Here is a 142,660-nt window from a genome sequence, read left to right as displayed (position 1 = left end):
CAAGCTCACAGAATGACTTCTCTGTTAACAGTGGACCAAAACATAAAAAATCTCAAACCAGGGCAAAAGCTAATTTGTAACCTTACCACAAGGGTTGCAGGAAGAACTGAGAGAGCAGAACCTCCCTAACTTAGTAACCATGTTCTCTTTAGCAGGAAATTAATTAACAGACTTTCATTCCTCTCCTCACGCACCCCAGGTGATTGTGTTAATTTATATAGAGCTCATGGACCCTAAATTATGAGTTCTCAAAGTCACTGAGGGGCAAATTCCACATTCAGGAGGAAGAGGTGGAATGAAAGATAGCTGTAGGTAAATGAATTTATAACACATGTTTAGAGGAAATGAACAGTATATCAGCTGCAGGTGGAAGATACATCTATGTCTACAGTGGCAGCTTTCAAAAAAACCTAGCACCAAAACTAAAAGAGGGAGTGAATAAGGTTTGGGGAATAAATATAATTTCTAGAAGAAATCCAGAATTTCAGAAACTGTTTCCCAGAAGTAAGATACATGGCAAGTTTTACCATTACATGTTAAACATTTCTTAATGTCTATTATATTTGGATTTCTATATTTTCATAATACAGACAGAAAGACTGTAAAAATTTTAAGAGACATAAACCCGCAAATATTAATACTTCTATTTAGAAGCCTTTTTCCTCCAATTTTGTTGTGCTTCAGTATTGAAGAGCAAACAGTACTTCAGTAAACGAAGAGAAAGCTAACATGAACCATAGGATTTAAAACTGGACCTGATTTTTTGTTGTTGTTTGAGGGGTTGTTTGATTTGGTTGGTTTTTGTTTTTGAGAGCAATCTCACAATAACCCAGTCCTTTTATTGCTGGCTTTAATTATTCAAACATAACTTTTCAATCGCAAAATTATTGAATATACAGAGTGAAAGGTGCATTAAGAATACATGGCAAGAATTGCTCAGTCGTCATACAGAGATTAATACAAAATATATATTTAATTCAAATAAAGTTCTAACTCTCAATTAGGTATTAAAAGAAGTTTTGGGTCAGAGCTATTCTAAGATCCTAGGCTGAGGAAGTGCCTCTCTCAAAACAGGTACAGCATTCACAAACCTGGTAATGAAACCAACAGGATGTTATTTTAATTTCAACAGAAAGAAGAACTTTAACAAGATGTGTCCTCAGGCGCAGGAGAAGAAAATTCAAAGTCAAATGGTGCATAATTAAGCCCGTTAACTCAGAATTCCACAGCCACAATATTCTTTTGAATACAAATAACAAACTAACTAAACCTATTCACCCAAGTTTTTGACATTTGTTTCAAAGCAGTAGGTAAAGCAGTACCTCACAACACTGAGTAGCATTTATTAAATCTCAACCTTAAACACTAATTAGCATGAGTTGTCAAGGGGAGTGGAACTGCAACACAGGTAGTAGGCATACCTGCTGAGAGTTTTCTTTTAATGATTTATTTTCAATCTGTAAATACACCACGTTGAAAGTAAGAAGCTTGGCTGCTCTTTTAAACTCGAAGCATTATTCCTATTGCTTAACACTTTTATCTGTGATAAAAAGTATTTTTTTTAAATGCGTAAACTTAGTATGTCCTTCTGTGAAATACCATAAATGAAAAAGTCATAATGCAGATTCCTGGCAGACAGGAGTCTGAATCATAACTGTCTCACTGAGGTATAGGGAATTTCACTAATTAACTCCACAATGGAATTTGGCCCTCTGAATGAAATCATGGTCACCTCAGGAAGGAAACCACTATTGGATTAACAGGTGGTGCTTGGATCTAGATTCTTTATGGAGAAGTCTCAAGCTCTTTTGTGAATTATTTTAACACCTTAACTTTTTGCTCCTCATGTTTTCTGCTTAGAGTTATTACCATAGCCTGGAAAACTACTGTTGGCTGTGAAGTATTAGCTCTTATTGTTTTCATCTTTTTACTCACTGTACTGGGATCTCATAAGAAATCACTCATGATTGTGCTCCAAGGTCATGGTTTTGCTTTATAAAAGATGAAAAGGAAAAATTTTGACTATTAAGCTAGGAAAAGAACAGCAGAATTTTGCAGTGTACCCAAGTCCCCTCAGACAGATTCAGTTCCATTATTCAGATGCAGGGAATATGGTTTGAGTCTTAGCCAGAAGGGATCTGAATTCAGGTCTCTCAGCTCCTCAGCTCTACCCAGGCTGATATAAAGGGTGTATGCTCCCAGCAGCTGTTCTTTTGAAAACAAGTCCTACTTATTTCCTTGGACAGCAAAGGAAAAAGGAGAAAGTTGCTTTCTCCTTCAGTAGGAGACCTACAGATTTGGAGTCTGAAACAGATAATCATGACCCTCTCCATTATGAGAAGGGTGATTAAAAAGAGAGATGAATAATTTATAGCACATCATGACAATTTCCACATCATTCAGTTAAGCAATCCTTGCTCAATGCATGGATTGTCATGGTTTTTTGAATTCCAAACATTTTACCTGATGCATATTAACTCTAAGCATCAATCTCACTCCAGACAGATAAAAATAAAATGTTATAACCTCTAGGTTTTACATACTTAAGGTACCTTTTAAGATGCTCTTACATGGACACAGGTTTTTTCCTATTTTGACAAAGGAATACAAACAAATTTATGGTTTAACATGAATGCTTTGAACACTTATTAACACTGACAGCTAAAGAAGCAGTTTTCATAAACAAAACGTAGAAGAAGGAAGTAAGTTTCAAATGCAGGTGAGCAAGACTGTTTAGAACAGTTACATAAATATTTTGCAAGAAAAACACAGACTAATAGAATCTATTCTACTACCTAAATTAATAGTGTATTTTCTATGAAAAACTTATTTATATGTAAAATAGAGTAGAAATTGATACCGCCAAAAAAAAATCAAATGATATTGCAAAGTTCTTAATATAAAATATGGGGAAACATCTCTGAGACACTTCATAGGTACTCCTGTTTACTTCCCCTAAATATAGTACTCTGATTGCTGATGCAAATTTTTGCCTTGTTTTTGTCATGCTTTTCATAGATAGAAAAAAAAGACATGGTGACTAAATGACTAACTGAAAATAGAAGCCCTATCCAACATAATAAAGAGGAAAACAAAGAAGAAAACAAAATTAGTTTTCAAGTGAGCATGTTTGTTACTAGAATAAGGTTGTTTACAGGAAGTTCTACATCTCTGGAAAAAAAGAAAATGGGACAAAATCATCTGCAACAATGGAGACTGAACATAAGACATCCAATTTACAAGGAAAGAGTGTCTGAACGTATAGAAAATATTTCCAGATAAAATGATTGATCTACTGGCATTTCATGAGATCACAATGATAGAGGTGGATTTCTAGATTTCTCTTTTTGGAAATCAAAGTGAACTTTATAAGCTTGCTTCCCCATTACGCTTTGAGTATTATTTTAAATTAAGAATGCAATTCCATTATTAATTCAGTAGATACAATTTAAACATACTGTTTCTGAATATACTGCTATCCTCAAATGTCAATTATTACATATCACACAGTAAAACACCATAATATAGGACAACTTGCTTGGGCATTGTTAAAAAAAACATGGTCTGAAAAGTTGTATTTCCTAAAAGTCATATTCAGTAGCATGAATTTTCTGACAGGACTGCAATGTAAAGATGGATTTTTGAGTAGAACTTCATATTTATTGAGTCTAATGTGGCAAGCTCCTCCTGTAAAGAATTTAAGCGTGAACTTATACGTATGACTAATGCCAGTGAAATACTTAAACCTCTTCTGAATATCATTAAGTTCCACAAAACCTCCTAGCCATTTCTAGAGCCTAATGAAAACAATTTCATCTATACTTCTGAAGGATTTTGATTTCAGAATACTTATTTTATAAGTATGTGATAAATAGCAAAGAATATGCTCAGATAGTCCTTCTCCTAATCATTTGAAAGGGTAAACTGTCAGGACTGGTTCTCTATTTCCCCATGTTTTATATAGTTTTGTAAAATACTGCTGAATCATTATAACCTGTTTTACACCAGTGCTGCAGTAGGGGAAAAAAATCATCGAATCCATTCTCTCTCCAATGAGAAGTGCTATAACACACACAGCTAGGGAAAAACAAAATAGGAACTGAGTGAAGTTTAAAATTATATTGAAGTGATTGCACTTGCTCAGTTTTGCGTAAGAATAAAATCTTTATAGATAATCATTGTAAATTGAATGCAGACTCTAATAAATATAAAAGCTTGGCTTTCCACTCTCAAAAATACAGTTAAAATTCCAGATCTGCAAAGTGAAAAGTGAACCTTCCTTTTATTAATGACAATAAATCATTGCTCCATTTTAACTGACACAAAATCCCCAAGAATTTCTACAATGAACAAAACCACCCTCCCCTTCACCCCTGTGTCCCCCCAAAAAGGAGAAATTTAGATGCACAGCAAGGAGAAAACAAGCCTGTCAAGATTTCACAAGCCTGCAACAAGCCAGAGCAGAGGAGGGTATTTGAAGCTAATTCCACCACATTACTGATGCCTGGTAACACTGTTGTAGCAATCAAAGATCTTAAACTCCAATAGTCCGTTTTTCCACTGTTGAAACACCACAATCATCAGGATCTGTACAGCTCAGAGGAACAGATTTGGGTGTCTTCAACATGAACAACTGAAACAGGTTCAGTCAATGAGAATTGTACAGAAACACAATTATGCACAGTCAGACCTTCTCAAGAAGACGACTCCATCCCACACATTCAGATTTCTGTGTAACAGCCAACAAAAACACGTAACAGAAGCCATATAGATCCAAAACAGTGCTGCTTAAACTCTGTATCTCTGTATCTCTAGCACGAATCACCACTGCCTTTCATCCCACCCTAGAAAGTGTCACACCACACAGCCTCCAAAACCTGCAGTTGTGATCTAAGAGACTTGGAGGAAACAGATGGTTCTGAGCACCAGCACCAAGTACCTCAGCTGACACTGGTTAAACCCAGCATGTATTTAAAAGATGCACAACTGCCACACCCTCTTTGCCAGAAAGCTAAGCTTTCTCCTCATAAACAGCAACCAAAACCCACCACACCCTGATGACACCGACAGGTACAAAATACTACACCAGCATAAATGAACATTATCATAAATTAGAGATACAGCACTCAGGAAGCACTAATTGTGTTGTCAACAGCAGTTTTTAGTCAGTCACACAGTGACCAAAGCCAGAGAAATACCATCACCTTCAGTAAAATAAATCATATACTCAAAGACATTACATTCCAATGTCTAAAGAACTACCAAATTCAATTTCCTGCACTTCTCCTAGCAAAAATCCTCATCATGTCACAGTAATAACATAGTTTGAACAAAAGCTTTGAAGCAATGAAGATTTAGCACTCAGATTATAACGTGATAAAAAATTTTTTACCCCCTTGAAATTTTGATGGTCTCTGCCAGCGTTGCTGCCACTGCACAGTTATAGCTATCCTGTAACTCATGGTGATTTTCTGAACTCAAGGGATGCAAAATACAGAATTCACACTTCAGGATGCAAACTCACACTTGGGCTTAACCGCAGCAACTCTCCACCGTAAGTCAGAAGTAAAATCAGTTTGTCTCCCGGCATATATCCTGGTTTATGTTGAAAAATGAAAATGAAATGATAAAGAACCTAATCTTACTTTCACAGAAGTCAGTATCAAACCTCCTGCTGACTTCAATAAGAGCAAAAGCCAGCACCAGATCTTCAAAAATCATTATTATTTTCTTCAGAGCAGTATATGTATTTCCTATCAGCCCCCTGCAGAAGGATGATGGTCTCTCAGCTTTCCAATAGTATCGCCTCATATAGAAAAGCATCTCAGACTGTCAGTGCTAATCTAATGTCTATGACCACCTGAGGAATATGGTTTGACTTCAGAATATAGCCTGAAGAAGAGGAAAGAATCAAGCCCTATGGAAGAAGAAAGGGGCATGCCAGCACTACTGATTCAATGATAATCTTGTAACTAACAAAAAAAAAAATCTGCCATATTTTAAGGAGAACTTGCAGGAGTATCCGTTCCTCTCTCCACATGCTATTGGAAGTGATATACAAAGAAGAATTTGAATCAGATGGATTGATCTGAAAGTGATGCAGAAATACATCTTGATCCTCTTTGGTTTAAAAAAAGTAATAAAAGAGGAAATTCCATTAGACAATTAAAAGCACTTGCTCTGTGTTTAACCAAGCACAGAAACTGCATGTGGCTTTTTTGGAACTGCAGGAGAAATTAATATCACTGGCTTCTGAACTGAATACACTTACGAAAAAAAATTAAAAGTAGTTACGTAGTTAATAGTCTTTCACGAGAATTAACAATGGTAACAAGCCGGAATCTGCACTTTTCAAGTACCTTTCCTCTTGAAGTCATTTAGAAGCAGTAAGAGGAAGCATAAGTATTTAATTCATAAACACAGTACAAAGGAAGAGCTAAAGATCATCTTCATATGCTCAGGCATAGCCTTGACCATAGTACACAGTTTGAAACCTATGTCGTACCAAATCCTACAAGAATCTACTAATTATGCCCTCCTCTTAAGTGGGCTGGCAGCACACCTGACAGCCACTTGATGTAACAAGCTCTGCACAGAAAGCAACACTAGATGATTTCTACTGTAGGGGCTGGAATTAAGTTAAATTTGCCATGCCCACTACACAGTAAAGATCAGGTTCACCTCAGTAGTTACAGGTGCTACTTATTGGTCTCGTGATGAAGTGATTCTTCTAGGAAGACACACGTGGGACCTGAGTCTGGGCTTTTCAATTCAATAGTTGCTTGAGCAGAAATCAACAGAGCACAGAAGCATTGCCAGTTGAAAAGGGAAGCTCTATTCAGATTGCCTGTCATTCCCTTCCCAGTTCAAAAGCAAGCATGTTCAAAATTCACTAATGAAACTATACAAATACAACAGACGTCCAGTCCTATATGCAACCATACCACCTTTGGATCTCCATTTTGAAACCAGTAACAGGCAAGACTTCAGTTTAAAAAAAATTTTTAGAAAAAAGGCTACTGAAAGCAGAATTGAATCCACAGGACAAGAAACCATGCCTACCTAGCCACAGCAGAGACAATTAACAGCAGAGACAATTAACATATCTCCCTCGAAAGGAAAAACATTAATACCTTAGCTACTGTTCAGCTAATTAACCCATGCTACTGACAGTGATCATCAGAGTAAGATTCTGCAACAATATTGCACATATGCATTTCCTACTTTTCTGTATTGACAAAAGATCATCACAGCACCTTGCTGAAACATCTTTCTGCACTGATGTACTTTGTCCTGAGCCCTTGCAATATAGGTGCCCCTAGTTTTCTTTATTTCCTGAACAAGATTGAAAAGATAAAGTAGTTTCCTCTCTTGAACATCTGTTTCACACAGTATCACGGGTAGAAAAGTAACTTAATTCCACACAGTTTTTATAGAAGTAAATTACTCAACAAGTTTTTTCTCCAAGTATGAGATATGGATATCAAATCAAAAGGAATTCACAAGTAATTTGCAAGTACTGTACCGCCCTCTGCAGTCAATGTGCAAGTTCTGCAAAATGAATCTGAGCATATTCCTTGAAAAGATCAGTAGGTCAATAATAAAAATCCTACCACTTGAAACTCAGCAGAAGCAACATTTTTATGGTAATGTCTTACTGGTTGGAATCACAGGAACACAATACAGAAACTTTTTAATTCTTCACATAAATGCTCTACCTATTAAAGAATGTGGAAAAGTATGTTTTGCTGCTGTTTCAGGAGTCAGATTCCTCAACGATACTTTCTGGCATTTACTGTCCTGGAACTTGACAGAAGTTTGCCATGCCCCATCTGATAATTTTCTCTGGTTACTTCTAATAGATATCCAAAATAAACCAAATTTTTTAAAACTTACATTAACTGATCCATCAGTGAGAGAGAAGTATATTTTACAGTTTAGGTATTGCACTATTTAATACAACTTAAAACTTTAATAGGGCATTTTGCTGACATTTGTACAGCACTGTAGTGGGGGTGCCAGGTGCCCACCAAAGCTGCTCTATCACTCCTTCTTTTAAACCAGAGAGGGGAGAGAAACCGCAATGGGTCAAGATAAGAGCAGGAAGATCATTCACCAATTACTGTCAGAGGCAATACAGACTCAGCTTGGGGAAATCAACTGAATTTATTACCTATCAAACCAGAGCAGGATAATTAGAAATAAAACCAAATCTTTAAAACAATTTAGTGTTCGAATACTCTTGCAAAATGGAAGCTACCTACATTATGGCCCTCTGCCTCCTTAACTCTTCACTCTTGTGACCACTGACAGGACTTGAGGAAATGGCACGAAGCTGAGTCGGAAGGTTTAGTTTGGATATCAGGGGAAAAGTTCACCCAGAGGGTGGTTGAGCACTGGAACAGGCTCCCCAGGGAAGTAGTCACAACACCAAGCCTGACAGAGTTCAAATACTGTTTGGACAATGCTCTCAGGTACGTGGTGTGATTCTTGGTGTGTCCTGCATAGGGCCAGGAGCTGGATTTGATAATCCTGATGGGTCCCTTCCAACTCTGCATATTCTACAATTCTATGATTAACACTGACAGTGCTGCATGACAAAACTGCTTCCTATCAGAGCACCTTCATTCTAACTTAATTTACACCTGCTTTTCCCCCCTTGAATCTTGAAATCTTAAATTTTTTTAAGCAATTATCAGATTTTACAGTATTTCTCTTCTCCTAAAAACTTTGTACCTCATGAACTGCATGATATATCACTACTAAAAGGCATATGAAAGCAAAGAAGGCAAACTAACATCCTTTTAAAACAAAACTCAGATTTGAAGTTCCACTCTTCTGCTCTCAGAGAGCATCTGAAAGATCCTCATACTACAAATGTTCAAGGGAAAGTACTAACAGCACTTCACGGTTTCATAGAATCAGACCGGTTTGGGTTGGAAGGGACCTTAAAGATCACCTAATTCCCACCCGCCTGCCATGGGCGGGGGGGAAGTGGGGGGAGTGTCACTAGACCAGGTTGCTCAGGGCCCCATCCAGCCCGGCCTTCAACACTTTCCTTTCACCGGGACCCCCGTGGGTTCCGCTGGGAGGGAAGCGCTGGAACACCGCTGTGGAAGGAGTGCCAGCTGGGGCAGGTGGCCGGAGTTCCGCTCCCCCCCGGCGCCTCGGCCGCGCCCGCCACCCCGTTCCCCCGGCGACGCCCCGCCCGCTGCGCCGCCGGCGCGGCCGTTGCTGCGGCACCCGCGGGGCGGCGGCGGTTGAGGGGCTGCGTGTGCCCCGGGCCGGCCGGACAGCACCGCACCCGCCGGGCTCACAGGGGGCCCCGCCCCGGGCTGTGCCGTGGGAAGGGCAGGAGCGAGGCCACCTGTGGCACGGACACAAGGCCCCGGCCGGGCCGAGCCGCACGCTGCCACAGCGGGACCCCGGGCAGCCGCCTGCTGAGACCCTCATCAGCCTCAGCGGGAACGGGGACCAGCTCCCTAGGAATACCGAGAGATAAGGCAAGGGGCTGAGCAGCCACCAGGACCGAGGGAGAGCATCTCTCAGCCACAAGCACCCCTCCAAGCACAGGACCAAAGGGGAGGTGTCGGCTAGAGCCGTGCACCGGGACAAGGACCGTATCAATCGCAGAGCCCAGTTAACACCTCCGTCATCCGCGGCCAGCAGAGCGAGCCGCTGACAAGCTGCAGGGGCCAGAAAGAAACATCAGTCAGAGATAAGCGCTGGGACGAGCCTCCCATCAGGCCCGGGGGGGGCAGGCAAAAACATGGATCAGTCGCCAGGATTAAACCCTTCCCAGGGTTCTGATCAGACATATGCCTATGAACGTGGGCATGGCCCTTATCAGCCACACGAACCAGGTTATGGTCTTGATCAGCCAGATTACAGCCCATATGATGATCAGATACCTGATCCAAAAGCCCGAATGCTGGCAATCCAGAATGCAAAAGCCTATTTACTGAAGACCAGCACAACATCTGGCCTGAATTTGTAAGTATGAAAAAGAGTCAATCAAAAATGGTAGGAAATATGAGTGGAGAGACGATTAGTGTTGGTAAAAGGGCAAAGGGTTATGTTAAGAAAGGGAAGGATACCAGGGAGGTATATAGAGAATGGGACAATATATTATAAATGCAACATTTCATCACTACGTGATACTTGCATGTGTCCAACATCTTTCAGAATCACAATTCCTAAGGGAATTTTATAGGGAGTCCAAAAAGAAATTTATTTGATTAAGAGCAAGTTTAAATTCAGCTTCAGCTCCTAAGATGGGGGGGTATATACAAAAAATGGAAGATGGGACTGCTCCCAAGTATAATCAGGCTAGTTTTAAGTCTAATTTTTCATAATGCTCCGTGAGCGCCTTTCTTCTAATTATTCCAATGACTTCTCCAAAGTTCCAGATGATTAGCTTCTACTTCAGATATTAAAAGCATAATATTCTGAGATAATTTTTTGTAGGTGGCCAACAATATTTACATTTATATGACAGATACGATCATCTTGCTAATGTGCTAACAAAGATCCTGGATGAACAGCCCACAAATACAGTAGACATAATTGAGAATATCAGCAAGGATGTGAAGTGGGCTCGATTTCAGAAAAAAATGGACACTCTTCGAGACGAATATGAGATTCCTCCAACATATGAAGCTGCAGAAAAGTGTAAAGCTTTGTTCATCAAGGAAAATGGAGAAGAAAATGAAGAAATAATAGAAGAAGAGATAGTGAGTTATTATCAGAGTGAAACAGATTACCCTCTGTATCAGGGAATGGGTGGGTGGATGGTGTGAAGAGGAAGGGAGTAAGTTGTGGTCTCTTCTGTAGCGCTGCCTCTCACAAACATATAAATAATTGCAATCACAGTATCATGTGCCCTCTCCGTAGCTGAGCTGGTCCCGTGTCTAGTTGTGAAGAAGAAAACCCATCCGGTTACTTAGTTGGGATTTTTCCATGTAGTAAACCTACTATCCCCAGCCTTTAAAATTGTGGATGTTCTAGAGATGATGAACAGAAAGTAAAGTTTATAACATCTCCCATATGCCAGTTCAACATGGAATATTGCTTCCAAGTTTCTTTTCTTTATCTAAAAGGGACATTTCTTTATCTAAAGAGACCATAATATTAGACACCAGTTACAGAATATTGTGCATGGCTGCTAGTGTAAAACAGAGAATGCAGAATTTTGTGATCTCTCCAGCTCCAACTGTGGTTCCAGTCTGTCCTTCTCCAACTGAAACAAAATATGGTTTTAATGAAGAATTACTAGACTTGAAAAGCCCCTTCTTAAAAAAGGATTTTTCATTATTCAGTTGCATATATTCAGAAGCATTTGTACCCAATGAAAAATTAGAATTCTTATTATGAGAATTATAAGAATATAAATGAGAATTCATATAATAACCAAGGGAAAGCAACCAACAAGATGTTGATTTTCATATTAGGTTACCAGTATATATTCAAATGAATTGCCATTGCAGAGTAGAAATACCAACAACAGAAGAGATAGTCCTTCATCTTTTCCATAGTCTATTATGTATCTTACAGTAACAATATAGGATAGAAAAAATGGCAAAAAAGCAGGTTATTTCAGAAAAGAATTTGAATTTTTCATACTCCTGTCAATCTTGCTTTAAGAAACCTGGAAGGTCTAAAGAAATTCCATATGAAGCTAGCACTGATTCCTCCAAATTCCCTATGCTGTCATGTCCAATTTCTAATAACTCTGTCTGTATTATATGATCACGTACCCCCATGAAATGAGAGAAGGGCGATAAAGCGAATGGAAATACTTAATTAAATCATTACTGGACTAGTTCTGCTTCCACTGAAGCCAGATGGGGTCTTCCTATGGACTTCAGTAAGAGCAGGGGGCAGTATTTTAAAAAATGCATGGAGCTGTATGCCAAGGTCTTCAAATAAACAGCATTCACTTCAGAGAAATATTGCTGGTCTGGTGGCTCAATATATAAAGTCTGTATTATATTTTCCCCCAAATCCATCTGTCACAAACAGAAGGAAACACAGTGTCACTGTTTACAGGCCTCTTAGCTGACATGCCCTAGCACTGAAGTCCTTTGTAGATTCTGTGTAAGAATTCTGACTTTCCTTATGTTGCCGTAATTAGGAGTTTGAACTTTTAAATCCTGTGTTCTAAAACCTGCAGTTCATCTGAGTTTTCTTCTTTATCCTTAAAAGGCATTTTTAATTTTTCTAAATGATAGTGAAAGATGTAGTGAATGAAAGTCTGCAAAGCACTTTGAGAGAATGAATAGCACTACAGGAAAGAGAAGTATAATGTTCAGTACATAACATGTTTAATTTTTCAAATAGATAATTATATTATTCTTTAGCTCTAACTCCAAATCTTCTTTCCCAGGGACATTCCCCTCTACCAAATGTAATGGAAACAGCCTTTTATTTTGAACAGGCTGGAGTTGGCTTGAGCAAAGATGAATCCTATTACATATTCCTTGCCCTTAAAAACCTAACTAGTGTTCAGCCAATCCAGACCTGTCGCTTCTGGGGCAAGATTTTGGGCCTGGAAATGAACTATATTATAGCGGAAGCACAATTACGTGAAGGGGAAGAGGAGGAGGAAGCAGGAGAGGAAGTTACTGAGGAAGAAGTGAAAGGGATGGATGAGGTCGAAGAGCAAGATGAGGAAAAAGAAAAAGAAGATGAACCACCAAAGTCCACCTATAAACCCCCACCTGATATCCCAAAAGAAGAAAACGGGACTGGGGCTAATAAATATGTCTACTTTGTCTGTAATGAGCCAGGCAAACCCTGGGTGAAGTTGCCTCCAGTGACACCAGCCCAGATTGTCTGTGCCAGGAAAATCAAGAAGTTCTTCACTGGTCGGCTGGATGCTCCTGTTGTGAGCTTTCCTCCTTTTCCTGGAAATGAGGCCAATTACCTGCGTGCACAGATAGCTCGAATCTCAGCAGGAACCCATGTCTCTCCCACTGGATTTTACCAGTTTCCAGAAGAGGAAGAAGAGGAAGAAGGTGGGGACACATATGAAGAAAATCCTGAATTTGAGCCTCCTGCTGTGGCTGAAATGGTGGATTCTCTCTCCACGTGGGCACACCATGTAAAGAATATTCTGAAGCAGGTATGTGCTCAGCAGGTATGTGCTCACACCGAGCACCATTCGGATACCATTCACACTGCAGTACTTGTGCAGTACAGAATGTCAATGACACTCCTCACCTGCACGTTCAGACTATGGTATTGGACTGCAGCGTTTTTATACAGAAGATATATTTTATATATAATATGTAAATATCTTGCACATGTACATATACATATATATATATTTAGAAACCTTCTAGATTTAGTACTTTTTTCAATTATGTGTTCTTGAGGTTGAAACCTATCTTTAGATAACAGTATGGAGTTAGGCCCTGATAACTATGATTTCTGGTAATCTTTTGTATTAGGTTCTCTGCTTTGATATCCTTACTTGACAAAAACGTTTAAAATTTTCCTTTCTTGGGTAGGATGCTAAAATGCAGATAGCTTTTGATTGTATGCTAAATGGAACTTATCTGTTGTTTTCTTCTTTTTGTTTTATACTTTCTGCTGTAAAACATGCAAGTGAAAAAGCTTAAAAGCATGTGCTATCAGGCCTGTGCTAGAAAGAGGTATTACTAATTTGATGATCATTGCTGGATGGTTGGCTGGTCAGTCTACCAGTTCAAGAATGCTAGTGTAATATAACAGCAAATGGTAGGAAATGAGGTTTAAACTTACTACCAGCAAAACAATAGTTGTAAAAAATAAAGTTTATATGCACTAGAGTCTTAAGAACATGTTCCTCTGACCGGCAGCTAAATAACAAGGTAGATTTTAAAGGAAGAGGTAAAGTCCATACGTTAAGCCTCTTAGTTTGCAGTAACTGGTAGTCTAGCAAGGATATAAATGAAACTGGTCAGGAACTGAAGACTACAAAATCACAAAAAACTAATGGCAGAGGTATAAGGTTATTCTGAAATAGTAAGCAGGGATGAGCGAGGAAGGAGGGAGGGAAGAGGGATATAGGAAATGCTCTGCCAAGAGGATACAATATTCTACCAAGAGGATACAATATTCTGCCAACAATATACCGGTTATGGAATACATATTTTTCTTCTCCCTACCCCTTAACTCTGTGTGTGTGTCTGAGCCAATTGTTTTAACTGGCTTGCATTCTTTCAGTGATTGTTACATGTATTTATTATTTTTCCGTATCAATTATAGGGTCGCTGTGTTTGGATTAATCCTCAAAAATTAGAGGAAAAAAATGAAGAAGAGGAAGAGGAGGAAGAGGAGGAAGAGGAGACGGATGAGCAACAGGCAGAAACAGGACCACCCCTTCTTACTCTGCTCTCTGAAGATGAAGGTATTCTTCATGGAACATGAAGTTTTTGATAGAGAGCAACTAGGAATGTTGGCATTTAGGTAGTAAATATTTGAAGTTATAGGACTCTGGCACTTTTTGGAGGAATATAGTTTGCCCCTGTGGGGTAAACACATTCTTTTAGAGAATCAGTCAAAAGCAAAATGGTTAACAGTATTGACATTAAAACTGAAATAATCAGGTTTACTAGGTAACAATCTTGTTGAGATTAAAGGGAAAAAAAAACTTAGACTTGTCAGGTTATTGCACATTCAGGGCAGCTGAAATACATTCAGCTATTTTTACCTCATCTTTTTAGGCCAAAAAAAAAAGTGTATGTGCATGTGTAAATAAATTAATTAATTAATATGTACACACATACACTGATGTTCGGTATTTGTATAAACATTTAGATGTTTTAGCATATTACTGCAGCAAATCATGGGAATAAGGGAGCCTGAATATTAGATTACATCAATATTAAATTATTTTCCTACTCTCCATTCTTTAATGGAGGTGAAATATAACTATATAATGTATCCTTAAGTGCTAAAAAGTCCTTGACAAAAGAAACCAGGGTTAATGCTACTGAATTTGAGTAGCACTCCCGTGGGTATCTTAGAATTCCTATGCTGCCTGCTCATACATTCGAGCCACTTGTTCAAATACAGTTTATTGTTTCTGACTTTTGGCTCTTCTAACATGCAACTTAATATAACTGTTGCTTGAATTCTGTAAGTCTTTCTGTAATTCTGAAAATCTTGTAGCTCAGTCTTAAATGTTTTGTAGAGGCTTCTAAGTGCGTTTATTCATAGACAGTGTGTGTTTGGCTGCCTCCAGGAATTAAAGACATCCCTGCTTGGACAGCTCAGCATTCTACAAACCTGATCCCTCAACACTCTGTTGCAGTTATCCAGTCTAACCGGTGGCCTGGAGCATATGCCTTTGCATCTGGCAGGTGAGAATCTAGTTGACATGGTTACAGCACAGACTGTATATGCTACACACAGGCACCTGGCAAAGTTGCTTTATTATTAATTCATTGACTGAATTCTAACTATTCCGGAGACTGATGGAGAAGGCCACTTGAATGTGCACAGCAACAGTAAATATGTATTTAAGAGTGAAAACAAATAATCATTGGAAAGACTGGTATAAAGACTAACTGGATGTAAATGTCCAGTTAGTATTTGGGCACAGTCCTTGATTTAAAACCTGTGTTCTTGGGTCTGTGGTATTTTCTACAAAAACATCTACATTCTGTGGTTGTAATGTTTGTTTGTTTCCACTACAAATAGTACAGTCATGACCTCCACCTGCTTTTAAAAAGGCACTGGAATTGGTGTCAGAAGTGGCGCTATGTTGTTACCCAAGTGAAGTTGGAGTCATATTGCAATATAGTGCAGTGACACTTCATCATTTTAAACAGAAGATGTATTAATCAACCATTAGAGCAGTTAAAAAAAGGTGCCATCTTTTAAATTCTTCTGTTATAGGATATCTGTAACTTTTTGCGCAGCAGAGTAAGGAAGCCTGACAGTATCTCTGCTGATATTTTGTCAGGGGCTGAATGTTTTCTTTCACTTCTCTTTCTCAGGAAATTTGAGAACATCTACTTTGGCTGGGGTCACAAATACAGTCCAGAAAACTACACTCCCATCCTGCCCCCACCAGTGCAAGAAGAATATCCCAGTGGTCCAGCAATCACTGAGGCAAGAGACCCCACTCTGGAAGAGGAACTGGCTTTCAAGGCTGCGCAGGAAGCTTTAGCTGCAGGTGAAGAAGAGGAAGAGGAAGAGGAAGAAGAGGGGGATGATTAAAATGTGGGGGAAAACATTGTTTTAAAACTTTAAACGTGAATAGTATTTTCATGATGTAGTCATTAATTTGTTGACCTTAAAAGAAATGCAATTGGAGCATACCTTCTTTTTTGATTTCTCTAGGCTTCTCTTTGCAGCTACATTCATCTCCTTCTCCACCCCTAAAACCCTTCATGAAGACTGTGCAATGAATGACTTAGCCTTTTTCTTAGATGACTGTGCAGTCTGCTTGCTAAAATTCTATTGATTTAAACTAAGAACTATAATCCACCAAATGTTCATAGTTCTTCTAACCCTCACTTCAGTATTTTAAATAAAAAGAATTATAATCACATAACAATGTGTGAAATGTGTGCTTTTGTGTGTGAAAGCATACTCTTTAGATTCAGTAGACAGCTTATCGAGGTACTGGCCAAGTGCATGGGGATGACACTTATCAGCAGCACTCCTGAGCCCGCACTTCGAATCCTGTGTTCAGTTTTGGGCCCCTCACTGCAAGAGAGACATTGAGGTGCTGGAGTGTATCCAGAGAAAGGCAACAGAGCTGGTGAAGGGTCGGGAGCACAAGTCTGATGAGGAGCGGCTGAGGGAGCTGGGGGTGTTTATCCTGGAGAGGAGGAGGCTGAGGGGTGACCTTATCTCTCTCTACAAGTACCCGAAAGGAGGTTGTAGCCAGGTGGGGATCAGCCTCCTCCTCAGTTACAAGCGATATAAGAAGAGCAAACAGCCTCAAGTTGGGCCAGGGGAGGTTTAGATTTGGATATTAGGAAAAATTTCTCTATGGAAAAGGCTGCCTTGGATTGGAACCGGCTGCCCAGGGCAGTGGTGGAGCCACCATCCCTGAAGGTATTTAAATGACCTGTAGCTGTGGCATTTCAGGACACGGCTTAGCGGTGAATACGGCGGTGCTGGGTTTACGGTCAAACTCGATGCTCCTGGAGCCTTTTCCCCGGGGCAGCCATCCCTCCATCCCCGCACCACGGCCGCGCCGGCGCGCGCCGCTCGCATCCCTGGGCGGCACCACCACGGCGCTGCCGGCAGACGGGAGGGGAGGTTTCACGGTAGAGCTCAGGAGCTGATCAGCCTGTCCCTCACTGCGCTTTCCTTGACTGTCTCCCTCGCTCCTTCCCCCCCCCCCCCTCAGCTGCTGGCGAGTGGTACGCTCCGCGTGCGGCTTCCGTCCCACGTGGGCCAATAGGGAGCGGTCTCTGGAGCAGTTCAAACTGCGGTGGCGGTTGGGGCGGGCGGTGTCTGTCCAGAGCCGTGCCGGGTCCCTGTCCCGGTCTCCCTTGTCCCGGGCGGGCATGGCGGACGAGGGCGCGGTCACGGTCTGCGTGCGTGTGCGGCCGCTCATCGCCAGGTGAGGCTCCGGGCAGGCGGGAGGAGAAGGCTGCAGCGGCGTTTACCCCAGAATGCTGCCATACTCCTCGCACCGTGAGGGGGCCGGGGCAGGAAGACGGTGTCTATCCCCGTGGCGGAAGGAGGGATCCAGGTCCCTCCGGGGTAGAGGGTGTCGCGGTCAGGGGTCCGTGTTACGGGAGCAGAGCCCTGGCCCGATGAAGGTAACAGAGTATCTTCTTCTCTTAGAGAAAATGCTTCAGGAGATAAAGTGTCCCTGCATTGGAAGAGCGAAAATAATACTGTTTCCGACGTGAATGGTACCAAAATATTTAGTTACGGTAAGAATGTGATAGCAATTGCTTTGCTTTGATGCTTATGCGGACCTCCGCTACTGTATTGCTTGAACGTGTCGACGTGAGTGCCCTGAGCTTCCTGCAGTGTCCCTCAACTTTTCCAGTTTCATAATTCTGAAGCGATGTCGTTGAGGCACAGAGGATTTCTGGTTTAGGCAACACTGGGAATGTGCTTTTTGAAGTCAGCTTCCTGGTGGACGTTGCTTTCTCTGTTCTGATTTATGTTCTAATGGCTTTGGAACACATGAATTCGATTCTTTTCATATGAAATCCAGTTACAGACTAGACCAGGGCTAGTCCAGAGCATTTAGGGAGAAGGGGGTGGGGGGTAGTGAGTTGACCGTGGCTGGTTGCCAAGTACCCACTAAAGTCACTCTCTCACTCTCCCTCTGCAACTGAACAGAGGAGAGAGAAAAAACAGCTAAGGATTCTTGAGTTGAGATAAGAGCTGGGAGAGGTTACTTACTGATTACTTTCACGGGCAAAACAGACTCAAAGTGGAGATATTAATTGAATTTATTACTAACAGGATCAGAGCAAAAGAGTGAGAAGTAAAATAATCTAAAAAGACCTCCACCCCACCCCTGCTTCCTTCCGTGCTCTCCCTCCTCCCCGCCAGCAGTGCAGGGAGACAAGGACTGGGGGTTATGGTGAGTTGTTTCTGCTGCTGCTCAGGAAGAGGAGTCCTTCCCCTGCTCCCATGGGGTCTCTCCCACAGGACACAGTTCTTGATGGACCTCTCCAGCATGAGTCCATCCCTCGGGCAACAGTTCTTCATGAAACTGCTGTCCCGTGGGTCACTCCTCCATGGGGTGCAGTCCTTCATGAATGAGCTGTACCGACATGGGTCCCCCACAGGGGCCACAAGTCCTACTGGGGAAAAACCTGCTCCAGCATGGGCTTCCCTCTCCACGGGCTGCAGGTCACCAGCAGGACCCCGCTCCATCCTGGGCCTCCCACAGGGTCACAGCCTCCTTCAGATATCCACCTGCTCCAGAGTAGGCTCCTCCATGGGCTGCAGGTTGATCTCTGCACCCTGACAGTCGTCCATGGGCTGCACGAGGACAATTAGCCTGTCTTGTCTGATTTACAATCCTCAGAGATAAATTAGCCATAACTATACTAAATAGGATGACTGTTTAACTGTGTCCTCCATTCTTACAGTCATCTGTGCATCGCATCTTTCTTGGTTTTGTGTTTAATATTTATTTTAAAATAAAATTCTAAAAGCCTGATTAGTAGTGCCACAGTGATATTCTATGTTTGAATTACTCTACAAACAGTGATGCCTATTTATTGGATTTGAAGTCAGTGATACTGAGTAAGATGATAGGTTGGTTTTGACTTGCAATACAAGGGATTCACATGCTTTATTTTAATTTGTTTTTAAGATCGTGTCTTTCACTCCAGTGACAACACTCAGCAGTTATATGATGGTGTAGCTGTTCCAATTATACAGTCAGCTGTGCGAGGTTATAATGGTAAGTTTTAAAACTGTGTTTAAATCCTGTTTGTAAACTGTTTTAGAAATAGTTGGTAAAACTCTACTATCTTTCTAGGCACAATTTTTGCTTACGGACAGACTGCTTCAGGGAAGACTTACACAATGATGGGAAATGAAGATTCTGTGGGCATTATCCCTAAGGCAATTCAACATGTTTTCAAAATTATTTGTGAGGTGAGCAATTCCATTAAATTGAAGTGACTGAAAGGACTAGTAATATTTGTGATCATTACATAAAAGTTAATTTTAGTATCAAGGAGCTTATGAAGGAAGTGAATTTATATTAGACTATATGTTGCAGTTGCTTTGCTAGCCTGGAAAAGATGAGTGGTTTAAAACAAAAAGCTAATGGGACTTTAGCTGAAATTAAATCAGAGCAACACTGACGAGGGTTCTTAAACTTGCAAATATGTTCAACACTGATTACAAGTATAAATAGATGCTCACTTTTTCATGTGGTAGATAAAGTAACATGAAGCTTTGTGTTTATTCTGCTATTTTAAAAGTCTAAAAAATTAACAGCAATAAAGACTTTTTTTTTGGTGGGAAGAATATGACACTATATTTACTTATTTCAGACTTACAAAAGAATTGCTAATTGCTCAAGGTTAATAAAAGTAAGGAGAAGGTGTAAATTAAAACAGTGATTTCTAAAACATGATTTGTAGAGCGCTTGCTTCTGCCTTGAGGGTATCAGGTAATCGTTATCAGTTAAGTGAAATGCTCTCTGCTCCTTTAAGGAGGTGCAGGATACCTTGGGAGGTTTATGAAAGTAACTGAAGCCAAGAAAACTTTCCCTGAGTCCATTGTGCAGCCTTTCCTCACTCCAATATTCTCTACCAGGGAAGTAGGGGAAGAAGCAGCAGCAAAGTAAATCCAAACAAGCAGAGAGAGAAGACAGGGTACACAGAGAAGAAAGAGCCTAAGCAGGAGGAAATTGGTTATGAAAAGGGTATTTAAGTGGGAAAACCATTCTCATGCTTCTGTGGGGCAGTTATCTTAATTTTACAACCTATTAGAAGTGGTATATCTTTAATGCAGCTGGAAAGAGGTGGTATAGAAGAAAAATTATTCTGTATTGGTAGATGCTAATGCTACATAGAGGATGAGGGGAAAGAAATCTGTAGAACAATATCCAAACATACATCTCTGAGTTAAGAATACTTGCATTAAAAGATATTCATCAGTTAGTCTGTTAATAATTTTTTTTTTCTCTTTCAACGTTAGATCCCAGATAGAGAATTCTTGCTAAGAGTTTCTTACATGGAAATCTATAATGAAACCATTACAGATTTGCTTTGTGATAGTAGGAAAAAGAAGCCTCTGGGAATTCGTGAGGACTTTAATGTAAGTGGATCTTATGTAATGTAAGTGTTGTATCTGCTTGTAGTAGAAGAATTTGAAAACAAAATGCCTTCAGAGGCATCTAGTTGAAAGCTTTTCTGGATCAAATTGTGTAATTGTATCCTCAGCATTAGCAGAAGGACACTTGATATAGTAGAATAACAACAGTGACTTTGGGCTTTCTGTAGCTAGTTTACCTTTTTCAAAGTAGATACACTTTTCTTCTACTATAATCATGGAATAACCATGAGACTGGAATTATTCAGTAAGATGATCACCACAGAAAAAGAAATCTACTCTAACACAGTTTCTTTATATAAAGTTTTGTAGCAAATAATAAAAATTGGTTGATTGTTGTTTTGGTTGTTTTGTGGTTTTTTTTTAATTTTGATGCCCTAAACAATGGATGTTTTTGGATTATGGGAAGAAGAGAAATTTACCAGTTGTATGATTATATCCTTATAACATTTACTGAAAAATATATTCCTGGATTCCCTCAGAAGATGTCCAGAAGGATATTTCCCCCAGCAGTTCTGTTTTTTGGAAACTTTCTAAATCTCTGGGTTTTGATTCTTGTGCCTTTAAGCCACATTTTTGATGAAGGTCTAAACTTTATCCATCCCTTGTGTTTGGAGTAAAAAGACATTCAGCTGTTGAATAAATAGCATAATAATTGCTGGTTACGTTAACTTTATGTATTGAAGTAAGTTTTGGAGTTCAGGAGAATTTATGACTGTGTTTATTCTATAGAGGAATACATATGTAGAAGATCTGATTGAAGAAGTAGTGGTTGCCCCAGAACAAGTTATGGAATGGATAAGAAAAGGAGAAAGTAAGTTATTTAGCCACTGTCAGCTGATATTTAAAAAAAACATTGATGGATCAGGTATATCTAGAACGGTGGGGTATCTTTTTGAGTTTATATTCAGAAACTAGTATTTTTGAGAAAGTTTTAAAATTATGCTTTTTTTCTATTTATCTCCATTTTATCAAAATAGAAGCAGAAGTATTTTAATATTGTTTTTGGCAGGAAATCGTCATTATGGAGAAACAAAAATGAATGAACACAGCAGCCGTTCTCACACGATCTTCAGAATGGTAAAAACTGCTTCACTATTAGGAGTGGTTGTATTGTTTTCAAAGTGACAAAAACTTGATTGCACTTTACTGCATTTCTAGATCATTGAAAGCAGAGAACGAAGTGACCCTGCAAATGCAAACTGTGATGGAGCAGTCATGGTTTCCCACTTGGTAAGTGTCTATTTAATGGTTTCTTGGAGTACAGCTTAGCTAGAGAATTTACTGTTACCACTTGTTTGAGAGAATAATGATACTTCACAATGGCTTACAAATATGCTTTGTTGTTAACTTCTAGCAGACATTTCTTAAGTATAGAGGGAGACCCCTGGGGTGTTACCTAGAGGATAACTTCCCACCGAAGGAAATGCTGACATGGGAATTACTTATGTTGGACTGGGGAGTGTTATGTAGCCCTTCCAGGAGCGGAAGGGGCTATGTCAGAGTGCTCTTGCATTTTGTTACGTACATCTTCCCCTATATTGTTTCTGACCACCCACAAGCTCAGTGAAATAACTTGTAAAATGGGTAACCTTAAGACTTCTCTTATCCTCAAATTTAGTTGTTGTTAAAAGAACATTTGCCCTGCAGCTCCAATGACCAAAAGATTCATTTTTTTCACAAGTAACCCCTCTTAGCATCTCTTTGGTGGATTATTGGTATACGAAGTATCATAAACTGGGGGGAATACAACTGCTGATCTCTAGAGGAGTGTTATGGTTTCAGAAACCTTCTCTACAGCCTTTTCTTTATTCTCAGAAAATAATCTGAAAAACTGGAGGAATGGAATCAGTATGAAACCATTTGAGCTTGCTAAAATCTGCAAAAGCACTCTGGAACTGGCAATAGCATTAATCACATGCATTGTGAAAAGAGCTTTCTGTTTTGGCTTCATGTGAAAAAGCTCAGAGTCTGAAAGTAAACACTGCTCAGGCACTATTTCAGCAAGCTACTATCTCCTTTTTTTCTTGCCATAAGTTATGGTATCTACTCTTCTTACACCACCCCTACCCTTTGCCCTATTCCACCTGACCTTATACTAACCTTTACTACCTGGGGTAAGGGGAGGAGAGGTTTTTGGTCTTTTTGGTCTGTTGCTGCTTGATGGAGCTAGTACAGGATTTTACCCTTCTGAAACAAAAACCAGCTAAAGTGAGGGCTACTTGCTCAGGCAAATCATTATGGGTTGTTGTGAAGTTCTAATTGACTTTGAACCGGATTCAGAGGGAGGCTTTTCCTCTGGTATTTAATTTCTTCTTTTCTGTATCCCCACAGTGACAGGCAAGGAGAGACATACAGCTGATTCAGGACAGTGTGCTAGATAATCTCATCTAGGCTCTTTTTTCCAAGAAAGATTCCTATGGCTTGAATTAGTAGCTAAGCACAGTTTCTCAGTACAGAAGTATCATCTTTTTGTTACTGAGGGTAGGGGTTCTTGCACTGCAAGTTTGAAATACTGTTTGGGGTGGTGTAATAGAGTTCATACACTTATTCTGTGTACTTTTGTACCTTGAAAGTATGGGTTGATGTGTGTATAGCAGCTATGGTTACTTCCAATAGTGACAGACCTCTTGGGGTTTTTTAATAAACTGTGGTTTATGAAATTCTTAGCAGAGATTTAGAATTAAGAGGATTTAAACTAAATTTTCTCAGAACTAACCTGTGAAATACTTAATAAATTTGCAGAACTTGGTAGATCTGGCAGGCAGCGAAAGAGCTAGTCAAACAGGATCTGAAGGTGAGTGTTAAATGGGGCTCTCCTGATGACCATTTCTGTTAATTAACCCTAACAAGAGACTGTGATAGGAAATTCTTTGATCTATGTGCTATTGTGTTACTTATTGTCTATAAATAAGCTCTTTTCCCCTTGGTAGAGCAGGTTCTACTCAGGAAAATACTGTAAATGCTGTAAAGTGCAAACAATTAAGTAGTAATATTCCTTTTCTAGAGTAGCAGGCCTGGCAACAGTCATGCACTGAACTAATAGAATGGAGAGGACTCAGTAAAGATTCACCTGTAATAACAAAATCACTAGAAGCTTTTTAGGGACTTGTATATAAAGGTGAAGAGGGAGTAGATGGCTTGTTCTTTAGCTTTTGAGAAGCTTGGCTGTTAAAAGTGACAGCGTGAAGCTGCACAAAAATGTCTTTATCAGAAAAAAGTGATCCGAGAGGGACACAAGTAAATATTCTCTCTCATGAATAATGACTAACCCAAAACTTGTATCTGAGGCTGGTTTGTTATGCATGTAAATGTTGCAATTGCAAAATTTAAACAGGAAACAAAATTAAAGTTCTTATAGCACCACCTACTTACTCTAAAAAGGTTCTAAATGTTCATTTGTGATTACTCTCTTACTTCGATGCTTTTTGGCTATTACGAAGGATTTGATACTGCCTGCTGATGACTCATAGTGCATTGTGGCACTTGAGATTCAACTCTTGGATAATCCTTCTGAGCATAACATAGCACACAAGCTTGACAGGTTGAAAATGTATCTTAATGTTTTAAATTTAAAATAATAATAATAATAATTAAAAACATTACTGTGTGGTACCTAGGTGTCCGATTGAAAGAAGGCTGCAATATAAATCGGAGCTTGTTCATTCTGGGTCAAGTTATCAAAAAACTTTGTGATGACCCTTCTGGGTAAGCAACTGTTCATACACCTGTTATAAGTCACTACTAAACTAAGAAATTAAAATCTTTATTTATAATATTTTGTAGGTAACTGTTTCAAATAACCTGTTATCTCTAGAAAATATATTTACTGCGAGTTTCTTCTATGCAAAAATCTGAATGATTTTTTTTTCTTTCCTCTTTTTCATTAGCTTCATAAATTACAGAGACAGCAAGCTGACTCGAATTCTGCAGAACTCCCTTGGAGGAAATGCTAAAACTGTTATTATTTGTACAATTACTCCAGTTTCTTTTGATGAAACACTCAGTACTCTTCAGGTAAAGCTTCTCACCTGTTCTCCAGCACTATTCTGGCTTAAGGCTTTGTTGTAGATAGGAGAGGGTGGAAAATGTAATCTGATGGATCTTTAATGACTTGGATCTTCTAAAGGGCTTCTGTGGACTCAGAATTTGAAATATTTGTTTTGTATACAGAACCTTTTCACAGTCGTCATTTTGTATTAGGTTGTCTACCTAGAGCTTTCTGGGAGTTGGAACAAAGCTCCTTCTCTTGCAGGCAGGAGATAACCTCTCTTCTCATTTGCCTTTTCCAAACACAGTTAGAACAAGTCTTTGCTAACACAAGATTTAAGACAGGTACTACAGGAAAGGAGAGTAATTGAACTGTTAAAGAACACTGTTCTGTAGGTAGGATCGTCTTCCTTTTTGGTGGTCTTTTGAGCTTTCTATTAAATAAAAATAATGGATATATTTGCTTAAATGTTATGCTTCATGTTTTAGATATTAATATCAAGCAAAGAAAACTTACTTTTGAAATCTCAGAATACATTAAAAATAAACCAATTTCAATATTTGTATCCCTATTATATGCTGCTCTTTATCTAATAAACTCTCCCTTTAATTAATTCTGTTGGGAAATATGGGACAGAGTAAGTATTTTTAGAATATTTGTTCTCGAACTATTGCCCATGAAAACATATTCTTTCAGTTTGCCAATACAGCCAAAGGAATGAAGAATACACCAAAAGTCAATGAAGTACTTGATGATAATGCCCTCCTGAAGAGATACCGAAAAGAAATTGTGGACTTGAAAAAGCAGCTGGAGGAAGTGTGTAATAAACTTCTTAAAATTCATCTATCTGTAGCACTGATAGCTGTTTGGAAAGTACCTGTTTTAAACCAAAAGCAGTTAAATTTGCAGGAGTAGGTAAAGTGTTTAAAGTGATATGTCATTTTTATTGAGAGAATAGAAGTTAAAAAGGTGATGTATAGTCCAGAACAACTGATGATAGTCCATATATCTGTGAAAGCTAACACTGAGATCAACTAAGAGAATTGCTTTCTTTCACTAAGTTAATATAATTAAGAAATAGAAATTTGTCACGCATTATAGCACACTTTAACAGATCAAAATTAATTGCAATATAAGAAGTTACTGAATGTTGATTAAAGACCACAACTTAATCCATATTTTTTCCCCCTTACTGATGTTTAACCTTAGTTGGAGTTGCAAGAAGTTGCAACTGCATTAAGATCACTGGCAAAACTTAGGTCATGTAAAGTCGGAAGATACATTTAGAAAATGAACAATAGTAACTTCCCACAAAACAGTGTAATCTCCCATATGTTCATCTTTCTCTAAAAATCTATGTAGTTGTGGAGCAGTCTTGCAAGTCTTGTTAGAGCATAGATGTTAAAACATAAAGCACAGGAAAAAAACAATGCTGAACATACTGTTGTGGTGAATAAAATCAAAGTATGCACATATATTATGTTGCAAATGATAAATATCCTTAGAAAAAAATTTATGAAAAATAACTGACCTCTTATTTTTAACAGTAATTAATTTGCACCTAGGAGTATGTTTGCTATCTTCTGAGATAGTAAGTAGTGAGGAAAGTAGCACAGAAAAGTCAGTTGGAAAAATCCATGTGACTTTGAATTACTCTACAGCATTGTAAGCTTATGATAAAGTTGTCAAAAAACAGCTGTTACTTTCAAAACAATACATTTTCAGTACTTGGATTTAGAGACCACATGCATTAGAGTAGCTTGCTGTTACTTGACAATTGAATCGTAGTTCTGAAAGAGTTTCAGGCTTCTGGCACCATGGGAAGGTCATCTAATCTATGTTATATTTGAAAGAATGCTCTTTTTTTTTTTTTGCCTAGAAAAATCTGAGGCTGTATTGTTTCTGGGAGTTTTGACCCCTTTTAAATACTTAGTCTGCAGGTAAATTGTAGACTAAGTTGTTAGTTTCATTATGAAAGACTAAAGACTCCTCTTCCAGGTTTTAAAGAATATATGTGTGTAGTTGTTTTTAAATATCAGTAATTGTGTCTCTTCCGTAGGAGTAGTTTGTGCTCTTAAAATGTCAGTTTGATTAATATTCTTTTTATGGAAGGTGTCTGTAAAGACTCAAATTCATGCAATGGAAAAGGACCAATTGGCCCAGCTGCTGGAAGAAAAAAATTCTCTCCAGAAAGTACAGGAAGACAAGATACGAAATTTAACTGAGATGCTGGTGACCGCTGCTTCCTTTGCCTCAAAAGACAATGTTAAAGTAAGCACCTGCTCTAGATCTTACTTGATGACTCTGAAATACTTTGTGAAAGGTAATATTAAATACTTAGGGTTATATTGACAATGAAGAATAAGTATGATAAACAATTTTCACTTTTTTTCCCATATTTTTAAGAGGCTAACTTATAAAATAACTTCCAAGTATAATTCAGTATTGCTTTGCAGTGAAAAGACTGCAGACACTTTTCCTTTCAAACTACCATGCTGTAAATTTTGAGGAAACTGCAAAACCCTGTCTAGTTAGCTGCTGGTACTGTTGCAGAACTAGCCTAATGCAACATTTACTCTCTACGTACTGGTTTGATTTTTATCACTTTTCTGTAAATGCTTTTTTAAAGGCCAAGAGAAGAAGAAGAGTTACTTGGGCTCCTGGTAAAATAAAACAGGCAAATGTGAGCTATTTTGAAGACTTTGAAAAAGACATGCCGACTGAAACAAAAAAAATGAAAATGTCTCTGTCAGCATTACCAGATGCAGACGATTGTAAGTAACCTCAGGAAAAAATAAGGAAAGTCTGCAAAGCAGCTTTGAAATCAGAAATAATTAGATCTATTGATCTAAGTTAAAAAGCAAATCAATTTGTTAACAATACAAAAGCTAAATTTAGTTACCACTGTACTCAAATAATATTCCATGTTTATCTGCCAGAAAAGAATGCCGCCAGGAAGGGAAGTGGATTTAGCACACTAATTATGGTCATTCTTGTGTTGGAAATAAGGTTCATTTTATTTAAAAAGTGGGAACATAGTTGCTATCCCAGGTGAAATAATGTGTAGCATGGCCAGCAGGTCAAGGGAAGTCATTCTGCCCCTCCCTTTACTCTGGTCTCGTGAGACCTCAGCTGGAGTGCTGTGTCCAGCTCTGAGGTCCCCAGCACAGGAAGGACATGGACCTGCTGGAGCGAGTCCAGAGAAGGCCACGAAGATGATCAGAGAGATGGAGCACCACACCTCTCCTATGAGAAAAGGCTGAGAAAATTGGGATTGTTCAGCTTGGAGAAGAGAAGGCTCTGGGGTGACCTTATTGTGCCTTTCCAGGATCTGAAAAGGGCCCACAGGAAAGCTGGAGAGGGCATGTAGCGATAGGAGAAGGGGGAATGGCTTTAAATTGAGAGTGGGTTTAGACTGAATATTGGGAAAAAAATCCTAATTGTGAGGATGGTGAGGCACTGGAACAGGTTGCCCAGAGAGATTGTGGTTGCCCCATCCCTTGGAAGCGTTCAAGGCCAGGTTGAATGGGGCTTTGAGCAACCTGGTCTAGTGAAAGGTGTCCCTGCCCATGGGGGGGGGGAGATGCAACTAGATGGTCTTTGAGGTCCCTTCCAACCCAAACCATTCTATGGTTCTATGAAATTCCTGATAGATAAGTTTGCAAGCATTGCATTACTTAATTTCCCAAAGAGAATAAGTTGATTTTGGATTTGGTTTAGTATTCATTAGCTTGTGATATGGTGGTCAGCATAAGTGTAGAGACTGGACTTCAGTGGTGTTCCCTTTCATAACAGAAAATCATGAGTCAGAACTCCTACTCAGTATGCTATGTTTTGCCACTGAATGACTATGCCCAAAGTCTTAGAATTGTTTTATAAGAAAATTCCTGATGTCTAGTTTAAAATCTACTCATACTTTTTTTAATACATCTTTCTTTTCAGCTATGTTAGATAATTCTGAATGTGACAACCAATCTCTGATGGTTCCTGATCAAATTTCAGAAGTAGAATGGATCGCTGGACCTAAAATGACTTGGGTAACATCATAATCTATTTCAGTTGTAATACTGTGCATATGCATATATGCATAATATACTTCTCAGTAAGATCAACCTTACTGTTCTGTAGGACACCAGTATTATTCTATGTGTCTGCAGAATTATTATAACTGGTTAGAAAGTAAGTCTCTTGGACATCTCTTCAAAGCTGTGGGATGGTTCTATGCTTCTATGCATTTGTGGCAAATGATCCAGCAAACTTTGGTATATAGACAGGACTAGCTGTGAAAAGACAAGCAACAAAGAATATAATACTCCATCTTGTAGATCTGTTAATTGAGAGTGATTCTTTTTCTAGACTCAAAAAGACTTTGAAGAATCTGTGCAACTCTGTGAAGCAATAGCACTTGAAAAGGTAGGTCTGTTCTGAATTTTCTAGAAATAAGACTGACGTTCCAGCAACAGCTTCTAAAGTTTCCTGTGCTGCTTCTTCAGGATATTGCTGTAAATAAGGCCAGCGTCCTGCAAGCTAACCTGGATAACCTAGTGTTGGAAAATGAGCAGTTGAAATTAGAAATAAATGAAATAAAGGAGAAACTGAAGGAAAAAAAAGAAATAGATGAATTTGAAGCACTGGAAAAACAAACTCAAAAAGATCATGAGGTAAGGTGCATTGAAATAGATATGAATTCTCTATGCTCAAATGTTTTCTAGAGTTTATTCAGTGTACATAGACTTGGATGTTGATTCACAAACAGCTACATTTGCCAACAGAATGAATGAACCCAGGATTTAAACTGGATTTACTTGGAGTGTAAAATTCAGACAAATTTTTGGCGACTTGCATATGGTTAAATGTATATTAGTGTGTATGTCGATATGTGTCTATATATTATTTTTATATACACATGATCTGAATTTCACTCTAGACTTGAGTAAGACAGTTGTTTTGCTGCTTAAATACATTTTAGACCTGTTTTGAAGTTAAAGTGTGATTGCTAAACTATATTTCACATCTTTCTTGTGCACAATGTCTTGGTTTACTAGATAGCTCTGGCTTTTGGTAATCCATGGACTATGTGAGCATTAACCTTTAACATACTATTTAACTTCATCATGAAATATTTTAAAATAATAGTGTGAATACTAATGTCTGGAAAATTGAAACATATTTCGTGCCAGGAAGTCAGAAAAATCATAAACTTATCTATTGGATAACTTATGATGTAGGAAATGCTGATTTTCAGTTCTCTTCACCTCCTTGTGCAGTTAGTGGAGTACCTTGTTTGTCCAAATGTTTTATGCTCTGATTCTGTAACTTTAAATACATATTAATTGTATTAGGTTCTAGCTGCCCAAAGGCTAGACTGTGAAATAAATTAATGCCCAAAGAAAACACAAAACCAACAACCTGAGGTATTGAGACATGGATGTATTATTCTATTTCTTTCCTGGTGCCTTTGCTGGAGTTTACTTGTCCACATCAGACTGTTCAATATCCTCTGATCATGACACTAAGGTTGACGTTTGTTACTTCCTCTTGCAGTGTTGTTTCAGGTTACAATTTAACAATATCACTGCTTAGTTTCATTGTGTTCCCTGCAAAGATTTACGGACCTTAAAGAAAAAGGATCCATAAGATATTATAATTTATTTTGTATCTAAGACTCTTTTTAGAAGATCCTTTGTATGCTGGATTAATTGTGCTATCTGCCTTAGCCGATGTTTAACAAATCCTCAGTTACACAAGAACTTTGCATGGAAAACTGTATCTAATACAGATGCAGTGTCCTAAAGCAGTCTCTATTACAAGAATTGCTTTTTGAATGATTCAAGTTTTATGGACCTGAATACAGTCCATAAAATGTAAGCATTTACTGATGCCCATGTAGTAGATTAATTACAGCAATACTGAAAGGTCACATACTTCACTACATACATTAGTTGAAATCCATCAGTTTATAAAAGTAAATTGCATAAGAATACTCACAGGAGAGCGCTTGTTTTAAAGCTTTTCACTGATCTTAAAATTACAGATTGGATTTTCTCCTTACCTATGCTTGTGACTATACAGAAGTACTTGTAGATGGGTGCTTATTGTAAAGCTTTTCTAACAAAGACCAAAAGAAAGGAGGTCTTAAATTTCAGAAGTGCCTTTCCATGTAGTCTTCTACTTGTACCTTCTTTCAGAGAATGCCACTGAATGTGTTCATGGCTTGCTTTACTTCAATTTTGGCACCTTCTCATTCCTGTTAGTGAATAGATTAAATCATAAATAACTGCATTGTGTCACAAAAAGCTGCTTAACATGACTAGAATTTGTGTCCTATCTGTACAATTTCTCCATGAATTGCTTTGATAACATCGCTCTTGCTTCTCAAGCTATTGTAGATAGCTCGAATCCTTTCTAATTACTGGGAAGCTAAAAACAGAGCTTTGCATCTTATCTATCCATTTGAAAGAATACGTAGCATCTTGCTTTGTAGCTGTTTCAATAGATGTGTGTATGTATATATGGTTTGCCCACTACTACAGAAGAAAACACAAGATAGATCTTGCTTGTTTTCATGGTGTTGGCAACTAAAAACTATTGGTGTGGGTGCTTTCTAACATCCTCTGCAATTTTGCTTCAATTTGCTCCACAGATACAACTAATGCATGAAATTACCAACTTAAAGAATCTAGTTTCAAATTCTGAAGCATACAATGAGGAACTTCAGGTGAGGCTCTCCATGCATTTACGTGCAGTAAGATTGTATGAAATGTTCTTGATTTGTTTATCTTGAACTACTGTATCTGCTGTGGACATGATAGACATCATTGGGCTTTGGTTAGTCTTGCCAGCTAAAAGGAGGATATGTCTAAAACCCATGAACTCTTTCTGTGTAGGTTTTTGATAAATTCTGACCTGAAAAACCAAACTGGGCACTAAAATCTTCCTTCTCTCTTTTTCCTTCAACTTTTAGGCAGAAAACAATTCAAAATCAGAACAGCTGAAAGAGAAAGACAACAAAATAAAGATATTACAGAATCTTGTGGAAGAATTACAAAAAGCAAGAGTGGAAAAAGAGCTATCTTTTTCAGTGGTAAACCTCAGTTTTCTGCTGGGTTGTATTCACATTTTAACCACATTATAATGAACACATTTTCTTTATTATGTCTAAATAATTTTTTAATTCTTTGAATATTTTTCAGGGAGATTCTGATAAGCTAGTTGAGGAAATTCAGCAGCTGAATAAATCCCTCTTAGATAGTGAAGCCATAGCCTTGGATGCCAAAAAAGAATCTGCTTTTCTCAGAACCGAAAATTTGGAACTGAAGGAGAAGATGGCAAGTACTTGTTGAACTGCATTTACAGCTGTACCAAATGCTGTTAAGGGCCTATCTGCTTCCAGACTAGTGAAGAAGGCAATCAGAGTAGTGGAGCACAAGCTTCACAAGAAAGCACAAGTCATTAGCTTTCTCAAAATACTCTAAGTAATGTTTTTATTATGAAATTCGTGGAAAACAGCTCTTCAGGAAAGAGATAAAAAGAAAATAAAGGCTTCTGCCACAGGAGCGGGTGGTTAGTTTTAGGTTTCCCAGTAGAAAGCCACAATAAAGGAACAGTTTTTAGGGCATTACTAGAACGTAAGACTTCAGACCTCATTTTACCAGAGAACAAAAGAGAATAAGAGATATGAACTCAAAAGTGGTATGGAGCTTAGTTTGAGCTTTGAAGGAGTAAAGACCAAATAGTAGCAGCAGTTACAGCCCTGACCTCTAAGGTATGTTTTCTGAGAGGGCTCTGACAAGAATGCAGTTGTTAAATATTGGCTTATTCAGCCATATTTATCAAAGCCAAAGCTGTTCAGAGTGACAACAGAAAAATGTACCAGATGCAGTATTTAAATGGTAAGCAAGTAGACTTTTATTCTGTGTGTGACTTGCATGTTTTATTGTTTTCCTGAAGAATGAACTCTTAAATAATCACAACCAAATGCAAAAGGATGTTCAATTATATCAAAGCCAAATAGAAGCGGGAAAAGCCAGTTACCGAAAAATGCAAGCTGACTTGCAGAGAGAGTTGCAATCTGTATTTCAAGAAAACTTAAGACTAACTTCACTCATGGAGGGTAAAGTTCCAAAAGGTACTGTTCCAGGTGGTGCTTGTTCCCCTCACCCCATTTCCTCCCTTCTTCTTGTCTTGGGGAGGGGGAAATAGGGAAAACTTCAGCTCTTGTTTTCCTGAATACTTGGAGATTCTGACAATATAAAAATACTGGAGTATCTGGTATGTAGTAACTGCTTTAGCATGTTCTTGAACTTTTTGGAAAACTACAACTTATGTTTTATGTTTTGCACAAAGACAGTTAAGTTAGTGAAGGCTGTTGGGGAGAATTTAAGATAAACTGGATGCCAACCTAACAAGTGATGACCAAATTCAGACCAGGAGCTTAATTGTTGGCCATTGTATAATTGTCTAGAATTATACTTATCTGACATCCAGAATGCATTATAAATCTGCTTATTTTAAAACATGATTTTCTTCTCTTGCACTCGCTTATCAATCTAATCTTGTTAATTCTCTAGATTTGCTCACTCCTATGGAGCTGGAAAAAAAGGCACCTGACTTAAAAGGAGAACTAGAAAAAGCTTTGAAAGAGAATGCACTTCTACAAAAACAAGTAAACGAGCTATCAGAATTTCAGTCTCTACCAAATACTGTGGAGATGCAGAAGAAAGAGGTAAAAAAAAAACCCTAACCTTTTTTTTCTTTATTTTGTATAATACTTGACGGGTAATGTATTAATGGAGGCCTATTGGATATGAAGTTTTAAAGCCAAAAGTTGTCTTGAATCAAATAACTGAGATTTTACAATTAAGTTTGTTAAATTATTGTTTCTCAGGTATTTAATATTTTTACCTAGGAATAAGTTTAAGATCACATATTTAGTCAGAGTCTACTATAGTTTATCTGGATTTTCTAGTCCAACATTTACGTGCCTATTTGCTGTGGTCACTATTGATAACTGAGTGTATAGATATAATAGTGTTTGATCCTGGATACTATTCTGAAACTGATTTTTTTTTATCAGTTTGGGCAAAGAGAATATGTCAAGATCTCTTGGCAGAAATGCTGCTTGAGAAGTGAGAGATTTACCTTGCAAATTGTGGAAAATGTGTGAGCAAACTATTTGTTTCCTGGCAGGTCAAAGCTGTAGACTAAGTGTGCTGGAAATATGTTTTAAGGGGTTTGTTTGCAAACACTTTCTGGGTTTCTTTGTCCTTAAATACCCGCTACTGAGTATGTGCAATGAAAACTATTCAAGGCAAGTAATCTCACCAGCTCATTAACACTTTGCAAAAAGTTCCAAACCATCCAGTGGTCTACTTCCACTAATCAACAAAACTTCATTAGATGGTAACAACTTCATAAACTCTGTATCATGAAGAAAGTATTGATACACCTAAATATTCAGTTTAGGAGTCCAGTCTTAGCCCAGACATAGGAAAAAAGAAGTAGTAAAGAACATCTAGAGTTAGAGGAGTGATTTCCAGAATTTGGAAGGGGCTTGACTGTCTTCCCTCTCTTTTAAGGATTCCTTGCTAGACAGTTCCCTACCAACAAAGCAAAACTGTATTTTGAAATATGCTTGCCTGTACTTTGTTTCCTATATCTGCATATGTACATGGTTTTTAGTAGTTATGACAAATACTGATTGAGAAAATACTATTAATATTGCTTTTCTGTTGGCAGATTCTCGAAAAATGTGAGGAGTTATGTTTATTAAAATTGGAAAATGAAAAGCTGCTTTCTGAAGTGGCTGATAATGAAATTAAACTTAAACACATGACTGAAGAAATTGAAAAATCAAAAGACGATCTAGCAGATGCACAACTGAAATATATGAAGTCTGATCAAGAATATGTGGCACTTAAACAGCTCCATGAAGAAATGGAACAAAAATACATAGCTACATCAGAAAATAATGAAAAAATGAAGCTCCAAATAGAATGTCTTTCTAAAGAAGCACAAGAGTCTAAAACAACTTTGGATGAAATTAAATTAGAGGTCAGTGTCACCTTGTTCTTTTTTACAGACAGGACTTGAGAAATTAACTTATAGTATTGAAAAAAGGAAAAAAAGTTTTTGGAGGAGTACTCTTAAAGCTATAAATGACAATATCATTGATTTCCTCTAGCATGAGTGGATATTACTTATTCTATGCCAAGGGTATAATGCTGAAGGATTATGCTTTTCAATGGTCTTTTTTGTAGGCAAAGAAGTGTATATATTGCTCCAGGTTCTCCTTTCTTACTTGATCTTTTAATTCTTTTTTTCCCTTTCTTAAGTTATATGTTTATTATGTAATTGTTTTTTTCATGCCACTCTGACCTTCTCTATATAAAGTCATAGAAACAAAGTGGAGACCTTGTAGAACACAAGATATTCAAACCAAAGAGAATTGCTACAGAAATTAGGCATTAGAAAGGAAAAAAAATATTAAAGAAAACATTTAAGAAGAAAAGGGAGCCAAAGATACAAAGATACATATTTTTGACAAAGCTTTGGGCACTGGTGTGTCTGTCATATTCCAGCTATGGATTTGATAATTCCTAAAATATGCTACAGTTTCATGTGTGGTGCTATGTTTTAGTAAGACATTTGCTTCTAAGAAGAAACCACAGGAAAGTTGCATAAAAAAATGCTTATTTGATGTGGGCAAGAGTATAAGCAGTAACTTAAAGAGAAATTATGAACTTCCTATCTCAGCCCTTCTAAGCTCATATAAGATTCTGTGAGAACATGTACACATAATGGAGTTCTACATTACAATGAAAATATCTGGCCTTTTCCTTTGCAATCTAAAGCTCTCGAGCAAAATGAAAGAACTGGAAGAAAAAACAGCAGAACAAAAACAACTTCTTGAGCTAAGAGAAGATTTTATTCAGACTCAGCAGAAGTTAAATGAAATGGAGCAATTAAAAGTGGAAGAAAGGATGAGTGAATTGAGACTGGAAGCTAAGGATTCAGAGATCCAGGCAGTTCTTCAGCAGCTAACTGAATGTCAGGAAGAAATAAAAACTCTAACCCAGGAAAAAGATGACCTGAAGCAAAAAGCAGAGTCTCTCCAAGCTGAGACAGACCAACTCAAAGAGGATATAAAGGACACTGTTTCAATGGTAGGAATTTTGGCCTTATAGAAATAGACCATACGTGTTAAGAGGAAGAGCGTAAGAACACTGTAAACTGTATTGAAATACTTAGGGGAGCATGGGAGCATCAGGTTGTGTGGGATTTTTAAATCAAGGAATGCCTACTAATATTGCAAGATATTTGTATTTTCTCTGTGGATTTTCTCTCTTGTATTCTAAAGAACATCTTGGCACATGAAGAACTGAGAAATACGCAAAGTTCTCTCAAGCAATCCCAGGCCACTGTCAAGAAGTTGGAAAAATATATTTCTGAAAACGAATCTCATGTTTTGAGTGTTGAAGAGGCACTAGGAAAGACCATTAAAGAACTCGAAACACAGGTAAAACTTTATGTTTAAAAATTTAAAATAAAAATGCTTTCAGTGTGTTTTCCAACAGAATGAGAACAAGCCAGTCAACCTGCTTATAGTCTCTTCTGCATGTTCTTAGAAAATTTCTAGCTCCTTGGTAGCAGGTGGGCAAGAAAATAGCACTGCTTGACCCAAGCCTTTACCAGCTGCTGATCTGTTTCTGTTGAGCTTCAAGCTGTGAAATACACTCTAATAAACTTTTGCTTAACTAGTGTGCCCCTTGGTTGTGGATTTGAGTGTTGGCATTGGATGGCAAATGGAAGATGAGATAAGAGTTACTTAAAGGGAAGGAATGATTTATAACACTCAGTCCCATTGAGAAGTGTAATGTGATTGGCAATGGGAACTCAGTTCCCAACATATAGCAGAAAGCTGATCCACTGGTTTTTGTGCCAGTACATACAGTGAGATTTTTCCTGAAGTATATTAGCTACCAGCAAGTCAATGGTTTTGTATTCAGCATTCGTGTGCTTTAGAACAGATGCAACAGTATAACAAAATGGGTTTCTTTGGCTTCTTCCTCTCAGACTTTTTTTACTTAAAGATCTGGCCAATATTGCAGCAGATATTGCTAAAAGCTTAGAAATTAAAATATAACAGGTGACAAAGGCCACAGACTTGGATTTGTAGCTTTTCTGGTTTGGTCAGAGTGGTTTGATGTTAAAAATACTGCAGAAGAGTGAATCAAACAAAAATGTTGCATTCAATTTTGAACTGATGGAAACACTGTCCTTGCATTTTTTTTTAATAGATCTCACAAATGACAGAAGAAATGAAAGTCATCAAATCAGAGAGAGATCAGCTTGCTGAGGAAAAATCACAAAGTCATAGCTGGAGAGAAAGTGATCAGCTTCAGGAGCAAAAGGAACAAATCATTTTCCTTACACAAGAGAACCGCTCATTGCAAGAGAAGCTGGACAGTTTACATCTGAGAAAAGAAGAGGGTGGGGAAGGAACTTGGGTAATTATGCTGAGGCTGTAATGGAGAGCAAGTTGTTTAAACTTTCACCTCGGTGAAATAATTTACAAAACACATTGGAGAAAAGGGTCCTGGTCCATGACTATACAACATTACACAAGAGGTTTATTATTGTTCACTTGCAGTTTACCCCACCCATATTGGTGTATATGGACACGTAGTAGTAGAATGTGACTGTGAATAGAGTATTAACTTGATAGAGGCTGGTGATGTTCTGCATTGGTCTGCACAGGGTTCTATAGTTAAGTGGTTCTACAATTAAGTATCTGAAGCTAAAAACTGCTTGTCTGGAATGGGTGGTTCTGCTTTCTAAAGCGTAGCTAGAACTGACTCTTTTCCTGGCAGTGAAAGGGACATTGCAACCAACCCTTCCTGTAACTGGATGTGCTGATTGCACCTGTGTCTGTGTAGATAGACTTCAAAACAAAAAAAAGTAAAGTATGTGTATCCATTTTAATATGGAAGGGAGAGTGGACAAATTTCAAGTAAATAATTGTCCTGACACCATTGTCAACTACTGCTGAGACTAGAAATACAGATAAGATCTCCGGTTTTGGGAGGGGGAGGGATTTGTTGGGCGTTTTTGTTTTCATCATTGTTGTTGTTCACCCCAAACTTAAATTATGACAATGAAATTCTGCTTCTGGTAACTTCTTTCAGAAGTCCTTGCTTCAAATCCTATTTTTACATGTCCCTTATTTCAAAAACCTTGAATTGCATGTTGTGTTCAGACAAATTTTATTATTCTAAGAAAGCCACAAATCTCTCTAAGACAGTGCCTTTATTTTACATACTCCACATGTCAAAGCTAAGCTATACTTCTCTAAAGCTATTTTCCTACATGTGCTGACACCTATCTTTGCATAAAATAGGTACCACAGGTCCAAGAAAAATCTCTTGAGCAAGAGTTACTTGTTCTGAGGGAAGAGCTCAGCCAGGCACAAAGGAAATTGCGTGAAATGGAGGAAGCGAAGGCCAGTGAATACGAAGGAGAATCTGATAAAATGGGGAGAAGAGATTTTATTCCAGAACTGCATGACTGTCAGGAAGTGAGCACCCAGACAGAAAGAGAAGAGGATGATCTTAAAATGCAACTGGAAAATCTCCAGAACGAGAGAGACCAGCTAAGAGAAACTGTAGAGGAGACACTAAGAAAGGTAATAAAAATAGTCCTGTTCCTGTAGGATAATAGCTTTAGTAAGCTTCTGCCTTAGGTTTTGGAAGCGTTGTTCAGGTGTTAATGTACTTCAATTGTGTCCAAAGAATTCAGAGATGCAGAAGGAGTTGCAGTGTACTCACAGATCTCTTGGACAACATCAGGAGACTATTGTGGAGCTGAAAGAAAACATTTCAGAGAAAGAAAATCAACTCTCGAAAGCGCAAGAGGCATTGAAGGAAAAAACTGATGAACTGCAGCAGAAGGTCAGAAAGAGTTTTGTCAAGTAAACTAAAAATTCCATCGTGTATGGCAACCCATGTCTTCTGCAGGCTTCAGTTTGCAGGGAGTCCAGGAAATGTAAATAATGAAACTTAACTGATAGTTTTTACATTCTTTTTTTTGCCCTGTACTGCTTCTCAAAAGAATTCCATGAAAACAGAGGCAAGGAAAGGATGATTAAATGCAGTTTGACCTGCAACCTACCACCCTTATTTATAACTAAATATGTCTTAGTGCTGAATGACAGAATTTTTTTTGCCATCAATACTGCACTTTGAACCTCAGTGCGTTTTCCCAGTCTTAAATTTTTTAAAATTTTAATAATGTATTTTAGCTATGTAGCCCTGAAGAGCCTTGAGCAACTTTAAGGCAGTTTAGCTCATGCTTTACTTGTTGCACTATTAGAAATTTCCTATCTACTTATTATTTCATGTCTTAAGCTTTTAGGCTTTTAGGGTTCATTCTTACATGTGGTAATGTCTTCCATCTGGTGTGGATACAGCAATGGAGACATTTTTATGGAATTAGAATGGCCTGTAGGTTTTCCCACATTCACTTTTGACTCTCAGTGAGACAGAAGCACTGAAATTTTGTTGACTTTTAAGAAAACTGTTATATTGGTTTTGCTTATTATAGCAGGAAACTAATGGACATGTCTTCTGTATGATAATCCTGTTATAACAACCCGTATGTGCAAACAGCGCTTATGAAATATGATCGAATAACATTCTCCTCAGGTCAGAACCTGATTAGTGGGACAAGAAAATTCAGGAACTTGGCATGTTACTGGTTGGGTTTTCTCCAAACTATCAAATTAATTCTACCCACACTACAGATGATTAGAAATATTAATACCTGGTTTGATTTGTTCTTTCAGCTCACTGAAGTAACTGAAAGGCTGACTCATGTCTCATCTGAATATGGCAAGCTACTGGCAGAAAAAGAACAAATTGAAAGGACAATGAATGAGCAAGTTTGTCAGCTACTTGAGAAAATCACTGTACTTAGTAAGGAGAAAGATGAGCTGCAACAAATGGTGGAGACTTGTAAAGAAAGGGAAGAACATTTGTTAAAGGTCCAGAGACGGTCAGAGATTTTGGAGGACAGCCTTACAAGCAAGGTGAAGGGGTTTGGGGTTTAGTAGCTACTTTGTCTTCTGATATTTTATTACTGATGTGCTAAACTTTTGATTAGCAGAAAGCTTGTTTTAGTTCCCAGCATGTCATTTTTATGCTTTCTAAACAATCATGAACATGAGCAAAGAATTTTGTACAAGTTTCTCTACTGATATTTAGAAATAGCATTCTTAACTTTTCTCGGCTTTGTAACCAGTTGGGTTTGTCAGTGCTTTGGAACAAATGCCAATTTATCAAATGTGTCAGTTTTATTATAACGATCAGTAACTGGACATGTATTTTGACTTTAAAAGGTACTGTGTAGACAGCATGTACCTAAGCGGGTTTGGAATCCTTAGTCCTTTGCAACCTTTCTGAGTAACAGACTTGGTTTTGGAGCTTTTCTTATTTGGTTGTAGTGGTTCGATGTTAAAAATACTGTAGGAAAGTGAATCAAACAAAACTATTGTGTTTAATTTTGAACTGATGGAAACACTATCCTTGCATATTTTTTTTAATAGATCTCACAAATGACAGAAGAAATGAAAGTCATAACATCAGAGAGAGATCAGCTTGCTGAGGAAAAATCACAAAGTCATAGCTGGAGAGAAAGTGATCAGCTTCAGGAGCAAAAGGAACAAATCATTTTCCTTACACAAGAGAACCGCTCATTGCAAGAGAAGCTGGACAGTTTACATCTGAGAAAAGAAGAGGTTGGGGAAGGAACTTGGGTAATTATGCTGAGGCTGTAATGGAGAGCAAGTTGTTTAAACTTTCACCTCGGTGAAATAATTTACAAAACACATTGGAGAAAAGGGTCCTGGTCCATGACTGTACAACATTACACAAGAGGTTTATTATTGTTCACTTGCAGTTTACCCCACCCATATTGGTGTATATGGACACGTAGTAGTAGAATGTGACTGTGAGTAGAGTATTAACTTGATAGAGGCTGGTGATGTTCTGCATTGGTCTGCACAGGGTTCTATAGTTAAGTGGTTCTACAATTAAGTATCTGAAGCTAAAAACTGCTTGTCTGGAATGGGTGGTTCTGCTTTCTAAAGCGTAGCTAGAACTGACTCTTTTCCTGGCAGTGAAAGGGACATTGCAACCAACCCTTTCTGTAATTGGATGTGCTGATTGCACCTGTGTCTGTGTAGATAGACAGAATGACAGACAGATAGACTTCAAAACAAAAAAAGTATGTGTATCTATTTTAATATGGAAGGGAGAGTGGACAAATTTCAAGTAAATAATTGTCCTGACACCATTGTCAGCTACTGCTGAGACTAGAAATACAGATAAGACCTCCAGTTTTGGGAGGGAGAGGGATTTGTTGGGTGTTTTTGTTTTCATCATTGTTGTTGTTCACCCCAGGCTTAAATTATGACAATGAAATTCTGCTTCTGGTAACTTGTTTCAGAAGTCCTTGCTTCAAATCTTATTTTTACATGTCCCTTATTTCAAAAACCTTGAATTGCATGTTGTGTTCAGACAAATTTTATTATTCTAAGAAAGCCACAAATCTCTCTAAGACAGCGCCTTTATTTTACATACTCCACATGTCAAAGCTCAGGTACACTTCTCTTAAAGCTACGTTCCTAAATGTGCTGACACCTATCTTTGCATAAAATAGGTACCACAGGTCCAAGAAAAATCTCTTGAGCAAGAGTTACTTGTTCTGAGGGAAGAGCTCAGCCAGGCACAAAGGAAATTGCGTGAAATGGAGGAAGCGAAGGCCAGTGAATACGAAGGAGAATCTGATAAAATGGGGAGAAGAGATTTTATTCCAGAACTGCATGACTGTCAGGAAGTGAGCACTCAGACAGAAAGAGAAGAGGATGATCTTAAAATGCAACTGGAAAATCTCCAGAACGAGAGAGACCAGCTAAGAGAAACTGTAGAGGAGACACTAAGAAAGGTAATAAAAATAGTCCTGTTCCTGTAGGATAATAGCTTTAGTAAGCTTCTGCCTTAGGTTTTGGAAGCGTTGTTCAGGTGTTAATGTACTTCAATTGTGTCCAAAGAATTCAGAGATGCAGAAGGAGCTGCAGTGTACTCACAGATCTCTTGGACAACATCAGGAGACTATTGTGGAGCTGAAAGAAAACATTTCAGAGAAAGAAAATCAACTCTCGAAAGCACAAGAGGCATTGAAGGAAAAAACTGATGAACTGCAGCAGAAGGTCAGAAAGAGTTTTGTCAAGTAAACTAAAAATTCCATCGTGTATGGCAACCCATGTCTTCTGCAGGCTTCAGTTTGCAGGGAGTCCAGGAAATGTAAATAATGACACTTAACTGATAGTTTTTACGTTCTTTTTTTTGCCCTGTACTGCTTCTCAAAAGAATTCCATGAAAACAGAGGCAAGGAAAGGATGATTAAATGCAGTTTGACCTGTAACCTACCACTCTTATTTATAACTAAATATGTCTTAGTGCTGAATGACAGAATTTTTTTTGCCATCAATACTGCACTTTGAACCTCAGTGCGTTTTCCCAGTCTTAAATTTTTTAAAATTTTAATAATGTATTTTAGCTATGTAGCCCTGAAGAGCCTTGAGCAACTTTAAGGCAGTTTAGCTCATGCTTTACTTGTTGCACTATTAGAAATTTCCTATCTACTTATTATTTCATGTCTTCAGCTTTTAGGCTTTTAGGGTTCATTCTTAAGTGTGTAATGTCTTCCATCTGGTGTGGATACAGCAATGGAGACATTTTTATGGAATTAGAATGACCTGTAGGTTTTCCCACATTCACTTTTGACTCTCAATGAGACAGAAGCACTGAAATTTTGTTGACTTTTAAGAAAACTGTTATATTGGTTTTGCTTATTATAGCAGGAAACTAATGGACATGTCTTCTGTATGATAATCCTGTTATAACAACCCGTATGTGCAAACAGCGCTTATGAAATATGATCGAATAACATTCTCCTCAGGTCAGAACCTGATTAGTGGGACAAGAAAATTCAGGAACTTGGCATGTTACTGGTTGGGTTTTCTCCAAACTATCAAATTAATTCTACCCACACTACAGATGATTAGAAATATTAATACTGGGTTTGATTTGTTCTTTTCAGCTCACTGAAGTAACTGAAAGGCTGACTCATGTCTCATCTGAATATGGCAAGCTACTGGCAGAAAAAGAACAAATTGAAAGGACAATGAATGAGCAAGTTTGTCAGCAGCTTGAGAAAATCACTGTACTTAGTAAGGAGAAAGATGAGCTACAACAAATGGTGGAGACTTGTAAAGAAAGGGAAGAACATTTGTTAAAGGTCCAGAGACGGTCAGAGATTTTGGAGGACAGCCTTACAAGCAAGGTGAAGGGGTTTGGGGTTTAGTAGCTACTTTGTCTTCTGATGTTTTATTACTGATGTGCTAAACTTTTGATCAACACAAAGCTTGTTTAAATTTTAGTTCTCAGCATGTCATTTTTATGCTTGCTTTGCACACTTTCTATATAACAGATAAAGTTTGAGAGTCTTGCACTCAGCTCTTGCCAGTTCAGTCTTTTTTCAGTCTTCACTCCTTAGACTTTCACCTGTCAAACTGTTCCTTTGTTGATCAAAAAGTATGATTGAGGATTGCTTCAGATTAGGAAATGTCACTGTTCATTAGAGCAAATATAAATCCAATGTCCATCTTTTATGCTTATCTTCTATTTCTTTTAATTTTCTTGCGATATGGACATATGTTGACTGCCTTTTCATTTGCTTTCTTGCTTTACAGAACACTAAAATTGACTAAGAGTTCTCTGGGTGTCAGGCTACTCCTTTTCTTTAGAATTTCTTTTTCTGAGTTATTAGAACAGCAAAAGTATTTTTAAACTTCTCCTGCTGTTAATGTGAATTTTAGTTATTGGAAATTGTGTTCTTTGTATTTGACAAAACTGATCTGAGTGCTTCATAGCAGAGTATTCAGACCACAGCAAATTGCAATTGTAATTTCTTTCTTTTTCTCTGCTATTTATTGTAGATTCAACAGTTAACTGACACACTAAATAGTGTATCATGTGAAAAAGACCAGTTATTAGCTGAAAGAACTAGTCACTCTTTCCAACTTAGAGAACAAATTGCATCAGTTAATCGAGAAAAAGATGAGCTACAAAAACTTCTTCAGGAACAAATTGCATCAGTTAATCGAGAAAAAGATGAGCTACAAAAACTTCTTCAGGACGTCAGGACTGAGAGGGACCAGCTCAAGACAGAATTGCAAAGAAATTGTGAGATGGTGGGTGTTGCAATTTGCTTATCGAAGTTACTCATAAATTCTCCTCTTCAATGTTACTTAAATATGTCTGGCTTTATTTTAGTGTGTTGAAACAAATGTAAAACTGGAACGTGCTTTAGACCAACTGAAGCAGAGAAACCTGAATGATATGTCCATTCAGGTAAACTCAGTGGCTACTGCAGAGCAGGTGGCTGATGACAGCCTGAAGGAAAAAAGCTTGAACATTAAGGTAAACTTATTTCTCTGGTTCTTCTAAGGATGCATGTAACACCTTAATGCCACTTGTCCTCTTGTATTACGTATAAACCAGCATAAACCTCTTGTATTACGTATAAAATGGTTTGCATATCTTGCTGAGCTGCAAACCATGGGATCAGTTGATTTGCTGTTGCTGTTCAGTGTTTGCACATCTTGTCTCAACTGAAAAGTTCAATTTAATGTTCACAGAACATCATACTTGCTTTCATTACTGTCCAGTAACCCCAATTTTTTGCAAAATCCCCCCCAAATGCTCCCTCCTATTACTCCTCCTCAAATAATAAACTGGCTTCAAATAAATTAACTCCTGTAAATCCTCAGACCTTTTGTTGGTTTACTATCCTGAGTACACTTTCACACAGATATGAGAAGTACTATTAACCTACTGAAAGCCAAAATAAACCAGAATTTATGTATTTTAAAGTACGGTAGTATTGTACTGCAGACTATATGTCTGTGCAGCAGATTCGGGCATCATTCTATTTGTGCTAGAGGAGCCCTGAGTGCTGCTTCAGTTAACGACAACAGTGGTAAAGAGCCAAATTGCAAAAATGAATCACATGTAGCTTTCTCCATCTCTATCCTACATCAGCAGTAGGGAGCTAATAATGAGGGAAGTAATATCAATTGATCCCTTTTAACGGCACTCTTCCCTTTGACTTCTGTAATAGGTGGAATCTTGTGTACCTCTTTCTTATACAGTTTTCTCAAGTATCTAGTACTTGCTCTTGTTGGATGCAGAGCATATGTCAGTTCCAGTGTTTTTACTGTGGGGTAAAAGAGTTAAAACTGGTGAATCCTGGTTCTTTCAATTAGCAACGAACAATGGACAGTATGCCAAAGGAGTTTTATGCTTTAAAATGTATAATGTAGCTTGAGAGGCGATACTTGAGTTGCCCTTTACTGGGGAGTACCTTCAAGCCTGTTGCATTCCTCATCCTGCTCACTGCTTGATCACACCTTTCTTTTTATGGCAAAGTGTTAGGAACAATTTTATGATCTCTTTCCTTTGAGAAAGGACCAAGTAAATAATGTGGCTTTGAGACAAGGCCAGCTGACAAACTTGTGAACAGGCAACAATTTTATTTGAGGCCTGATCTACAAGTCTGGATGTGGCTGGGCAATCTAAACCATGAAAATAATTTGAGTTTGTGAAATAACTTGCTGGGAGACTAAGAAATTTTCTGCTTTTGTCCCTAGCGTAGTGTTTCTATCTTATCCCTGTGGCAAGTCAAAACTGGAGTCTTAGTCCTATTAACTTTTCTGTTGTAAAACCAATACATACTGTACAGGTTAGTTCTGGAGTCTGGTCATTTATTTTAAGCTTCTGTTTATAGCTAATCACACTTTCCCTTATTGTGAATGAATTAATTTGTTTCACTTGCATTTAGGAGCTTCTTGAGAAATTCTCAAATATGGGGAAGAGGTGTGAATGCCTCTCTACAGTGTCTCTTAAGCTGAAGAGTGAACTGAATAGTCAGAAAGCACTGATAGCTGTGATACTGCCTCAGCTTTCCTTGGTACAGAGTAAACAAGTCAAAAGACTTCAAACTGAAAATGAGAAACTAAACGGTCATCTCCAGAGTTTACTGAACAAACTGAAGGTACCAAGATGTGGATGCTTCTTATTGCTTGAGTTTGGTTCTTTTTTTAAATAAGTTCTCAGTATTGACAGCCAGGATTTTATGTTCTATAGCTTTGATTTTTGTGAATCCATATATTGTAGAAAATAAGCTGATAGGAGTAAATGCTTTACAATCTTAGACAACTGGAACTGCGTAGTTATGTTAATCAATCTTAGTTTTTGACTGCAGTTCAGCTGCTTTGCACAGTATTATTTCATTAATATTATTCCATTTTAATTAGGAATTGAAATTTTTTTCTGTACTCCATAAATCAAATTATAGATGACTTATAGTGTATTTCTTTGTGGGAGAAGAGATGTGCAAATTGCATTGGAGATGCACGTTTACTCTGCAAAACTAGCCAAGTAGTTTGATTTTTATAGTCTTGCAGACCTTCCCCAAATTGGAATCAGTTTCTTCATTGAACTATAATTATCAGAAAAAAGTTAAGGTTAATTGGGAGAGTATTCCTGTTGTCATATGCAGAAGTACCGTAAATGATAATGTTTTTTCTGTTTCTTTATTTACCATGAAATATTAAGGGTTGGGGGTTTGTTGGTTGGGGGGAGGGAAACATGGATGGGCCTGGGGAGAGAGGGCAAGGTTCATGTCCGGTTTACAAAAAACACTGGACATGATCTTAAGAGTCAGTCATGTCTATAGATATCCATTAACTAAGCAGCTGAACTAATAATCCAAATAGCCTTATTTTATAACTTCGAGTAGGGGTTTTAGGTTTGATTTTTTTCTTTTTTTTCCCCCATAGATGGCTTTTAAATTTTTATGGTTAAAGATGTTTAAGACATTAAACTAGTAAACAAAATTTTAAATCATCACACTGATATTATTCTCATAGATCATCTGCAACTTTCATAACTCTAAGAGGAAATAAATATTCCAAAACTTAGTTTGCTTTTCAAAGTTGAGATTCATGGAAGGCTGTCTGGAGCTTTTTAGACTTTTTGGCCTTTTTAGGAGTCTATGAGAAATGGTATACTTGAAAAATGCTGTCTTGGCTAAAAGTCTTATATGCCATTGCTATAAAAGACATGAATCTAATTTTCTTAGTCATGTGTTAATTATTCTGGACACCTGCAGGCTTGGAGAGTAAATAGAATAAATTGTAAAATATGGAATTTTAGCTGGATGCAGGGTACTGTTTTAAAGCATGCTCACTGATACATCCTGTGCTTCTACAACAGTTTATGTTCAGTCGTGTTTGCACAAAGAAAAGAGACTATCATACTACTGTTAACAAGTATAAAATGGAATTGCTTGAGGAAAAGAGAAGACAAGATCATCTACAAGCCGAGATTCAGTATCTCAGGAAGATTCATTTGAACCAGAATGAAATACCATCTCAAGAATTAAACATCAGTGAAGGGCTGCAGAGTTTCCACTTGGATGCAGAGGTAATATTTGAAAAAAATTCAGATATTAAAGACTTCATCTTTCAAGGCGTAGGGTGTTGTGGTGGTGCTCATCTAATGGCATTAGGTTTATCTGGTTGATGATTTAGATAAGGGGATTGAGTCCATCAGCAGCAGATTTGCAGATGACACTAATCTAGGGGGGAGTGTCGATCAGCTGGAAGGCAGGAGGGCTCTGCAGAGGGACCTGGATAGGTTGGAGAATTGGGCTGATTCCAACGGGATGAGGTTCAACAAGGCCAAGTGCCGGGTCCTGCACTTTGGCCACAACAACCCCCTGCAGCACCTACAGGCTGGGGACAGAGTGGCTGGAGAGCAGCCAGGCAGAAAGGGACCTGGGAGTTTGGATTGACAAGAAGCTGAACATGAGCCAGCAGTGTGCCCAGGTGGCCAAGAAGGCCAATGGCATCCTGGCCTGGATCAGGAACAGTGTGGCCAGCAGGTCCAAAGAAGTGATTCTTCCCCTGGACTCAGCGCTGGTGAGGCCACATCTGGAGTACTGTGTCCAGTTCTGGGCCCCTCAGTTCAGGAAGGATATTGAGGTGCTGGAGCAGGTCCAGAGGAGGGCAACAAGGCTGGTGAAGGGACTCGAGCACAAGTCCTATGAGGAGAGGCTGAGGGAGCTGGGGCTGTTCAGCCTGGAGAAGAGGAGGCTCAGGGGAGACCTCATCACTCTCTACAACTCCCTGACAGGAGGTTGTAGCCAGGTGGGGGTTGGTCTCTTCTCTCAGGCAACTATCAGCAAGACAAGAGGGCATGGTCTCAAGTTGTGCCAGGGAGGTTTAGGTTAGATATTAGAAAGAATTTCTTTACAGAGAGGGTGGTCAGACATTGGAATGGGCTGCCCAGGGAAGTAGTGGATTCTCCATCCCTGGAGATTTTTAAAAAGAGACTGGATGTGGCACTTAGTGCCATGGTCTAGTAACCATGGCAGTGTTGGATCAAGGGTTGGACTTGATCTCGGCGGTCCCTTCCAACCCAGCTGATTCTATGATCTGTTAAAACTTCACTTAAGGAGGATGACGGAATTGTGTTAGTATTTTTTTATACTACTAGTTCTATAATGTGAAGATTCCATTTTGTAAAGTGGCTGAAAATAAAATTAATAGGTTAGAAAATAGTGGGAATGTTATTTCCCTATTTGCCCTGTAAAATACGTACTGCCTAGGACCAAGATGACTTCTAAAACAATGAAATCAACTTTTACTTTTTCCCCTTCCCACCTGCCCCAGCAATGCAGATTGTCTTCTCATTTTCCCAGTAGGGTGTAATATATAGCAAAACTCCTTTTATATGATAAATAGATGCTAAAAGAGACTTCCTGCTGTATTGATAGCTAAGAGGACAGAATGTATATTTAGACATATGGTTATCAAAGTGATATTTAAATTTTAATTCCCTTTTTTAAGAGCATTCTCAAAGACGTATCAGAAATGGAAAGTGAACTTCTCTGTATAGAAGCAGAATTACAGCAGCAAGAAAGTGCTAGAAAAGAAACAGTACAGTTCTGGGAAGCTTGTTCAGGAACTCACTGTAATGCAGAGGAACTGGAAGAAGAGTTAAAGAAAGATACTGAAAGGCTTTTGCAAGTCATTAACTTCTGGACTCCTAAAGTAAAGGTAAAATTAAATGTTATAGAATCAGAAATGTATTTGGTATAAGCAGTCTGTAAATGCCTAATCTGATTGAAAACAAAACACACAAAGGCTCTTGAATGATTATTCATTTATTATCAGCACTTACTATACTCTTACTTTAGTATAAAAATCTTCTAAGTACTCTTACATCTTAGAGATTTCCTCATGCATCCAAACTTGGAAACTTGCTTTCTGGTCGTCTTAATCTGAATTCTGGAAACTGTAAGTTCAAAATCATTATATAGCTTTGCTTGCCAAACTTCATCAAAACTACTTTAGCCATTTTTAAAACTCAATTGTAATTCATATTACACTTTTCTAATTTCAAAAAGTCAAGTTGTTCTAGAGATAGGGCAGCCTTCCTTTCTCTTTTCTTTCTTCTTACGTCTTGCCCTCTTTGGAAAATAAGACAGCATTTTTCAGGGTTAAGTGCATCACGAGCGGATTTCATGAGATTTCATCTTCCTGATTAAATGTTAAGTTTAGCCTATTTTAAAAAGTTTCTTCTGCAGAATCAATAGCCAGTCTTGACTTCATCAGGATTTCCCAGTGTTGGCAAGCTTTTTGGAAAAAAGCTTGTGGATCAAAGCTTTTAACAAACAAACAAACAAAAATCTCGTATATTTGTAATTTCCTGACAAGTGTGAAGTTTTTCTTTGTCTGACGTATTAAATATATGGGTTTCTAGAATAGCCCAATGTGTATTTTTTCTCTAAAACGGTTTAAATTTCCTCAGTCAGTGACTATGTTCTAGCAAAAAATTCTGAATAGTTGTGTTTCTTTCTGTTACTGATATTCAAGAAGTCTTTCTAATATATTCCTTTGTTTCTGTAATAGTGCTTGAGTTAACACAGAAACACTGGTAATCCTGCAATGTACTGTCATCTTCTCTTTTGGAAATGAAACCGTTCTTATAAATGTTACTGATTACATTTCTGATAGCAAGCATTTTCAAATGGGACACTGAAACAAGAATGTGAAATTAATACAGGCCAAGATACTTCCTGTTTTTTTACTTGCCTTATTTCTAGCTGATTCAGAAATTATTTAAAATTTTATCTCTATGACGCTACTGCAGATGCTCCTTCAGCTTTCTTCAGAACTGGATGCCAGAACTTCCAATGACAGCAAAAATGCTGATGTTGAATTGAAACAGAGAAAAGAGAAAAATGAAGAGTTGCTTCAGGATCTAAACACTCTAAAAGAAAAACTGGCCCCTGATAGCTCTGCCAGTCTCATGTTAAAAGAAGAAAACTATAGGCTTCATAATAAATTAAAGGCTGCAGAACAAAATGTAAAGGTACCAATGCTTGTTTCTAAGGAAAACTTCTTTGATGCTTGCTTTCTAAGTGAGAGTACTCCAAAATGAAAATAATGATTTGGTAACTATAAATCTGTGCCACCACAATATGTTAGCCCAGAGTGTACATTTTAGTAGCTTTTTTATTTTCAAGTTTGAGCTCTTGCCTATAATGTGAGTATTTTAATTACCTGATTTCTGTACACAAATAGATGTCAGTTTAGAAATTCATATGACATGTTTTCATTTGGTTTTGAAGTATTGATTTTAGTTGTGTGATACTCTGGATGCTTCCTGTAAGTATATGGTATTCACTATGTCAAACACGAAGCTGGAGAAAAGTTCTCTCTAATCATAGGAATTGAGGACTCATTTTCTCTTTCCTAGGTTTTTTGTCACAGTTACCCTTCTTCAAAACCTTTTTTTCTTTTCTTAGACTTGAGTGTTCCAGACTGTTAAAAGGGGACACAAAATAATGATCTAGACACAAAGAGTTGCCATTGAGCCTGTAGTGTTGGATTTTTTTTGTGTTTTGGGTTTTTTGGTTTTGCTAAGAATATGACTGTGTGCTGTTACAGCTACTGTCTCTTGACATAACTACTCATAACTGATTGATATATTTCAATAGGCTATGGAAGTAAAAATTCAGAAGTTGGAAAATGTAATAAATGAAGTAGGAGAAAATGTCAAAGAGAAAGATGACAGAATAAACAAGTTACAAGCACAGATAAGTATAAAAACAGAGACAAGTGAGCTCACCCAACTGCAAGCCAAACTGAATGAGATGGATAAGTGCCTCAGGACTGCCTTAACAGAGAATCAGAGTCTTCAGGTATGAGCAAAATACTTTACTATTCTCATTTTCCTCTGATGAAAGACAACAAGCATACTTGAGAACAGCTGTAGATGAAACATAGTGCTCTAAAGTCAATGTATTGTTCTGTATGGCATTCCTAGAGTAAAACACTGTACCTGCATATTTAGCATTGCAGTTTCATATTCTACCAGCACAACCTTCAGAGGCAAAATTTACAACCCATATTATAATATTAGAAGGTAAATTTATCTGTAATGCATTTGTGAAACGTTCTAAAAAAATTTAAAACTTTTAAACTGAAGCCTGATCTGCTTTTTCAATGTAATACATTTGCATGCTAGTCCAAAATTCCCAGACTTACACCTGTGCAGAAGTCAGCAAAACTTGCTAAAATATGATTGTATGTAATACATGAGAGTAGGATATCAACTGCTACTATAGTGCTAGTTGGTAATGCTGGCCACCTTAGTGAAAATAACTTCCTGCTCTCATTCTTGTCCTGCAAAATCTAGCAGATCATAGTAAAGATACAAGGTAAACAACCCTTAATTCCATTGTTAAGTAACAAGCCTTTCTTTGTACTAAATATTTTCATTTCAGGCAAAATTAGATAAAGGTTCTGAGTTGTACAAAGAAGAAATTGATCATCTCAAAACACAATTGGTAAAATGTGATATGGAAAGAATGAAACAATCCAACTTTTTTGAAATGAAGTAAGTTCAAATTTTATGTTGCTACTTCGTTCTTAGCTTCTACTTCTCTATGTTCCCACATAATAAGAAGTAAGCATTAAGCTTTAGCTGTCACAGGTTTTTATTGTGTCTAGATTCCAGAGAAGGTAAAATGTATATGCACCTTAGGTTGCTTGCACAACTCCTTCCCTATACACCCACCAAAATTTCTCAACCAACCATGTTCAGCCATAAATGAAATAACTGTTCTGACAAAAGAAGGCAAGGGGAAAGCAGTAATTGAAAGCTTTCTCTAATTCACTAGAGAGAGGGGATACGCAGAGAATAATTAGTCCAACTTTTGGATTTGTGCACTTTACCTAAAATCTAACTGACAACCAGGTTTATGTAGTTCTTCTTGTGTAACTTGGGTATTTCTTGTATTTGATAGCTCATTGGAATTCAAATTAGCCCTTCTGCAACTGTAATAACTATTAAACTGAGGTTTTCTGGTTTTGGTTTTTTTCCCTCCCTTCCTGCCTCATAGACTTGCTAATTATAAAGCTCTGTCAGAACACCGAGAACAAGAGTTAACAAAGCTAAAAGAAGAACTCAGAAGAGCACACCAAGACCAAGATGTTACTGGTAAATTCAAGATAAATAGAAGGGACTCTTGACATCACGTTTTAAGGTTATATGGTTAAAGACGAGGTTGAGGTGCAGGCCTTGTATCTCAAAGGCTATGAGGAGAACTGGGTGCATTGAAAGATGAGATGGAAAGCAGACTACATTAGCTCCAGATACACTACATTAGAATGACAGCAGTTCTTGTGTTTACTTCTCTGGCCACATTTGCACTTGTGGAGAGACAAGCTGCTGTGGTCGTAGCTCACATTGCCATTTTTTCCTTGACTGACTCCACATACAAATAGCTAGTTTTAGACATACCTGAAACAAACTATTTTAATTCTAAATGACCCAATGAAGAATCTTACGTTTCTTAGTATATCCCTGGCAGTGGGAATATTGGGAGGTGTGTTTGTGTAGAAAAAAGAATAGCTGTTGTAATAGCACTTGTAACCTAGGGAGGTTTTACATATAAGCCCACAAGAATGAATAGGCTAAAAAGTATATTGAGTTGGTTTTAAGCCCTGTCCAAACAACGGACACGCATCTCTATAAAATTGTTTTTCTAGTGCTGAAAGAAGAAGCTCCTCAGCAATCCCAAATACCCCTTACTTGTGGTGGTGGCAGTGGTATTGTGCAGAGCACACAAATACTCGTGCTAAAATCTGAGCAAGCTAAGATACAGAAAGAAAACTTGCACCTGAAGAAACAAAATGACCTTCTACTAAGGTAAGTGTAAAGCTGACCGGCAAAATGTCAAAACATTTGTTGCATTTAACCATGCATGTCATTAGTGTTTCTTTCTGGGACACCTATAGAAGTAACTAATCATTAATTTGAAATTTGCTAGATTTTTTCACTTCATAAATTTTTACTTAAAGCCAGTGATTTATGGCTTATAAAGCCATAAATGGCTTATAAAGCCATAAATGGCTTTGGAACTTTAAATTGCTTATTTTCATAAGAATCTCTTAAATGCTGGAAGATACACTTGAATTGTATGCTGGGAGGAATTTTAGCTTAAAAAAATTAAAAATTTCCTCTGAAAGATACACAACTATTGCATTGCCATGTCTGTAGTATGTCATCTGAAAATATAGGAACTGTCTGGTGTTCCGGAATTTTTCCTCAAAGGAACTGTGGTTTTTTTTTTTATTCTTAATTAAATGCTGGGTTTTTTTTCTTTACAGTAATGAGCGTCAGCTGAAAGAGGAACTCAGGAAATGGAAAGAAAGAGCACTAAAATGGAGAGAACGATCCTCAAGAGAAAATACTCGAGAGACAATACCACAGTCTCCAAAAAAGACAGTATCATATTTCTTTAAAGAACAAATGCTTTCACCCTCCAAGGAACCTGTTTCTCAGGAAATTGTGACTCGGGACCTATCAAAACCTCTGCCACTGAGTTGTCCAACAAATTTCTTTGATAATTCCAACCTCGGTATGCTAACAGGTATGTAATATAGTGGTGTTGTCCTGTAAAGATTTGGAGAGGAGAAATGTAAGGGATAGTCTGAGTTGAGGGTAAATGCTCTGTACTTATATATTCAGACCTGAAACTTGCACGGTAACACAGTTTTCCTGAATGGTTAGTCAGCTGACTGTTGAAAAGCTGACCATGTGAGCTGTGAGGCTATATATGCTCTACATAACAGAAATATTTAAATGAATCATTCACCTCCTGAACATTATACAAACTTCTTTCTTTTCTGCAGTGAAAGTGTTGATGACTGATTTTTAAAAGTTAATCAGCAAAATATCATTTTTAGATAATGATGCTCTAAAATGTTTTGCTTTTTAACTTTATATTGGTTAATCACAGACTTTTTTCAAGATAGTAGGCTTTAGTCTTTGGTGTTGCATCTGCCACACTGCCTGGCTCCAGCTGCAGTAATAGCAGGTTTGATGGTGACTTCAGTTCCTTAGCTCCACTCTTGATTTCTTATATCTGGCCTGGTGACTTCTGGGGAAGTCACCTCCTAGTGACCACTCTCCTAGTGGTCTCTGCTAGTGTATTAATGCTACTGCCCTCATCATTACACTGCTTCCCCCAACTTTAAGAAGGCCCCAGCAGACATGTTGAAGAGTTAACCCGTTTTTGAGGTATCACTAGGAGACTCTCAGAGAGAACATGACTCATTGCTGTTTTTGTGATGGCCAACTTGGTAATAGTACAGAGTTCCTCACAACACAAAGCTACTCAGGGGCAAGCTTTGATAGTTGACATACAAAACACTAGTCAAGATTAAATCACTGTATTCCTACAGCTTGTCTAATTGAGAAAGGCTTTAATGTTCTTGTCTTCTGTACAGATACATGTCCTGCGGCCACACAGTCCACAGAAGAACATCTTAAGCACTTGTTTGGGACTTCAGACAAAGATAAGGCCCCTGATTGTAGCACCCAGTAAAGGTGCTGTGTTGGAAGCTGCCTTTGCAGTGGCTACAGCCAGAATCTGCATATACAAAAGATAATTGCTTCGGGTTAAAAGCCATCAGCCTCTTCCATCCTTGCTGTCTTGGAGTTGCTACTTCCCACGATTGGGAAACTGGAATTTGAGGTCAAAAATGGAAAAGTAGTCATGATGTCCACAACCTGCTTATCTGATGATGTTCTACTTTGGTGTTTTGATGTTGTGGGGGGTTTTGATGGCAAAGAAAGAAAAGATACTATATTGAAGAAAAAAATGGAAATGGATCATAAACTGTGAAAGTTCTCAGTCTTAAACTTTTCATTCTGTCATTCCTAAAACAGCCCTCTTCTGGACGGTTGATATTTGTATCTTCTGATTGCTGTTGACTTGGAAAGAAATATTCTTTTTGTTTCTCAGCATGTGGTTTTTATACCATGCTTTCTCTAAGTCCCCAGAAACTGCATTTTCACTACAATCTGCAACTGAAGTTACTAATTTTCTGTTTATAGAGCACACAATCAGGGTTCCTCTTAAACTCCTTAGAATGTTTCTGCAGCTCAGCCAATTATGATACCAAGAGTAACTTTGAATTTTGGACCATCTTTCAATATATCTGTTTGAAGTTATGTATTGGAGGTTTTTTTTAATAGTAAGCAATGGACTTAATGCTCTTCTGCTACTCTTGTGAATTAAATGTAGACCATATCATTCAGGCAAGATGGACTCTTACACTAGCCTACTTATCTGTATTGTGAGAATGTTGTTATGTATGTTTTATATAAGAAAGTTTGACAATAAACTTTCATGTGTTAAGTATTTAAAATTTTTTCTGTTGTTCACTTCACTTGTGGTATGATCCAAGGATGTTGATTACAATATTCAGTGTCTAAAGGCTATTTTTTATACTAATCTCATCACTTCCATCATTATTATGCTTCTTGTCTCTGTTCTCTATAATTTTTTGCAGCAATTACTTGTGCAGAAGCTTACTATTGTACAAGTCTGTCACTGGAGTTTTGTTTAATTCTTTCCGAGTCTCTCTCTGTCAGGAAATGGTTGAAGTCTAAAACATAGATCCTCCTCCCTTTCCTGCCCCCACACCCTCTACTGCCAACTAAATGGGAATTTGGCATTCAAAGCCTTGGATCAACTCCATTAAAAATGAAACCATTATTATGAGATAAGAAAGTCGTATCTAAGAAAGATAACTGCATCAAAAGCATCATCCTTATTTTAAAGGAATAAAGCTCTCAGTGATGCTCAGTCTCATAAGTATTCCATTTTGGGTCACCCAAAGTGATAAGCAAATGGCTACGTCGACACGTTCCTGGGTGTTCAGCAGTTACTGGAATTGGAAGAGTCACACAGGGATTATTTACCTAATGGAGGTACTTCAGAGATCTATAATAAAGAACCAACTATCCATTTGCCTTGAGTAGCTGAAAACTGCCAACTGTGGTAACTACTAAGAAATTGCAAGCATTTATCTCAAGCTCTGACCTGTAACATGCTTTGGGAAGCATTTGAAGATATTACTAGCCAAAAATACACAGATTCTAAATACCATTATGGAGTTCAGAACTGAAATGTCTTCTTTCTGACCACAGCCATAGGCAGGCAAGAGCAATTTATTTTCTTACAGGGACAAATGCAAAGTGCTGATGTATTTGTCACAGGTTTTTTGTTTAGGGGTTGGTTGGGGGATTTTTTATTTTCCACTATGATTGAAAGATATTTCCTTTGGGTACCAGCATTTTGGTGTTCTAATAAATGAATTAAACTGTCTTTTTTTTCTTCCAGAAGGGAAAAAGATGTGTATATATATGACAGCTACCTCTTTCATATACAATTTCCAGGGGTTTTTTTGTTAATTACTGCTTGTTTGGAACATTTCTAGATTTGGAGATTTTTCTGGTGATGGAGCAAAAAAAAAAGCAGAAGCTTATTGCAACAGGTCTGTGTCTGCATTCAGAGGCAAAACCTTAGGGACAGAAGGATAAATGCTTTTAGAAAACAGTCATTAAAGATTTCATTTATTGGGGAGCTGATTTAGACAGCCCTAGAAAGCTATCATAGTTTAGCAGAAAGACAGGATAAACTGAACTTTTGTGTATGTGTGTCCCAGTTTATCCACAGAAGGGGCTTTTCTGAGGACAAACTAACTAAAGGTTAGGCAGGACACCAAATTTCTTAATATTATCAGGGTAGCTTTATGTCTGGTGTGAGCTTCTCACTAAATTACTTTGTCCTAGAATTTTTCAGTCTGGTGATATTAACTCTGCTTTAACAAATGTAAATTAAACCGCTAGATACCAAAGAAAAGTTCGTAAATCACCAGTTTAACAATAGTTGGCACGATTAATATTTTCATTGTTGTCCTAGTTTGGAATTTGATAGCTTATATTGCTAAAGAGAGATTGCTTGGAAAAACAGGTTTGTGGCCTTTTTTTGTGGGAATCCTGTTGACCTCTTGAATTCCTTAGGGGAAAGAGAAAGCTAATGCTGGCAATCCTTTTCTGTCCTTTCCTTTGCAGGAGAAAAACTGCACTTTTAAAATCTTAGGTTTCACTAGATGGCAGCATCTCAGTGTTTCAACAGGAAATTACGTTCGTATAGGAAACACAAATACCAACAAGCACAGTAAAAAACTTGTAGAACTTCCTTTTGTACAAAGGTCAGTAACGGAGCAGTTTTAGATCTCTTGGTGAGTGACTATATTACTGTTTATTTGTAAGTGCTTCACAGAGTCTGTGACAAATGTTGGTAAAACCTGATTGCTGTATTGAAAAATGTATTTATAGTGCATTTTGCTTCCAATGTGTTACAGTGATTTGGGGAAGTAATTGAACTGATGAGGCGGCTTTTGGAAAGAAAAGAATTTTTCAGTTACATTGTTTCAGAAGTCTGATTTGTTGAACCTGTAACCTTCAGGAAAACAGTTTTGCTCCAAGTTTTGTCCGGAAAAACATCTGACAAAACAATGTCTCTCTGATGCAAATAAGAGAAATTAATAATCTGACTTAAGACGTAGAACACTAAATTTGATTTGGTAATCTGAGTCACAGCATGGATTTGAGCTTCTGTAGAATATAGCATTGGCTGCTAACATAAGGAAGATTAAGGTACCTTTGTCTTCCCAGTGAAGAACTTGGTGTGTTGGTTTCATGTGTATATTTTTATGTGTATATTCTTACAACAACTTTTTACATTCATAGCTACAAAGTTTGCTCAGAGGATTATAAAACTGCAGATAATTTTACTTATAGGGAACCCAGGTAAGAAACTGCACTCTGACTGGAACACAGTGACCTTACTTTTTAGGCAGTTCTTTGAAACATCCTACTAAGTCATTTTCTCCTTAAATAACAAAAAATCCACAGAAGGGAGGTGATGACACTTGCTTTCACTTGTTTGTCTGCAACTTTGCATGCTTTATTTCTTTAAATCTAACGTAGCATATGAATGTGTGCACTGCGGCAGAATAGAGCTGTATTTTGCCTTTTGGCTGCTACACAATGACTAAGGCAGAAACTCCTAAAAGTTCCCTGCCACTTGCCCCAGGCATGCTCTGTGGTTCCCTGAGAATAAGCAATGCCAGAGAGGGGAAACAAGACAGCTTCATTCCCCTCCCACCTTCCTGCTTCGTTGGAACTGGGAATCTGCTGTGCTGAAAGACTCTGAAGACAATTCAGAGCAGATACCAAGACCCCAGGGTATTGTGTGGAATTTATTGCAGTATAGGAAGTTGAAGTGTTTGTAGTTTGAGAGAAACAGGAGGAAGACCTACTTTCTAAGTACACAATGGGCAGTGGAAACACTAGATTACAAGCTATTGTTATAATGAAGCCTAACTCCTGAGATCAAATGCCTTTTGGGTTTGTTTTTCTTTGAGGTCCTTATATATAATTAATTAAAAAAAATGAGGAAAAAAAAAAGAAGGTTGCGGCAGTCGTGCCCCTCAGAACCCTGAGGGTCATGCTGCAGCCAAAAAGGACAATTGTGATGGCAGAGGTACACTCTGGATCACGTCTAGTTTTTGGAATGTACTTGCATCTAATTCCAGGGGTTGGTTCATGTTTTTGTTAAAGTTTCTGTGACATCTCCTGTCTGCACAGGTGGGCACCATGGGTCGGCTGGATGGGAAGATCATCCTGCTGTCTGCGGCAGCACAGGGCATCGGGCGAGCAGCTGCTATAGTGAGTTGGAAAATGTTTGTTCTCCTGCACCTAAGCAAGGTCTCTAATGCTAGCTTGTCTAAAAACACCTGCACCAAACCTGCTCTTGAATTAATAAACCATAGATGAAGCTAGAACTATGCACTGAAAAAATTGGGGAATAATGTATCCACTATACTGTATCATGCAGGCTTTGTGCTGTTTGAATTTCTGAAAATCTCAACTCTGAGTGGAGATGTTAAATAAGGATAAGAGCAAGATTTGAGAACAGCTGCAACTGCTTTTTTAACAATATATGGTTGGTACTTTGGTTTTGACCTGTCTGGCATGGGAGGCCCTGCCGAAGGCATGTACCACCGCCAGCATAGCTCGCAACCGCATAGGGGCACACAGGCTTCTTCCCCACTAAAGTGGTTAGGGCAAGCCTTTCACTCCCTACTTTTCTGCCACCCCACTGTGTTACCAGAGATCTTCCCTCGCACTGCTCACTCGCGACACTCCATACAGGACTGCCCCCCCTGCCCTCCCGCTGGTCCGGGGACCCCCACAATCTGTCTGACACCCTTCCTCTCCCCCAAATTGGACTGGCAAACCTCTTGCACTCCCAAGTTCTTCCTCTCCTCTCCCACAAGGGCACAATAGCCGCCGGCAGTGAGCTGCTTTACGCTGACGATGATGCCCTCGTCGCCCATGCAGAAGTAGCTCTGCAGCATTTAACATCCTGCTTTGCTGAGGCTGCTGAGCTTTTTGGGCTGGAAGTCAGCTTGAAGAAGACAGTTTTCTATCAGCCTGCATCTCAGGAAGACTTCCATCATCCTCATATCACCATTGGCGAATCAGAGCTGAAATCAGTCCAGCAGTTTAATTACCTAGGCAGCCTCATCTCCTCAGATGGTAAGATTCACAGAGAGATAGACAACAAGTTAGCAAAGGCATATAGAGCTTTCGGAAGACTCCATAAAAGAGTGTGGCGAAATAAACACCTGAAGAAAAGTACAAAGATCAGCATTTACAGAGCCACAGTGCTGTCTACTCTTTTATATGGATCTGAATCATGGGTCATCTACTATCACCACCTGCGACTCCTAGAACGCTTCCATCAACGCTGTCTCTGTACAATCCTAAACATCCACTGGTCAGATTATGTGACCAATACATCTGTTCTAGAACAGGCAGCAGTCACAAGTATTGAGGTCATGTTGCTGAGAACACAGCTGCGCTGGGCAGGGCACATCTCAAGGATGAAGGACCACCGCCTCCCTAAGATCTTGCTTTATGGTGAACTTGCCACCAGCTGCCTCATGAGAGGAGCCCCAAAGAGAAGATACAAGGACTCCCTGAAACAACATCTCAGCCTTGGCTACATTGATCTTCACCGCTGGTCTACTCTGGCCTCCAATCGGGAGGTCTGGAGACATGCTATCTATAACGCTGCTGCTTCATTTGAGAACGCACGCAGGATCACCCTCGAAAAGACAACACAGAAAGAATTGTGTCTTGCCGACAAGGAGTCTTTCTGCTGTGCCTTTTACAACCGGACATGTCTATCTCACACTGGCCTCTTTAGCCACCAGCACGCTTGTAGCAAATGTGGGTAGAGTCCTTCCCAAATCTTCGTTCATGAAGCCTAACCATGGTGATGATAGTTGGTACTGTCTGTACCTTTAATCCAGTATCTCTGCTGCTTTGTTCTGGATGATATTTCGTGGTCTAAAGCTGAATACTGTGACGATCCCCCATCGTAAAGCCAAGACATTTTATCTATATTCAGAGTTGACATAGCCAAGTCTACATGATACTAACAAGAACAAAGCTACAACATTGTTCACAATGAGCAACTATAAGAAACCCTTTACAAATTTTGTTTGATTACTATTAAACAAAATTTAATAGATATATTAACTTCCCACTTAGCTTGTAATTCTTTTGATCAGTCCTCCTGCTTACTTCCCTTTAACATAGCAAATAAAGAAAACAGTAAAGTTATTTCAGTATCTCTGTAATGTAATCAACAATCCAGGAAAATCTCCTGTGAGTAGGATTTTTGCCAGACCAGTTAGTTTCTCGTGCATATGGTTAGAAGACAACTGCTGATCTTTGCTCTTACATAAATAGCTCAGTCAAGGAGTAGGTAATCTTCCTGATATTTTCAGTTTGTAAATACCCAACAAGCCATGGAAGGCTGGTATGTTTAATGCCACTATCCTCTTACGCTACACTTGAGACACTTATTTTTAAGAATTAGGGGCTATAGTCCAAGATGTTAGCATACTTTTGACACAGAGGTTACTTTGATAGCTGTTGATTTGCCAGTAATCGCAATACAAAGAAAGTGGGTTTTGAGGGGACCATCAAGAATGAAGGAATATCTCTGGTTAAGTATCAAAGAGAAGTCATGCTGCTTTTAATATCATTCTATTCCAATGATTTGGATGCAAAAGATTTTGTTAAAGTTTAAATACTACCATTCCCTTTTTATGGCTTCTGCCTTTAACTGTCAAATCCCATAACTTCCTTTAAATCCAACAATACAGACAATTCTAGCCCTACATTCATAATGTGCTTACTAGTGCAGCTAATAAGGGCCAAAATAATATCAGTTGTCTTAGTCTGGTTACTGTTCTTACACTTTATTTATGGATTCCTTACTGTAAGGAGAAAAGATCTTAAGTCTGTCTTATATCATGCATAGTTACTCAATTGTCGGCAGGATGTGTAGTAATTTGTGTCCAGTACTCCCTGACTTCTTGTGCCCATCATGAAAAGTGTAAGATCAGCTGCCTTTGGCCAACTTTTAAGCCAAAAAGGACCTGAGAAGAAAACAGATTTTATTTCTGATAAGATCTTGAATATCTAAATATAAACTGCTTTTCTTGTATTCTTCAGGCCTTTGCTAAAGAAGGAGCCAAAGTCATTGCTACAGACATCAATGAGTCCAAGCTGAAAGAACTGGAGAAATATCCAGGTAAATGTAGGCATTAATTCAGCTCTTCCAAGTTTTGTTGTAGGCTGTCTGAAATGTAATTTGAGGACAGGAAAACTTCAAAAGGCCAGAAAAAAAATGGAAAATATCCAAACTAATTCTTTACATGTTGGCATTGGTTTATTCTGTGGTGTGAAATGGCAGAGATTTAGCATGTAAAATTTTGCAACATCAGCATATCAGACAGACTATTATTCCAGGCATATGGAATAACTTTGAGTTTCTTGTGTCACAGAAGTTGATATTTGTTTCCCAGAATGGCACCCATTTCAGTTACCTTTTGGCATCATTAGGCTGATTGTCAAGTGCATCACTCTGGAAGGCATGGAATGCTTTTCTCTGATCACTAGAACATCCAGCTATACAAGAAGATAGATTTAGTGCCTTGCATTTCCATTTTCCATACTTAGCTATCCTTTTAATGCATTCCTTGTCGTCTTGTAGAATTAGTATGTCTTCAGAAGCTCACTCTACCAATAGTAGATACACCTATTCTGTTTGTACAAATGTTCAGGTCTGAAGGTTGCTTTCCTACTGATACCACAGGAACATACTTCAAGAGCAGGTTTTGCATAGCTGTATTTCTAATCATAAGTGACAAAAGTGGGACATTACATTAAAAAATATTTTTTCCATAATGAAATAAAAAATAAGACTTGAATATATTTTACAACTGAAAATGCTTCCAACTTAATTTGACAGAAGAAAGTAGATTTAATGAATTCTTATTACAGGGTGATAGTAAAATACACAAAACCTTTTCTCCAGTACAGCTTTCAGTGTGGACATCCATCTCTACTGACTAGAATTAACCATAAGCAATCCCATTGTAATTCTTTGGGAACTTTAGGGCTTTCCAGGTTCTTTCTCAGGGTGTTTGGGAAAGTGTTACATTTTCTCCCTCTGCTAGTATGTTCACAAAGAAAGAAGTAATTTTCCTTATACTCAGAGCCATTTCCATCCTTTAGACACATGATTAGTCAATCCGTAATTCATCAAGACTTGGCATGTTGTGGTCTTTAAATTTTATCCAGGAGAGGTAATTCCAGTGTGATGTTAATAACCAGCCTGTAGTCTGATTGCATCATTATACACAGATCTCTTCGAAAATGTCTACATCATTTAACACATATAAAGCTTGTTCATGGACTTGTCAGTTTGGCTTCAAAAGAAACAGGTTTTTATCCATTTCAAATCAAATTCACCCTTAATTTAGACGACACTCAGATGCTTTACAGACAACTTTACAGTATTTTATAGAATCATGTATGTTGAATGAGACTTCTGGAGGCCATGTAGTCCCATTTGCTGCTCAAAGGGGCTCTGGTTAGAGCTCAGGGCTGCATTGAATCAAGTCCTGAACGTCTCCAAGGGTGGAATTTCCTCATAAACCTCTGTAGGCCCTTGTTCCAGTGTGACTGCCCTCATGATTTTAAAATAATTATTTATGCGAAATCATTTTTCCTCATTAATTGAATTATATAAAGTTCATTCATAATATCGTCAACTACACATGATAAGATGGCATGTAATGTGATTGTGAGTGTATATGACACGTGTAACTAGTTTCAAATAATTATTATCCTATGCCACTGACCATGGAAGCTTATTATGATTATATAGGTTCTGTAATTCTACCATTTGGAAGTATAGTGGAATTCAAATTTATTGGGAATGCTTTTATGGTAAATTATGCTAGCTCATCTGCTTGTGAGATGCTGTATGGCAATGAAAACAGTTGATCTTCTTAATTCCCTCCTGAAATTTTAAATAGCATGACATGCTGTCCATTGCTGTCTCAGTTTAATCATTGCACTAACTTGATGATCAAGTGTAGTTCTCACTGAATTGAATTGTAAGTGCAATTCTCAGCACTTCAGAAAAATCATCTGCTGATCCTTAGTCAAGTGCATTGAAGCAAATACACTCTTTTTTCTAGGCATTCAAATACGGGTTCTGGATGTTACCAAAAGGGAGCAGATAGAAAATCTGGCCAAGGAGCTTGAAAAGATTGACGTCCTCTGTAACATTGCAGGGTAATCACCTTCTCTTTGATAATACTCTTTTCCCAGTTTTCCCTGTCCTCCAGAAGTACTTTCTGTTATTTCAATGCATTTTATTTCTTTCAATTTAATGGATTTTGTAACTTTAATACAAACTTTAATGTGTTTTCATCAAAACTGAACTTTTTGTGTGCAGCCACATTACCCAGGACAAGACAGAATGGCTCTTGAACTTACATTTTCCTCACTCTGTGGGTACCCTATACTGATGGCTTTGGCCCTCTTAGCACAACAGTGAGCAAAGTTGATGGTCTTCTAGTGCTCTACTTATTTTTTTCTATTGCTAAGTATTTCATTGCACATATTGAGTCTGCCTTGTGTCCTTGATACTTACTCATCACAAGAAATACACTGTTACTTGCATTCTTTTAAAGACCTCTTGTCCCTCCTTTTTGAGGTTGAAAGAGTTAACTACTGCAAAATAGTGATGGAGAAACATGCATAAAAAGCCACAGAAATGTAAACTAGAGACAGTAATCTACTTCATGGACTTATTCCAGATTTGTTCATCATGGAACCATTCTGGACTGTGAGGAGCAAGACTGGAACTTCACAATGAACCTCAATGTTCGCAGCATGTATTTAATGATCAAGACATTCCTTCCAAAGGTAAGGCTTGATTGCCTAGTCTCTGCTGCACTACGTTTAAAGTGTGAGAAGTCTAAGTTAGCCACTCTGGCGACATGGGATTTGAGATAAAAATGCAAGGGTGCAGCTTTGGACAGGGAAGCCCTTAGATTACAGTGATCCTACTGTAAAGCATTCTCTGCATTGTATAATCTTTTAAGTAGACAATTTATCTGAAGGATCTGGTAGAGAAGATTAATTCAGGGGTTTGCCTTATGTAATCTGTAACTAAAATCCTTCAAACGCTGAGCAGTGGGGAGCCACTGCAATACAGTGCTACCACATTATACTACAGCACACAACTGCACAATACCACTGCTACAAAATATTTATAAATAATGTATATTAACATTAATTTTATGGAAGTCTGGAAACTATCTTGTGAAGCAATTCAGTGACACTGATAACATGCTGCTTATAGCAGAACAACAATTTGATGAATCTTAACAGTTTGAGGACACTTTTTTTTGACACAATAACTAGGTTTGGGTCTACAAAATCCTGTAGATTGAATAAGGTGTTTGTATTCCTATAAATGCAAAGGCCAGATGTGGAAAGTGTGACCATGACTGGATGATAACTACTTTTTTCAGTATTGTTCCAGTCCTTTCTGTTTGGTTGGTTTGGTTGGTGGTGGTTTCCTTTTTTTCTTAGCTGAACTTAATTTTCAAAGTAGGTTTCGTTTTTTTCTAACAATTTCATGCATATCAGGTTTTAGGATGCCTAGAAAAGGTTACAACTTAAAGAAATTTAGCTACAATTCAAAGGTGCGAGAATATTGTGTTTTAATCTTCTCCAAAACAAAAAGGGTTTGAATGGAATCAGTGAATTGCTGCATTGGTAGATGGCATGAGCAGATGTCTGTATAGGGTAACTTACTGTGGTGACAAGAGGGCCATGATTCTCAGAGGTGGCTATCTAGGAAAAAGTCCTTTCCTGGCATAGTCTCCAATCCTGACATTACTTAAGAGAATTCCAGTGAGAACTTCAGGCTCTGCTTTACTGCTTCAGTCAATGGCACTTATCCATGACAGTTAGGCTTCGTTACCCTGAGTATCAATTGCACATAAGGCTGTTCTGTGAGTTGATGTGGGCTATTTTACTGAACCTGCAGATAACAGTTTGCATTTGAATGACATAAGTACTCTTTTGCAGATGCTTAAACAGAAATCTGGGAATATTATAAATATGTCTTCCGTGGCATCCAGCATCAAAGGTCAGTAGCTTGCCAGAGTTTCTTACGTAAAACTTTAAAATTATGGGCATGCAAAGTATACATTGCACAACTCCTGAATTAAGAGGACATTCTAAATTCAAAGTTCTTTCTAAATCCTGTGGAGGGATGCATTTAGAAAAATAGAAGAATAGAAAAATCAACTCATATACATGCAAGGAAACAGATGGAAAATTGCAGAAATGCCAAGATCTTTATCTCTGAGCTTTTTCAGTGTTTTGTTTTTATTAATTAAAAAGTAATTACTTCCAGTGATATCTTGCTGCATATTTTCTTCAGAGAAACAATGAAGAAATAACAATTACTTAAGTGCTGTAGCTATGCTTCCCAAGGAAGCCTGGTGGTGACTAACAGATGGGTTTCTGCTGCTGCTAAATCTTTGTTGCTTTGTTACCTTTTCTAGACTACTCCCCAAACTTATACTATTGAAAGATTGTGTGCCTTCCTCTGGTGTATGCCTGAGTAGAATTGTGGCAGTCAGCATTCTAGCTAGCCTGCCCTTATGGAGAGGATACAAGTGCTCCAGGAAATTCTGGAGTCCAGAAGCAGGTGCTTATTGAACAAACTTGTCTTTTTCTTTTTTTTTTTAACCATCTTTCTGTGCTGCCTTAACACGGACCTTCTGTTAGGAGTTGTGAACAGGTGTGTATACAGTACTTCAAAGGCAGCAGTTATTGGGCTAACAAAGTCTGTGGCTGCTGATTTTATTGAACAAGGCATCAGATGCAACTGCATATGTCCTGGTAAGTGTTCTTACATTATTCTGTAAACTAGAAGCACATACTAGAAGACCAGATTAAGTTTGGCATTATTAACAGAGAATAGACTTGCCAGTGGCAACTAAATTTACCAGCAGTCTAAAAGAACAGGACGTGCCTGAAAGATTTCTGAGATTTAATACAGAAAAGTTGTTACTTCTGTGGTTAAGCTGTATATTTAGTCTGTTAACCAAGTATATGCACTTTATATATATGTTACACAGTATTTGAATGTTTGTTTTCAAAGATACAGTCTAGGAAGTCAGGAGCAGGCAAGGGCTAGCAAATGGTCTGGCCCATATTTAACCATCAGAAAACTATTGAATCTGATTCTCAAAACTCTTGCCTTCTATTGAAATTTAGAATCTTATGCTATATTGGTAGCTCTGCAGTCTTTCTCCTGAATTATATTATGAAGTTACACATAAGCATTAAGACATAAAAATAGAACAAATAAACTGCATTTTTTTGTCATGATTGCTGATGTAGTTGATTTTTAAAATCGAATTTAAAATTTTGCTTAGGAACTGTTGACACACCATCTTTACAGGAGAGAATCAAAGCCCGGCCTAACCCAGAACAGGTGAGAAAGCAATTTATTAGCTTGATCCTGTGCACACATATGTTTAACTCTCTTTAAAAAAAAAAAATATTAATATATAGTGGCACTTCTGTTCATATTCAAGAATGTCCCTGATTTCAGAGTACCATGGATAACTTAACAGTAGTGTCTCCTTTGATAATGTGGTCAGCTTCTACTCCACAGTCTTAAAATGACTCCGAAGGATACTATTGCTTAGTGAATACAGTCTGTCATCCTTGGAAGCAATTGTAACTATTGATTACAGTACCCAATGCAAAAGTAGAGGACATTTTCTACTGTGGCGTGTGGCAGCCACAAACGAGTGCAAAACCATGCCAGAAAGGGCATTCTGGCCTATGCATTTCAACATTATTTGGGATGCTTAACTGTACTGACTAGATAACTGTAAGCTCTCATTTGAAGCACCTGGAATATCTACCACCAAAGGAAGAAGAATATATGTTGCCTTTATTCTGGAAGCAGAGATTTAGGTGCTGTCTCATACTTTTTTTTCAACCTGAAATTCACATCACTGTTCATCTTATATTTTTCTAGTGTAAGTTCCCTACTCAGTGCACAAAAAGAAAGTTATGACTAGAGGACTATTTTCAATATTGCCTTGTACATGTCAACAGATTAAAATAATTGCTTTTTTATTTTTGATATACCAAATGCTCTTGTATATCCAGGCACTGAAAGACTTTCTAGCCAGACAGAAGACTGGTAGGATGGCTACTGCTGAAGAAGTGGCCCATCTCTTTGTGTACCTGGCTTCTGATGAAGTAAGTATAGAACAACAGAATGTCCCATCAGAGCATCCCCACGCTACTTTGCTGCCTCACAGTACAGAGTATTTGTTTCAGAATGATTTATATTGTCTTTGAGCTGGATTATTAGAAAAGTAAAAAAGTGTGACCATCTTTTACTGAGTTCAACCTGCAATACAAAAAGTACTGAATGTTGACAGGGATTGCAAGGCATTAGGTACCATAGCCTGGTGGTTTCATGTCATCTGAGCAAATTGACTGACCCCAGATCATCTTGAATGGTAGGACAAATGGGCTTGTTTTCTTTTTCCAAGCTTTCACCATGGCTAGATCATGTTCTAAGGAGGTAGAATTAGTAGTCATCACCTACCTTTGCTATTCAAGGGCAAAATATTTGTGTAGAACTGCTGGAGATTTTAGCTAATGCTCAGAGTGAATCTGCCCTTTCAGCATAAGGAAAACAATAGACCCACTGAGGTTGTTATACACCAAACTCTTGATGACCACTGCAAATACCACCAACACTAATGAGCACACATCAACGTTATTCCATCTGCTATTGATTTACTATGTCTCAAAAACTGGACTGGATTCCTCTGGACTTGTCCAGCAGTCCTAATGTGCATGTCAAAATACTTTAATGGATTTAACTCAGTCCTAATGTTGCTATCTACCAGTAATCTGTCTCTCAATTTCATCTTGGTTTTAGTATTTTTTTTAACACTACTAATTTTTTCCAATCTGCTTATAGGGTTTTCAACCATGTATAGACAGAATTCTAGCTTTTCAGTAAATTCAGTATGCTTCAATACTGGCATAGAGAAGAATGTCAACAGCTCAGTTGCTTACCACACTCTCTGCATGATCTAAATTTTCAGTTAGGTCTCCTCATAATTATTGCCTGACCTAGTCAGATTCTGCTCAGCTGAACAGAGCTAATAACAACATAGTGTGAGGCATTTATTCCTATAGGTAAGATATCTGAAGTCTAGCTTATGTGAATTTGTACACTGAGGATGCATTCTCATCTCAATGCCTCTAATAATACTTTTGTAATACTCCCTTGAGTTAACTGAAAGGCTTCAATTTCAAAGTTTATATTGAGATATTTTATTATTTATTCAGGCATTTTTGTAAAACAAAAAAAAAGTGTTTGTACAAAAAGAAAGCAGATTTTTGAATTTAAAGAAGTAGAGTTTCCCTGTAATTAAGAGCCATGAAAAATTAGTTCCAATGATTGTTCTCTTTTATGTAATTTCAGTCTGCCTACGTGACTGGCAATGAACTAATCATCGATGGAGGATGGAGCTTGTGATTGACTCTCCCTGCAAATGGAAACTTATACCATGAAAGGCAAAAAGTGAGGATAGTGTTTCTTGCAAAGATTTAGATCACGCACATGATATCTTTCCAAACAAATTTGCTGTGTTTTTACTGCTATTTGCTGCATTTTTACTCTTTCTAGATTGATCTTACGGATTCACTTTTCCTTAAACAGTGAAACACTGGAGTAAAATGTACTTCATGTGGCTTCAGTTTATGGCAGTTCCAAAAACATGAAAGAACAGCAGTTTAATGTTTAAGATTTCAAAGGGCCAAAAATATTATTCAAGGTACAAAGTCTGAGTTGTGTTTTAAGCAAATCTGAGTGAGAGGAATCAAATACTATCTTTATTCTCATCTTACAAAGTATCTGGAAATTAAACATTCACATTTAGATTTTCTACTAGCATTGACAGACTATCCAGATAAAAGGGAGCAACAACTATTAAATCAGCCAAATGGGTCCTGAACTAAGTATGGTTTAAACAGAATAAAATAAAAATAATAATAAATTTGAAGATCTGAATGTTTGAATCACTTTTTTACTGGTACCAGATGTTTCTATAATAAGAAAACATACTAATTACAAACTGTAGCTGAAAGCACATACTGCTTTGCAAGTTATGAAGTAAGTAGTTTTCTGCTCTGTACTATCGTTAACAAAATATTTTAGAACTCTAATAGCTGTAGAAAAACAGTCTGAATTGTTGAAAAGAATGTTCCAAGCCTGACAACACTTATAGATCCAAAGTCGGAGCTGCAAGATGGTCAAACATGTAGATATGTGGTGTTTGAGCACATGAAACTTCCTGCATACACATCAAAGAGCCAGTGTACTTGCACAGCTGTTTTGTGAAACTGCAATGTCCATTTTCCAGATCTTGGGCAAATTAGGCTGCTGAAATCTGGAAAAGCAGTAATGCAAAAGGCAGGGCAACAGATTACCATTAGAAGCAAGAGAATTGGCCTCTTTGTGGAGTTTGGGAGAGTTTTTTTGTTTAAGCGCGTAACCACTTAGGCACTGTCTTCATGAAGCAGAAATGGTGGAGAGGAGCCTGCTCTAATGGTTAAGACTAAACCTTAGAGCGTGTTGAGCAGAGAGACATGTAATGATACACTCAGTTATAAAATAAGTACATTAACTAGTACAAAATAGGAGAAATAGAGACCAGAACTGTTTCATTAATTGTATAGGTCACTTCTAAAACGGTCTTGGAAGTATCATTACTGTATCTCCTCTCTCCTGCTTTCATGTACAGAAAGTTCTATGTGAGGATGTCACTTTAGCAGGCATGGATGGGGGGATATGTGAGAGAAGTGTTCTTAAATACATGGGTGGATCTTTATGAATATGGTTGACTTCTGGCACAAAAGCAAAAGGAGTGGATTTTACCACTCTAGATAGAGCCAATATGTTCTTCCCCAAAATGATGCACTAATATTGGACAAATACTGTAAAATCTGTGTGCTTGGTGCTACGCTTTGGTGCTCTATGCTTTATTCACAAGTACCAATTCAGTCTGTACGAAAACACAAGGCAAAGTTTCTCTGAAAAGGACTGTTTCTACAAGAGTGTGTGTTGATGTTTTTGTTGTGGTAGCATATGGTAGCTTTGATCATGAAACAGAAACCTATTATTGTAAAGTCTTATACTCTGGTGAAAAAACATAGATCCTGACCCAGAGATCTAAGGCAATGAGTAACCTGAATTCCAAAAGTATTTGTTTCGCTAACATACTTAAACCCAACATGAATGACATGGGCTTACTGCCTATAAAGATGGTTACCTTTAACAATTGCACACAGCTCCATTTATCTAGTTCATGAATGAAGCTATATGTGTAATTTCATATATATAATCATATACATCAAATACATATATATGTAAGGGAGGAATTAAAGAATAAATGCTTCTGAGTATGATTCATCAGTAATCAAAGCACAGGAAAAAATGTAAAATATTTTGTGTGTGTTTCTGTAACAACAACTGCCATGTTTATAAAATTATTGCTTAAGCTTTTCAATATTAGCTGAAGCATTAATATAAATTACCTGATTTCAAAGATAATGGAACATGTCTAGTTAAAATCAGGCCTCTTATTTTAAAATTGTAAGTAAATGTAAATTTCACAAATGAGAAAAATATTGTGTCTGTTGGCATCCTAAGGCTCATTATGTGTTTAACCTTTACCTTTAATCATAGTTGGCACACTCTGGCCTTGTGTAGTTTGTTTATGGGGTATTAGAGAATCTAATATTTCAATCAAGTGACACTGGCAGCCAAGCAGGATCAAGCTGAGGCAGAAATCCAAAATTATCCAAAATGACTCCATCAATGTTCACTGACATAAATTCAAATGTTAAAAGCTCAGGCTGGCAGGATACTGTTTCAACGGTTATAGGATTTAATACGAAGGCCAAAGTCCTGCTTCTGTAGCAGGCATAGAAGGCTTACCTTGAAAAGAGAGAATTTCCCCACTACAGTAACACAGGAAAATTGCACCATGTATTCTGAAAATATAATTAAGAATGAGAGAAATTTCATTATACTTATTGCATATTGAACTCTATCACTTAACATTTGTAAGCTTACTGATGATTGTAGTATACAGATGCTACTCAAAACCAGCTTCTTCTTTTTTTCTTTTTGGTCAAAGCACTCCTGCAAGGATTTTTTTAGTGGTACGCCAAGAATCTGGTGCAGCAGAAAAATAAAAGTCAGCAGAGCTTGCTGTCTTTTGCCTTATTAGCAATGCTTTTCATGGATGTGTTAACAGCTGCAATTCTGAAATGTGTTCTTCTGTCATGGGGTTTTTCAGCAGACTTGTGGGAATTATTAAAGGAAAATGCTTCTTAATACTCTTGTGACCTCTTAGTTCCCTGGTCTGTTTTTAATGAAACTGGGTAATTCTCTTTGTTGTCCTTCCACTCCAATGATAATATAAAGAGGCTTTATGACTTTTCAGATTCTAGGTCAAACTTTTCTCTTGTGGGGGAGGGGAGGAATAGATGTCCCCGATTAAGAGTCCTTCTGGAAAATTTATTTTCTGATCAAAAACCCGCTTTTTTTTTTTCTCTTGGATTTGCAGTCAGCTTAGTTCTGCATGATGATACTAAGAGCAGAGTAAGTTAGTCTGTTTCATTCCCTCATGAGCATTTACAGATGAGGTGGACACACTTGTTTCATCTTTAAGAAGCAGGAATATCTTGCTAGGAACACCATAATATGCAAGCGGTGGGTTTTAGGTTTTTTTAATTCTCCTGCCTGCCACAGCACATTTCTTCTGCATGAACCCAGAGCAGAATCAGCAAAAGCTCCTTATCCTTTCCTTTCAACAAACCTCCAACTGCAGTGTCTGAGTTAGAGAACTGTGTGTAGCTTCCCCATCCATCTTCCCACAGCCACGGAAAAGGCAGCACAGAAAGCCTTTTCCATGCGTACAGGATGCAATAAACGTCATGGGAAGCAAAGGCTGAAAAGACACAAAAACGTACTTCCTCCTCGGTGCCCTGATAAGGCATGGTGCCCTGATAAGCCTTGGATGGGCTCAGGTCTGATCCATCGCTCAAACCAACCTGACAGGTCAGCCCCCCATCTCCTGCGACCCGTTCACTCAGGCATCCGGGACGCCCTTTTGGGCATCCCAGGGTCCAGCAGGAGGCTTTCACTGCTGGCCAAGTGAAGCTGTGGTTTTGGAGGAGGGACTATGTCGCTAGCAGCAACAGCGGGGGAGGAGGAGGAGCCGCAGCCGTCACAGAGGAGCTGCTGCAGCGAGCCGGGAGCACGTTGTCGCCTCCCCGTCCTCGCAGGGAGCGGTTCCCTCGCTCTGGTCCCTGCTGTTCCCCGGGTGAGTTTTCTGACCTTCTGTACCGTTGCACCCCATTCCCTGCAGCTGGAGGCAGCAGGAGGGGTGACTGCCGGGCACTGCTGGCTGGCTTGGCAGGCAGGAGGCTGCACCGGCGTTTCCTTAGCCTCTTTTTGTGGATGTGATGCGTGGTTTAGGTTGTTTGGGGTTTTAATAGTTTATTCTGAATGCCAGTTGCTCTAGCGATGCTTGTGGTATTTTATTTGTATTCCTTTCTGTACCGTCTGTGTGCAAAGCAGAACGTAGAGAGTCACCAAGCCAACACAGCTAATGCGATAGGCATGCACGTGCTGTCCCTGTCCGTCAGCTGTCCCTCTTTCCTCCTCCTTACCCATTAAAAACAAGTAAAATGATAGGATCTAATGAAAACCTCTCTGGTTTCAAAATAAGGAAAGTGTGTTTTCCAGGGAGGTACTAAAATAAATCTGTTATTGGCTGATTTCCATGGGACAGGCCTTAACCCTGTGGTATGAATTCCACTCTGTGATTTCTCAATCACTTGATTTTGTTTGAATACGGGGTGAAGTTTAAAAAACAAAACAACACCTCCTCCCCGGGCAAAAAAATTACAGTGAACCCCCAGAAGACTGACCCTCCCTGATGTAAGTACACTAACCACTCACTGTGGTCCCATTGATCCAACTGGACATTGCTTAGAAGTGGGTTCTTGATCCTGCTAACAGGGTGAAGACCTGTCACAAAACAGATAAGGACAGCACATACACTACTACATTTCTCGTTCACACCTGGAAACTATTCCTGTTAAGCAGAACATTCATCTCCCTGCTTAGCCAGTCCTTTCTTTCACATGCTGCTGTGAACCGCGCATCCAGGAGCTGAAGCTGTGGCCAGGTGGACCTGCCTTTCTCCAAAGTGTTAATGTATTTTGTGTTACCAACTACATGACCCCGTGAACTGGGATGTCGCCCGTGCAAAGCTGGAAGGAGAACAATATCTTTCTGTCTTTTACCCACACACGCCCCTTTCAGAAGTACAAAATTAAGTACAGAAATATTGGGAAAGAGGTCAGTGAAGGGAAGGAGGGAGGCACTGGTAAGTTGCTGATAACTTTTTATTCCAGTTAGTACAACTGGCATTTGTGGATTCCCCGCCCCAATGAAGGGATGAAAAAAAAACCAAACCAAAAGTATCACTGATGTTATTAAAGAACTCTAAGAACACAACTATTTGGTTCCATGAGTAGTAATTAAAAATATAGAAAAGTATTGGAATTTGAGTAGACTTAACAGTTTACATTTAAACAGGAAAGAAAGCAAAACTCTTACCTTAGAACACACTGAAAGTGTTTGCCTTTGCCAAGCCTCAAACCAGTTTCTTATCAGAACTGCTCAAACTACCCTGGTGTTACAATGGCCCCTGTCTTTGTTTATGGCATCATCATTCCTAAATATCAGATATTTCATTATAAACTGAAGGCTTAATAATTGTGAGAATCAGCTCTGACTTACTTCCAACAATTTAGCAAGGAAGGAATTTCTTGGCTCAAAAGTTCTGGCTTAACTTCACTGGTGTTTTATATGGTCAGAGCAATGTAAAAGATTTCAAGAAATTTAGCTGATGGAGAATATATGCACAGCTTTGCTGTAACAAAGAACACTAGCAAGCCTTGTCTTCAGGCTCATGCAACTCTTGCTGGCTCAGACTTGTGAAACTACAGTAAATGTTTGCACAAAAAAAAAATCTGACATACAAAACAGTGCGCTGCCATATGTCCTGTTAGAATCTATGGGACAAGAAGTGGACCAGTTAGACTGAGCAAATACAAACAGTTTGGACCTTATTTCCCACTCTAAGATGTATATCCATGGAATATAAGCAGTTAAAAAGAGACGTGTTTTATCAGCCTAACCTGAATACAGGCTGCAAGCTGTGAATAGGCTTGATCTTTACTCATAGACTCAAAGGCATCTTCTCTTACATATTCAGTCAATATATTGTGACTAGTGGCATCTAACAGAGCTATGCTCTTGAAAATTCCCCTGAAAATCAACCTGGATCTGGTCAGGCTTAAGTTAGAAGAAAAGTGTCCCCTCATGAAACTTCAGAAATCCCCTGGAGCTTTAGGAACTATAGTTGTTGTTCTAACTTTATTTAATGGGTACTTGCGCTGCCATGCACACAGGGCCTGTGACACTTTCAGAACTAGTGGTCCTCCTAAGTGGTGTTGACAGCAAATAACCTTTATCTTTGTGCTGGTAAGAGGCACAAATAGATATAGATAGATAAATAGATAGATAGATAGATAGATAGATTTCATATATATATGTTGCAGCCGTACATTTAAAGAGGAATGAACAGGTTAGCACAGATCATTGTGATCCTAAAACTCAGGGGTTTTTATTTTATTTTTTTATTGCTTGTCTTTGTAAGCTTAATACTGTTCTTCCGTTAGTTTCTGTCTCTCGTTCTTACATACAGCGTACAGGCGCATGCAAAGACCATTAAATCTGGAATTGGGCTGTGAGGGTTTTTTCACCTGAGCTATGGGAAAAAGACAACACTGAGAAGTGTTCCATTTGGAAAACAGCGTTATTTATGTCTCTCTAACTTTTCCATCTTTGTTGCTTTCCTTAGGTTTGCAACAATGGTAAAGGAAGATGTAAATAACAGTGAAGACTCTGAGCCATCAGTATGTGAGCGAAATGGCATGATTCTTATGCATGAGCAAAGTGAGGTAATTAACTAAGATCTCTAACTGCAATTCTAGTCAGAAGGAACCCTCCTTTTCCTTTCCCTTTTCTTCCCATATTGTTAAAATCCCTGAATCTGAAGAGAATACACATAGAAATCTCCTCGGTGGGAATTTTTTATAATTAACGCGTGTTCAGTTTGTACAGTCTGCAGTATGTTGGATTGCTGGAAATCAGTGGTTGCAGTTTCAGCTTGAGGTGGAAAATGCATCAGCATACATTTTTTGGAAGAAAATTATGTGGCCTTACAATTACTTCTTTGCTTTCAAATTGCACTTATCAGTCCATTTGCTGAAAGTTGTTAATGCATATCTACCTTTTCTTATCTAATAAAAATTTAAAAAGCCCACGCTTTTAAGCTTCTCTGCCTATTTCCAGTATTATTGGAAATGTCTATGGCTTTAAAAAAAGACTTGGAAGTAAATGCAAGTACAAATAAAAATCTTAACATAAAAGGCACTTAAAGGTAAGCATATACTATTGAGTATAAAGGTAACTGCTGTATCTTTATGCACACAGTGATTATATTCATATGGCAATCACGGAATCACAGGGTAGATAAACAAGTAATTCCATGCTGAAAGCTCACAAGATTTGTGTTCCAGTTGTGACTCTGAGTAAGGAATTTATATATATATAGAGAGAGAGAGAGAGGGATGAGACATAAATAATCAGGAATGTGGAAGTATTAGTGGGGGAGGGCTACATGAGAGGCAGAACTCCATGTCTACACTATGACAATGAGCTGACATGAAGGTGAATAATCATAAGGGAAGGTAGATGATTAACTTGTCAAAAATAAAGACGCTAAAATGAAGTGAGACACATATCCAAAAATGGTCAAAAAGTGCTTTGGCTATGAATATGGATAAGTAGATGTATCAGTATAAAAGAACAGTTTCAAGGAATCATTCTTCAAGGGAATAACTCCCAGGGTAGTATTTCTCCATCTCTACTTTGACTTAGCAGCTTGAGCCTTCCAGCAATGGATCATGTGAGTAATGCTTGCACTGGCCAGCTGTTCTTTTTCTTTCATATTTGTTCTGTTATTTTTGTTCAAGGTTTTGCAACAGGAATTATTTAGCAGTTACATTAAAGACACTGTCTCACTGGAATTATGCTAATTGTTAACTTTATTGTGAAATCCAGTCTGGAAGCAGAACCCTATCAAATTGTAGAAAATATTAATAAATATTTAGTTTGTATACAAGACAAGCTGAGCTTGGCCTGTTATTATTGTTTCTTCATCAAATATGCAGATACTATTGCTGCACAGGTGCTATTTGTACTGGGACAGGAGTCCTCTCAGTTGCAGATAAAAAGGCAAATGGCCTGCAGTCTCTCCCACGCAGTTCTTTGTGCCATGGAAAAAAACAAACACACAACCAAAAACGCCAAACTACAAAGTTGGATGTGGTTGTTTAGTTAATATAGTCATTTGTAGCCAGTGTGGCTCTAGTGCATCCCACCTGACTTCAGGTCTTGTACACTACTTCAAATATATGCAGTGCCACCTCTGAGAGAGTCTCCTTGTTTTCATTCAGCAGGGACCAACAGCAGATGCCAAAGGTACCGATGGGAATACACAAACAGAAGAAACTGCTCTCTTGAACCACTGTGCTCAGCAACCTCCAGAACCAATAGCAGGGTCTTCAAGAACATGGAGGCAAATATTTGCTTGTCCTCCTCAGGGTTTACTGGCCCAAACAGTGACAAATGGTATGTAAGAAAGACAGAGTTTAATTAAAATGAGAAATGGCAAATGAAGTATTTGTTTCCCTGAATGGGATGATATCTGTCCCTTTATCCTTTAAAAAAGTGAAGGGAAACAGTTGTGTTTTACTTATCACACTTTTCTGTTAATGTTTTAGCAGAACAAAAGAAGTAAAACAAAGATTTGAATGTACAGTTTTTGTTTCTCCACTCTCTCTTACCTGTTTATCATGGTAGGTATGTTTTTGCACTGCAAACTGTTTTCATCAGAAGAAAGACCTCCTAGGTTTTGTCTTGATATTTTGTTTTGGTATTGAGAGCATTAAGGTGATTCTGAACACAATGGTATATTTGGCATGCTGGATGGCTTTCTTTTTAATTAAGGCAATAAATATAAGACTTGGCAGTGATACCTTCTTTTGTTCCTTAATACCCCAGGCTTGCAAAGCCAAGAATCCTAACTACAAGGCAAACTGACCCATTTTGTTTAAGATTTGTCCTAAACTGAAAGTTCAAAGAAGAGATGCCTGGCTAATAAGTTATTTAAGCTTTTTCCTGACAAAAGACACATCCTGTGGCTTTGACTGTTTCCACAGCCTCCATTCACCCTCACTTGGGATTCTTCGGCTTTTATGTTTGGAAATCTACTGATTTTCCCTTTTGACACCTGTCACCCTCAAATAAGATTAAGAAAAATCCAGTCTGAAAATGCAATATACTTTCCTATGATCATGAGAAGGATTTATTCAACACATTTTTTCCTCTCCTTCAGTCTTCTGCTTTTATATCTATGCATAGCTGTTCTTGTTGGACAACTGTAGGAACAGATTTGTGAACCGGCAAAGAGCATGTTTTCACTTACTGTTCTCATAATATTTTTCAGGATTTCTTTTTCCTTGTATATTATTCCCCTTTGATTGTTGTATCAAGGGAAGTGTCTGTACTCCTTCAGGCTGTCCAGAGATATGACCTTCTTCAGAATGTTTTTCCCAAGGATAACAATGTATTGTACAAGCAGATCCAGCCTAAAAATTATACTTCAATTCTTTTAAAAATTAGGCTGGAGCTGCAGTCATGAGCTTGAAGATATGCCAGGCTGTTCAGCGGCAGATTTTACTGTGGTTCTGAAGTAACTGAAGGAAGATAAGCAAATGCAAAATAAGTTAGTGAAAGTCTTTGCTTTAAATTTGGAAACTGTGAAATGCCTTCCACGGTGGCCAAAGGCTCACTCAGAACATTTTGATCTCTAATGATGTTCCTGTTACCATTTTTTAAAGTATCTTAGCATCTATAAAATCAGAACATCAGTTTAGAGACCATCAAAGATTAAATGCATTGTTATGATTAAACTAATTTTTAAGGTAAGTAATCTTATTTCTGAAAGTCACGGTAACATTTTTCTTCAGGAGAAAAACAAATGTGATCCAACAGCAAAGTTGTTCCTGAGAGATTATTAAATATGAATATTTTTTGTTTCGTTCCAGTTGCAGTCGTGGTCCTGGTTTGGGCTGTGGTTTGGTCCATAACTGGGGCTGAGTGTCTCCCAGGTGGAAATCTGTTTGGAATTCTATTTCTTTATTTTTTTGCTGTCATTGGAGGTAAAATTTTTGGATTCATCAAAATACGAACCCTACCCCCTCTCCCTGCTCTTCTGGGTAAGATATCCTTCCTTCTTTTCTTCCTGCATATTTTGTGTTGTTTAAACCACCAAGCAGTATCTGCAGGCTAGGCGTGTTTGAATTGGGAACAAGCAAACTGTGTCACACTCCAGATCTCTTCCTTTTCCAAGTGGCGTTTTTGGTCCTCTTCAAGAGGGTGCAAAATTCCCCAAACTGGCTCAGGTGAAATTGTTACTGAGATTCTCCTCATATTCTTTGGGGGTCAGAGAACTGTATACCTACAAATTCAGAGTTTATTGTCCTCCAGTCCCCTCTGTCACAGTTACTTAAAATTTGGGTTTAATAACACCAAACAGGAATCTTAATCCAGACCTCCTGTTATAGTAGAATAATAAATTCATAGCAAAACTATTGCTGAGCTGTTTCATTAGTTTCTTCCACAATGAAAATGTTTTCCAAAGAAATCGTTATAGGAATCCACCTCTACTAGTAGTCCGAAAAATTTCTTTTTTCCTCTTCCTTTATTTCAAGATAACTGAAATGTGAGGAAATAAATTCACCACAAAGAATAGTTCTTCTGAAGAGATTTATTCTGAATCAATCATAAGATTGTTTTTCACATCAACATTCTATTTTATTTTACACAGAAAGGCAAAATAGAAATGGGAGATGAAAATAACATCTTCAGAATGTTTTCAGACTTCTTTCCTAGAGGATGTTTCAGTTTTGCTTATATCAGTACAATATTGTGAAGTGCTGTGATATCAGTGAAGCTGGAGAATGAAGCTCCAGGTTCTTCTCACCAGCTGTATGCTGCCTCCTTGCTATGCTTACTGCATAAATGAGTAAAGCTGTTGACAGACAGTAATACTTCATGGCAGAGTGGGCTTACAAATACCTGCCTGTAGTGCACAGGTGTGACTTTGTAACCTGCACAGCTGGTGCTGTGCCTCAGACAGTTGTTCCATACACATCTCCGTCAGGCAGTGTGCACGTTCTTGCACTGCTTAGTTTCACCAGCAAGAAAAAATTCAAATGAGAGGGAGGGAAGTTTTGCATAGAACATGCATGCCTGCAATAATATGAACACAGAATGTCACACGCAGGGAGTCTCCCTTTCTAAAGTAAACACCCCCCTTAAACAAATAAAAATGTTTCTGACCATTTGGATTCTGTTTGTTTGGGGTTTTTTTAATTACGTCTGTATCTAAAAGTTATGAGTTGAGCATGAAAGTGCTTGTCAGACAGGTAATACTGGACAACAGAAACTTAAGCGTGACTGCACATGTTTGTTGAATTGTTTAGCACCGAGTTCATTGTTCTGATCCCCAGTCTTGAGAAAAATTGGAGAAGTCAGAAGAAGAGATAGACAATGTCTTTGAATATTGTTTTTACATTAATAATGCAAATCTGGTACTCTTACATATGTTTAACCCACTTGTGCTAGATGCAATAGAGTGTAATGTAGGTGGCTAAGCACTTAAGCACCTTATAGTGAGCCTCTGTTTCAGGAAAAAAGGAGTGAAATTGGTACTGAAACAACCACATAGTATATTTTAGGTACACATTGCAGAGAGGTTTCTGCAGCAGGCGACATGGAGCAGAACAGTGAAGATACCCTTTGAGGTGGAGACTTTTGCTTTGTTAAGTAGCTTTCTAGATCAGGGTAGTTCTGGTGACTCGGACCTCAGGCAAACATTGCAAAGAGCATATGATCATTATACTACCCTTATATAATTCTCATGAGGTACTGCAAATTAATTATGCCATGCTTTTTTTCCAGGAGGTGTTAGGAAAAGCAGTGTTCAGAGTGTTGCAGGACAAATCAAGTCCACAGTTGAGGCTCACACCAAGCAGGGAGCAACCTGAGCACAATGATTATTTACTTTTTGTCTTTTTTTGGTTTCCTGTTTCTAAACTTGACTAATACAACATTATGCCACAAAAATGAATCATCAAGATTTACAATGAATCTCTGCAGATCTATATCTATAGTCAACTTCTCCTGTACTTTTCCATATCCTTCCAGAGCTACAGTTGCAAGAATTCTCTGATTGGATAGTTTCACTAATATTTGCAAAAGTTGAATCTTGCAAGTAGCTCAAATAGAGGATAACACCAAGTTTCTGATTTTCCTGCCCCCTTTTTTCCCCTTTGTGTAAGAGTCATATTGCCAGAGCACTTTAAAATGTCTACATTAGTCCATGATTAGCTGTTTTAGGTTATATTTCCCCAACCTCGGCATTATGGTTCTTGTGACCTGCATTTCTTACACCTAAGAGGATTTTTAACGATTTTAACGATTTTCAAGTTCTGAGGTAAATACACAATATTAGAAGATCTTCCTCTTTTCATGTTAAAACATGCTAACAAGAAAAAAAATCTTTAAGGATGCAGGAGTGTCTTTGCTTATGGTAAGTAATCAACCTGCACCTGGTGAACAAAGCCAAATTCTCTTGAATTTGACTAAAACTGTGTCAGCATCCTGCGGATTTATTGGTGACCTGTATTTTCTTAGGCCACTTTCACTGCTTTAAATATGTTTCTCTCTTTTCGTGCCTCAGTCCCATTGTTAAAACATGTCTAATAATTCAGAACATGAATTGTTACTTTTTCCTCTCGTAAATAAATATTATGGTGTCTATTTTTAAGAATGCTCTGCAGGCTTTTCTCGTGCATTAAAACCAAATCATTTATAGGAGCTTTCATTTGCTTTCATTTAAGGGATGCTACTTGCTGGTTTCCTAATCCGAAACACTCCATTAATTAGTGACTTTGTCCAGATAAACCTACGCTGGTCTGCAGCACTGAGGAATATTGCTCTTTCAATTATCTTGACTCGAGCAGGACTCGGCCTGGATCCAAAGGTATGGCACCAGCCATTTGTGTGAGGGAAAGTATACAGCAGCTCTCAAAAAAATTGAATAACTGGCTCTGTTAAAAATATTGAACTGTTCAGTCTTGGAGAATCTGCAAATTTGATCGTTACAGAAAGCATAGCTTATATTGTGTATATATATATAAGCGTAGCTTATATGTATGTTAATATTGACAGTTGAATTTGTAGAGTAGGCAAGCAGTCCAAAAAATACCTGAATAAAACTGATTTTATAACTATTTTCCCCCTTGCCCTAAAGGAATTTCCTAAATTTTGTAAACATCTTGAGGATGTGTGCTCTGTCATGGACTGTCAGGAAGAGTTTACACTCCCAGACAAACTCCCTGTTAGTTTACACTGACAAACTAAAGCAAGGAATGGAAGGGATCCCCAGTCCTTGAAAGAGAATGTTCCTGTGTGGACAGAAACCCAAAAAACTCACACAACCAAAAAAAATGTAAACCTGTATGACTTTTCTGGCTTTTTTTTTAATGACTGCCATTTTAATTAATTGCATTAATTGCAAAGATGAGTCCTACTTCACTACAGAAACAATGACTCACATCACCGTGAAGCCCATAACAGTCTGGTGAACAAAAAATAGTCTTCCTCTGCACACTCTGAAGTGTGATGGTCCATAAATAATGAAGGCAAGGTTTTGCTCATTCAAAACCAGCTGGCTGAAGTAAAGCTGTAGCATATTAGTCCCTGCCTATTTAAGGAACCACTTAAGAGTTTATATAAAATTTAAGGTAAAATATAGGTAATTGAGAACATCTAAACTGATTTTTCTTAACCAAGAAAATCTAGAGAGTTGCCAATGCTTCAGATATTTAGCAAAATAAGGTTTTTTCAATATTGAAAACCATCTGGTTGGTTTCCTAGATTGTCATCGTATTTTTTCCAAGACATTGAAGCTCGTATGAGCGTGAACTGTGTGTTGTTAGACACAGCTTGGATGCCCACTTCAGTGAGAGTGCACTTCTTTCTACTTCATGTCAACTTTTTGTACTGAGGAAACTTCATCTTTGACTCATTTTTTTCCATGTGGCAATCAAAACTGTCATTTTGACTCTGTATGTGGCAGTGCTTTGATGCAGTTACAATTGTTCCTCATGTAATTGAAGCTGTGAAGACAAAGATGTCAGTAGATCTGCTCAGCCCTGATAATGCTGGGATAAACTGGACTGATAAAAAGGGGAACTCATTAATTTATTTTTTTTTTTATTCCATGTCAAAATTAGGAAACTGTCCTAGCAGAGTAACGTTTGTGACTGACTATTAAAGACAGCTGTGAGAAAATTTTTTTAAAAAAGTAACTGAGACAAAAGGAACTTAATCTGCTCAGGATATCCAGTGAGAGAGAGCTGAAAGAGATGCATGGCTCCTTGTGCCAAAGTTATGTAGTTCTACAACTTTTCATGATTTTTTTTCTTAGATTTTTGTGGGTGCTTATTCAACTTCTGGGATTATAGCAAAATCTTTTGTGGGTGGAGCAAATGACCTCAAGTCAGTGTGGGTAAGTCAGCAGTGTCGAGGGTACACTTTTCAAATGGTTCCCAGCTAGTCCAGCCTCTCACATTTAGTTTGCTTTGCACAAGAAGCCAAAGAGAATTTTTTGCTACTCCTTCCTGTGACATGCAGGAACCTTGTCAAACCTAGATTCACTGCCACACGTGAAATTTTACACCCAAATCCTGTTGTGCTTGAGTCTATCTCTAGCTTAGGCCATGTGACATCCTATAGTGCAACTCAGACAGGACTCTTTTAATAAACCAGATCAGATTGTAACTGTATTTCCTCTCTATAAAGCCAAGGGTACAGACACTGATGTGCTTGTATTGTTGCAGGCTCTTAAGAAGCTCAAAGCTGTCTGTTTACGGCTTGCTTTTGGACCGTGCCTCTCAGAAACATGCACAGCTGCTGTTCTTGCCTACTTTCTCCTCCATTTGCCGTGGCAGTGGGGATTTATATTAGGGTAATGTATCTTCTCCTCTCCTGTATGACAGAGGTGCCTGTTTTCATGGTGCAGTTAAATGATCCAAGTGTGGTTAGTTCTCTAGGCCAAGCAGAGACCTCAGTTCAATGCCAGTTAGGAAGCTGTGCTTAGCCCCTGTCTGGCTCTGTGGCTGATTTAAAGGTCATATTTCCAGGCTGTGGAGGAGTGTTTGCATCATTACTCTTCTTTGTTTGTGATCTGAGCACTTGAGGAAGGATGGTGCAATCCCTGAGTCTTTAACCACAACACAGGGGGCTTTTAGGGACAGAAAATTATACCACAACTTAGAGAATCTTCATACTGGAAATCAGTATTTCCCCCAAGAGAGATGCACATAGGACAGTCTTCCTATCACAAGTTGCAGGATAAGGATATGGCGTGGTATTCTGGAGTAATATCCTTGAAGAGAAAATATTTTCCATCTAGTTCTATCTAAATTGGTGGACATAGTCCAGACCCATATACTGGAGCAAGATGGGTGAACTCCTCCTGTGCCACACACTTAATTTTATGAGAAGGAACTGGGCTACTGACTCATAAGCATGTCTAGACCAGGTTCCTAAATGGAACAATGAAAGTATCTATCAGAGGAGCATAATACTGGCCTGCAGTGTAGACTCACTTTTCAGTCTGGAGCCCTTTTAATACTATTGAGTTGGGCAGAAAGTAAGAGCTGTTTGCAATCTGCATAGAAATATCCCTAAAGGTCTGGTTTTTTAAACTTCAAAAGAATTTGACCATAGGGTCAGAACATTTTGAAGTTTTTTATTTCAGTGCTTTCTTTTTAACAGAGCCTGAACCTATGTGTTTTCAGTTTTGTTGTAGGTGCAGTCTCCCCTGCTGTGGTGGTTCCCTCAATGCTGATTTTACAAGCTGGGGGATATGGAGTGGAGAAAGGTGTCCCAACTTTGCTAATGGCAGCTGGCAGCATTGATGACATTCTGGCTATCACAGGCTTCAACACTTGCCTTGGAATGGCTTTCTCCTCCGGTATGCTGGTTAATCTGTACGTGGCGAAATCCAGAACAAACAGTGATATTTTGAAGAACATGTGCTCTGTTATGACCGATTGGTTTGTAACTTAATGACATCTCCTTATAAAGTTCATGTATGGACTTGAATACTGAGATGGAAATTGCTCCTGTTCAGAAGTCTTGGTGTAACATTGTCTGCTGAGTTGTGGGTCACAATAACTTTCAGAGAACATTTCTCCCTGTCTGCTCTCTTGGCTGCCAAGTCTGGTCCCTGCATGCCCAACATAACACTTTCAAATTTCCCTGGGTTTGGCAAAGTTCTTGCAGTGGCTCTTTCTCTGGCTTGTCTTGCACATTTTCTTGCCATGAGCTTTCAGAGAGAGAAAGTTGCAGTATCCAGTTCTTTCAGGCCCTTAGGTTCCCTCCTCAACTCCTTTGCCCCAAGTAATTTAAAACAGACGCTGTCCTGGAATCACCCTCATAGGCCTACAGTGTGGTTTGTGTGGGAAGGGTCTGTGTATGGCTTACTGAACACATTTTTTGTTTGCCAAATAGGTTCTACTCTGTACAATGTGCTCCGTGGAGTGCTGGAAGTTGCTGTTGGCATAGCAGCTGGGGGGATTCTGGGAATGTTTATTCGATATTTCCCAAGCCATGATCAGGTAAAAACCCAATAAAAAAAACTTTATAAGATAGAGGTTCTTTACGATGGGATGATTTGGGAAAGCTGTGTACAGTGCTAACAGCTTCCAGGTTGCAAAGCCTATCAAGTGACAATGTGTTTTATAGGTGATTACTTGTTCACTGCACCAATAATGATATATGATCTCATAGTCCTTCCTGATGCAGAGTTTGGAACCCAGCTCACCATCCTGCTCTCATTAAAGGTAGTGGAAATGTCCACATGTAAAGGAGGAAGGGTCTGATAGCCATTTCAGACAGTAAAATAATAATGTATTAGATTAATGTGACATATTTATTCCTATAAGGTGTATCCAGTAGGCCTAAGATTAAAAATTAATAAAGGAGACATATTGGAGGCTTTAAGTGATTGAGCATATCATTAGTGCTAATTAGAATGTGTTGCTTTCAATAAAAATTAATCTTATAGAAAGTGGTAGATGAACTTACTATTGAGGGGCAATTAAATGAACAAAAAATTATGGAAGAAAGTACATATGTTCTGGACTACTGAAATCACTTTGCAAAGCATCCACTGCCCTCAGTGGGACCAAATTTTCTTATTATTAAATAACATAAGTGTGATACAGGAGCTAAACAGATAGATAGGAATGGGGAACAATGGTAGAGATATAACTGTCTGATGTGAGACTGAATCACATAAAAATGTCCCTGGCAAATGTTTGTTTGACTTGTCCTTAAAAATTTGCAGTGGCAAGGATTTCACCTCTCATTGGATAAACTGTTTTAGTACTGGACTGCACAGGTAGAAAATCCTGTTATCACAGAATTGATAGAAGGGCTGTTAGAACACTGCATTACATTCCTTGTGATACAAAAAGCCTATTGGCAGTAAGATTTTGGATGGGCAGAGGAAAGAAAATACTAAATTTTCAAAATTTATATTTCTTAGGAATTAATGTAAAAAAAAAAAACCGCAAACAAAATGAGTAGTTCAAGTCTCACTTGAAAGCTTTGATTCCTCCAAAATTGTTAATTTTTATTTTTCTTTTCAAATTGTTATTTTCAAAATTAGAAGAAGTACCTTTTTTCCTCCATTTCTTAAAGAAAGTTGCTTTTTTGTTTGTCTCTTTCCTTGGCTGCAGGCATCTCTGGCATGGAAGAGATCATATTTTGCACTTGGATTGTCCATGTTTGCTGTTTTTGGCAGCATCTACTTTGGCTTCCCTGGATCAGGAGGACTCTGCACATTAGTCTTAGCCTTTGTTGCAGGTGTGGGATGGTCTGATGAAAAGGTGAATGCTTACATAAGAAGCGTATCATACCCAAACTCTGTTGAACATACAGCCTGATGGGAGTTTGAATTTCTGTCAGGACTGGTACTGGTGTATTTGTGAAGCTTTAGAGGGTGTACAGATTTGAAAACAAACAAACAAACAAACAAAAAAACAACCAGCACATTTTACATTTATTTTGGAAGTCTGTGTCTGTCTTTACCATGACAGAGAGTTACCTGGTATGTGAGTAGATATTGATACAGAGCCTGGCCTACTGACAGAGAAATGCTCACAAGCTTTTCTTAGACATCTTAAGCTATGTAAAGGAGACCTAGTAGTGAAGGCACTTGACTAGGAATCAAAAGCTTTTACAGACACTCACAGCTCTGTGAGTGTCTGTAACCTTACACAGTCACTTTATGGTAAAATTTACCAACAGGTGTCCAAAATATAGTTGTGCATATGGCCTGAATACCCTGAGGTTTTGTTCTCTGTGGGTTTGGGGGGTGAAATGAAAAACAGTAATTAACCATTCTCTCATCTTTGCCAAACCCCAGCCAGTGTAATTTGGATAACTTAGAGAGCAGGGTGCACACAATAACTGGTGATATAAGGCCATACAAAAACCATACAAAAGACTGCTTTCTAGTCACCTTCTCTTAGCTGCTAAGCCTACTTCCTCTTACTGTTGCTGCCCCACTGCATTTCTGTACCTTGGTATGTCTCACTGCCTCTTTTGCTTGATACCATCTTACATGTAATGTTTTGAGGGCATCTTTCCACAGCTGTAGCTTTGCAACATGCAGTAGGAAAAAAGAAAGGAAAGGGGGTCAGATAGAGCAGAGTCCATGTTATTATCCTGATCTAGACCCTGACTTTATTAAGATCTCAAGGTTTGTTAAAACAGTGAAAGAGAAGCTATGACTGTCCAATTTTAAAGGATGAAAAACTCTTCTTGGGACTGAACTAGTTAAGGACATTGCAACTAATAAAGTTCTCTATTTTAAAAGCTCATTTCAGAAGAAGGACCTTAAAAGAGCATATGCCATCTATAAAGGTTTAGTTAAACTTCTTTTGATCTGTGAATGAAGCTTCTTGACCTTAAGTATATTGATGTCAAATGCCTTAGGTCTTTTTCAGCAGATACAGCCAGAGATGTCTGCATACTGTATACTCAGTATATTATCCAGAAGCTCCCTGCTGAGCTTCTCAAAGGCCACTGCCTCCCACTGTCCATAGTGGAAGTCACTTGGCAGACACTGTCCACAGAGAACAATGAACATTGTACCTATTGCTGGAACAGTAAAATGGGTAGTAAACAGGCTGAAATCTATAGAGGAATTTTTTTTTTTGCTAAAAATTAGAAGGGTGAGAAAACAAGGAGAAATGAGGCAAATAACGTTTAGAAGTCTGTATATTTCCACCTGAATCTCTCTAAGGTTACAGAAGTTTTTGTATTACAATAACCTACCATTCCATTGACTGAAGAACAAGAGGTGTTGCAGAATCAGTCCCAGAGAGAACACCAAGGATGGGACATCACTAGACCTTGGATTGATTATTAAGTGACAAAGAACAGCACTTATATTTTCCACACACTCCAGCCTGAAGGTTCATTTGCTATTGTAGAACACAATTAAAAGAGGAGTGCTATTCAACATGCTATGTGTACCTTTTCCTATAAGTGGAAGATTTCTGTTTATCCTGGCAGCAGTTGTTTTAGGAAAATTGTTAGGTGTAAAGTTCAAACACAAGGAGAAAAGATGGTTTTGCCTTTATACAGTATATTGCACTGGAAAGTTCAGCACTTGTTATGGGTATGTGATTTCAGACTTGCTCAGCCTAATACTCTGAGGCACATGGTGTGACTCTTGGGGATGGTCTTGTGCAGGGCCAGGAGTTGGACTCGGTGATGCCTGGGGGTCCCTTCCAACTCGGCATATTCTGTGATTCTGTAACTTTGCCCCTGCTGACATGGAGAGAGGCCTCTGACTGAGTGCAGCACGAGCAGAGCTAGATCATGGCTGAAACTTTTGAGAGTCTGCCTGCACTCAGATACAAACAGAAGAACATGTTTAAGCATGCCAGTTTCCAAGGGCTCAGAAACTTCATGCCAAAGCTGCTGAAATTACATCTTCCTAAATACTGAAAATCAACAATGCTTTATTTTCCTCCTCTCTGAAAACTGCTCTGTTATTGTTCAAACACCAGTGATTATTTCTCTTCTTGAGATATCAAACATTTATTTACTAGCAGAGCTAGAAACAGTCTGACCTTCGAAAGGTGTGCAACTGATTTTGAATCTTTTAGTATTATCTCAAAAAAGGAGGAGCAATTCTGGACATCTTAACATACATTTTCACTTTGTTCTATGATTAATTAAATGTTGTGTCTACTTGACTATCTTTTCTGAATTTACAGATCGGTTTTGTTTTCATTGCAGAGGGACGTAGAAAAAATTGTGGCAGTTGCGTGGAACATCTTCCAACCTTTTCTTTTTGGTTTAATTGGAGCAGAAGTATCTGTTACATCTCTTAGGCCTGACACTGTTGGTAAGATCATTCACAAATTATCCAGCTTTCATTACTGCCTTCAAAAGATTCTCTATACAGAAATCTAAAGCAAAGCAGACTATGAGTGACCCAAAAAAAACCCCAAAACCCACCCCCACTGTAAAGCTACAGTTTTAGGAGCCTTGCTCCCCTCAGGCACCTGTGCACAAAAGTACTCAGAAGTGTTTGTCTTTGTTGCAGGGCTCTGTGTTGCTATATTAGGCATTGCCCTAGTTGTGCGAATCATAACAACGTTCCTCATGGTGTCTTTCGCTGGGTTTAATTTCAATGAGAAAGTATTTGTCTCACTGGCATGGATGCCCAAAGCCACTGTCCAGGTAAGCAGTCCAACATCACTTTCATTCCAGCCTAAATCTATTGTCCTTAGCAAAGTTCCCTGTAACTAGCACAGCAGTAAACAGGGAAAGGTTCAGGCTCAGTGACACCAGAGTGTAGTATATTGACAGTTCATATTCTAAACCACCCTAAGTCTGCTTGAAAAGTACATGGAGAACCTTCTATGTGATGGTGTTTTGCTTGCATCCTGGATTGTACTCTTAATAATGAGGAAGTTAAACTATTTCCCAGCCATTGCAGATTATTGTGCCTCTACCTCTACATAAAGATTATGAGAACTCTCAAAAATAGGCAGAAGCGTTTCCCTCTCACACATGAAATGTCTGCAGGGACAGTCGCATCAGAGTCTCAGAATAGGTATCAGTTTGTGGTCATTTTGGTAAGGTGCAATCTGCAAGAGCCGTATTACTAGAGATGCCTCAGGCTGGCTGCATTCCTGCTCCTTTATTTCAGTGATCATTAAGTCATTTAGACTTTGCCTCAATAGCACGATTACTTGCAAACAAAAGTTAATAATCAAAACAAGCAAGGATTATTGCAAGATTAGTGAACAAATTTTAAGAAGCCACTACTAGTTGACTACTGTCAGGATGCATTCTCAAAGGGTGGCATTTCAACAGCTGCAATATGCAATATACTGACCCATTTCATTAATCACACATTCTCCAGATGTGGATGAGATAGCAGCTAAGCAATGTTCTTCATTGGGGTAAACCATCCAGATAAACTCATCAGCTTAGGGAATTCAAAATGTAGCCAAGTGGAAATTGTACTCATAGGTGTAATATAATATTTACTTTTCTATGTACTGCCTAAAAACTAATGGGTTGAATGTACTAAATATGTCAAAGTTACATGAAATGTTGACTGATGATTGGTCTCTTCTTTTCCTCTTTCAGTGCTAAAGGTTATTTTTTCCATCTCAGCAATGTTTTCTTCCCTGCAGGCTGCAATAGGTTCTCTTGCCCTGGATACAGCAAGAAGACATCAAGATGAGCAACTGGAAAAGTATGGAATGGATGTACTGACAGTAGCTTTCTTGGCTATCTTGATTACTGCTCCAATTGGAGCCCTGGTTATTGGCTTGGCAGGGCCCAGACTTTTGCAGAAGGCTCAGACAAATAGCAAGGAGGATGAGGAAGGTGCTGGGGCTGGAGAAGAAGCAGAGGCCTGTGAACCTTCGTGAGACAGACATCTATTGGAATATGGTCCTTCAACCCTTACACATTTGTTGAGTAAACATGGCATGTCTCTAATCTCGCTGGAGGAAACTAAAACAAGTATCAGTTACATCTGCTATTTTTAAATTAGCCCTGGTGGAGTTCTATAAAATATTTTTATCTGTGGATAGTGCCTTGAGATGAAATAGCTGAACACAGAGTGAACAGGCTGACCAGGCAGTGAGTCAGAAGTTAGCAGTCAACAGTTACTCAAAATGTGTGGGTGGTGAGGCCAGGGAGAGGGTCAGAATTGTTCAGGCATGGAGTGGAGTCATGAGGTGGAATATAAACAGAAGAAAATGGAGACTAATGTGAATAACTTCTTGATGGTTGAAACTGGGCTGTGAGATTACAGGTTCAATAACTCAAAGAAAGCAACTTCCAAATAAGAGACTGCTGACACATACTGAACAAGTCCTGCTGGTGATTTCCTCTCCTTCCTCATTTGTGTTTCTAAAACTTGCCTTTTCCTACTGCTGTTCTTTCTCACAGCTGATGCACTCCTTTGTGCCTTCGGGGGACTGTCAGCTCTGGTCATTGCAAGAAACAGCAAGTGATACTTCTGTGCTAAAAGAGACAGTTGGGGCCCTCACAGACTGTGGTAATAGAGGTGTTGGTGCTGGTAGAAAAAAGGACAGAGTTTGAAAATGGGATGAGGGTTGTGGGGAGGTTATAAGAAATGTGAAAGGGTTGTGTAGGACTGGGAAGGCTGCTCCTTCACCTGTGTACCTCAGCCTTCACACACAATGTGAAGGGAGGGAAAGCCAGCTCTTTGGCCACTGAGTGGCTGTGTTCTGGTGCTGGCCACTGTAGGACAGATGGGAGAGCTCTTCACAGGTAGGGTTTGCTGACAGGGCAAGGCCTCAGCTCCTTCTGGGGAACTCAGCAGTAGCAATAGACCTCCTCAAATCAAGATTCCTGGGCCAGCCAGGATCTCCTGTTGCTTTATCCTAATACCCATCTGGCTGAGAAAATGCTATGACTGGGTCCTTCTCACATCTGCATTTGGATAACTGCAGCAAAGGAAACCAGGTATTCGCTAAAAATATAGCCGGTTAGTGCTCATTTTTCCAAGAGGTGGCTGGCTGGATTGACTATGGAGACTGGAGGGCTCTCAGATTTGCCAGGGCATTTTTTACTCCTGACTGATGCAGAAAACTAATATAATTTAAATGAACAGTTTTGAAAATGGCAGCGCAGAGCGGGATGATACAAAGCAAAAGGAGCCTCATTCTCACCTACTTTCAGGAAGGCTGCTGAAGGAAGGCAGGTGTCATGAGTAAGCAGTGTTTAGGACACAGCACTAGCACCCTCTGCATGTACACACAGATCCTGTGGGTCTTTCCAGAAACACAAGATGTGTGTGGCTGTGGATCATGGTAATGATTGGCAACACTCGTGTCGAATACCTTGCTAAAATATTTCAGCAGGGGAAGCAAAAAGGTCAAATGCAGTTTTCTTCATTTTATTTAAATTAAATGCCTCCTGCACAGTCAGTTGCATTATAGTTCACATTTGATTTTCCCATTCCCAGTAGAGTTCCCTCTCTCTTGTCCTTTACTGTCCTAAAGCCAGGAGTAACTTCCTCTGTTGATCAAAATCCTGGTCTTGCCTTTAGCTTTGCTGTCACTTGACAGATACCAGCAAATCTACATTCCTCCGCTACGTTTTTTACAAGTAACGAGCTCCAAGTAAGTTGTTCCCAGCTCCGTTCTGGGGCATGGAGTCAGTACAGCATCCCTCAGAAACTAGAAGTTATTTTGTTATTTTTTAGAAAGGATGCTGTATTGTGCCTGTAATTGAGGGGGACGACACTCCCCAGCAGATTTCTACACTACAGTTCTCTGAATTCATTTTACAGAATACTCTATAGAATATATTTGATGTGTCTAGATTTTGGCACTAGTAAGAACTAACCAATTCTATTTAAATTTTACATTTTTAATACGCAAAACAAAAAATGTACAAAAATGCATTTAACTACTTCAGTACTTTTAATATTGAAACTGTACTATTTGCAGAGTGTCGCACATGCCTCTGTATACAGATTAATTACAGATCAATATGTGTTCCTTTGTATATGCCTTCCTCTCCAAGGCAGAAAGAAAGCTTCCTGAGAAATGTTTAATAGCCTGCAATTCCAGCACAGTGATAAAAATACGAGGAAATTCTTTGGCAAGTTTTCCTCTAACAGTTGTCAAGTACACTGGTATTTTTTTACTATACACACTGCTGTTCTCTCTGCTTCCTTGGGAATGTACCATCTTCAGTTCATGTTTGTCTCCTGACCTGAAAAGATGCTTTCAAACTGTGCACCAATGAATGGTTAAGGGTGCTGTGCTTGGTGGTTATTGTGTCATCCCTTGACTTCTGTGCCTGTTCTGCCTACTTTGCATGGCTAAGGGAAGGCACTCTGTTCCTTAAATAGGGGTGGTTTTAATAGGAGGTTATTGTATTTTGAAATTGTATTGTCTATAAACCTAACTGACAAGGTGAGGGAATACAGTGTTCAGTTCAGACTGTCTGTAAAATAATTCCACTTGAGTAAAACTTTGAGGAGTTCACTTTTTCATAAAGTTTTATAAAAAGCTGAATCCTCCCACTGAGATCACTCTGCCAAATTTGGAATCTGGTCGATAACAGAAGTGTGATGTTGTAAGGATTACAGCCCTTTAAATTTGGACACAACCTTAAGTATGCAAGCAAACCTCTGACAAAGAGCCTTTGTTCATGATAACCTTACCACCATAACAGCATCTCATAAATCAGATTTACCATGTCCCCTTAACCTCAATGCACTCGCAATTTATGCATTACACCACTTCCACCATTCTGAGTTCCTGAATAGCTATACCACTGAAAAGTGTCATCTTTTTGCTAATCTCAATGAAATTGCATGCATTTTTCTTTCTTTGCTACCCTATGTGGATATTTCTCACAAGGCTCCTTTCCCCCAGCTTTTATTAAATCTTCAGAAAGATTCAGGTTGAAGCTATTACATAGACCTGCAGATCTAAAACTAAAAGCGTTAAAGCTTTGTAATGCTCCTCTCCTTACCTTCCAGAAAAGAAGAAAACACTTGCATCTTGTCATGAAAAGAAATCTTATATGAGGATTAAGAACCTATAACAAGGTTCTTTAATAAGTATCGTGACAATTTCAGCCAATTTTAAATAGCTGTTAACTTTGAGAGATACGATTTCACTTTTTATGTGGGTGAATCATAACATTGAAGACCACCTCCCTTTTAACAAAACACCAGGGAAATCATTAATGAATAATGCATAAATTCAAGCCAAGAGGATCTTTATGCCATGCCAGTCTCTTATGTGCGGGAAATAAAATCAGAGCACAGTGTGCAGTAACTGATAACCAGAGGAATCCCTCTCTCATGCAGACACAATCGTAGGCACAGCGCGGGACAGTACTGAACGTGCCGTTCCAGAAGGTTCAGAAGAACCTCTGCAGCAGAAGGTCTGACAGCATTCCTGGCAGCCAGCATTGGGCAGAGTTACAGTAGGCAGCATATGGGAAAAGACAGAAATTGGCCATCTGGAAGCAGGGAATTGCACAGGCCAGGGGATGCAGTGATAATGTAATTATAATCACTGCTTACTCTCTCTTTTTCAGCCAGTTTTTTAAGGAATTTAGACTGAAGCCTGAAATTAACTGTGAAACAGTCATGGTGTAATACAGCCAAAAAACAATGAATGATAAGTTTCTGCATTTTGCTTTTGTAATAAACAGAGTGAAAGAGATAAATTTTGGGTCAGCTGCATTTCAATTACATTTACTTTGTCTAGTAGTTGCCACAAGTCAAACACCTTTCTCTGAACTTGCAAGTTTATTTGTAGCCTAATCTAACTATTGTTCAAATTATAATCAAAAAGAAAGGTAAACATTACTGTTCTAGCAGAGTAAAAAGATATGTCACAATATGCCAATTTCAGTTTCTCCTGATTTTTTATTGAGACTGTGAAGACCTCAGTTCTCAAGTCTACTACCTCAGTTCTGGTCTTTATTAGCCTTCAAGGCAAATTTATCCCTCTGTGTGGAGCTTCCAAATTAGGTTAGAAAAGTCAGGTAATTGGTTCAACTCGCTCTATTGCTGGTGAAATACAGGGCGCTGCAGGCCCTTCAGCTCTTAGCTATCTATCTCTGTAGACTTCAGGTAGATGATTTGAACTGATTAGTAAATTCTTTGAGATTTTCTACAGAAATTTCTGTGTCCATGAGACAGTATTACCTTGACAGATTTTGAAATGCAAGGAAATGGTGATTTATCTTGCTTGTGATTGTCGTTATATTATTATCTTGTGGAAATTACTAAAACATCCTTTCTACAAAGGCACTGTAACTGAGTGCTGCTTTTGCAACACTACAAATGTGTTCCATTCCATTACAGACATAAGCACAAAAAACCAAACTCCTGTTTATTCCATAGCACATTTGTAGATAGTTTAACAGCAATCTCTTCTAAGAGCAGGCAGGGAAAAAAATTATTTCACAATCGACCTGTATTAAAGATGGAGTAAAGAGGTTAAACCTTACACTGTCGTTCTGCTTTTAGAGGAGCTTTTTGGGAGAAACAAAACCAATTTTGCTGTATTACTTAATTCAGCAAGGTTTGTCTTAGTTTAACTGGTTTGGTTTTGATTTCAGAGGAAACCAAATTAGTTGAATACAAAAGTATCCTGATAAAAGATGGAAGTACATACAGGGCTTTATATAATAACAGCCTGCTGCAATGGGCTGTGGATTTTAGAGCCTGAAAAAAGAAATCTAAAAACAGGCTTTTGCATTTCACAATAACTTCTTCACCAAACCCAAGAATTGGGGCTTGGTGTTCAATATACCTCTCTAAGTGAAGACTGAGTATAAGACACCTAATATTACACATTTTTATCTATTTTCAATGTTATATACTAATATGTTTATGCTTTGCTTATCCGTTGAAATAAGACCACCATGAAGCATTAATACATTAGAGGTTATACCATGGTTCTGTTACACACTCTGTAAAAGCAGGCATTGAACACATAATCACATTCTAATCTGCCATCTTTTGTTGCAAGGCAAGAGGTTTTGGTACCTGGAACTACAACAGTTACAAAAAGAGGAGGAATGATCTACCTTAGTTCTGCTGCTGTTGCAAGAGCCCTTATGTGAGAACAGCTTTCTGACTTGCTTTCTGCTTCAGCACTGTGGTGATCAGCTTTGGCAACAGCTCTGGGACTTCCCACCTGCCTAACAATGGGTCAAATGAAATGCTGTTAAGGAATGGCTGAAATCTGCCTCAGTAAAACTGTCTAAAACTGTAGCATGGATCAGATTTTTGTTTTTAAACTGATGGATACAGTCTTTCATGGGAGAATAAAGCACTTTAGAATAATTAGAAGTCTAGCAGTTAGGTAAGTAGCAATTATTTACCTGCATCTGAAATTAAGCCACATCACAGCAAAGTTCTGACTTGCCTAAATAATAATTCTGAATGGGGAACAGCTCAGCTCTGCATCCATAGTTCTGTCATTTAACCCATTCATCCCATGAGAGTTCCCATTACAAAAAGTAGCAACTACAGTGCAAGTGAACTTGGATGAAGCAAATTGGTGTTTCCTCCCAAGAGCTCATGAACAATCAACACAGGGGCCTGAAACAAAGGGATAATGTTTGTGGCTGACCTGCTCAGTAGTTTAGTTTTTATACAGTCAGGAACTGCAGCACTCCACCTAGGATGCTGTATGAAACTCTCCAGCTGTTTGTCTGGGGTTTGTCTGAGCTGGGCTACTTTGCATAAGACTAACAAGCTGCCCACGCAGGCAGTCTGCACAGGCCAGACCTTCAGTTACCATAACTAAACACTGCTATGCTGCCTGCCTGAATATACATTCACAAAGAATGAATTTGGTATCTTTTTTCTCCCCCATTGCAGTGCACTCAAATTTGTTGCTGAAAAGCAAAATAAAACACGGCTTCTCAGCAGAACAAAATCAAACAGAAAAGTGCACTTCTGTCACTTGAAACAGTGACAGTTTTATAACTGCATGTTCATACAAAAAAGGCTTAGTTGTAGAAAGTCAATTTATTGTTGAAATAAACGACTTATTTACAGAGATAGGTACTTTACAGTTTTACAAAGCAGACAAAATTCTTTTCAGAATAAGGTATTGAAACAGTGACAAATTCTGCACTGTCTAAATGTAGTTTATTCCATAAAGAAATCTACAGCAATCATTAAACTATATCATACCAATCACATAATAAATGCTGCCCCTTGCAACTACAATGGTATAAAAAGACTTATTATCAGTCAGGATCTAAGGGATTAAACATCTGCTATACTTCTTTCTTCTTGAGTATTAGTGGACCTACATTATCTCCTGTTAATTCATTGTGCTTGTTGTGGGAGCCATCACAGACAGGGAACTGAAAGAAAACAGACGTGAGGAATTAGAGTAACTCTGTACAGCAATTGCAAGGTGATTTTTGTACTTCTTCCTATACCAAGAGCACTTTGATAATGTTGCTAGTTCCTCCTATTATGTCCTGTTTCAATATCAAACTCTCTGTCTCCTATCAGACAGAGGACATGTGATACTACGGAAAACAAACACTGTTAATGGGTCACTAGATTTGTGAGGTCCTAAAATAGCTGTTCTTAGACGCAAAGTTAGGGATGAACCCTTTTCCATGACAGAACAGCAAGCAGAGCAACCATCACAGCTACAAATGGTTTAAAATTTATTGTGGAAATGGTCTGAATAGATTTAATCATTTGCAACCAGAAAGTACTTTTTTAAGAAAAGCTGAAATACTTGGCTGAAGTGATTAGTCCAAAGTGAGAATAGTTGAGCAAGTTTCTTCAGTTCAGGGCAGATTTTTTTGTTGTTGTTAAAACGGGAAAGCATTCAGTCCAGAGAGGACAAAACCAGAGTGCAGTCAGGACATTCAAAATTGAATCAGGAAATTCAAACTGAAGCTAGATGAAAAATGCTTATTTAACATCTGGTTGATATCAGGGATAGACTAACCAAACCAGTCATTGACTGCTCTGGACTTGATGGGGATATGCTCTCTCTCACCAACACTGGCCCAGTCTTACTTTCACTCTAATATGAACAACTTTCTAAGCATTGTTTTTTTGCAAAATAAGAGTAGTTATCTTCTAATTATTTGCAATGTATTTCAAAATAGTAAACAAAGCCTGGTTGGTTTTATTCTGCTCACACATGGTCACTCTAAATGTTTCTAGAAAAGACCTACTGCATTTCTTTTAAGTTTCTACAGTTTCTTTCTGCATGTAGATAGGTGTATGTGGAGAAAAAATAAGAATTGTGCCATTCTGCAAAACTCAGGAACATGTCCCACCTCCAGAGAAAAGCAACAGGTCAACATTAACCACCAAAGCACTGATAAAAACATGCAAGTTTCAGTCTCTAATCCTACAGGAGCACAATGTCTTACCGTCTTAGAACGCCAACACCTGCAGTAAGCTTTAGTGAGGCACAGATCTTCAATGTTTATTTCATTCACTACTTTGGGATTTTCCTTCTGGATCTTAAGGTTAATCAAGCTATCCTTCTGCTGCTTCTTCTTGGGGAGGAAGGGACGAACAGCGAGGTAACCAAGCAGGGCCAGCACGCCCAGGAAAGGCAACAATCGCAGCCATTCTGAAACTAAAGACAGGTGGGATTTAGATTGGCACTTAAGTTTAGTGCAGTGTCAGCTACTTTTAAAATGGCTTAGGCTGAGGGTAGGGAATGGAGATGCTCAGTCAGCAAGGCTCTGAGGGCAAGCAAGACTCCGTGGGTAAATCTTATGAAGAAAGAAGAGACAGATTAAATCCTGCGGTTTACAAGAGGCAAAGTAAAAATCTGACTCCTAGAACTTCATCTAAATTTTAAGACTCTAGAAGATGATTCAGTGAAAGAGAATAAATCAAAAATAAATAAAAGATTTATTGGAATGGGGAACCCTAAAATTACAGGGGTTCTGCTCTCCTGCAGTAAACCAGCACTTGTACTAGCAAATTGGGTATGACTGCATGTGGTAAGTATATTCAGTGCAGGTATCTTAACATTCTGTAAAGGAAAAATGATTCAATACATTTTGTAATTGAGTTTTTATTTGCTTATTTCAGGTTTTGCTGTTCTTGGAAGTTTTTATCATTTTTTTTTGTTCCAAGTTTATTTACAAACTGTTGGTAGAAATTACACAGATTATTAGGCAAACACTAGCAAAACCTTTACCAATCTTTTTGGATTTCTTTTTCAGACCTCTCCTCAGGGATCTGCAAAAGTTTCTACAACTCAGAGAAAGAGACTTGAAATCAGTAACTCAAGTCGCAGGAAATTACTTTTTACCATAGTAAGAAACCTCTTTTAAGTACAGGTAAAAGATACAAGTATCCACTGCAGGCTTGGCTGCCTTGCTATATAATTATAAATCTTCTAGGTATACTGGTGAGAGAAGACTTACTGAACTTGTTAAGAAATTTATCAATACTTTGCATATGATCTACATATATTGAAGGTGGATCCACTTTTCCAGCAAAACATGCTGTGACAATACTCCAGTGTAATTTAAATACCATGGTGAAATAAAGGTTGATAGCATTTTTCTGAATTTCTGGAGAATATATTAAATCTAAACACTCACACAGAAGAGAGTTTAAAAATACTTTAAAAAAAGCAAAAGAAAGAAGTATAATAAGCTGGAGCACAAACAGCTGCATAAGCACTTTGTAATACAACACTGTAATAAAGTTACTCTTCTAAATTATTTAGGATCAGAACATAGCAAAATTTTGGTTTGCAGTTTGTTTTTTGAAATTAAGATGCATGAGAAAATGCAATAGAGCAAGCTAAGGATGCTAGGTGGGTTGTAGCTCTCAGAAAATACATTATTGTGTATAGCTTGATTTTATTTAAACTAATAGAGCACACACTTATGCTAATACTTTTCTAGCTGGAATACAGTGGATTTTTCTTAAGAAATTGATTTTTCTGGAAGTACACCATGTGATGAAAATACTTTGTGGGACTAATTTTATGTTCTTTGCGTTTTCTATAGCCTTTGACATTACAGCCACACTTAGTGCATTTATCTGGAAATGCTTTATAGCTGCAAAAATCCTAAAGGCACTGCAAGAACTTTCAGTAATCACTTCACTGAAGTTTTGGGTCCCTCACTACAACAAAGACATTGAGGTGCTGCAGTGAGTCCAGAGAAGGGCAATGGAGCACAGGTGTGATGAGGAGCATCTGAGGGAGCCAGGGGTGTTTAGCCTGGGGAAGACGAGGCTCAGGGGTGACCTTATTGCACTCTACGGCTGCCTGAAAGGAGGTTGTACCCATGTGGAGATAGGCCTCTTCTCCCAGGTAACAAGTGACAGGATGGGTGGAAATGGCCTCATGTTGTGCTGGGGGAGGTTTAGATTGAATATTAGGAAAAATTTCTTCACTGAAAGTGTGGTCAGACATTGAAACAGGCTGCTGAGGGAAGTGGTGGACTCCTCATCTCTAGAAATGTTCTCAGAGACTTTGGTTTAGGGGTATGGTTTAGCACTGAATATGGAAGTGCTGAGTTAAAGGTTGGACTCAGTGATCTCAGACTCAATGATCTTAGAGGTCTTTTCCAGTTTTAATGGTTCTATGATCTCAATATAGCTCGAAACTCCCTGATACAACATCAAAATCAGGAGTCGTGGGAGACTCATAACCAGATGGGTTCATCCAAATGAAACAAGAACATGATAGCTGTAACCTCTGAGAAGGGAAATTAGAAACAAACATGGATAAGAAGTACAAGGATATTATTTATAATAGTTATTATTTAACATTTTTACCATGCTAACTACTGATAAATAGTTGTCCCCACTAGCCAATGATTTCTTTGCTTATTTCTAATCTGGGAGTCTCTGGAAAGCCCTCAATTACACCAATGTGTACACTAATCATAAAGAGACTTGTTATTGCTAAAAGACTACTAGAAGTTCATGTGTTTAAACTGAAAAATCAACATCATCTTGCTTCTAGGGCAAGAGGTACAAGATACTGTGACAAAGTAAAAAAAGTAAGAGACCTTTGGGCTGGGTGGGCAGCAGTGAAAGAAAAGCTTCACCCAAACTAATGCAATTATGCCTTCCTACAACTGTAAGCTGCTCTGTGTTTTTAAAGCCATTCATACCTTTCTGAAGCAGATGTAAGGCAATTCACAAGACTGTTTATTTTCACAGCTGACAACTCAAAATTCAGCAATTACATTGATTCTGGAGATCCTTTATCAGTTCTGCTGCATGGGAAGAGACAGCCTTTGGAGACAGAAATGAAGAGTAGTATATCGAAGAGGTTAGTCTTCTAACTTGTGTTAGACAGAGACTGATCCCAAAGAAAAGTTCTGGAAAGTATCAGAGACCAGAGAATTCCAAGAAGCTGAGGCCATGGACCATAGGCCACAGTTACATTTTCAAGGAGAGGTTGTTGTAATTTTTAGTCCAACAGTAACAAGTCCAACAACATAAGAAACACATTGTGAACTGAAAGGGACAGGCCAGACACTAAGAGTCAAATCAAAGCAGGTGTTCCCTGCTTGTCTTCCATCAACTACTCCTTTGATATTTTCACTCTGATTTATGTTTCAGCTGATTTCAGTGGAAATGATCCTATGCAGACCCAAGACCAGCCTCTTACAGTAACAGCTCAAATGCAAACCAAAATCTTAACAAGTATCAGCTACTAGACAAAATGAAGATTTGAACTGTTATTGTATATTCTCTAAAGTGATTAAATTCTTCAGGCAAATTAAAATTACTAACTAATTACATTTTCCTCAGAACTAATAAGCAGATGTATGCTAACTGTTCAGTTGTTTGCTCTTCTGAGGTGAATGTTTGTACCATTTTAATGACATCTTCAAAGATGAAAAGCAATGCTAGCATGAGACAACACTGTTCATTTGACTGAACTTGAGAAGGGAAGGCTAAAGCAGCTATGACAGAACACTGAAAGAGGCCTCTGAACAGCAGCAGCATGATAACTTAGATATCCACTTTCAAACCCAAGGTCAAACATTCTTTCCTTCCTCCCTCATTGCATTTACCTCCAGGAGTTATGCATTAGATGTTAACAGTCTTTCTCTTCAAGCAAGCAGGTTTTCATTCTGTTTTGGTAAGGTCACAACAAACAATAAGTGACAAGATTTTTAATCAGCACATCATAACACACACCTACAAAAAAAAAAAAGGTGCTCCTTATAGTTTTGGTTTGTTGTTTCTACAACTGATGTGCTGCAGGAACTGAGGTTGCATCTGCCTGGAAGATAATGAAAGTTTATAGAAGCAATAAAAGAGCTAACAAGCAAAGGACTGCACTGTTCCAAATCTAGGATCTGACCTGCCTTTGCAAACAAGGTCTATGCTAGCAAGTGTTTTATACTGCTGGTCCCTAGAGATGCCATGAAAGGACAAATACTAATACACTTTAAATGTTTTTACATCTATATTATTTCTCACTTTCCAAAAAGAAGCAAAGAAAAATGCTTGAAATTTTTGATATGCCATTTGCCAAAGAATATACTCTGTAATTTGTAGTAGTAGTAAACACAAAAGAGAATATTAATCTAATCTTCTCTATTGTCTAACAGTCTTTCACTATTGGTAATTCACTGCAAAATAACCCTGGGATTGGGAATCCCCTGCTCTTAGATACTTATGACTTTAGGACAGGACAGCAAAGAGAAGAGGCAGCATTTGCTGAAGCAATCATTTTCCCACGTGAAACTTAAGACTGACAGCAGCTCTGAGTGCATGTACGCACAAGACTCTTCAATGAGCAATGACGTTTGAATGACTTCCAATAACCTTTAAGCACTAAGAGATGATATTTTTTTAATTTAGGTGCCTAGGATGAGGTGTCCTACGATTTCCTTTTCGAAAGTCTCACTATGTTGCGTTTACCCTGTGTCATTACTTTAAGCGCCTTGTACAGTTTTGCTTTTTTTTCTTCCATTTTCATTCACATCCACCCTAAGAGATGTATAAGCATGTACAAGATGTATAAGAATGGCAGTAGACACTATTCTAGCTTACTGTTAAAAAAAAAAAAGAAAAATTGTAAAAATGTTATTTCTATAGCTATGTAGTTTTAATTATACCTTCATTTCCCGTTTTTACAGTCCTGTCAAAAAAAAATCACTGAGGCAAGGAACTTTTTCAGGTATGCTCATTAAATACTACCAGTTCTCAAAGCAATTTCTGACTTGGTCCTTCTTTTACCCTTGTTTAGTATTTTTGGGACTGACATTTCCCATGTTTCATCTCCACTTAAGGTATCAGTTGTTTGCTTCTTGCCCTCCCTCCAAATTCAAGAAAGTACCTGTCAGTGCAGTAAATAATATGACAGCAGAACATTCTCCCCCACTGATCACTCTATGAAAAACAAACAAACAAACAAGTCCTGACGGCTTTTCAGAATGTTTTCTCAGAGGTTTTCAGAATAAATTGTATTACTACTATGTATTGTGAATAAATACAGACTGCACAAATAATGCTGTTACAGAAATACATGTTTGGAAAAATGAAGCAATAAGAAACAAAAGTATTACCAAGCTTAAAAACTTGCGGTCAAAAAGGCAATGACTTAAGTAGAAAACTGACAAATGCTAGGAATAGGCAAATCTGTGTTGTTCTGTAGCTTATTTTATCCCCTTCCTCCCATCTTTGTAGGAGCTGAATTTCTCTATTTGGTAAATATAATTAACAGTTTTTCAAATGAAAGAGTAGTGGTGGAAAAAGAAGAACTGTTCATTCAAAAGAGGTTTGCTTGTCCTGAGAAAGATAATGGGATTTACAGTTTAAAAGCAGCATAAACATGCTGGGGAAAAAAAAGTACTCAAACCTGGCTTTAAATAAATTGTGTGCCCGTTCTAAATTTAACAATTTTCCATCACTATTATAGTCACAGATACCTTAGTGCTGCAAGATACAAGATTGACTCTGCCCTTTGAAAACTTTTTCTACTTCCAGTGAGTTTCTGCTGAGAGCATTCCTCTTATTTATTACCACCGAACTAATCTTGTCACTTGACACTGCCTGAGGTCCTGCCTGTATTACTGCAGCCGAGCCTGGGCTCTGGGAGCCAGTTTTCAGAGCACTGGAGAGCGCTGAACACCCAGAACACTCGCCAGTATTCAGTTTTCTTTCTTGTTCGCTGTGACAGGGCTACGATCAACGAACTGGTATTTTCACTCCTTTACCCAGAAAATACTTACGAAAAATATTAAGTCGAAAGAAAAAAAACCCAAACCCACTAACTTTGTGTGTGTAGCAAGCTCCCAGAATGAGATTTTTTTTTGTTGTTTGAACGGGGTACAAAGGCCGTCTTCAACTTGCGAGGCAGAGGACGAGGCCACGTTTCGGGCCTCCAGCTAAAATCCCATTCCCTGTAGCCGCACGGCCTCTGGCTCGCCGGTGTCGGCACCGAGAGGAATTTTTAAGCACAGCGCCAACATTTCACTCCATCGCTGCACTTTTTCCTGACGGGTCCCACCTCCCTCCCAGGGCACCCAAACCTCCTGTCTGTCGGGTCGTTCCGCTGCTGAGACAATTTAAGGTTTGGGGTTCCCCGTTCCGCGACGGAGACAGCGCGCGATGCCCGGCGCGAGGGGCGGGAGCGGGAGCCCGGGCAGGACCGACCGCGCCGCCGGGCGGGAAGGGGGTCCCGCTCCCCCCGTTCACCTGTGAGGCGGATGAAGCCGCCGACGCTCTCGGGCAGCGGCAGGCGCTTGAGGTAGGCGGGCAGCTGGACCTTGACGATGCGGGCCAGGGTCTCCAGCACCATGTCTGGAATGTGCCTCCGCGCGCCGCCACGGGATGCTCCCGCCGCGCACGCGCCCAGGGGCGGTGCCGCGCACGCGCCCGGGAGGCCGGCCCCGTTCTTCACGCGGGTGCCGCCAGGGGGCGCTGCCGCCGGAGAGGGGGGCGGGAGCGCTCCCGCCGCCAGGGGGCGCGCGGGCGGGAAGGGAAGGGAAGGGAAGGGAAGGGAAGGGAAGGGAAGGGAAGGGAAGGGAAGGGAAGGGAAGGGAAGGGAAGGGAAGGGAAGGGAAGGGAGCATGGCTTGAATAATACGTGCCTTATGATTTACAGGCTGTATTTAATTACCTGTCATCACCCTTGCTGCGTTCAGGTTGCATTCCACATTGAAGGTCTTACAAATATTTTGAAGTAAAAAGACTGAAGATTTTTCTTCTTGTGGATGAGGTAGGACAGCGTGAGCGCTGACAGGTTTAATGCTACAGGGAGAGATGCACCCATCTTGTCTTTGGCAATAGTTTGCACAGAATAAGTCCTCTCTCCACCTTTGATTTCATTTCATTTCACTTTTATGCCAAGGAGACTGGTCATTTTTTGGCATAGAAAATGCCCCCTGTATAGCCAGGTGAAATAATGTGAAGTATGCAGCCATTCTGAGTCAATTTAGCCAATCCATCCAGATCTGGATACTCTAGCATTAATCCCTTGGTCATGACACCACCATTTGATTCAAGATGCTTTGCTGCCACTGTGAGTGAATCTATCAACTGCTAACAGCATATAGCACAGAGCACAAGCAGGAAAGCTGAAGCAGCCCAATCCTAGAAGACCTGTCTCCTTCCTTACATGATCGTGACTGAAGCACCATTCTCTGTCCTCCCTCAGTGTACTGAAACCATGTACTGAAACCACACCATATCTGCCCATATCAACAATGCACTTTTCCTGCTTGCCCAGAATTGGTATTCAAGAAGTTTTGGGGTAGGGTAATAGGGTTCCACAAGACAATGGAAGAATAATTTTAGGTATTTCTTGAGTCACATGAACCCACTGCTCTGTCTTTGGCTGAAAGTACTCAGCAGTCATGTTTATCTTTTATTGACTAGGATGTACAACCCTAGTGCTAGATCTCTTTCACTAGTTTGCTTTAATGATCAATTCCAAACAATCTTAACCAAAAGTTAAAATCACTGTAGAGAACTAAAGCAAAGCAAACAAACAAACAAACAAAAAACCCTACCAAAACCAAATACTGGAAGCTAGGTTTAAGACAAGCAAATCCAACTTATTTGTGCTTCTGGCCTGAATATTACTTTTCTACCTGTGACCCTACATTAACATTTCCCGATGAATCATCATCTTTAGCTAGTGGGAATATTCCTGTGATCTCACAGTATCTAAGTTCCCTACCTCACCTAAATTTATCCATGTAATGAATACATCTGTTATCCTAAGATGATTCCTTCTTGTTTAGGCAAATGCCTGCTGTTAGACAGGGTAATGAAAGAGTAAAACATTTGGTCATTCCTGTAAAGATTACACATCAGATGTTGTGATGTAACCTTGTTTGTGAAACTTTCTGGGGAAAGAATACATAAAGCTGAAGGTACATAAGGTAAATCCTCTAGTTCTGAATCAAACAACTTCACACTGAAGTTGAGAGCCTCTGTTCTTCCCTCCTCCTCCCCCCTTTCTTCTGCTCTTCCAGCCTTCTCTGGATGCTAGCTGTGACACTGGGAGCACAGCTGACATTTCAGGGAAGATCCTGAATCCCACTGTGCAGCCTTTGATCAGTGCTGCACTCAGCACACTGCGAGTCGATCTGCACATGTGGCAGAGAGGAACTGCTCTTGCTGCTCCTTGTCTGTCCGTGGAGGTATCAGCTGACATGAGTCATGGACACATTTGGCATATAAAAGTCTGAGAGTCATAGATTATGAGAAGCCTATAAAAAAAATGAGAATGAGATTCTTAACTGAAGGAGAGGCAAAAAAATCTTCTTTAGAAGTCCAGTTTAAACTGGAGCTCAGGAGATGCATGTTCACCCTGCAATTTGGTTGCAGACTTCCTGTTTGATTTAAGGTGGAAAATGTAAGCTACAGGCTTGCTCAGTCCTGCAGGAAAGAGCAGGGTTTTACACAGTAACACAGGGACCACATTATGGGGTCAGAACTTATTATCAGTCAACATCAGGAGGTTTAGTAGGCTGGTGTGATATCTTCCTTCTGTTACACGTGTTTAACACCCTATGTGGACATTCTTATTCCAGAGGCAGACTGCTACTTCAGGATTTTATCAGCATGCTTTTCAACTCAAATATCAGTACTGTTTGGTATCTGGAAAATTTTCTAGGTTTTTTGGGGGAGAGTAACATGCAACAATTCATTCCTGCATATTTAGCTTCTGTTTGTGAACTGTTAAAAAGTAGAGATTGCCTCTGCTTATGTGTTTTGTGCTAAATTTGGCCACTGAAATTCTGGTATTGGGAGGATATATAGGAGTTGCAGTAATAAAAATAACAGCACAAAAAGCCAATTATAGTTACCTGAACAGAACCTAGGTCACCCATACTGATTTCACCACTAAGTATCCTCTATCACTGGGATTTTCATCTAGCAAGAACATTACAGGTAAAATGGAGCTTACATGAAGAGAGCTGCATAGTTAGGGCTAGCTCATGTCTTTGACATTTGGAATTCCCAAAACATAGCCCAGATGAGAACCAGCCCAATTAACTTACTACTGTGCATGCTTTGATAACAATTGTAGAGAAGTTCGTGGTGCAGAATTGAAAGAATTGAAAAGAATTGAAAAAGAATTGCAGAATTGAAAAGAATCCAGTTGTGTTCCTTCTTTTGCTACCCTTCAAAAATTGCTTAATTTCCCTCTGCCTTTAATTCTGCTGTAAAATGAGATGATACTTACTGGTCTGTCTAGAACACTAAGATTTGCAAAGGAAAAGAACATTTGTAAATTATATATATTTCTTTTATTTTACCAAGTACACGTCAGTAAGGATAAAAGATGAAAGGTTCTGAGGCAGCAGACACACAATTCTTCCATCTGTAGAAGAAGCCTAAGTAGCACAGTAATTTGCTCAGCACTCTTTCATGGTAATGAGCTTTCCTGTCAACAGGATATCTTGTGTTGTTAAAACCATTTTCTTGGAATTGGTATTGCCATTTTCCAAACTGAGCACCTGGAATAATATCTGCAGCAGGCAAAACTACTATTGTTAACTAAAAACTATCCTGCCACCACATTGCTGGCTCCTGTGATCAGCAAACACAAGCCTCCATCTAGGAGGAAGCCAGATCTCCCCTTTTCTATTTGAATCATTTCACAATGGGTTATGATTAGCTGCTGTTCCTGCTGTATGCAAGGATCTCTCTTCTCCACTTCCCCAAAAGCAAGCAAAATCATTGCACCCCAGAAGAGCTGTAGGAACTGTGATTCATTTCATGCACTGTCTCTGTCAGCTAGTTATGCAGCACTGTCAACACCCAACTATTAAATAATTGAATCTCAAAAATGAAGGAGACTGGCTTAAAATTGAACATAAGACCATGTATTTATATACTGTTACTTTTCTCTTGTTTATGCTTAAGAACATTGCAAGCAAGTTGCAATTGCATTGCCTGCAGGTTAGGTTTTCACTTTGTATTTTTACATCCAGAGGCTTAGATGCCTACAGAAGAAAGCTGAGATTGACGTGCTTTCACTTGGTTCTGAGACTTGGCACCTTAAGAGGCTTCTGCTGGTGTTTATTGAAAATAGCTACTTGTTTATGGTGGGCAAAGTGTTCCAGAGAAAAATAAGGAAACAAATCATATTCATAACAGAACCAATGGGGTAATTTTGTGATAGCATAATGTTCATATTATAAAATTACTCCTAAACGAGCATGGTATTACTTTCTAATCTAACTAATGCCCAAGAATTTTACCATGTAAGAATTATGTTTTGAAAGCAGGTGCTATCATGATTGCCTAAGTAAGTGCAGTGTCCTACTAACAGCATGTTATTGTTGAATTTTAAAATTCCCTATGGCTTAGAACAGCATTTATTGTTGCAGATTGTAGAGAATTAGTTTCTGAAAAGAATGGAAACAAGAATATAAAGAAAAATTGCATGATTTCTAAGAATTGGATCAAGTTCCAACATGGCAACTTCGTGCATGAGAGAACAGAGCAGTAGACTCCGTTTTTATTTATTCAAGGAAAATGCCATGCTTTGATCTCTCAGCCACAGGTTTAACATTTTAATTCCTTTTTCTGACTGCTACTGCTGGGGAGTGGGAAATGTTACCCATGAGCTGGGTATAAAACAAAGTTGAAGAAAACCCCAACGCAAGAAAGAATAGGTATATTGAGTGCTAACTTTCCAGAGATTTCCACGTAATGTTCAGTTACTTTCTACACATTTTATGGATTTTTCCAAGCTGGAGCCATCTTTTTATGCAGTGATTAGCATTGGTCCACAGTAGTGGTTTCTACAGCTACTGTAACAGTTACAGAAATAGCACAAGATGAAACTACGAATATCCACTTGGTTATGCAAAGTTGAACCTGGATTTATTTAAAGCACAGAAAGCAACAAGTTGTATGACATGAAACTATTGCAAGCATCATCAGTCAAGTAACCCTAATGATGCACAAGAAAGTACACAGTAAATATAATATTGCGATGAGTTTTAAATTTTGAACCATTCCATGAATCATTCAGTTTTTCCATCCACGTTAGGTAGCTGATCTGCTATGTACTGCTCATGAGGATCCAGACTGATCTGATTGCTGGTCGCATACAGACTTGCATAGATTTGGAACTTTATTGGCTTCCAGGGAGTTGCTATTTCAAAGTTTTACTCAAATCAGAACAAGTATCCTTAGGATTCACTAATGTGCTCATAAGAGACCAGATATGTTATTGATTTGTGACAGGTTCTGCCTGGTTTGTTGCAATAAACCAGACTTCAAAATCCCCAGATTGTCCCCTGGGAGGAAGCTGCAGTGATGGAAAACAGATACATCCTCCCCTTCACTAGAGGACCTACAGAGGACAAAGCTGACATAATCTAGGAAGTACTCGCTGCTAAATGAACAGATGTGAAATAAACCCACTATCAAAACACTACAAGCTGCTCTCATGATGGGAATTCTGGGGAAAAGAAGCTATATATGTGTCATCATATTCTCAGCAGCAGACCACTCACCATTCCTTTTTAAACTGCATTGATCAGTGAGGACTGCGTATCCTTGACCAGGTAACTAAAAGTATATGTATTCCCTTAATACTTTACTCCCTTGGTGTAATAGCTGTCATTGAAAGATATTTCCTTCATTTTGGAAGGCAAAGGTGAGAATGCTACAAGACTGATTCCTGTGACGCAATGTGCATTCATTGGCAGTGGCTAATTATAGCACAGAAAAACTACCAGCTTCCCCTGCCGAGGACAGAGTACACGGTCTCTGCTGCAGGACTGCACTCTGCTCTTAAGTTCTTCCCATGTCATGATCCCCACTGACACTGCAGTAAAACAGCAATTTTGTCATTCCTTCTGAGGCTGCTGTGCAACAACAGCGCTGAGGAGATTTCTGAGCCTGGCTCCCCTTTCCAAGGTTAGCGAAGTCTGGCAGTGACAGTAAGCCATACTCATTCTCCGTCATCTCACAAAAATAAAGAGGAGCTAAAAAAACCCAAACTCAAAACAGTGTGCCTCTTCAATTTCAGACAAGTATATGTCCAACAGATGGAGACGTAAGCAAGAAAAAAGTGGCTATCTTGGTTCCAAGACAATGACATGGAATAGTACTACAGTTGCTAAATAAGATTCATATAGCCTCATTTATGCCTATCTTAGTAATGCTTTTCCTTTTCTCTATTTTTCCAGACACTCCCCATCCTCTGGACTGAAAGTCACCTAAAGCACAGGGCACTTCTAGATCGATGTAGTTGTCTATTCCCTAGATTTGTAAGTTACTTCCTCACTTACTTTTCAAGATATTTCCAAAATGGTGTATAAACTCTGTACTCCACCACAGTGCACGGAGCTGTAAAGTCTGTAACTAATTTTTTTTTTTTAAAAAAGTTGCTTTTTCTGCTGATTAAAGGGGGGAAAAGTAACTAAAACAAAAAGTAGAATATAAACATATCACCTCAAAGTTTATAAAACTTACTTTACAGGAAATGTAAGCTTAGTGACTGTGAAAGGTACATGATAATTAAGAGGCATTTATCTTGAACAACATGCTAGGAGAATGCTTTTGGGAACTAGGAAAAGATCCTAGTGCCTCTTTTTTAAAACCAGAATGTATTTTATTGAAACTTAGTCTTGTCATTGTGTCTGTAGTTAATTTATTAAGACACTTGATAACATTTTAAAACATTTAATTCCCAATGAGGAATTAAATTATTTTTGTTCAGGTTTTTTTTACACTTTTATGCAAGTTATTTTGACAGTTTCAGAGACAAAAATGTTATGATTATTCAGAAAACAAGTACCGTAGAAACAGATGCTGCACATAGTCCCTCAAATTGCCCATCCAATATGATTTCATACTGTCAAATATCCTGACTGATGTACAGGTAAGTGCATCATTTAGTCTCCAAGTACCTGAGTTCTTCATCTCTGTTTGCAGCAGTGTTTTTCTAATATGGGAGCTAAATAGAGATCATAAAATCATTTAACATAAGCCACCAAATAGTCAGGAAGTATTAAGAAATTATCTTTTTTGCTGTTACCTTGAATTTAAATCATTATGACTGAGAAAATTAGTATCTTGGATCCCACTACCAACTCCTTAAGTGAGTACTTTTCACCAAAAAAAAAAAAAGTTCTCATTGTCTCTATAAAAAAACCCCAAACATCTATCACTTATAAAAGTGACAAATCTCTGTAATATTTCTTGGAAGACTGGAAAGCATGCTTGACCTTGAAGAATAAAAATCAGTACAGAAGTCAGGTTGCCTTTGCTTTATAATTTGCAAACCTGTCAACAACTTGCCAACACCTGACCATGTTTCATGACTACTGTGTGTGTCACAACCCACTGTCTCTGAAATATTGCCCTGATCCATCCCCCTAACCATAATGATGAAATAACTGGCTAATTTCAGTATAGGTGACTTAGGGTCACCAACAATATTTCCCAAGTTACAATATGACTGCAAACAAGAATAGTATTCTTTCCTTCTAAGAGACATATTTGGCTGGATATTTGAAGTATAAGCAAGCTCTTGGACACCTCTTGGTTAACTGGGACATACCAAAAACTGAAAAGACTGGCCAAATCTTTAAAGATGAGGTTGCTCAGAAGTCTAGAAATAAAAGTGAAAAGACTCCTAGTACCACATGATAGTTGGCCAGTTAAATCCATTGTCTAAATAAACAGCATGTATTCCTGACAGTTCAAAGACAAACAGAACAAACAAACAAGAACTCCTGAAGTATTTCTGTGGACTTTCTTATTTTCTTAAAGCATTATTTTAAATTAAGTCAATACAGCATCAAACAATTACAACACTGCAATCTACAAGACTGTACTAATTTCCCCAAGGAAATATAGCATTATTTTGTATAAAACACAATGGGGGGGGGAAAGAAAAACAAAGAATGAGAAGGCAAAAAAGTGCCTCTTTTTGGAGAGAAAGTCAACCTGCTACCTCTGCTGAAGTGTAGTGTTTATTTAACTACAAATATGCAAACATTTTTACCATCCGGAGTGCCTCAGAAGGAGGAGGAATGGCCAGGAAAGATAGTTTGCTGCAGGCCATTTGTGACACCAATGGTACTATGGCTCCTAACTCAGCAAGTGTCCCTGTCCCATGTCTTCTGGAAACACTGGCTGATCTCTGTAGGGAAATCTACTGAGGTAAAAGGCAGTTTATACTTCAGTGTATGAAGTACACCATCAGTGTCCTGATTAGCTCAGGCTAATTCCCTGTAACTGTAGTCAAACAATGAAAATTGTACTTTGCATGTAGCAAGGCAGGTGAATGGAAGCCTGCACTTCAAATCAATGATTACAGCATGTTGTAAAGTCTGATCAGCCTTGCCCCTGGCTAGGGAGCCTGTGAAAAAGGTTAGCTGGCCTGTATGAATAACTACCTTTAAGCCTTAACATTTTATCTGAACTAGCAACCTTATATAGGGTATAGTGTACACTGGTCAAATCATTTGCTAAACACAAACACTCCTCAAAGGTTGTGGTTTGCATCCTGGAATGAGCACTGGAGGAGCAACTGTATTAGGATGGTTCAAATCTGACTAGTAATCAATTACATCAAAGTAATAAAAATAGACATATCTTGAAAGCGCTCCAGAGAGTCCTTTGATGTCTCCTTTAGTAAACACAATAGGCCAAATTAGGTACTGCTGAAAACTGCTGTAAGAGCTTGGTCATCTTCGGTAACACTGGAACTCCTACAGACTTAACATGCAGTCTGAAGTAGCTTGAGGGGACAAAAAGCAGGTATAACAAGGAAGAGCAACCACCTCCAAAGAGATGGGCTAAAGTAGGTCACCATTACACACCTTTTTGACAAGGTCTCCAACTGATGTACCCTGGTCTTCTGAAACTGATAAAACTCTGAGTTGTTCCAGAGAGGGGTTCTGCCTGCTGAATTCAGCCTGTTTTACGTTATTTTAGCAACTGTGACTAATTGCTCGGCCCTTCACATCCTTATTTTAAGCTATTTTGCCATGTAGGTTTATATTATCTATGTTTATTCAGGCATGTAAAGAATTCATACAAAAGAAGAAAACAGAGGTAGGTAGTAACTACATGACAGCAAAACTTTTCAGTTTTCAAATTTGGCATTGTAATTACACCATACACACGCTCATCTGACTTTCATGCTTCAATATCCATACAGCTGAATCAGCACAGAAAATAAATGTTCTTGTTGACAAAAACTGCTGATGATTTGACAGGAATATATTTTTCACCTAGATCAAATCGCAGTTTTTCTGGGAAAAATCCAAATACTTTGTATGAATACTAATAAATAACCTGTAGCAATTTTCAAAGATTTTGTCGTTTATCTGTGTGAAAAAAGCATAATGAATTTTATGTTGCCATAAGTTTATTCTTGTAAAATATCTCTTTCCATAAGGATTTCAAGAGAAGAGAAAAATCTTCTTTAACTGGAAGAAAACTATGTTGTCACTATGAAGCAAAAAAGCTGCTAAACAATGAAATGCTAAACAAAATCTTGAAGACCAGAAGATTTTGTTGGGGGCTTCGGTCTCTTTATCTTAGTATAAGTTACTGAAATGTTCTATCCTCTTGTGAATCCCATATGACCTTGTGCAGTCCATGAAACCTTAGCATATCATTATTCAATAAAGCACTCCAGCTTTTCACTGGGAGTCATATGTGGACTTAAACATTAGATCTTCCAACTCCCTATACAGAGCAGCAACAACTTAAAATGGATTAATGTAGGGACTCAGCATTTTGCCCCATGACCTAGCAGTGAGACAAAAAGCACTACTATACAAAGGAAATGTGGATTAGCTTGGGAATTGTTTCAGTGAGAATGTCAGAGAAGCTGTCAAAGAAACAATGGGAGATGAAGAATTGCCAAGTTAGAATATTAAGACAAAAAGTTACCTTTTATCTAGTATTTCTTAGAAAGCTAACTGCTGCCTAATGCATTGACCTTGGGTTTCACTCCAGATGTGAAAGGGTTTTGCTACCTCCTCTTCCTAACATAATGGTCCCAGATGCAACTGAGCACGCACTACAAAGGCTGTAACTGTGCCTTCTTGTGCTTCTTGAAGGGGAGAAGCCCTCAGCTACAAGGAAGGGCTGCTGGCCTTTGGAATTTAAAACACAGATCAGGTGGAATCCAATGTCATCCCAAAACTTGTTTTTCTTCCACTGTCTTGTAATGGTTGGCAAATTCAGCCTTTCTATTTATTGTGTTTTAAAAAAGCCAATGAAAGAGTCTTATTTTATCAGCTTTCTCCTGTGATCTTATTCTTGTGGTATCTACTGAATCAAAAGTGTCCCCAATAAGGTGAGTTTTGCTCAGATTAAAGAGGGATTTGACTGCAAGCTTGATTTACGATAATTAAAGGAAAAACAAGTTGGACAGGATGCTGGAGAGAAAATTGAGGCTCAGTAATACATGCAAACAGGGAGAAGCTGCTGCTGCTGCTGCTGCTGTTGTTGTTGTTGTTCATCTTACTGCTTTGTTTTCCTGCAGCAGAAGTGTTGTGTTTCGTCTTAACCAAACAGGAACTAATGACAATCTGCTGGATGGACTAGAAGGATATCTTGTGTCTGCTGACTTAATTTTTTTTTTTCTCTCCTAAAATGGAAAATCTTTTCAGAAAAAATCTGCATCTTGTTTCCCCCTTTCCTCTCATATATATGAAGCATCCTGTATGGAATGCTGCTTCGCGTGCAGGATGCTTGGTTGCTCCACCTGTTTTAAAGACAGGTAGAATAGCATGCTCAAAATGTAAAACTGGCTGGTTTCAGGCAAGCAGAAGTGAAAAAACCCACACTGATGTGCAAGTAAACTACGTTAACCTTTTAACTTAAAAGGCTGGGCTGCTTTTCCCTCAAGTCCCCTTGGTGCTGAGAGGCGGTGCTATAACAGTGTATCAAGGCATTCATGCTTGTTCTGCTGGACCATCAGGAAGCAGCTGAGATGGACTTGGCAAATTCAGCCTTTGGAGGCTGTTGACTGCTTGGCTGCACAGGGCTCTCCAACACCATACTTGAAAAAGCAAACAAAATTCAAAGACTAAGTTCAGGTGAGCTGATCTGCTCTCAGTATTTTTGTGCAACCTGTTTATTACTGTGCCACACCTACTGAGCTATTTTGCATAATAAACCTCTGAAAATCTAACCCAGCTCCACTACCATATGAGGATTAGACATGGTAATACATCTCTTCAGCCACTTCTGAGGATTGGCTTCTAAAATCAAATTCAAATGAAGCAAACCCAAATAGTTCCACAAGTTGCAACACTCATATTCAGTACCCATCATCTGTGCCTCTTGCATTTTATATTACTATAGGAGGTATCTGTGCAAGTAGCGTTAGAGTACACCTGCTGCATATGGTAAAGGTGAGAAACTCTTCGTCTATGGCACATTGACATATTCAGGTTTTGAGGCCTTACTTGCTCAAGTATTCCTAATGAAATAAAAAATCTATTTGGGTTTATTTATTTCCAGATCCTGAGGAGAAAATACATGATTTTTACCTCACAATTTGAGGAAAAAGAGATGAGGGTGAGAAATATAATGTTCTCCAAGCAGGACTGTGTGCTGAGATGTACAGAAATGGCCACAGAACTGTGAGTGCTCGTCTTGTTTTTCATTCCTACCCAAGTTATAATTTTTTTATTCTTTTTCTCAAGTGCATTTAAAGGTAAGTATTTAAACTGACAGATTTGGGTTTTTTTTAAAAATGACCAGCAAGTGTAATAAAGTGTTTGTCTAAACAAGCATATTAAACCAAAATATGCAAACCTGTTTCTGAGCAATAGCTATAAACAAGAGCTATCCAATAAATTTTAAAGTCTCCTTGGGGTCAAATGCTAGTAGAGATACTGATTTAACACACAACAAAACTTGATTTACCAGATTAACAATTCCTGTTGTCTTAAATTAGCAGAGAAAATTATACACTGTCAACAGTATGTTTGTGCTGTTCTTCCTTCCTTTCATTATACAACAAAATGCAAATCGCAAGTCAGATCAAAAATCTTAATATAAAGTCCTATTAAAGGTCATTAATCTCAAATAATCATTAAAATGAAATAATAAATAAGTCTTAATACAAAATGTATAACTGGAATAGTGTCGAGTACCTAAAATCTCCTGAGATGACAAACAATAATGAAGTTCAGAAAGTTTGTAAGCAATTTACAAGGCAGAGGAAGATGTCTGTGACAAAAAGATTTGGAGCAGTTTAAATAGGACCCGTAATCCAAATCGGGCAAGGAACAGCAAGGTGTTCTTCAGCAATATTCTTGATTAAGATGATAAGAATGAAAATGAAATAGTTTGGAATTACACTTCCTGAACATGCTGTTCAGTACAATCAAAATAATAAGCAGAAAATGAAGACTACACAAGGAAGTTGCTAGGAATGGTTTAAGTGATCACAGAAAGATAACTGGGCTTTACAGTATGAGGCATTGTTTTCTCTCTAGCCTGTACGTGACATGAGTGTTAAAAAAACTATGTCCTGCTACAGTACTATTTTAAAAATAATACAAAACCCCATTGCTCCCCTAATTCACTGCTGGCTATTGTCAAGCTTCATACTGAAAATATTGTTACAGAGTCAGATTTCCTGAATATGCTGCCTTCTCCAGACCAATAATAACTAGCATCTTAGATAGCAAGAAATATAACACTAGTGCACTATAACAAATGCAAACTAAGTTCAGTGCAAAGAATTCAGCTAATTATGTGTACATCCTCCCTGGACAGCAAATGCCATGTTTGGCACTGCAATATATCCTATCATTACAGCAGAAGGGCAGTCTGGCAATCTTTCTCTGCTTATTGCTTCACAGAAGTGGAGTAGGACTCATTCCTTATGGGTAAATCTGCACAATTTATTACTGTGAGAAAAAAGCACCTGGCTGAGAGTTATTTGTTGACCCATGCTGCACGAAATAAAAAGTCTCCAAGGAGCTGCAACCATTGCAGACGGTATCACTGCAAATTAAGTAATTATTCCTCACCACACTTTACAGCTATCTGAAAGGACGTTGTAGTGAGGTAGGGCCTGATCATTTTTACCATGCTAGCAGTGAGAGAACCAGAGGAAATGGCTTTAAGATGAGACAAGGGACATCCAGATTAGATATCAGAAAATGATTTCTCACTGTTAGGGTGGTCAGGCATTGGGATAGGTTGCCCAGGGAAGTGGTAGAATCACCATGTCTGGAGGTGTTCAGGAGGCATCTGGGTCTGACCCTGGGTGATAATCCAATGGTTATGGGGTTACGGTGGCAGTGGACAGTTGGGCCGGATGATCTTAAAGGTCTCCTCCAACCTTGGTGATTCCAAGAGTCTAATTGATGAATCTGACTCTTGTGCTCACAGTCAACGTCACTGTATCCTCCCTCCGGTGGTTTATTGTTTCCCATATACTGAGAAACTCGGTCTCGTTTCCTTGCGTGTGCCAATATGCTGCTAGAAGGATGCTTCCAGGCCCGTTATCCTCACACCAGGCCCGAGTTCTTCCTGGGCAGGAGCAGAGCTTTAGCTCCGTCACTCGCACCGCGATGCACGGTTCAAACCCCACGGCTTTGGCGCTCCCGCCTCGCTCCGCGTCCAGGCGCTCCCGCGGCGGCCGGGCCGTGGGAGCGCTGGTGCTTTCCAGGCGGGAGGACGCCCGAGCCTCGCTCCTGGGGGGACGATCCCTCCCGGTGACACACCGGCGGCGCTGACAGACAGCTGACGCGCGGAGGAACACCGCACCGCCGCGTCAGCGGGACCATTTAGATCCGGCCGCCGCCGCCATTTCACGGAGGGCGGGCGGGGTGCGCCCGCCGCGGAGTCCCCGGGAGCAGCCGCGACCCCGCTCCGGCCGCGCCCCCGCGGAGCCCCCGGCGGAAGAAGCCGCTCGCGGCCCTAACGCGGTGGCGCCCGCGGGCGGCCCCAGAACCTTCCTTCGCCCGCCCCGCCCCTCCGCCTCTGGCCCCGCCTCTTCGCCGCCGAAGCCCCGCCCCCAGAGCCGTTGGCGGCGGCGTGCCCGACCGGGCCCTCGGCCCCGCCTCCCGCCCCCCCCCGCGGCGTCCGGGCCTGGCCAGCGGCGGTGGCGGCAGCGCGGGGCTCTCTCGCCCTCTGTCTCTCTCTCTCCCGGGCGGGCGGTGCCTTTCGGCTCTCCCGCACCTCACACCCCCTCACGGCAGTGACGGGCGGCGGCGGCGGGCGGAGCGCTCTCGCAGCAGCCTGACGGCCCCGCTGCCCGCAGGCAGGCAGGACTCCGGGCGGCCGGTCGGGCGGGCGCCCCCCGGCTGTTTCCGGAGGAAGGAGAAGCGCGGCTGCCCCCTCCCCCCTCTCCGCCTTCCTCCCCCACCTCCTCCTCTTCCTCCTCCTCCTCCTCCTCCTCCTCCTCCTCCTCCCTCCCGGCCCCCCGAGCGGAGCGCGGAGTCACCGCGGCGCGCAGACGGGCCCGGCACTCGCACACACACAATGGCGCTGAAACGCATCAACAAGGTGAGTGGACGCCGCGGCTCCTCCTCCTCCGCCGGCCCCGCGTCCCCCCCTCCCTCCCCCTGCCCTGCTTCGCCTTTTTTTTTATTGTTATTTTTTGGGTAGGTTTTTTTTTCCCCTTCCCCCATCGCCCCCCCCTCCCCGCCCCGGGAGGAGACGGGCACGACCGCGGGGCTGGGGGGGAAGGCGGAGGCGGGAGGCCGGGAAGCGGCGGCTCCTTCTGGCGGGGCCGCGGCCCGGCCGGGACGACGAGGCCGCTCTCCGTGGAGCTGGGCCCGGGAGCTCGGAGCTCGGCCCCGGCCCCCTCCTGAGGGCGTGGGTCGGGGAGCCGGGGCCGCGGCGGGGAGCGGCAGGTCCCGGGGCCGCTCGGATGTCAGCGCAGCCCGGAGCCGGCTCGGTGTCGCCGCCGCTGCCCCTCAGCCGCCGGGCAGCCCGGATGGCTCTGGCCCGTGTGTGCCGGGGGGTCTCGGCGCGGTGGCGGCGCTGCCCGGGGCGGGCAGCGGCCCCTCGGCCGGGCTCTCCCTTCCTCCGTGCAACTTCTCTCCCGCATTGTAAGATGGCGGCGGGTCCGCCTGGCCCGGGCCCTTTCCGGGTTCCCTCGCGTTCCGCAGTAACGCGGCGCGGACAGTTGGAGTGGCCGCCGCGGTGCCGCCCTCGCTCCGCCGTCGCCCCTTTCCGCCGCCCCGGGACTCCCGGCCGCTCGGGGAATCCATCGGCCGCCCGGGGATCGGTTCCCCCCGCGCCCGGCGGGAGCGCGCTGCGCGCCGCCGCCTCCCCCAGTTGCACAATCGAAGCCGGGTGGAGCAACTTCGCGGCGGCTAACTCGGAAAAAATGCCGAGGTGATGAAAGTTTGTTGGGGTTTTTGTTGTTGTTGGTTGTTTTTTTTATTAAACCTCTCCCAGGGTAAGAAGACTCCCGGCCTGAGGTTGCACTTGGGCAGCCTTAGGTTTTCTCGGCAGGTTTGAGAATTGCTGGGACGTAATGGCAAAACGCGATGGGAGTGCAGCGACGTTACCGGGAAGTCGCTGTGGGTCTGTGCTCCTTCCTACGCGAGCTACGTGGAGCGTTTACGTGTTTCAAGAGCTCAGAGGAGTTTCTTGGTCATCTCGTAGCCTGCCAAGATGGCAGAAAGTCAGTGTGTCCTGAAACCGGTTAACTCGGTGCACAAAACACCTTTTGTAGACAGTGTATAAACTTCATGCCGCCTTTTAGTCTCGCTGTAATTAAACGCAGTGCTTGTAGGCATATTTCAGTCAATATGAGGGTTTTTTCTAATTTTTTTTTAGTGAATCAATAGTTCAGTTGTCTTCGAAAATTTTAAATCCATTCCGGATAGCAAACTGAATGGATTGTACTTGAAATACGGCTATGCTGTGACAAGAATTTCAAAACAATTCCTTTTGAATCTGCCATCAGAACTTGTTCCCCTGTATTAGCGGATGATATCACTTGAGTTGAAACACAGCTAGAATACTCCCTGGTATGCTTTGTCATCAGCTCATGCTTATGAAACACGTTCAGGCGCTGCAGGTAAGAATTTATTGTCAAATGTAAACCAAGTCAAACCCCCACTTAAGTAGTAATCTGGTGGTCAGAACCTGAAAACGATTCAGCATGACTCTTGAACCAGTAAGTCATCTCTTTGACTGCAAGGTTTTGGCCTGTTGTGTGCAGTCTCTTGTCCTGTATTGGTCCTTACGTTCTGTGGCACTGTGTAGTAGCAAGGTTCTTCCTTTACCCAGTGCAAGAGTTTAGGAGTGGGGATATGATTGGGTTAGGGTTTTTCTTAATACCTTTTTCTTTTTGTTTGTTTTGTTTTTTTGAAGATGCTATTTTTAATTAATTGCATCATGCCATGCTACAAGATGCATTTCCAAATTCACATAGAGTTTGCTGTTTTGATTTTGTATTTACCAACCTGGAAACTGATGTTTTGCTAGACTGAAACCATTGTTTGCAAGTTGCTTTCTTTCCAGTACTGATTTCCAGTATGACCATTTACTGGAATTGAGGCTGAAATCAAAATATAGCAGGGCCAGTTTTGTAGCAGAATGGTTGTGGATGTCCTTTTAATCTTGTCAACCGGCAAAGCCAGAGAGAATGGCATGCTGTCCCTGGTAAGCTGGGATCTGCTGTCATCCTGTTGTAAGGTCACAGATCAGACCTTGGAACTCTCTGCTTCCGTGTAGTATGTTGTTGGCAGTAGATGAGAACAGGCTAAAGAGAGACGAGGACCTCAAAACCTTGTAATCACACAGAACTGATTTAGTTTGTCTTGTGGTATTACTTGTCAGGACTAGAATTCATTGTCTTCTGCAGCAGATGACATCCCGAATGCACCAGTGAAGATACTTTCAGTCTGTTTGACTTATTCCCTCTTTGTGGACTTGACATGTAAAGGAGAATAACATTTTTTATTGTATTGGGTAAACTAGACTTTGAGATTCTGTTAATGTGTGTACATTTAATCTGAAGTCTGTTCCACATTCAGGGTGCAACAATTGCTACTTAAGACATAACTGGCAAATTCTGCTTTTGACTTGAAAATGAAAGCACATGAGTATTTATGTGCTCTGTATTGGGTTATCCACTTCTGGAACACCCTTTATAAAGCGCTCTCCAAACTGAAGTAGTTGACAGGTACATAGCCATTCCCAGAAAGGTTATTGTTATGCTGGAGCTCATCATGGCATCTGTGCCATCTGCTCTGAGGGTAGCCTGCGTTCAGTTGGCAGAACTCTACTTTCATTGATATGGCTTGCTTTGCACAAGAGTGGCAGTTGTTTTGTTATGGCAAGCAAGTTCTTCTACCCCGGAATAATGTGAACCTATGTCTTTAGGTGTTTGCTTTCCTGAGGATGAAATTCTTCCCCAGATTTTTTTTTCCCACAAATTGTCAAGAAATTCATGTTGATTTATGAGTCTGTATGTAAATGCTTGGTACATGCTGTGGCACATTGTCTTGGTGTGAAGTGTTGATGGTACCTGCTGAACACACATCCTGTAATTGCTGCAGCATTTTGGCACTTCCGCTTCGAATGATGATGATCCGGTAATAGGGAAGCACATATGTAGGAGTAGGGAATCAGGAATGTGTAACGCTGAGGAAACTTGGGCATGTTACATCATTGATACACATCCATTTTATCACTGCTCTACACATCCATTAACGTGAGGTAAATCTAAGTGGCCTAAGTGGTGATCTTGATAGGCTAAAAATAGAATTAATACAGGAGATGTATGCATGAAATGTCTTGTCTGTGAAATCTTTAAGAAAGCTTGTGCCTGCTGTGTTTTATGGCTGTTTGATTAAGCATAGCACAAGCCAGCATCATTATGTTGGAATAATTTATTAGAAAATCTTAAGTGGAGTTAGCATCCTGGAAGCTAAAGGCTGAAAGGGCGAAACCATTTATTGCTACTTAAGTACAGATAGAAGGCTTCCATTGACAGTGGTGGAGGCTGAATAACTATTTTCCTCAAGGCTATAGCCTCCAGCACTATTCCTAGATGTATAATTAATTGCAACTTTAACTGCTCTTCTCCAGATGCTTCTAGTAAGAAATGCTGCTAACCCTGGAGATATCCACAATATTTTTCAGAGATTGGATGTAGTATGTATCAATGAGGACTGCATGGAAATCTGCATTAGTTTAATCAAAGGTGATTCAGTTGAAGCATTATGAAGCCTGCTTATTACTTTTTTTTTATACTGCTACTTTTTTTCTTTTGAACTTAGTATGAAATTAAAAAAAAGTAGCTAGGTGAAGCTGTGTGAATAAATTGGTCTTCTCTAGAGGAAACCCACAACACTTTACTTTTGCAGACAGTCTTGGATTTAGTTTGCTGTGCTTTTTCAAAATATTTAAATAACTTGAAATGAATGTAATTTTAGAAATAAGTCTGGATTTGTGTGTTTATGGCCTCAGAAAGTTAAGATTAGCTAGCTAATGAAATTCAGTTAATGTAAGCTTAGTTGAAATGCTTTAAACTTTTGTGAATGCTCTCTCTATGTATTGAGTTACCTTTTTTAGTGTAGTTATGTCACCTTAACTGTTGTGAATATCCGGGACTAGACTAAGCCCTGCCTCAGGTAGTCAGTTCAGCGCAACTATCGCCCTCGGTGGTTGGAAGGGTCAGGTTGAGACAGAAGGCAGGAGGTTGATTTTTAAATCATATTGCAGTAATGGAGTTTGGGAAGCTCTAGGATTGAAGTGTTTTTTAAAAATCAGAAAAAAGTTATTTACTATCAGATGAAAGGTGTCATCACTTAAATTTTGTTTAAGATTTAGCTTATCCAAATAGTCAGAAGTAGCATTTATACTATGAAATCAAATAATGAAAATGGAATAATGTTTAATTGGGTAGGATTGCTACTCTATATTGAAGTCCATCATTTATTATTAAGGAACTGGGTGTGTTTTAAGAACTGGTCATTTTTTTAATGAGAGAGGAAAAGTGATGCTTCCTCAGTTAGAAAGTTTAGACTGTGATAACTTAAAAGATTTCTCCTGTTAAATGGACATGGTGGTGGTGAAACAAGTTCTCAGTCAACACAGATCTTTAAATGTGTGCATTGGAGTGGGAGGAGAATGGGGATTGTTATCTCACTTAAGTAATTCCAGAACTTCAGAGATCAGTATTCCATTAGATGGGTACTTCCTGCATACCTTAAAAAGTATTCTCCAGTATATTAAGGATTTAGGTGGGTTAATGTATAGAGTAAAAAAGTGGTCCAGCCTTTATGATCTTCATGATCATTCCAGGTTTTAGAGATGTGGGTCTGAAAGTAAGCTAGTGCTTTTGCTATTATTCCTTGTGTGAGTTTCTTCTACAGAAGAGCTGATGTAGAACTCCACAGAATGAGCTCCCTTCAGCCGCCTGCCCAGTCTGTAACCGCCTCTGAGGCCTTTTCTGTGCTCACACATTAATGGGTGAAGGAGCAGGGAAGGATGTAAACAGCTGTAAGCAGCAGCTGTTGGATCCTGAGCAGTAAACTGCCTCTTGCCAAAGGCATCTCTGCTCCTTGTGGAGGCCACCTCCAGCCTGGTGTTATCCCCTACCCATGGATGTGTTCTCTGCATCCACTGGGTTGAACTGTCCTGAGAGAGGATGGAGATTCTTAACCTTCTCTGAGATGTCAAGTGACAGCTCGTAAGGAGGAGTGGGAAAGGGTTGAGCTTTTGTGTAATTCAGATTAGGGCATTGATATGTCATCTCTGTTAAATCTTTCTGTTGCAAATATGAAGGTTTTGCCACTTTATGAAGGTTTTGCCACTTTAATTGTCTGCTCTGTGTTCTCGTATAGGTCCCTCCCCTGTGCATCAAAGCTGGCAGATGGGCACTTGCACTTCAGCATTAGATCTGATCTCTCAGTATAAGCTGACTTTTTTTGATGGTTTTAGGCTAAGATGCTGTAGCTTATATTGGAAAGGCTGAGTTAGAGAAATGCATTTTCTCCTGTGATTGATTTGATGTAGTAACCTGGTGGTATAATATGCAGGAAAGAAAAATAGGGTAGGAAATGAAAGCAGCAGTGTGAATGTATATATTACTGCAGTCAGTAGTACATTTTTAAATGTTTTAAAAGTTGGTTTTATCAGAAGAGAGTCTTAAACTGTGTTGAGTTGCACACGCTGAAAAGTTTTATAAACTTCTGGAATCTAAATTTAATGCCTCAAACTCTAAATGGCAAATGCAGGTGCCTTTTTAAAAAAAAAAAACCAGGTTCTCTTCATTGGGCTTTTTATGGGGCACTAATATGATACATTAAATGCAGTAGTTGTGTTGGGGAAGCCTTGCAAAAAAAATTAGTTAAAATTATATTCACAAGTTTAAGTTGGTGTTTATGCCTTTGGCAGCTCTTTGTAAAACACTTGGATGTACACAAAGTTTAATACTGAAAAATGAGCCAAATAGAGTATTGCAGGATTCAGGGCTGAAAGCTAAATAGGTAGGGAGGATTTTTTTATTTTGTTTAAACATCGTTCAGAGCCTTCTTACCAACAGTAAATTTCAGTATTAAATTTTTGTTTAAAGGAAGCCTTTGTTCTGAACCTCGTCCATTTGAGAAGTGTGATATGCTAGACATGTTCAAGATCTCCTGCAGTTTTTTTCACTGTAATTGTGATTGTTTTTTATTCTGGTCTTAAGAAGGCAAGTTGGGAGGGTTGCAGACTGCTTTGCAAATGTTATGGCCCAGTAAAAAAAAGGAGGTGTCCAGTGTTTAATCCTTTCCACAAGCATCTGGACGCCAGAGTTGCAAGCTCGGTGCAGATGCTAAAGTGCTTTAGGTCTTCCTGTTGGGAAGGCACGAGGATTGTATTAAGTGCTCAGTTAACTTTATAGTGAGCTTCTCTGTAACCTGGAGTTAGGTTGGCCAGGTGCTCATCATTTCTGTGAGCTCTTGTAAGTTTTTAATACATACAAGTGCCTTGCTTTAAGACAGTATTTCCCAACCTGTGTTGGCCTATTTGAGTAATAATGCCAAAAAATTCTCTTAAATGAGATAAATGCAAACTTTGTTTTTCCTTTTAGGCTTAGTTTTAGTTTCTTCTTGCCTTGAATAATATAGAGGGATCTTCTGAATGACAATTTGCCAGCTGAGCAATGACCCCCTACTTCAGGATGCAGTCTGTTGATAAAGATATTTTTAAACTTTTTTTAAAAACTTTTTTCCCTTTCTTTTTTCTTTTTTTTATTTTAAACTTTAAGACCCTTCTGGACATCACTATTCTCTGGATAACTGAGGTGGAACTCAACTGTAAGAGTTGAGTTTTGGTGGGGTTTTTTGTTGTTTTTTTTCTACCCTGTTGTCTTGGTGTGAGCTGATGTTTTGTGTAACTGTATCTAATCCTATAGACAAGCCCTTAGTTTTGCATCTCTATGACTTAGCTGTTAAAAACAGAACAGTTTTGAAGGGTAGTTACACAAATAGCTTAATATGATAGGGTAGTTGTACACTGTAGGTAAGCTAGTGTAATCATTCCCACACAGCTGTGTTCATAGAATAGACCCCCTATGGTATATTGCAGTAGCTTTCACGTGCATCTTTGGATTCATACAGAACGTGGACTGTCAAGACAGCTTTTTAAAAGGAGAGCTGATTTTCAGAGTTCATTAGGTTAAATAATAGAGTTTCAAAATAATAAACTGCTTTTGAACAGTGAATTCACTATGCTGGTTAAAGACAGGACGTTACTTGTTAGAATATTAATTTGATTACTTTGTGTTACATAGTTTTCCTTTCTGTACATTTCCTTGAGAACATGGAGAATTCTTGTACCTTTATTCAGAAGATGCAGGCCTACTGAGGTTATGTGCTCCATTAAGACTGCTTGTCATTTCTACAAAAACCTGTCCTGTACTCTGCCACTCTCCAAAGCCATTGTTTGTGTAGTCTTGGCAAGCTTTGGGAGGCTCCTGTCACACTGAGTCCAGAGCAGGGCACGTACCAGGTGCAGCTTCTGGTCGGTGTGTCAAATGCTGGTGGCTGAGGTTCTGCTGTATGTCACTGCGCCCTCAGCAAGCTGCAGGGCAGCATGTTGGGAGGCTCTCGGGAAATACTGCCAAACACCTGCATCTAACAAGTACTTAAGCTAGCATTTATGGGAAATTGTCTAGCACAATGCCAAAATCACATTCCTGAGTGCGTTATGTTGAATATAAACTTCTTTCCAACTGCATCAGTTTACATTTGTCTAGATGTCCCTTTGATTGCCAGCCATTCTGTTTCATTTATCTTGGTGCCTCTTGTTGCTTCTCTTGTGGCCTGTTAACACTGGTTACCCTCTTCTCTGAGGGCTGTATTGTAGTCCTGGGTTACAGAACCAAAGATCAGCGTGGTTCTTGCAGGAAAAAACTCCCAAGTAAAAAGAATGCTAAGTTTCAGGGTCCAATATTCAAAAACTTGGGAATGCCAAAATTAAAATAACCAGCTGTCATTGAGTGGCTTGGTAGTTAACCAGTGCTTCACTTCACACTTCTCCCTTCAGTGTGCTTTAGTGGGTGTACACAGCCCTCATTCTACAGTGAGCATAGGAGTGTTTTAATAAGCTCTGTTTTCAGGTAATTGTTATAATACCTCAGAATTTGTGTGTAAAGCAGATTTTCTTCATCTTGAGTAAGACAACTGCTGTGGTTTTGATTATTTTGGGGGAAACAAACCACACTTTTGAATTCAAAGCACAACTACAGGTGTGTAGTTGCCACCTTTTTTCTAAGTTTGTTCTGAATGCCTTTAATGAGGGACCAGGAAAGCAAGGTCTGTAACTCAGCTCCTTTTCCAGTTGGATCTGTCCACTACTCTGCAAAACACTGGAATAAATAGAGAGCCGTTTTAGTTGCAGTAACTCTGAAATCTGCTGAAAGCCATTACCTGTACTGTACCCCTTCCAAATCTCAGAACAAAGGAGAAGAGCTGTAGACAATACTCTCATTCACAAAGGGCTTGTGTACTGAAAGGTAGGTTCTTTGAAAAGATAGTAGGTGGTCACCTGAGTAGTTTGTATCACAGTCCAAGTACACAAAGTTACTTTAATTACAGTTATGCAGCAGTCTGGCATTTCCTTCCTTGAGTGCAAGGCTTAAAAAATGAGTTATTTCTATGTTTGTCTTCCATTATACCATTATGATATTGCTGCTAGACCTTGTACAAACAATATGCAGAGTGTAGCCTGAAAAATTCAGTACTAAGGGCTGAAAGGAGAACCATGAAAAATAGAAGCAGAATAACCAAAATAGGGAGAATCACAACTGTTACGTTACTGGTTGTGTTTTGGGTTTCTTAAAAAACCTTTCTGTGCTCTTAGATCCTCACTATTTTCTGTGACTAGCCTTCATGTGCTTCCTCTGCATAGTTGCTCTAATGTCTTTTTTTAAATGACAGAAACCTACATCTTTCTGTATCTATGCACTGTCATTACACACTAGATTTATCTATTTATTGTTAGCCAAAAGGCCAGCTTGTTTGAAACTGATAATTTTCTGCTGGTATCATTTGTTTTGTGACGTGTATTATACCACTGCTTTCTTATTCTGCTTAGAAATCCACATTCAGTGTCCTTTCAAAATGTTATTTTCTGCTTCCAGGGGTAATTAATTTCCATGCTGAAACAAATGTTTCAAATGCAGGTGTGTGGGATGAGCCAGTAGTTCTTTGCTGCTTGACACTCCTTAATCTTCAAACAGGCTTAAATGTTCTTCCCCTCCCTTTATAGCTGCTTCCAATCCTTCCTTCTTTTTTAGAGCTGTTTTCAGCTGTGAGCTAATGAGTAAAACTAATGAAGTGATAAATTTTGGGATGCTTAGAGTTTGAAATATCCTGTTTGATACAACATTAGACAAACAGTCAAGTTAATAAAGGTTGATTTTTTTTTATTGGCCTAAGTGTTCTTTTTTCTTTTTAGTTTGTTTGTTTGTTTGTTGTTTTCTTTTGTTTGTGGTTTGGTTTTTCTTTGTTTTCTTTTGTTGTTTTTTTTTTTTTTTTAATTTCTGATTTAATGGCATATCACCTTTCATGGCCCTCCAAGGTAGAACAAGTTATTGCCTGGAAAATTAAAGCAAGTTAACTCCATTTTTTCCAATATGCTTTCTCAACTACAAACCAGAAAGCTGCAATATATAATTTTTACAAGTATTTGTGTTACAAACCAATATTAAATCTCTACAAACCAATGTTAAATGTAACTGAGTTTAAGCTCATGGAGGACAATCTTCAGTCACTGGTGGGAGTGATCTGCCACCCTGTATTTAGTTAGTTGCTAGTACCTTTAAAATTAAGGCCTGGCTATTCTAGCTTAAACTAGAAACATGTAGTAGTAGTGCCACAGACAGTATGAATTCTGACAGACGGGAAGAAAAGAAGCCAACACAGATGTTGGTCTGTTTGATACATGGCAGGAAGGCAGCTTGGGAGGCACACGGCTGTCGTTTCTTACAGAATTTGCAGAGACCTGAAAGCTTTTGTTGTCTTGCACCTGGATATTTGGATGAGATATCCCTTACTGTTCTTTAAATTATTGTTTGAGGGTCTTTTTAGCAGCTTTTCTGTCAAAAAAAAGACACTTGTGGTTTATAATAGAATCATAGTCCTGCATTCGCACTCACATGTCAATGTTTTGAATCATCACTTGAAGCATAAGCCATGTTTTCTATGTTATATACAATTATATTTCTGCAAAACAAGCAGATTAGTTAGCCTTTATAAGCATATTTTTGAAAGTACTGATTTGGGTTTTCACTAGCTTTCTAATGTACAGTGGAAGAGAAGAGAGGAGATTAAGAATGGGGCTGTTTCACCAATGAAACTGCATCTTGCTAGAAACTTTATGTGAAACTGGCAGAAGGCAATGGTGCTGAATTTATGTTAAAGCAGATCTAACTGTTGCAGTGGCAAGTACTGTTGCCATATTTCTAGTTATCTCTGTTTCCCAAAACTCTGTTAGAAAATTGTACATGTATTGCTTCTTGTCTGTGTTACGTTGCTGTTGTCCTCTAACAGTAGCATTGATGCTTACTCCTTAAACAGTGTTTAAACCTGTAAAATGCTGAGTGACTAATCATCCTGGTGGAGAAGTAGGAGCTATTGCAACTTTATATTTGGAAACTGGGACACAGAAATGGTGACATGCTGGAGCTATACCGGAAACCTCTGGCAGTGACAGAGACTACTAGTCATGGTTGTAATTCAACACTAATCCTTTCCGATAGGCAATAGCATGTCACTCCGTACCAAATTTGGTTTATTGTCCCCATGTTTCACATTTACTTCTTGGGAGTTTTTTTTTTAATTTTTTTTAAATCACCTAAAAAGTGAAAAACTGTAATGACTGACTCCAGGAAAATGTGGGTTCTACTTTGGGGATTTTTAAGAAGGTTTGGGATGTAGCTTAATACCTCTTTGTAAAGGGAAAGCGCTACTGATACCATGTGAATGAAAAGAAGCAAAGTTGGAGAAGTAGGCATGGCAGGAGAAGAAATATGAAAAGCAGAAAGCTCTTATATGTAGAAATGCTACAGAACAATGCTTGGGAACATTTTTTAATTCTAAAATACTAGTTAAACTCGCTTTGTAAAATTAAACTTAATGTGGTCTTTACCTTCTTAGTGAGAAATGGGTAAAAGAGGGCAACAGTTATGAGGTAATTTCTTAAAAATTATGTTTTTAAATCGGCTCATGGAAATGATGAAGCTTAGTTTTGGTGTCAGATCTGTTTTTCAGATTAAATATTTTTTTGTTATAGAATCGTTGCTACTGATTGATGAGAAGAAAAGTAGGTTTGTATTTATACTAAGTGGGAAGCTTTAAAAAAAAAAAAAAAGCTCCTCCTTTTCCTTCAACAAAATGCTTCAACTGCACTCCAAATATCACAGCCCACATGCCTCTGCTTGTTTAGTTTCCAGTTATTCCAGTTTGCCTGTTGGATTTAGCAGAGTTGTAGCTTTCAGAAGGAGGTGCTTTTTAAAGTTACTAAGAGAGAACTTTCCGCTCCCTTGTGACAAAAAACCTCCCCTCTGTGTAGATGTGAAGTGTCTCTCACTTAACAGGGAGGCGAAGTAGGTCTGGTGTTACTGTGAGCCAGGGTTTGCTTCATGTTTGCCCAAGTTCTTCCACAGCCTTTCACACTCTGCTGAAGCAAACAGCTCTACTACAAACTTTACTCCCCTGACCATAGTACCCAAGAGAAGCAAATACAAGAGTGTGCTACCTCAGCCTTTTTTCCTTTCCAAATTTAGTGGGCGAATTTCTTGCCCTGTGGGTGAAATGCTAGGTGGTGTATCATGTGCTCCTAAAATTATATTGGACTGCTTTGATTAGCACAATTAGGTGGTTGTTTTTTTTTTGCTGAAGTGTTTTGGGCCAGACAAACTTCAGTCCTTTCATTAATGAAGGTCACTACTTGTTTGTCATCTAGAACAGTTCAAGTAGTTAAAAGCAGTAACTCTGTATAGACATATATTTTGAAATTACTAGAGTCTGGAATATTCAAACTCATTTGTTTCAAAGCTTTTAACTTATTTTTAGTACGACCAAAGGGTTTTTTGCACAAACTTTTCACTGGAACTTAATAAATATATGTCTTATATTTGTAATGCTACTTATCTTTACTTTTCCTAGTTGAATTACTGACATACTCTAATTCTCCTGCTGTGTTAAAATATCTATTTTTATCCTGAGTACTGAATTCTTGTTTCTCTGAAGACGGTAGTACCTTTTGAAGAGCTCTCTAGTCTAATGCACATACCTCTGACAGTCCACTTTATGCTGATCTTTTCTCATCCTTGTCTTCATGCTACTCAATTTCCTAATTTTCATAAACTGCATGAAGAGCCTTTTCATAGTTCTTAGTCTGTGTAATAGTAAAAAAACCAACAGGATCTAAATGTTCTTCCGGGATTAAATCAAAGAATGCAGTAGTAACTATACAACTGCATTAAAATAATATTTGTGTCTATCTCCTTATTTCATTGCTATAACTTACTTTAAGGAACATGATATCTTTTTTTTCTCTCAGATTTTTGAAATGACTGATCATTCTTAGAAGCTTTCCATCTGAAACTTCTTTTACATATGGACCTAATGAGTGATATTTCATAGAAATAAGTCTATTGCAGGGACCCTCAGTAGTTACTGGAGAGTGTAGAGAAATGTATTCTAAGTGTGTTCACTGTGATGATCTGGAAAGAGCTGTTGCCCACGTTTTAAGTAACAGCAGCAGTGAAATAAGCTGTAATATTAATTTAATTGTGCCATTGCTTATCAAAACTGATACAATCTCATTTTGTAAAACAAGTCTGATTCCAGTGCAAAACCAAAGTCTCGTTACTTGGAAAGTTCATCAGAATTCACACATGTAGGAAGGGGAAATCTGCGACTAAATTTTCTTGGTGTTTTGGGGGAAGGGGATTGGTGTGGGGTTTGGGTGGGGTGGTTTTGTTGTTTGGGGCTTTTTAGTTGGTTTTGGGTTCTTTTAATGTAAAGTACAGAATTTGTGAAACATAAAGGATGCACATTAGGATCTTCCCAGACAAAAGTTAGCTGTGGGGTCCAAATCTGCATGTGTTTCCAGCATAATAGGTGTGCCTGGGCTTCTTTAGTGTCTGACAAAGTTTTTGTTTTAATGACTTTTAGGGACTTGCAGGAAAAAAACTGGTGTGGTACTGTTAAGATATGGAAGAAGGGATGAAGGTTTTGCCTTTTCCCATGACTTCTAGATACCTTGACAAATGCAGATTTATAGAGGCTCTTGAAGCCATTTTTAGATTCAAAGGAGAGCAGGGGAGAAAGAAGGTAGCTGTTACTTGCTTTAACTGAAAGTGTAAATTTAGTTTTAAAACACACTGTCCAAACAAATGACTTGTGGAGCATTAAAACAAATTAATGCAGAGCTGCTTTGATTCCTCACAGCAGTATTGTTACTACACAAGGAATCCTCCATCTGAAGTTTCTGTTTTCATTCCCTCTGGAATGGGGGAGGGAACTGTTTCTACAGCTCAGTTATTTTGAATTTTAAAGGCATAATTGCCTTAAATGTGAAGTTTAAAATAAAAAATACAGTTATTTTTCCTGATTCCAGCACTTGTCAGCCTCTTGAATTTTCCTGTCTATTCTAATCTGTGCAAGATAGATCCCTGCTGGAGGTAGTGGTTAAAGTGAAACTGAGTTTCAGTGGGGGTTTTTCTTTCTGTCCTGAGTTTTAATGTCAGATGTTACATACATAATGCTTTCTGTTTCATGAAAACTCATCAAAACTCATCAATAGCTTTCCCTGCTTCCACTTCAGGCTTCTCTTGCTAAGACTGAGTCCTGGGACATTTTGGTGAGAAAGTGGTTAAACTTTGCCTACTTCAGGATTTGTGTCCTGTTCTCCTTTCTTCAACAGGAATGTCTTTATGGTAGTACTTGGAAAAGTACAGTCATTGTAGCTGTTCACCTTCATAGCTGGTTTTTGTGCTTGTTGTCTTTTATAAAGACATTTTTTTATACTGATCTAGTGGTCCTAATAGTTGTTAATTGCACATTCTCCTGTGTCTGTATATGGAAAAACTGTTAAAGGTTTTTGCTAGACATGAAGTGAAAATTACTCTGTTCGTGTTTCTGCTCTGAACAGTATGGTTTTTTGTTTGTTTTTTTCCTAAAGGAACTTAGTGACTTAGCCCGTGATCCTCCAGCACAGTGTTCAGCAGGTCCCGTTGGAGATGACAGTAAGTAACTTTAAGATTTCTGTTTTGCTCTGCTAACTCAAAGCATATCATGCATAGATAATAATGCGGAGTTTTTCTTTTGTAGTGTTTCATTGGCAAGCCACAATTATGGGACCTGTAAGTATTCTAATTCTTGTGAAGTAATATTAAGTGAGTAGTTCTTATTGAGAAAAAAACTGGGGGGGGGGTTGATTTACTTTTTCTTTTTTTAAACTCTCCTTATCTGACTTTAGTTCTAGAGGTGTTTCTTACAGTAGCAGAAAATGAGGGAGGGGAAAAAAATTAATTAATTTGTTGCTGCAGTGTTTTATGAGGACATATTTCAGCTGAGGTGATTTCTAGAGCAATGTTAGATATACAATCACTTAATATCTAGAAACTGTGTTTGCATTTAACTTTTTCCGAAGTTTGAATCTAGTATGGACTTTGCGAGGAGCTGTTCCTAATGTCAGGAATTAGTTGGGATGTTTTTGTGTGGATCTTAGAGCAAGGAATCCTTATTTGGTCTGGTGTCATACGCTGAGATCTGGAATACTTGAAGGATAGAAGGGGAAAAATTCACTGAAACGTGAGGTTTTAGTTATGACTGGAGGAAAAAATTCTTTTTTACACGTTCAATAAGCATCTGAAACCTGAATGTGGTTCTTTCCTCATTAAGGAAGCAAAACGTTTGCCTTTAATGAAAACATAACATGGAAACACTTGACATCTGGAGTTCTCAGGGCTAGTTATCTGTATTGAAAAAACAAAACCTTGTGTAACTTGCGAAGACAAATAGCGGATTCCAGTAGACCTGCAGCCACAATATGATGCTTCTGGTGAGGCTACAAAGGAGGAATTAAATATCAGTGATACTGAATGGCCCTGACTCTATAGCTACAAGTGTGTTATTAGGAGACCACAATGGAAAATGTGCTTATTAGAGGTTCACCTGATTGGAAAAATATCTCTTCATCCCAAAGTACCTGGTCCTCATCGATTGTAACTAGGTACCTCAAAGAGACAGAATTGTTCAATAGCTATATTCTTGCTTAAATGGCTGGGAGTGTTTTGCACTATACTGGGTATGATGAATCTGTGTGACTGGTGTCTGCATGGTCATGAGGTATTAAACATTGGTTGAATTTAAATTGAGATTATTATTTTTAGTTTCTCGTTCTGGTTTAATAATGTACAACTCCTTTTTTCCCCATGTGGTTTTTGTGGTGTCAGGTGGTCTGTGTTCCTGTTTCCAGATCGGGCAATATCCTGACAGAAATGTGGTGTTAGTAGTTTTTGTGCTCCTGTGGTGTTGTCTTTAATAACCAACAAGGATTGTAGAACCAGTCATCTGGTCTTCCACCTCTACAGGCTCTGATTTTCTTGGATAGGTGTAAGAGAGCTTGCGTTGGTTTAACACATTCTAAGAGGAGCTTCTGTATTTGCTAAAATGTATCCCCAGAATATGTGCAGTAAAAGGATTGTTTTTTTGGTTCCTCAAGGCCTCACATGGTATCTGTTAACCAAGTACAAGAGGTTATATCTTGATCACTAGATTTTCATCAGAGATTGGATATGGGTTATAACCTACTTGTTGGCAGGTTTGAATCCCTTGTTTTGCGTTGCAGATTGTCATTTTCTGGTATTTAAGTAAGATGTAGTTATTTCCTTACATTGGTGAAATGTTTTGCAATTAATATGAGAATTCAATTTACAAATAATGCAGAAGGGTACTGTGTATGTTTCAAATTCATTTTCCCTAGCCTTGAATTCAGAATTAAAGGCATAGTAGTCTTCAGGTTAAAGAATAAAATTGTTAGCTCTATTTCAGAAATTTAGTTGTAGTTTTACTGTCATCTTTTTTACTTCCACATGTTGCTTTACTGCTAATAGTTGACACCTGAATGAATTATCCTCATAATTGTTTCCTTGGACAAAGGAAATGTAAAATACTATTCAATACCACATTAGAGTGAATTTCTAAAACAGAAAGGGAGGAAGAATTCACTTGAATCTTTTTTTTTTTTTTTTTGGTCTGTTTGGTTGTGCTGGTAGGGTGATGGGGGGTTTTTGTTGGTTTTTCTGTTGGGGTCTTTGTTTTCTTTTTTCCAAAGAATAAGGAGTTAGCTGTGTATTCTGAGGTTTTCTGAAGGGCTGAGCAATGCCTAAGCTAAGGACAGAACTTAAAGAGGGAATGGGAGTCCATGGCCACTCTATACCTGGATTGTCATAACAAATAAGCTCCAAACACAGAACTGGAGGATTTTGAATCTGATGAACTCTGTTAACATTACTTTTTGGAGTTATCTCAGAAGCATTTAAATGCTTTTGCCAAGTAATCTTGAGTGGATTGTCAGAGAAGCTGTTTTTTATGAAGCACTAGCTTGGAGAGGTCCATACAGAAAGTGATTTGTATATATTCTGTATTGCTTACCTTAGGAAGTAGTAACTGATTTTAATTGCATCTCTCTTGTACTGGTGGATTAAACATTTGAGTTGTTTAAACAAATTTCCTTTTATTTATTTAAAAACAAGATCTTCAGTGGTATTTAGTCCTAAAGATGATAATAGGAGAATTATTTGTTTGCTTTGACAGAACGACAGTCCATATCAGGGTGGTGTATTCTTCTTGACAATTCACTTTCCTACAGACTACCCATTCAAACCACCTAAGGTAGGTATTGCTTTCTAATTTGTGAAATTAGTGCTTTTTAAAGAAGTGAATACAGGACAGAAATTGTCAGTCTCGGTGTTGTAATATTGTCCAGTTCTCACTTCTTTTCACACATTCTTACAGTATATTAGATGGCTGGGTCCCATTTTAACTACCACAAGAATGGGTGTGTTAGCATATATTTTATGAGCAAATCCATGTGTATGAATTTGGAATGTCTTGGAATGATATTTGGGGTTATTTCTGGTTTTCTTAACTGATAGGAAAACTCATTAGCTTTACTATAGTGTTACTTAGTGGTACTATAATAGAGTTCTCACTGAGGTGACTGTCAAGTATTAGTGTAGTTGTTTGGATTGGTCTGTAGGAATGTGACACTATGGGTAGGGATTAACTTGCTGAGTGCCTCAAATCGGTGAAGAGGTTATCTGTTAGAATTTGACAGTAATTGCAAAATATGCTCTTTTTTTGGTAGCTTTATCAGCCGCTACCTTTATCTTCCAATTTTCAGTCAATATGAAAATGTACCCTTGGAGTGACTGCAGTACTTGAAGTTCCTTAGCTGTGTGACAGCACTGTTACTGTGGTTCAGGCACTTCTGTTGAGTGTCTTCATCATGCAGGCAGCTGTGATTAAAACACAGCCTTGTACTTGCCCTTGCTCTTTGAAATAGTGCCTGGTAATGGGAGACTGAGAGATTGTGGCTTGGGCGCATTTCCCTGAATTTGGTGCAGTTTAACTGCTTGATCCTTTTCTTTTAGAGTAAGTTGAATTGATTAAAAGCTTTACTGAGAAGAAAGGATGCCATCATTGTCATCGTAGACCAAAACACTTTTTTTTTTGTTTGTGTTGCAGGTTGCATTTACAACAAGAATCTATCATCCAAATATTAACAGTAATGGCAGCATTTGTCTTGATATTCTCAGATCACAGTGGTCTCCTGCTTTAACTATTTCTAAAGGTAACTTTCATGAACGAGAAATGTTTCCAACTTGTACTGAATACTGTGCTTTTAGTTTGATAATGGTGCCTTACTGCATTTTTAGTGGATATCTGTTTTTTCTAACACCCTCTGCTACACGGCTGTTTAAGGCCTTGTCTGGCCACTTGCTTCAGTATTAGCAGAGTTTGCTTCATTGGTCCCAGAGGAATCTGCCAGCATTTGAATTGAATTAGGCCTGTGGTGGTGTATTCGAGCTAAGGCTGAGAAACTGCTTGTTTGCAGCTGTCCATGTAGATACACACGTGCATATTAAATTAAAGATTAAATTAAAGTCAGTTTTTAATAATGAAATTTGCATATTTTTTGAATGTCTAGAATAACATGCAGAGTTATCTTGACATATCTGTGGTAGATGAATAAAACTGGTTTTTATATATGTTGCTTTCTGCCACTGTGCACTGGCATTGTATTACATCATGAACAAAGCTTTCTGATCCTACTTCAGGATAAATTGATGTTGTGTTGCAATAGAAGATTTTTAGCTTTCCTCATTTTACTATAGTAAATAACAGATAATTCTCAAATACTTTCATGATGATCAAATTGTTTTGCCTCAAAGCCACTAGTCTCTATGGCTTCAAAAGATCCATCAGAGACCTTTTGTCTATAGAACTTGTAAATCCTGTCTGTCCAAGGAGTCAGTTTGTGATTTGAATGTGGATTCCCTATATTTTAATGCTTCACTGTTTTCCTTTAAAACTACTGTGAGAGTAGGAAATGAAGTCCTCATAGTTGCCTTAGTTGCCTACAACAGTGTTACTCTTTTTTTACAACATACATGTAGTTTTATTCAGTGCAGACCAGGGTGTTGTTACCTTACATGCAACAGATAAAGAAGTCAGTCTGATTTAGAAAAAAAATAAATTTAAATTTGAAGATTTTCTAGTGTTAGTGATGAAAACCATGGATATGCTGGTCATCAGAGTACATAATGTGCTTTTGTTGGCTGCTATGTTACATCATAGTGCAGGGGACAACAGTGCTGTTCTCATGTGCTCACTGACAGCTGTAACTATTGGGAAATAGGAAACAAATAGTTCTTACAAACTTTTAATTTATTCTGGGCTTTTTACTTAGAGCGAGTTACAGATATATTTGACTGTTTATCAGGAAAATACTTCTTAGGTTCTCTCCTGTGCTGACATTGTGCTCATGTAAAGATCTGTGTTCCATTGTTTGAGATTGTTGCTCCTGTTTTGCTATTGAGAATGCTTTTTTTTTTTTACAGTTCTCTTATCCATTTGTTCACTGTTATGCGATCCAAATCCAGATGACCCACTAGTGCCAGAGATTGCACGTATCTATAAAACAGACAGAGACAAGTAAGTACAGAGTTGCACAAGACTAGTACTTTAACAGACTTTGTAAGAGTGCATTGTCAGACAGCAGTTGTGTTTAGTGAGCCTTTTGTGAAAATCCGAGATGGAGGGGACTCGTGTGTCAGAGAAGTGACTATTCTTGGCAGTGCATAATTTAAAAACAGAGGAGCTGAGCAGCTTTGAAGTTGTGGGTGAAGGAGACTATCTTTTTCTCATGTGGGGAAGTATTTTACAGTATATATTGCCCATTTTTTTGCTTACTGCACATAAATAGAGTATAGTTAGATCTTTATAATGAAGAAAAGACAGCTGCGTGTTTTTGGTGCTTTCATTTGGCAGCAGCTTGGCCTATAATTTTGGTGCTCCCCTTGAAAACAGGCTGCAGAACTTTTTTTCCTATCTGTGTTGCAACAACTTTATTTTCCTGAGGTACTTTTAACATTTTGCACAGATAGAATTATTACTTTGGTTTTTTCATATATATATATTAATGCTAAATACATTTGTCCACTTAGGTACAATAGGTTAGCAAGAGAGTGGACAGAGAAATACGCTATGCTGTAGGGTAAGAATATCTGCACATTATGGTGCATTTGACAAAATGGAAATTTGTCAGCACTTGGGTGCTGCATGCTCTAAGCACTGGATTAACTAACAGATAATGGATGCACCAGTTACTGAACCTGGAAATTTAACAGCTTGATCTGTGATTAGTGTGTAATATAGTGGCTAGTCACTATTTCTCACAACTACTGCTCTTGCATGGCCCCAAAAGAAAAGTTAGTATGAAATAATTACTGAGTTCTGAGCCAGCTTGTCAACTTGTTCTGGTAAGTATTTACCCAGATTTTGTCAGAATTTGGTTCAAAGTGATGCATGTAGCGAGACCTCATGAAGAGACATTGGTGAATTTAGACAATCCAAATTTCAACTTTTTTTATACAGCAGTGTCTGTCTTCCACATATAAAGTAGGAAAACATATGGGGATTATGTTCTGCCTGTATAGTTGAAAATTAACTTCTCACTGACAAGCATGGAGTTAAGTGAAAACTAATTGTCAGTTCAGTTCCTGTGGAAGTAGTGTACTTCAATGTCCTTTAAAAATTGTTTGAGCAGTGTATTTGTGTGGAAAGAGAGTATTAAGTGTGAAGAAATGTTTAGTGTTGTTTTTCTTTAAAATGGGAAATTTGATGTTCTGTATCCAATGATATTATTAACCAAATAATCTTTACTTATGGCATGTGATACAGTGTAATCTTACCTAAGAGCAATATTTAAACAAAATCCTCCCTTTGCATCTCCCATCCCAGATAGTCTTTATTCCTTCTTCAGTCATTTTCTCACAACAGACTTCTGGCAAATTGGCTTGTCATGAATTTCAAGTTTTTTCCTATAAATTAGAGAATATCCTGATTTGTCTACAGAAGGAATTGTTCAGGTTTTTTCAGTTCAGGTATATCTTAGTACAGAAGGAGAGTTCTTGCAGTGTAAAGAGAATAGGGAGATAGGGATAAAGTTATACTTAATCATAAACTGCTTAGGAAATTTTTATTTTCATCCTGACATTAATTCACTTCCTGTTTTTGTTTGCAGGTACAACAGAATATCTCGGGAATGGACTCAGAAGTACGCCATGTGATGCTACCTTAAAGTCAGAATAACCTGCATTATAGCTGGAATAAACTTTAAATTACTGTTCCTTTTTTGATTTTCTTATCCGGCTGCTCCCCTATCAGACCTCATCTTTTTTATTTTTTTGTTTACCTCCTTCCATTCATGCACATGCTCATCTGAGAAGACTTTAGTTCTTCCAGCTTTGGACAATAACTGCTTTTAGAATCTGTAAAGTAGTTACACAAGAACAATTGCCCAAGATTCAGAATTTTTTTTTAATGGAGCATGTGTATTATGTGGCCAATGTCTTCATTCTAACTTGGTTATGAGATTAAAAACAAACATTCCTCACTGCTCTAACAGATACTGAAGATATCACCTGAAGGGGGGAGGGGAGATGGATGTTCAGTTTTCTCCCATCAAAGAAGTAACATTGCTGTAGCAACATCCATCTTGTTCCAAACCTTCCAGTGTTAGAGAACTGAGGTTTTATTATTTACTTTTGCTCATAACTGATGTGTCTGGAGAATTGGTACTGAATCTATAGCATCAGCAGAACAGAAAATGTGATGTATCTTATGCATGTCAATAAAGGAATGACCAGTTCTTGTTTTACAGAGAATGGAAATTGGAAGTCAAACATCCCTTGTATTCCAAAATAGGGTTTAAGAACATTTTTGTAATTCATTTAAATTTTGTTAGGAGGCTTGGAGCTATTAGTTAATCTGTCTTCCAAAACACTGTTTAATATAGCACTGAATAAATGATGCAAGTTGTCAATGGATGAGTGATCAACTAATAGCTCTACTAGTAATTGATTTATTTTCTTCAATAAAGTTGCATAAACCAATGAGTTAGCTGCCTGGATTAATCAATATGGGAAACAAAATCTTTTGTAAAAGCAAAGCTGGTTTTTGTATATACTGTTGGCATTTGCCTCATTGTTTAACATCAAATAATGATGTAAAGTTCAATAGAGTGAATCTTTTGCCATTTTCAGTTATAATGCTCAGTCTGTTGCAGGTTGACACATTGCTCGGCCTGATGTATGCAGAATTAATAAGCTAACATAGCAGTGTAGCCGTAGTAGTGTGCTACACTTGGTGCTGGGAGCCCAGCGTTCACGGATGGACTTGGGACCCAGCAGATCTGAAGTGGTGTATTGCGGAGATACTTCCTGATGCACCCGCGTTTGCTGACTGAGAACCTTTTTCTTCACCTTGTACACTTGACAACTGAAAGATCTTAATGTGGGAGTAATGATGAGGCAAAAAAAATTATAAAATAAAGTACTGTTTTGATGTGGGAATTGTCATGAGGCTGTGTTGAAGTGACTTTACTATGTGGGATGTTCGTTACCATTGAAAAAGACTTGTTCAGCCATGCTGCCATTTACATTGATGACTATTTTAATGCAACAGACACTTTCTTCATGTCAGGTGACTAAACGTGAATAAAGACTCATTGCTATTGAATTTTTGTTCTACAAGAAACATTGTCTTGTGCCATTAGTTTATCTTCGCAGCAACAAGGGCATTATTAAACATCCGACTCTCCTCTTTCCTGCCCTCTTCCTTCATATTTTTTCTTGTTTAATTTTTTTGGTCTCCATTCTTAACATCCATAGCTTAATTTTCTCTAGTCTTGTACTATCACTTTATTGTGCATCTGTGACTTCTCACTGGCACCACTTTTGCACTGCTTATAGTTATGTACATTCTGATTCCTTGTCCCCACATGGATGTGGAAAGCTAGATGTAAAATAAATGTTAAACCTTAATTTTTATAAAAATTTGAACATGTAGTTGGACATGGTTTGTTCTGGTTCTAAACTATGAAAGTGAACTTATTTTCAAGTCTTGAAAAGTCTAGTTGGCTTGAAATTTAGAAACCTGGCTTCTCTTTAGCAGCATGTGCCTCACAGAAGACATTCTAGAATTTGCTTATGAAGCTGCCGTTCATGCAGTATTTCTGCTAACCAGAGATTTTTGCTTACTCCATATTGCTGGAAAGTTGGAATGCAGCTGCCAGTAGAATTATAACTGAGGTAAAAGTTTTTATTTTTAAGCTTACAAATGTGCTGCCCTCTTTTTTGTAATTGTAATTATTTGATGCTTATTTGTGTTGTTATAGCCACTGATATCGCTTACCTGATCGACTAGAAAGGTGTTTTTTGAGATATAAGGCACCAGGCTTTATGAAATGCAAAGAGGTGTGGATGATGGTGGGTCAGGGAAGGAGACGGTGGTAAAATTTTACATGGAAGATGGAAATCTTGTTTGGACCACTACATGTTTCTTTTTTGCATCCGTCATTGACCCTCTCTGGTAACTTTCTGTAATTAGAGTGTATGTTGATGAAAGGAGGGTGAATTATAGATGTTATATATACATGCTGAAGGTGTTGCAGAGATTTAAAATCTCTCTGTGAAGTGGGAAATGACAGGTGTTTTGTCCTTGGAGCAGTCTCAGTAGTGTCTCATGCAGCCTTCCTGCAGAAGTTCTGTTTGGGCTTGCTGTTCAAGCAGGGGGCAAGGGGAGGAGCTGATAATCAGGAGCCAGTAAGGTGATGATGAAGAATTCTAAGACACACAAAACTAAAACCTTAATTAGTGATGACCTCAATGAGTAATCTACCTACTCAAAACCACATTCAGTCTCAAAAGTACATCACGGATCTTGATTC

The 142,660-nt window shown here is 38.8% G+C and overlaps 6 protein-coding genes and 1 long non-coding RNA gene across 14 annotated transcripts; 6 read left to right on the top strand and 1 right to left on the bottom strand.

Moving 5' to 3' along the window:
- Positions 1-9,252: 9,252 nt before the first annotated feature.
- Positions 9,253-16,295, top strand: LOC135412987 (radial spoke head protein 4 homolog A-like). The gene is made up of 6 exons (XM_064652024.1): positions 9,253-9,993; positions 10,499-10,733; positions 12,386-13,123; positions 14,251-14,392; positions 15,230-15,347; positions 15,987-16,295. The coding sequence occupies exons 1-6, from the start codon at positions 9,770-9,772 to the stop codon at positions 16,207-16,209; spliced, it is 1,680 nt and encodes a 559-aa protein (XP_064508094.1). The 5' UTR covers positions 9,253-9,769; the 3' UTR covers positions 16,210-16,295.
- A 1,148-nt stretch (positions 16,296-17,443) lies between these two features.
- CENPE (centromere protein E) lies at positions 17,444-54,946 on the top strand. The gene is made up of 45 exons (XM_064652023.1): positions 17,444-17,569; positions 17,797-17,888; positions 19,295-19,384; positions 19,463-19,581; positions 20,635-20,754; positions 21,502-21,583; positions 21,782-21,849; positions 21,931-22,002; positions 23,515-23,566; positions 24,390-24,477; positions 24,660-24,786; positions 25,457-25,576; positions 26,873-27,031; positions 27,390-27,534; positions 28,703-28,797; positions 29,117-29,173; positions 29,254-29,421; positions 31,404-31,478; positions 31,725-31,844; positions 31,954-32,088; positions 32,711-32,888; positions 33,331-33,485; positions 34,499-34,813; positions 35,614-35,925; positions 36,120-36,278; positions 37,060-37,269; positions 38,160-38,444; positions 38,551-38,709; positions 39,603-39,845; positions 40,362-40,571; positions 41,477-41,761; positions 41,868-42,026; positions 42,920-43,162; positions 43,818-44,072; positions 44,155-44,301; positions 45,722-45,934; positions 47,158-47,367; positions 48,795-49,004; positions 50,101-50,322; positions 50,951-51,154; positions 51,740-51,852; positions 52,358-52,455; positions 53,007-53,166; positions 53,628-53,890; positions 54,750-54,946. Exons 1-45 carry the CDS (start codon positions 17,514-17,516, stop codon positions 54,845-54,847), a joined length of 7,146 nt encoding a protein of 2,381 aa, XP_064508093.1. The 5' UTR covers positions 17,444-17,513; the 3' UTR covers positions 54,848-54,946.
- Positions 54,947-57,435: 2,489 nt separating this feature from the next.
- On the top strand, positions 57,436-69,889 carry BDH2 (3-hydroxybutyrate dehydrogenase 2). Of its 2 annotated transcripts, none has more exons than XM_064652021.1 (10): positions 57,436-57,524; positions 58,966-59,046; positions 61,912-61,990; positions 63,948-64,044; positions 64,572-64,680; positions 65,854-65,914; positions 66,562-66,675; positions 67,215-67,273; positions 67,963-68,055; positions 69,302-69,889. In XM_064652021.1, exons 2-10 carry the CDS (start codon positions 58,975-58,977, stop codon positions 69,353-69,355), a joined length of 738 nt encoding a protein of 245 aa, XP_064508091.1. In that variant the 5' UTR covers positions 57,436-57,524; positions 58,966-58,974; the 3' UTR covers positions 69,356-69,889. The 2 variants fall into 2 exon arrangements, with proteins under 2 accessions (XP_064508091.1, XP_064508090.1); XM_064652020.1 differs by having other exon boundaries at positions 57,451-57,554.
- A 3,012-nt stretch (positions 69,890-72,901) lies between these two features.
- Positions 72,902-95,109, top strand: LOC135412982 (sodium/hydrogen exchanger 9B2-like). 5 transcript variants are annotated; one of them, XM_064652017.1, is made up of 13 exons: positions 72,903-73,211; positions 73,913-74,081; positions 75,825-75,924; positions 77,485-77,659; positions 79,138-79,308; positions 81,997-82,139; positions 84,001-84,128; positions 84,964-85,139; positions 85,679-85,785; positions 86,911-87,060; positions 89,486-89,594; positions 89,796-89,932; positions 90,898-95,109. In XM_064652017.1, the coding sequence occupies exons 3-13, from the start codon at positions 75,835-75,837 to the stop codon at positions 91,135-91,137; spliced, it is 1,626 nt and encodes a 541-aa protein (XP_064508087.1). In that variant the 5' UTR covers positions 72,903-73,211; positions 73,913-74,081; positions 75,825-75,834; the 3' UTR covers positions 91,138-95,109. The 5 variants fall into 5 exon arrangements, with proteins under 5 accessions (XP_064508088.1, XP_064508087.1, XP_064508086.1 ...); XM_064652018.1 differs by lacking the exon at positions 73,913-74,081 and having other exon boundaries at positions 72,902-73,211; positions 77,488-77,659; XM_064652016.1 differs by lacking the exon at positions 73,913-74,081 and having other exon boundaries at positions 72,904-73,211.
- Positions 95,110-97,234: 2,125 nt separating this feature from the next.
- Positions 97,235-105,073, bottom strand: CISD2 (CDGSH iron sulfur domain 2). Its single transcript, XM_064652022.1, has 3 exons — positions 104,907-105,073; positions 98,636-98,847; positions 97,235-97,597 (listed from the first exon to the last, which is right to left on the bottom strand). The coding sequence occupies exons 1-3, from the start codon at positions 105,007-105,009 to the stop codon at positions 97,508-97,510; spliced, it is 405 nt and encodes a 134-aa protein (XP_064508092.1). The 5' UTR covers positions 105,010-105,073; the 3' UTR covers positions 97,235-97,507.
- Positions 98,843-103,933, top strand: LOC135412986 (uncharacterized). The gene is made up of 2 exons (XR_010430060.1): positions 98,843-100,551; positions 101,409-103,933. It is a non-coding gene; the product is annotated as an uncharacterized LOC135412986 (long non-coding RNA).
- A 13,662-nt stretch (positions 105,074-118,735) lies between the features above and the next one.
- UBE2D3 (ubiquitin conjugating enzyme E2 D3) lies at positions 118,736-141,448 on the top strand. 3 transcript variants are annotated; one of them, XM_064652013.1, is made up of 8 exons: positions 119,998-120,019; positions 133,322-133,385; positions 133,471-133,502; positions 135,961-136,038; positions 136,894-136,999; positions 138,270-138,363; positions 138,876-138,925; positions 139,955-141,448. In XM_064652013.1, coding segments are annotated over exons 2-7 (360 nt in total). In that variant the 5' UTR covers positions 119,998-120,019; positions 133,322-133,384; the 3' UTR covers position 138,925; positions 139,955-141,448. The 3 variants fall into 3 exon arrangements, with proteins under 3 accessions (XP_064508081.1, XP_064508082.1, XP_064508083.1); XM_064652011.1 differs by lacking the exons at positions 119,998-120,019; positions 138,876-138,925 and adding an exon at positions 118,736-119,182; XM_064652012.1 differs by lacking the exons at positions 133,471-133,502; positions 135,961-136,038; positions 136,894-136,999; ... (1 more) ...; positions 138,876-138,925; positions 139,955-141,448 and having other exon boundaries at positions 119,222-120,019.
- Positions 141,449-142,660: the final 1,212 nt, after the last annotated feature.

Source organism: Pseudopipra pipra, chromosome 4 (genome assembly GCF_036250125.1).
Source record: "Pseudopipra pipra isolate bDixPip1 chromosome 4, bDixPip1.hap1, whole genome shotgun sequence".
Classification (NCBI taxonomy): domain Eukaryota; kingdom Metazoa; phylum Chordata; class Aves; order Passeriformes; family Pipridae; genus Pseudopipra; species Pseudopipra pipra.
The sequence above is the reverse complement of the archived record's forward strand: the minus strand, read 5'-3'. Positions and strand labels throughout refer to the sequence as shown.

What these genes read in the sequence shown, in the direction of transcription:
- UBE2D3 (XM_064652012.1), top strand. Translation starts at nt 119,550, where the DNA reads ATGTCAGCGCAGCCCGGAGCCGGCTCGGTGTCGCCGCCGCTGCCCCTC.
- LOC135412982 (XM_064652014.1), top strand. An exon ending in TGGGATGGTCTGATGAAAAG is followed by an intron (nt 87,061 to 89,485) that starts GTGAATGCTTAC and finishes TTTTCATTGCAG; the next exon opens with AGGGACGTAGAAAAAATTGT. An exon ending in TGCCCAAAGCCACTGTCCAG is followed by an intron (nt 89,933 to 90,897) that starts GTAAGCAGTCCA and finishes TCTTCCCTGCAG; the next exon opens with GCTGCAATAGGTTCTCTTGC.
- CISD2 (XM_064652022.1), bottom strand. Translation starts at nt 105,009, where the DNA reads ATGGTGCTGGAGACCCTGGCCCGCATCGTCAAGGTCCAGCTGCCCGCC. An exon ending in CGGCTTCATCCGCCTCACAG is followed by an intron (nt 98,848 to 104,906) that starts GTGAACGGGGGG and finishes ACCTGTCTTTAG; the next exon opens with TTTCAGAATGGCTGCGATTG. An exon ending in GGTGTTGGCGTTCTAAGACG is followed by an intron (nt 97,598 to 98,635) that starts GTAAGACATTGT and finishes GTTTTCTTTCAG; the next exon opens with TTCCCTGTCTGTGATGGCTC.
- LOC135412987 (XM_064652024.1), top strand. Translation starts at nt 9,770, where the DNA reads ATGGATCAGTCGCCAGGATTAAACCCTTCCCAGGGTTCTGATCAGACA. An exon ending in TAAAGAATATTCTGAAGCAG is followed by an intron (nt 13,124 to 14,250) that starts GTATGTGCTCAG and finishes TATCAATTATAG; the next exon opens with GGTCGCTGTGTTTGGATTAA. An exon ending in TCTGCTCTCTGAAGATGAAG is followed by an intron (nt 14,393 to 15,229) that starts GTATTCTTCATG and finishes GGCTGCCTCCAG; the next exon opens with GAATTAAAGACATCCCTGCT.
- CENPE (XM_064652023.1), top strand. Translation starts at nt 17,514, where the DNA reads ATGGCGGACGAGGGCGCGGTCACGGTCTGCGTGCGTGTGCGGCCGCTC. An exon ending in TAGAGGAGACACTAAGAAAG is followed by an intron (nt 38,445 to 38,550) that starts GTAATAAAAATA and finishes TTGTGTCCAAAG; the next exon opens with AATTCAGAGATGCAGAAGGA. An exon ending in AGGTTGGGGAAGGAACTTGG is followed by an intron (nt 40,572 to 41,476) that starts GTAATTATGCTG and finishes TGCATAAAATAG; the next exon opens with GTACCACAGGTCCAAGAAAA.
- BDH2 (XM_064652021.1), top strand. Translation starts at nt 58,975, where the DNA reads ATGGGTCGGCTGGATGGGAAGATCATCCTGCTGTCTGCGGCAGCACAG. An exon ending in AGAACTGGAGAAATATCCAG is followed by an intron (nt 61,991 to 63,947) that starts GTAAATGTAGGC and finishes TCTTTTTTCTAG; the next exon opens with GCATTCAAATACGGGTTCTG. An exon ending in CCCGGCCTAACCCAGAACAG is followed by an intron (nt 67,274 to 67,962) that starts GTGAGAAAGCAA and finishes TTGTATATCCAG; the next exon opens with GCACTGAAAGACTTTCTAGC.